Genomic DNA, 144179 nt, shown 5'->3' on the forward strand with positions numbered 1-144179 from the left:
TGGCAAGTGAATTGAATGATTCAAAATTACTTGTTCGCATTACTGGGTTAGAAATTAAATTGCAGGCTTGTTCAGTAGAGACACGGGCAATCCTACAACTTGCTAATAGTACATGCATGCAAACTCTGGGAACGCAGTGTTCTTATTTAGGGAAGGGTCACAGCTAGTAGAGAATCTATTTTGCTTGGAGAAGATTCCAGGTTCAATTCCAGACTCTTTCCATCTAGGTCACATCACTGAAACTCAGCTCCAAACTCTGGTTTCGCCCTTCTAACTAACCACCCATTTGCCATCTTGCACAGAGCCCCTTTCCTTTATTTCCCTTAATGGCCCGTCGCCCAGGCTATCGCCTCAACATAGAAAGCTAGAAGAATCTTGCACACAGCCTACTTCCTCCCCTGCACCAAACTCAGAAACACACACACAAATAGTGTTGCAGTAGATGTTCCTGCTCACAAATATTAAACTATAAAGAGTTTGGGCACAGTGCTGAGTCCAATGGAATCCTCTGGATGCTTTTGCAACAGAAATAATACATAACAATGTGATCAGCAGCTGAGCTACAGTAAGCTACAGGAAACATGCCTCTTTGTGTTTTATCATTCCTCACCTTGTTGGCTCGGTTTTCCCAATGAAAATCAACCAGTATTCATGTCTGTGTGTTCACAGCTTGCTGAGCAGCGTGCGTTTGAGAATCCGAACTTGCATCATCAGGCTCCTGGTAATTATGCAGATGAGGCTGTGTTTTGAACTGCTTGAGAGCTACTCAAACTGGGGGCAGCCAAAGCAAGCTACAAATGGTCCTGAATGCTAAAACAAGGCAGGTGGTAAAAGGAAACTGTTTTCTGTTTTTACTTGCTAGAGAGGCACGGCTGTTACCTGCAGGCATCGGAAACACTGGCAAGAAAGCAGAATTTTGAAGGGAGAATTGCCTCTTTCCTTGCTGTACCCGCGGCAGTTGCCAGGCTGCCCCTTAGCTCAGTGGTAGAGCATCTGCCTTGCCCTGGTTGAGTCCCGATCATCTCCAGGTAGGCCTGGAAGAGATCTTAATCTGAAGAAACCACAGAGAGCCGCTGCCTCTCCTTGTATACAGTACTGAGCTAGATGGGCCAACAGAATATGCTCTTAATTCGCTTGCCATCAAAGAGGAAGAAGGAGGAGGAGGAGGAGTCTGGATTTGATATCCCGCTTTATCACTACCCAAAGGAGTCTCAAAGCGGCTAACAGTCTCCTTTCCCTTCCTCCCCCACAACAAACACTCTGTGGGGTGAGTGAGGCTGAGAGACTTCAAAGAAGTGTGACTAGCCCAAGGTCACCCAGCAGCTGCATGTGGAAGAGCGGAGAGGCGAACCCGGTTCACCAGATTACGAGCCTACCGCTCTTAACCACTACACCACACTGGCTCTCAAGGCAACTGCACCCTACCAGCCGAAGATGCTCTGCACTACCTCCCTCGCCCTATGCTTGCAGTGGCAGGCAAGCAGCTTCCACCCACTGACTTGGATTAGGTCTAGCTTACAGTTTGCTCAGAGTCTCTTCAGCTGTGATAAGAATATGTATGTATGCACAAGGTATGGGGTCCCCACCAGTGCCTAGCAAATACGGCCAACGCTCAGGGAAGTCGAGAGCTGTGATCTAACAGGCGGAGGGTACCATGTTGGCCTTTTCCTGGTGTGGACAACACTGGCCTAGGTGGACAATGGTCTGACTAAGTTTTTTTCCCCTGAGGTCCTGCTTCATTGCACAAGTTGGATTAAATGTGGGTTCTCCTGGCTCCCTATTTCTACACTGGGGTGGGGAAGGTGGTGCGTCACCTCTGATCACTTTTGGGCTGTTGTGAGTCTAGCAAGAAGCACAGGTTTCACAGCCCTGTTCCAGAGGGAGAGGCTGCAATTTCTATAGCAACAACCACAATTTCTCCTTGTAACATTTTAGAGCCGTTCTCTACATAGCTTCCACCGAAGACACCAGCTTACCTATGAAGACAGCCAACTGCTTATTTTTTATATTAACACTACCAAGCCTTTCATTTTCAGGGGGTGGTAGGCAATACAGTGCTTAGTAACTTGTTGCATTATTGCAAGCATGTACACCTTCCCCTGACAGGGGGGTTCACACAACTCTCCAGAGCCAATTTGGGCAGCGTAAGGAGGCGCACAGGGAAAGTACCATTGCTCAAGCGTAAATCCTTGCACTAATGGAACAAGTGCATTAGATACCTCCTACTAACTCAAATAGCCACTTTCAAGCACAAAGGAGATTCCTCCTACATTCCACTAGGAAGCAGGTGGCTCTGCCTCCTAATATTAACCCTCACCTCACTGCAGTTCTGTTTCTATATATTTTTACTGCTCTGTTTTCCAAGCAGAAGGTGTTAGAAATCTTCATCCCCCCCCCCCTATTTGAAATGTCAAACTCTGCTGGCGGTAGAACTGTCTGCGTTTTTGTTTTTGTTTTTTAAAGAAAGAACTCATCTCGCTTGTTTTTCTCTATAACCCCCCCCAAAACACACACACACACACACACACACACACACAAATGGCACTCCACATCCTTATGGAGATTTAACGAAAAATTAAGCTGCGTTGTGAAATCATCTACGTTGTGAAATGTGAAGCAGGACGATAACAAAATACAAAGTGTTTCATGATTGCTCCGGTTCTCACAAAGCATGGATTACTCGTTGACATGATGATCAATAGCGCAGCGAAACAACGGTTCCTTTAGCATTATCGCTTGACAAAGATTCTCCCTCATGGTAGCCCTTTCATTTTTATTGCGGTCTGAATTCATCTCCCCGGATTACAAGCCTCAAGCGCATTCTACCACAAATTTCACCTGCTTGAATAAACAGAGGGCAAAGGAAGAAGAGGATCAGCCACAGAACCTACTAGAATAATATATAACACAGGAAAAGGAAGGGGTTCTTCAGCAACATCATGGGTCGCCTGGAAGAGTACAGGGAGGAACCATGGCAGCGAATCCCTGGAGGCAATGCTGCATTTTTCCTAGACCACATTCACATTTTGGGTTGTATTCAAAGTAGCACTAAGGGTTCCATTAGTGCAATCGGTCTTCTCCCCCTAAATATGTTCTATGGGTTCCCCCAAACTTCCATACCAGATTTGGGGAGGCGCTGCTGCTCTAGTGCAGTGTTTTTTTCAAACTTGGGGCTCCAGCTGTTGTTTGGACTACAAATCCCATCATCCCATGCCAGCAGGACCAGTGGCCAGGGATGATGGGAGTTGTAGTCCAACAACTGTTGATATTTTCACCCCTCCCATTGTGAGAATCTGATGATCATGTTTTGATAAGGAGGGGGTGGGAACTGTTTTCTTTTATCTTCTGTCCCTAACTGCCTGACTCTGTGTTGGAGAGAGTCTTATCTTTGTTATGATAAGATGGGCTGCGTGAGGGCTAACTCTCTCATGCATGTCTTCTGTGTATATAGTAGCTGTTAGAAATAAAAGGAGTTATGCTTCATAACCTCTACAGCTAGTTTCCACGTTATTTATACTCTGCTAGTGTCTGGTGCTCACAATGAGCTGTTGTGAGTCCAGTGCACCGGGACCTGTTCTCCAGGACTGAAAGGTCGCTGGTGGTGCTCCAGTTGCCTAGCCCAGTCGGGGCAGAACCAGTTGCAGACACATCGGTTGTTGGACTCAGATGCTGCATATTGGTTAACGGGCGTACTGACAACAACAGCTGGAGACCCAAGTTTGGGAAACACTGTCCTAGTGGTAATAATTGTGCTATCGCGATGAGTTGGTTGAATACCACGCTGTAAGCATTATGATACCATTTTAACAACCATGGCTTCCCCCCCCCCCAAAGAATCCTAGGAACTGTAGTTTGTGAAGGGTGCTTAGAGTTGTTAGGAGACCCCCTGTGCCACTCAAAGCTATAATTCCCACTTTCCTGGAAAGAGGTGTTGTTAAAACCACTATGGGAACTGTAACTCTTTGAAGGGGATAGGAGTCTCCTAACAACTCTCAGCACTCTTCACGAACTACAGTTCCCAGGATTATTATTTGGGGGAAAGTCATGACTGTTGTGTAGTGAGCCAGTGTGGTGTAGTGGTTAAGAGTGGTAGACTCGTAATCTGGGGAACCAGGTTCGCATCTCCGTTCCTCCACATGCAGCTGCTGGGTGACCTTGGGCTAGTCACACTTCTTTGAAGTCTCTCAGACCCACTCACCTCACAGAGTGTTTGTTGTGGGGAAGGAAGGGAAAGGAGAATGTTAGCCGCTTTAAGACTCCTTCGGGTAGTGAAAAGCAGGATATCTTCTTCTTCTTCTTCTTCTTCTTCTTCTTCTTCTTCTGTTTAAAGTGTTGTCGTATTGCTTTAAATGCATGTTGTTGTTGTTCAGTCGTTCAGTCGTGTCCGACTCTTCGTGACCCCATGGACCAGAGCACGCCAGGCACGCCTATCCTTCACTGCCTCTCGCAGTTTGGCCACTGCGAGAGTGTGCATAGTGTGGCAAAACATGGAAAATATGGGCTGACGGATAGGTTAGGGCTGTTCAGAGACGGAAACAGCCACCTTGTACTGTACCTGCATTTCCAGCAGTAGAAATTCAACTGATGTAGCATTGCCAAGCACAGATGTCCAGTGACAGATAATGCACCCTCATCTGAAAGTGAGTATCATTGAATTTACTGCATGGAAATGCACAGGATTGCAACTCACTGGATCCTCACAGGCTGCTGTCCTTTGATAACTGTGTTGATCAGGAAGAATTGTGACAGTTGCCAAATTGTCGGGCTGGAGTAAGAAAGAGCATACATACAACGACGGAATACATGACAGTTAAAAATAAAGAAGCACTGACGCTGGGTATCCTGGGCTTATGGAGAGGTTAAATAGTATCTTTGGTTTGGAGACAATAGCATCAACCTTGGACTGCTCTTAGATAAGTGGCATTAAGTTCAAAGCAATAAAACGCACTTTCTGCCCATCTCACCTCGAGCATTTTGTGCCCTTTTATTTTTTTTAAAAAAAGGCTTTCTAAATCACTCAGTCCAAGTCACATAATCACAGGAGAATAATGCAAAATGGGCTTTTTTATGTGATAATGGCAGCCATCAATTGTTTGCTAGAACACCAGAAATGGCGCCCGTAAAATGAGTTATTCACAGTTCTCACTGTTCTTAACCAACAAATTGAATAACGGGGCAGCAGACTTCTTATCTTCACACAGATACCCAGGCATAAAATTGATCTCAGTCATTTCAACAGGATAGGGGAGTCCTCCCCATCCACACACACCCAGTACAGATCTATTAATACTGATAGCAACAAAGCATTTGTCTTTATTGTTGCCAAGAGTCCGCTTGGTACTCTCTTTCCTTGGGAAAGAGGTATATCTGCTGCATAGCCTTTCTGTATGTATTTAGAGAACAGCCATATTTCTCTCAGCGATTTTCTATTAGGCATTGGCTTGCAGCTGGAATGGCTTTGTGGTGTTGGTAACCCTGCATGAAAAACCTCTACCAGAGAGCTATAGGAACTGAAAATTGCTAACTTTTATACCTCATGAAATTTCTTGTTCCCAAGGATCTTTATGGTGTGTCACCAGTTCTTTTTACACTCAGTAACTTGGATCCAAATGAGCCCCTTGTGCAAGGCCATCAGAAGGCATTTCTGCACACATAAGCAGGGAAGGGGGGGGCCTTTGCCGATTTCCTCTCCCATCTCATCCTGCATCATATTCTATTTCCAGGAGAGTACCCACAAATCCTCAAGAATTGGTCAAGTGTCTTGTGTGAGGTTCTGTAGTGGGACAGTGGCAGCAAAGCACCATGGACCAAACAGGATGCCTTCAGTTTTTGAATGTAACCATTTTCTTTCAGAAAATAATTAAGTAATTGACTTTAGGGTCACCAACATGGCACCCATAGCCTGCCAGTACCTTTGGCCCCAGAGAAAGGTCTCAGTAAATATTTTCTCAATTATCCACAATGCAGGAAAGACTTGGTTCCTGTTTGCTTCTCCTGCACACACAACCGGCAGCCATTTTGTGCCACACCACACTCCCACAGCAGCCATTTTGTGACTGGCACCCACAGCACTTTCTCAACATCCCAGATGTGCCCACTGGCCCCTGCTTCTCCTGCCTCTTTCCCTCCATTTAAACGTGATTCTAAATAAACTATTAGCTTTTAGGGCAGTTGGGCACATTGGAAAGCGCAGGGTTGTTGGGAGTTCAGTCACCTACTGTCTGAGGTGACTGACAATGGTGGGAGCCTCCCCCTCCCCTGGCCAGGATCCTGAAGCTGCCCAGGAGCAGTGGAGCAGTATAGATTTGGAACAGTGGTTTGCAGAGGGGCATAGTTCAGAAGACTGAAGTTGGGAAGAACTGGGGGGTGAACAGCAAAGTGAAGAACAGGAAGAGAAAAAGCTAACAGACTCTGTCTCGCTGAAAAGTATTCAGCCTATCAGTCCAAGGTCACATAAAGCAGAAAAAGTGGTGACACAAAAAGCAGGGTGGTTGCAAGATGGAAGTGTCTAGGGGGAAAGTGGGTGGAATCCTTAATTGGGAACACCTTTATTCTGAGCATGGATGCTTTGTTTTGTTGTGATAATTAAATTGTAAGGGACTCTTTTCACTTTGTCCTGCTTATCTACAGCAAAAGTGGAGGAGGAAGTCGAGTCTCCAAAGCCTGACACCTACCTACTTAAGCTGCCCAGAGACATCTGTATACTAGTACCTGCAAATGTGTGCCATGGGCCCGCATCTCATTTAAGTATTTAGCAATTCCCATTCTGGGAAGGACAAATGAAAATTTCTAGTTCTCTTTTTTTCCCACAGGAACACAGGCGGTTGCCTCCAAAATCCACTTAGTTCAGTCCTGCCCACAGCACTCCAGGATTTCAGATTTCCCAGCTCCAACTGGAGATGCTGGGGAATGAAATGCATGAAAAACAGATGCCCTGTCACTGAGCTACAGCCCTCCCAAAGCCTGCCATGACCACTACCAGAACTGTACACTTTAAGAAGAAATTTGCAAGTGCTTTTGGGGGCACGGGGATAACACTGCCACCATCATCCATAAATGGAGGTATCCGCTGTCAAGAAGTAAAGCTGATTCATTTCCCTGATAGTCGCACAAAATGATGGCACTGCAGGGGCACGTGCTAATAATAATAATAATTTATTATTTATACCCCGCCCATCTGGCCGGGTCTCCCCAGCCACTCTAATATGATCCAGCATTGGTGAAAGCATGTCAGTATTATTATTGGTGCTCTTTAATGTATTTTTAATATTGTACATCACCCTGGGATTTTTTTCCCATAAAGGGTGGTATAATAATAATAATAATAATAATAATAATAATAATAATAATAATACAATATCCATCCTTAGGCTCCTGAGGAATAGTGCAGTAGTTAGGTATTTGCCCCAAAAGAATAATATTGAAAGCTCAACCTCTGTAGGACTGCAAGGCCCTAGGATGTTGATTCTGGAAGAAGTGGTGGCTTCTGGCAATGGTGATTATATATTGGCAATGTTTTTTTTGGGGGGGGGTACGCAGGGGTAAGCATACCCCTAAACATTTTGTTAATCTAACGGGAGAAGAAACTAAAAAAATTCGTTTCTTCTCTAGCACGGTGAACCGTCAGTTCCGTTGCTACCCCCGACGGCAGCCTTATTTCCTGTCGCTGTGTTTCACGAGTCTCAGACGGAAGGGAGCGTTTAATGTGTGAAGTAGGAGTCAGAATCTAGCACGGCGATTTGTCATTTTTGTTGTTACCACCTCCGATGGCAGCTTCCTTTCCTGGTGATTTTCTTGAGTCAAAATGAGAGTACCCCCAAACATATTTTTTCTTTAGAAAAAAAGCACAGGATATTGGGGAAGGAGGGAGGTCGACGTGGATCAAGGCATGGAAGGCTGAACTCACGGAGGAAACTTAGGGAGTTAGTACACCATTGTGCTTGATGTAACGTTTATGAGGAAAAAAGGAGTGGACCATTAATAAAGGACACCACCCAAAGGAAACGTGTGTGTATAACACAACCAACGTCCTCAGAGATGGAGCCAAACACCAGCACATCAGAGCCCCATCAATGTTCCTCCAAAGTACTCAGGAATGGCACCTTAGCCCTCAGCCATCCTTAAGGTAGGTTAAGCTGAAAATGTCTTGCCCAAGGCCACCCACTGAGCTTAATGGCTAAACAGGGACTTGAAACTAAGTCTTCCACGTTGAAAACTATACCACAGGCATAGGCAAACTCGGCCCTCCAGATATTTTGGGACTACAACTCCCATCATCCCTGACCATCTGGAGGGCCGAGTTTGCCTATGCCTGTTATACCACATTGGTTCTCAGTTGCCCCAGTTCTAATAAGTAGCTTTCATCCAGTAATTTCTTTTTCTTTTAGGAATCTTTATTAAGTATTAGATAAGATCTTTACAATCCAATTCGTACATTTCCACCACCTTCTGAGTGGGAGAAGTTACAGCCTTTTGCAACTGCTAAGGGCAAAAAGAGAGAAATGTGGCCATTTTAAAGTATGGAGGGAAAGGTCCACTTTCAGGTAGCATAGTTACGATACAAACAGATAAATGGCACAGCGACTGCCGTAAAAAGGCCCTACCTTGCTCCCACTGTGTCGCTAGATATTTGTGCGAATGATTTGTTGATATCAAGGGAAAGGCAGAATCCAGACACTAACTGTACATATGCAACTGTATGCATTTATTAAGAAGTCAGTTTAATAAAAAATTAACCATGAGAGCAGGACAACGGCTTCCATTTCAACAAACCTCCATTATCGAAAGCTTATCTGAAAGCTTATCAACTCACTGTATGTTTCCTATGCAACCTAGGGCTGTCTATACTCAGAACTTAAATGAAGATCCTATGCCAAGGTAACCCAAATTTTGTATAAAGTACAGCTGCATTCTGCAGCCTGCATAATTTATGCAAATTAAATTTGCATCCCTCTGTTTATTTTGCATACCTCGTTCTGCTAGCATTTCATTTACTCCTACTCTGAAAATTCAACACAAAAGTGTTCTAAGTGCTATTTATGAAGAAGGGGAAGGAGTTAACGCAGAGCACAAAACCCAATTCCCTTACTGCTGGAAATCTCAAAAGCAAATGTCTCTCCTTGGTTTCTGAGGTTTCAGCAGGAAGAGCCCACAGACTTGCAAGCCCTGAAGACCAGAAACGTGGTGGTTTAACAAAACACGGACTTTCGATTACAGATATAAATAGCTCCCCCTTGCCCAGGTTTTTAGCTATGCAAACTTCTGTATGTAGAACTCCTGAATATCCAAACATCAGATTATTTACATGTTTGAAAACCAACAACTTGTCCTGTACCTCTTTGTTTGTGTGTGCGCAGTTGCAGCCTACCGTACAGGCACTTGCAAATTAGCATGTTCTGTGCGTGGAAGTGATCTCTGCCTCCATACAGAGTTACAGTATTAACGTTCACATCTACAAGGGATTGGATGTGTTTGATCCTATCTCGGCTTAAGCAGAGATATGCATGAGCCTGTTTCCCACACATGCAGCCCATTTGCGTAGCAAAGCATGGAGCTTCTATTGAACCACAGTCACCTGTTTCATCCAAACCAGGAAATTATGGCTACCAGCTTTGGAACAATCTCAAGCCATGCTGTGGCTGAAGATCCTGGCTACCTCACACCCACTCAAAGGACACTTTGGCTAACTAAAGACTTTCTGGGTGATTTGTGGCTTGTGCTAAGGTTGGAACAAAGGAGCCTCATGCTCCAAGAAAAGGCCCGTGTGTTTCTCAGCTTCATAAACCAAGATAGGATCATCCAAAACAGGCTATTGTCTCTTGACAGTGTTTATTTGCAGTCAAACCTGCAGTGTGGTAATTATAAATATCTAGGTACCAGCTAGGATTTATTTTTGGAAACTGCACTGTTGCTTGCGAATAAACATTTACATAGTTCTAGTTACATAGTCAGCCTGAACGCTAACTACCAAAGGAACTACTTTACAAAGACCTCTTTAAAATGCATAATTGCAAAACAGACATTTGATTCCCCTTCACTGGAAGCGTGGACGTTAAGCCCAGTCGACTTCTCAAGTCGAAATCTGCTTCATTGGCGACAGCTTTGGCGAAACCTAGTGATGAAAGAAAAGAAAAATCAACAGACGAATAATGGAGCCTTGGTGCCATATGCAGTATACCTTCTAGCTGAGCTTCTAGAATGTATTTTGGAGAGATATGACCCTCTCCATTTTGCCTTTCAGCTTCCTTTTTAATCATTCCCTTCCTTTTTTGGAAGTTTCTTCTTTCGAAATCAAAATGTGACCATGCTGGATTTTCTTGGCAATTGTCCATTTATATAGATAATGAATTTGACAGCACCATGATCCCTGTTCCCAATGAGATCTCAGAGTATTAAGGACAGGAATGGTGAATATGTTATTTCGAGATGTTGCTGGACAACTTCCCAAGTCCTTCAGCAACAACTATGCAGAAACCAAGGAGAGACCATGCTGGGTGAAGGCCATCAAGATCTGGACTGAGACGGTTCCCTGTCTCCTGATTAATACCATACATCACTTACGTCTACCAGAATACTCATGTAATGATTTACAGGAGAAATCCATGCACACTCTGTGGTCTCACAGTGACCTCAGGATTGGACAACATAACATCCTATGTCCACAGACAACACTCACACAGAAGATCACAGGTTCAAGCCCTGGTGTCTCCAGGCTGAGGGAGACCCCCTGCACCTGAAATCCAGGAAAGCTGTTACCAGCCAGTGTAAAAAAGGTAAAGGTAAAGGAGCCTTGGATAGTTAAGTCCAGTCAAAGGTGACTATGAGGTACGGCACTCATCTTGCTTTCAGGCTGAGGGAGCCGGCGTTTGTCCACAGACAGCTTTCAGAGTCATGTGGCCAGCATGACTAATCTGCTTCTGGCACAAAGGAACACCGTGAGGGAAGCCAGAGTGCACAGAAACACAGTTTATCTTCCCGCTGCAGCGGTACCTATTTATCTACTTGCGCTGGCGTGCTTTCAAACTGCTAGGTTGACAGGAGCTGGGACAGAGCAACAGGAACTCACCCCATCGCGGAGATTTGAACCGCCGACCTTCTGATCGGCAAGTCCAAGAGGCTCAGTGGTTTAGACCACAGCGCCACCCGTGTGCTAGTTGGACTGTTTTTCTGACTCGGTATAAGGCATCTTCCGGGGTTCCGTCCTGCCACTTTTGATTTGTACCAGGGGTGAGAGAGACTTTCCCTTTTTTTTTTTTACAGTTTCAGCTTCTATTTGCCATTTTGCCCCAACATTGATGTAGCCATGTCAAAAGCCATTTCAAACTCTCTGAAAGAATCATCTTTTCTGTCTCCTACTATGGCTGATCTATGAGCCACAGGTGCGCTAATGACAGATGATCGATGCTAGCGATTGCAAACAAGAATGTGATGATTACATGAGAAGGAGAACAGCTGGAGGAACTAAGGATTCTACTGCACACACCAAACTTCTCCATCTATGTTCTGGAAGCCAGTGTATTTGGCCTTGCAGTGCAGTCCTATACACCTACTCGGGAGTAAGCCCCACCGAGGTCAATGGGAACTGGTCCCATGAAGTGAGTATAGGCCTGCAGCCTTAATGTTTTTTTGTGTCCCCTGATAGAGAACCAAGCTTCCACGGGAAGATAAAGCAGTTGAATCTTTCTGTTTGTGGACTTGCTTGCTTTAAAAACAAACAAAATATATCCGATTTATCCAGTTACAGCATTCCATTCCGGTTGATTTTCCCCCCCATGGCGCCATTGTAATTCAGATGATAAATTTGACACGTACAAATGAAAATCATCCTGGTGGGACAATCTGTCTTGAAGCCAAGCTGTAGCAGATCTGATTTAAGGGCACAGGGAAAGTCAAAGTTTTGTCTTTGGGGCCCAACAAAATCCCAAGCGGACTGCTTATAATACCAGCTTCATAAAAAAGACAGGAGGCTGTAAATCACTCCTCCCTTGTTATGAGGCTGCTGTGCATGCTGCCTAGAGAGGATGCTCTTTCTAATAAAGCTGTGAAAATCAGAAAGTTCAGTCACAGCCTTCCAAAGAAGCCACAATGCTGCTGCGTGGTTTCTCTTCTTTTTGGGGGGGAGCCATTTTGGTGCAAAATGTACAGGCCCTGCTTCAAACAAGACATATAAATTAAGTTTCACAGGGTTCTAGCAGTAAGCTAACAGGACTTCCCTGAGGCTTCTCTCTTTGAAGCCGTTCCTGAAGTGAGGAAATTGCTGGTTGGGAACCGAACGCTCCCAACTTACAGCAAGATATTCACTTCATTCCACTTTCAATCTATGCGTGAATACAGATACACACAGAGCAGGCCCAGGCCTTTTTTTTTTGCCTGAAGCAGTACAGTAGGAGTAGGAAAGTAAATGTAGCTCAGGAGCTAAATGTGGTAGCTACTCTGAACTTTCCCCAGGCCACAGTCCTCACTGGAACTGATTTTGCATCCTGGGTGTTTTTGGCTGGATGGAACATGTCCTCAAATTCCACCCACTCATGCAAGAATCAGTTGGGATATGTGAGTGTGTGAAGAAACTAAGAAAGGAAAAAAAATACACTCACTGCTCCACCCACTTTCAATTCTCTGTTCAGATCTAAGAAATAAAATCCTACCAAACAAATGGAACCTGTACTGTGTGTGTGTGTGTGTGTGTGTGTGTGTGTGTGTTTGAACTTTTTTTCATACTTCCCTCTCCAAGGCACAATAAACCTCTCCAGAACAAACCCTTGCAGCAGCCTTTTGCACCTGCAGCATGGACAAGCCGCGTAAATAAACCTTCTTTTGGGCTGCTCTTTGCTTGCTTACCAAGCTCCCTCGGAGCCAAGAAATGCAACTGCAATGTAAGCCAGACAATGACTTACTGTGAACTCAGCACCGGTGCTTTTCTTGATGTCATCCACGGACAGCCCTTCCCAGATTTCAATCAGCGTCAGTCCCTTTTCCTTATCGACATCAAACACAGCCTGCACGATTGGAAAGAAATGCAAATTGTTTCAGTCTAAGAAAAGGAAAGGAAGGGAGCCTTACTAGCTGAAAGAAGCCAATGCTTCAAGCTGATAAATACCAATTCCCTCCACCTTAGCACTGATTTGGGGGAGCACTTTTGGCTGGATGGGGTTATAAATGCCTTAAATAAAACAAATTAGGGACTTAAGATTGTTATGCAAACTGTAGTATTTGGAAAATATGGCTTGGCTGCTGCACGGTGGTTACAAGAGCTGATAGTGTGTGAGAGACAACTGCATCTTCTTCCTGGGCCAGGTTTGCAACACCCCTTCTCATCAAGGGAGCCGGGATATTAAAATTCAAGAGTTAGTCATGGGCAACTCAATCCCTCATTGCAGGATTATCGAGAAGATAAAAATGCCCCTCCCAAGCCGCTCAACAAAAAAGATGGGACCAGAAGTGCAACGAAAATAAGATAACCTACCTTTTCTGTTATGATGCGGTTCACACACTGTTTTCCCGTAATTGGCAAAGTGCATTTCTCCAAAATCTTGTGGGCATTGCCCTACAGTGAACACACGCATACAAATGAATGATCAGCTTGTTGGAGAAAACTAGTTGCTTGAAATTCAAAAGGACTCGCAGTCAGCAACTTCAGACTGAGACAAACATATGCTACCTTCAGCTCGGAAGCTTCCGCTGTGTTTGGACCTGTTGTGAAAGACTCACGAATTCATTGCTGAAATATTCCCAGGTCCTTAGTGACACGGGTAACAATGGCTTACTCAAGAAGGCATACACAACAGGACTGGCATACACTCAAGTGAATTGTGTGCCTAAAAGTTCACCTGAAGCCTTCATTATACATCTTTAAGTGCCAAGGGAAAACGTTCCTCTTCAACCAGGCCTTTGGCGAACTAACATCCTATATCCTTTCAAATGTGTTTGTGGATGGGGGTTTGTGGGTGGGGGTTATTGGTTTGTTTTGCTTTTGCTTTTGTTTTCCTTATGCATTTTGTGTTTTTCTCTTGTATTTTTATGCTGTGAACTGCCCTGAGATGCACAGATGAAGGGCAGGATGCAAATTTTATAAATAAAAATAGCAATGTGATAATAACTTCTGCACTCCCTGTTCCTGCTCACTTACAGGACGCCATGAAACATAGATCCGGAAACAGGGTGACCAGGTGTTCCAGGAAGAATGGTGTAAATTTGTAACATAGTTAGAAACTTCTTGTGTACATATAAAATCACTAGCAGGACTGAGATAAAACTCAGTACGTGAAGGAAATGAACATTCTAATAGGGACGAAAGTAAATGTTGTGAAAAGTTAGGTTAAATATAGGATGGAGATGTTATAAACGTGCAAAATAAGATTAAAACAGAAAGAAGCCAGAGGAGGGACGGAGGGAAGTCAAAGCTCGGCAGAGCAAATGCTATAATGATGGTTATGTAATGGTAATATATAATGGTTGTTGTATACTTTTGGAAAATCAATAAAAGTTATATGGCAAAAGGAAACATAGACATAGGAACCACATGGTTCAGCAGATCACTGAATCAAGAAGAAGAAGAAGAAGAGTTTGGATTTGATATCCCACTTTATCACTACCCAAAGGAGTCTCAAAGCGACTAACATTCTCCTTTCCCTTCCTCCCCCACAACAAACACTCTGTGAAGTGAGTGAGGCTGAGAGACTTCAAAGAAGTGTGACTAGCCCAAGGTCACCCAGCAGCTGCATGTGGAGGAGCGGGGATGCGAACCCGGTTCCCCAGATTACGAGTCCACCGCTCTTAACCACTACACCATGCTGGCTCAAATAATTATAGGGTTGGAAGGGACCCAGAGGATCATCTAGTCTAACCCCCAGCAATGCAAGAATCACAGCTAGACCACATAGTTCCTTTCCATGCTTGTGATGTCCCTTCTCCACACTTGATCTTAGCCAAAAGCCCAAGAAGCGATGTGATGTCCCTTCTCAGGGGAGGGAGCAGACAGCAACATTGGTGTTAAAAGGAATCATGTTGGCTGTCTGGCCAGAAATTATTGATGTATTCTGGGATTTACCACACAGAAGCAGGTTCTAATACTAGTATATTTCTAAAATAACTCAGTTAATGCCGCTTCACTCTATGAGTAAAAATTGCATTTCCCCAAGGAATATTTAAGTTTCCTTGTAGCATTGCCTAGAACGATACACAGCTATTCTCTGCTCATATTTTGTGATAACAATTTTAAAAATTGCCCCAATATACTGTTGCAATGGTATGTCCTCCTATATGCAGGGACAGGCAGTGCTGTAAAGGACAGGGGTATCTGGGATTATCTTAAAATCTTTCCTAGTCTTGCCCTATTGTTCTCCTATGATTGGCACATTAAAAAAAACACAAAAAGCTGTTGCCTATAATGTTTTTCGCAAAATCGAGCCCTCTCTCCAACTCTTTGCAGGTTGCCCCGATTGTAAAAAATACACATAAAACTGCTTTTCTGGGTAATCAGGCATTGTCCCTTAAAACTGTGATGATTTTATGAATTTTACAGTGGTGTCGACTCTGCCTACCAAAATGGGTTTTTTAAATTTTTCTCCCCCCTCCCCACATTATGTCAGGGAACAATTTCTTCACTCCAATTCCTACCAGTTAACATCTGTTTCTGCATTCAAGGCAGCTAGCCCCCCCTGAGTGAAACTGACAGGTATTTAAGGGGAAATGACAATGCTTAATTCAAGGACCTTCCAAGTTCTGTTCCCTGCAAAGGAACAATTCATCTGTGCTATTTTTATAGAAAAGTGTTCATCAACCCATCAGGTATACCTTTAAGGTCATGCAATATCTCCTTCTAAGCATCCCGGGGAGATTGAAATGCTCGGGCTTGAGGAAAGAAGACTGCTTCCCAGGCAGCCGCTGTGACCCCAAGCATTGCAGAATGCTGCAGTTAAATATGATCTTGCTTAACTGCAGTTAAATATGATCTTACTGTCACTGGTTAAAACCTTTCTGAAACCGCATCTACAGAAAAAAAAAAGCCGCCAGAATGGGAATAGAAGAACAGAGATATCGGCCAACGCCTAGCCTTTGTAACATCGTCCTATCAAATCTCCCCACAAGCAATTAATAAGGGAAGAGTCATGCTTAGCCCAAAGGTTGAAGGTCAAGGGTCAAAGCATTATTATTTCTAAAATGTGTATTACATGGTCCCACTCTGCCGTGTATTCCCATTGGTCCATTTGCACAAACACCAACACACTCCTCAACTGTGAAGCATATTATACTCTAAATCACGTCTATCTATTTTGGGAGGGGTATGTGGTTTTAACTCAAGCCTGTCCCAAAATGGCTCCCTTCTCTCCTCACCCACCTTCAGGACAATATTTAGTAATTTCCCAGGGATTGGTTTGGGGGGTGGGGTAGACAAGAGAGCGTAAAGCCTACCAGTGCCCGTTTTATTTCTGACATTTTCCCCCCATGGATCGACATTACACCACCATGTAAACACCATCCCAAGGGAGGAATGGCTGCTGCAAACAGTAGCTAAGGAGGCCGGAGACTGGGAAAAAGCATATGGATTGCTTATGGTGGCAAGTGAGGAAGCAGCAAAATTGGGAAACCCAGCCAGATGGGCAGGGTATAAATATTATTATTATTATTATTATTATTATTATTATTATTATTAGGAGTTTAGAAGGTTTCAGAAATGTGGTCAGGAAGACAAACTTGTGTTGTTGTTGTTTTAAGATACAAGGGGATTAGTGAGATGAAGAGAGAGGACACCTGTCCCAGGACAGAAACAGCACAGCAGAGGTGTGGGGAACTTTGTCCAGATGTGGCTGAACTACAACTCCCATTAACCCCAGCAAGCATGGCCAATGGCCAAGGGTGGTGGTAGTTATAGTTCAGCAACATCTGGAGGGTCAAAGGGCCCCCACACCTGGCAAAGTGTTAAACACAGAGTCTGCGAGAAAGCCAAAGAAAGCAGGCAATGGACAACCTCGTGCAGAAACAATGGGCCACATTTAATGCCGCTGTTCACTAGGATGGCAGAAATCTGGCAGATCCACACCGCACACTGGTGTTCAACAAACATTTAAAGCACACAATCTCCCCAAGAGAATCCTGGGACCTGTAGTTTCCCACTTAAAGAGCTACGGTTTCTAGCTCCCTTAACAAACTACAGCTCCCATGATTCTTTGTGGGAAGCCGTAAGAACATGAGGAGAGCCTGTTGGATCAGGCCAGTGGCCCACCTAGTCCAGCATCCTGTTCTCATAATGGCCAGTGGGGTGCCTATGGGGAGCCTGCAGGCGGGACCAGAGCACAAGGCCACTCTCCCCTCCTGTGGCTTCCAGTAATGGATATTCAGAAGCAATTGCTGCCTCTTGACTGTAAAAGGTAAAAGTAAAGGACCCCTGGACGGTTAAGTCCAGTCAAAGGCTATGGGGTTGCGGCACTCATTTCGCTTTCAGGCCAAGGGAGCCGGCGTTTGTCCACAGACAGTTTTCCGGGTCATGTGGCCAGCATCACTAAACTGCTACTGGCGCACAGAGGACCGTGACGAGTGCCAGAGCACACGGAAATGCCATTTACCTTCCCACCACAGCGGTACCTATTTATCTACTTGCACTGGCATGCTTTTGAACTGCTAGGTTGGCAGGAGCTGAGACAGAGCAACAGGAGCTCAACCCGTCATGGGGATTCGAACCGCCGACCTTCCGATCAGCAAGCCCAAGAGGCTCAGTGGTTTAGACCACAGCGCCACCCGTGTCCCTTTTGACTGTAGAGGCAGAGCACAGCCATCATGGCTAGTAGCCACGTGCTTTTAAATCTGCTCTTCCACTCTTGCAACAAAACTTTCTCCTCCTCCCCACAACCCTGAAAACCTGCTCCAGAAAGTTGGAGGAAAACACAAGGGGAGAGGAAGAAGCCCCATTGTGTGACAGATCCCAGGGGAGAAACTCAGCCAGATGGGCGGGGTATAAATAATAAATTTATTATTATCATTATTATTATTAGTATGTTTTCAGTCTAAGGAGAAATCCACAGAAGAGAATATTTATAAAAAGTTTACCTTTGCAGAGTGCTCCATAGTGACGACCACTTTAGTTCTTGAGCTGGACACCAAGTCCATGGCACCTCCCATGCCTTTCACCATCTTACCCTAAAAACAGAAGATTTCACACAAAAAGAAAAAGAAGAACAGGTGTCAACAGCACAGCTCAATATACCAACACTCTTTGCTTAGATGCATTTAATCTACAGAGTGGGAGGAGGCACCTCTCTTTGGGGCAGGGGAGCACATCCCTTCTAGGTAATTGGTTCCACTGCAGAATTGCTCTTTCTTTCATCCCAATTTGGAAAATCAATTCCTCCTTAAAGCTTTACAGTCTGGTAGGAGAGATGAAAATAATGCCAACATATTTCACATCTGGCAAACCATGCGCCCCTTGGGTTTCAGATAGTACATGGGGAGACGTGAGTCTAACAAGCCTGGGGCACAAATTTTCGCGGCCCTCTGCTGGCCCCTTTACCAAAAGCAATGTATTTAGTGTATACTAGATTCTGACCAAACTAAGCCTCCTAGAGCAAAATATACATAGGAGGCCTAGTTTGGTCAGAATTGGGTATACACTTCCAGAGTTAAATCTAAATACATCACTTCTGGTAAATGAGCCACCATAGCTGCTAGAGGGCTGTGGAAATTTGTGTCTTGGGCTTTTTAGACTCTTCTCCCCATGTACTACCTGAAACCAAAGGGGCACATTGATTGGCAGATGCGAAATTCTTTTCGGCTCTCCTACCCCCTATTTAGCATCTTGGCTTACATTGACCTCTAAAGATAATAAATTGGTGCACTCATTAATGCATCTGACTTTGCTTGTCTTGTGGCATCTATGGAAAACCAAATGCCAAATACACACCCTGGAAAGGAGCGACATTTTGGACCACATCTGGTGGACCACACCATGCATTCTTTCTTCTGACTCTGATAACAACTCTTAAGACAAGTACAGTAATCTTTAAAAGAGTTCCTGATACCCTCTTCCTCTCCGTTTATGGTAGCCAATGTGGTGTCTTTCAGGTGGTACTGGAATATGACTTCCATCATTGTACCCACCCCACACAAATGGGAGTCTCTCAAAGCCTGAAAAATACCATGTATAATGTAACCCTATTTCTAGTTACTTGGGATGTAAGTTAGTCTACCGTTTCTGAAGTGGAAGAGTCACAATGAGGTGACTTTCCCCCCATCCTGCAATATTTACTGCCCCATGGGGTTGCTGTGGAGGAAAGCTACTTTTAGGCCCTTTGCAGATAAGCACTACAAAGAAGCAGTCAAGGAGGCTAGAAAGGGCTCTGCCTGATTCCTTGGGGAGCCTGCTGCCATGGTAGGTAGCCTCGTCATAAGGCATCTTCAGTAATATGGTTTTGCCCAGGTGAAGCAGCTGCCAGGAGCAGGCATTTCGCAAGAACCCCTTTCTGAATACAAGGAGAGCTGATAAAAGTTGGCAGAAAGTTTCGAAGCATTTGCATGCCAACTGTAGAACTTTCCCCAAATTTATTCTTCAGGATTCATCAACAGTTAGCCTCAGGGCACCTGTCACTGGTTCAGTGGTTTATTTGCTGTTGCATCAGATCAGCAGCACCAGTATTTATGGTATTAATATTAATAAATCCCTAGGAGACCTCATCCATCACTTCTAATCTTTCCTCCAACTCCTACCCCATTGCTCTTAAAGTGTGATCTTCAATGGCTCAGGGCTATTTTACCAATATAAAAGCAACATTAGTCAAAGAAACTACAGCCTCATATTCAACGTTTCTGTCGGGGGGGGGGGTCCACCCAGAAGAGCAACATAACTCATCACAAAATGTTCTTCTTGATACAGCCATTCCAGATAACTCATCACAAAACAACCACTTTAAAATTGTGCTTTGTGTTTTTTTTGTTTTTTTTTACAAGACAGAACCAGCTAAAACAAAAATAATAATAATCCACAGTAATTAGTGCTTCAAATACTATTAAGGAAAAATTGCTAGTGAACGTCAAGTCTTTTCAAAATGGACATACTGCAGGGTTGGCAACACCTCCTGCAAATCGTAAAAATGATGACTTGTGCATGTTTTTATGTCAGAACGTATTATTTTCCTCCTATTTCAAATGAAGGTGTATGTCGTCTGAAAAGAGAGCTTCTTCAGATGCACGAATGGGCTCAATTATAGGGAAAGAGAGTTTTGACTATTCTCTTTCAAATGGAAGCCCCTGGCGCTGCTGTGTTGCAAAATGGTTTGGTCCTTCAAATCTGGGGAGTGAGGGTATAGGGGTAGTCTGGGGTTGCCTCCCCCCATTCTTTCAAAAATAATAGCCCCACTGTTCACATGGAGCTTAGTAGAGTATGAAAATAATAATTTCATTCATACCTACATGCTTAGTCAGAATGGGACATACTCCCAGAGGCTGTGCAATTGTGCATAGGACTCCAGCCCCAGGCAGACGTTCTTTTAAGAAACTAGACTATAGTGAGGATCTTAAACACTAACAGCAGGTTTATAGCAGGAGGAAATTATGGCCATTCAGATCTTGCTGGACTCCAAGTCTAATCATCTCTGCCCACTGGCCATGCTTGCTGGGGCTGATAGGAGCTGGACTCCCAACAAATATCTGAGCACATTCAAAGGATAGGTTAACTCTTAAGAAGCCATTGCTCTTTCGGATTCCAAGAAAAGCAAAGAGGGCCTAAATATTATATTAGATTCATCTTTCGTTGGTCAAGCCTCAAGAGTGAACCAGACTATTTTTTCCAGGATCCCTAAATTGGCGTTAAGGTGAGGCTGCATGAAAAGGCTTAACTGCTGAGAGTGAAATATCACAAGTTGCAAGTTCTCAGTGGGAGGTGAATAGACTCTGAACTACAGTCATACACACTAAGAAAAGGAAATCCTTGCAATAAGGGGGGAAAAACAGTTTTTTTAAAAAGCCCATATTATTGTGATGATGATGATGACTATATTACATAAGTGTTTACTTCTGGAAACTGATTTAATTCATTCTTTCACCTACATTTTAGGCTTTTGCCAATTTCTCTATGGACAGTGTCAGGGATTGCCCGGCTCCTCACGAGGAGAGGGTGAGGGGATGTCCTACTCAGGAGGAGAGCCGAGGCAAAGGTATTCCTTGTGAGGAGCGAGGGGAGAGAGATCCTCCTCTCGAGGAGGAGTGGGACAGGAGGATTACTCGAGAGGAAGGGCTGGTTGGAGGTCCTGCTCAGGAGGAGGGCAGGGAAAGAAGTCCTCCTCGGGAGGAGGACTGGGAGAGCAGCTCTTCGGGAGAGGAGGGCTCTCTACGCTACAGGGAACCCCTGCCGCTTCTGTCCACGGACTCCTCCTCCTCTAGCCTTTCGCCTGAGCTCTCTCCAAGGGAGGAGGAGCTGCAGAGGCTTGGAGACTCTGGGCAAAGACCCAGCACCACCAGCCAGAGAGGATCTGAGGAAGAGCTGCCGCTTCTGGCGCCAGCACAGCATCGGGGGGTCAGAAGGCACCGCAGACGTCGTTTTAGGGTGCCGAGACTTTGGTGTTGGGCGGGAATCCGGAGAGGGGCACTTCCGGATTCTGCAAGTGACTGAGCGGTCATGTTTTGAACTAGCTCTACACTGTAAAATAGTTATGCACAATGAATAGTCTTAGCAACTGAAGGCTCATGAGCAACACTTGGGAAAACTCTGACAGCCAGCTGGATTCCTTGTTGAAAAAGCCAATGTGTCTAGGAATGACTGGATTACAAAGTGGAGAACCAAAGATGCTTAGGGAAGGGCTGTGGCTCAACAGTGAAGCACCTGCTTTGCGTGCAAAAGGTCTCAGGTTCGATCCCCGGCCCCTCCAGGTAAGGCCACCTGAAATCAGGAAGAACTACTGCCTGTCATTTTAGACAATGCTGAGCTAAATGGGCCTGTTATAAGGCAGCCTCCAATGCTCAATTGGTAGGTGAAGATTACTAACCCGTTCTCTACTTTGATTACACAATAACATGCTTTGTTAGAAGGAGTTGTGAGCACCCACCCTGCTCTTGCAAGAACTTATGAACCGAAGCTGGATTTTTTAATATGTTTTTTTTAAAAAAAGTTCTTCAATTACAGAACCAAAACAAAGCCTTGGGATCACTGCATGCATCCAAAAGGAGTCATTTTTACTATTGTTGAGAACACATCGTTTCAGTGAAATGAGAAGACGCCTCTAGACACTTCAAATAAAATGCATGGAGCAAATATATAACACGGACCCTTCTCCATCTACTTACAGGAATCATCCAGTTGGCTAGGTCACCATATTTAGACACCTGCATCGCTCCAAGCATTGTCAGATCAACATGTCCCCTGTTAAAAACAACGAAGAAAGAAACGAGCACGCTTTTGGCGTCAGAAATTCTGGCATAATTTTTGTTTGTTCCATCTACAAGCCCTCTAACCATTCCTGAACAGTACCTCTCTATAAAAGCAGAGGCAGAAAAATAGCTTGAAAATCAAGCGCCACTGGACAGCTGCAAAACTAAAATCCCATGCGCATTGAGGCTGCCATCTTATACCCACTTACCTAGGAGTAAGCTCCACTGAATTCTATGGAACTTACTTCTTTTTTTGTCCTATATTGTGTTTTTTTAAAAAATATTTTTTTTTTATTTTCGAATATATCAAATTACAGCCAATTTAACATCTACACACAAATTACACAAATCAATGCTCTGCCGAGCTACGACTCCCCTCCCTCACGTCAGCAGGTTTTCTAGTCCATTCTCATCGCACAGTTTTTACCACTTCATCTATTGAACTATGTCAAAGGTTTATTCAATCCTACTAGTGTTTTTAAACTTCCTCGGTTCAATCTTAAGTACTCCACAAATTTACTCCAATCTCTTTGAAACCTTGAGTCGTCCTGGTTTCTGACCCTGCCGGTCAGTTTTGCAAGTTCAGCATATTCCACCATCTTCATCTGCCACTCATCAATCGTTGGTAATTCCTGCAATTTCCACTTTGGGGCAAGCAATATTCTTGCTGCAGTTGTCGCATACATGAACAATCTTTGGTCCTTCTTAGCTATTTCTTCTCCCATCAAACCCAACAAAAAGGCCTCAGGCTTTTTTGGAAAAGTATATTTAAACATCTTCTTAAGTTCATTGTAAATTAATTCCCAAAACGCCTTGACCTTATTGCAAGTCCACCACATGTGATAAAAGTCCCTTTCCTCTTGTCTGCACTTCCAACACATTCTGTACATTTTTGACAATTTAACTGGAGTCAAATACCATCTATACATCATCTTGTATACATTTTCTTTCAGAGTTACACATGCAGTAAATTTCAAACTCTCATTCCACAATTTTGTCCATCCATCATACTCAATATTATGCCCAAAGTCCATTGCCCATTTTATCATCACTTCTTTCGTTAACTCATCTTTTGCATACCATTCTAATAAAAAGACATACTTCTAAGGGTAGTGTCGTTACCTGGGATTACGTCCCACTGAACTCAGCGGCCTGGGATAATTATCTACATGTCAAACTTGGGAACACTCGGCATTCGCTAAACAACACACCAAGGCGGTAACGGTAACAACAAAACAACGCAGCCTGTGCCGCAAGATCACTCTTAATACTCTGTTCATACAACACAAAAGATTAGTAAAGAAAAAAAGGTGTTGGCCTGACAACTGACAGCACCAGCCGAGTTGACTATTTCGAGTTCAATATCCAGCTGCTAAATCTATTGAGTTCCAATACCCAGCTACTAATTATTTTGCTGTTTCGCAGAAGACTGACGGATAGTCACTTCGGTGTGGGTTACTAATAAGTTCAGGCACCAGCTGGGCCTGTGCTCTTGACATTTAGCAAATTAGGTTTTTTTCCATTACATACCCTCGAATCATTGCAAAAGATTCATCGCTAGAGAAGTAGGAAGCCCCTGGAAGCACAGTGACCGTCTCTTTGCCTGCAGAAGAAACTCGGTGTTAGGTTTGCTATGGCCAACAGGCAAAATCCCAGGGTGGTGCTGGGAATCGATGTTGTCTGTGTCACACAACAAGGCTTCACAAAGCTTCTACACTTTTTTCGGCGAGGGGGGGGAAGGTGAGGAAAACAGAAAGACAAAACCAATAAAACACAAATGACGAAAAGTCCCTCCAAACTTCAAGTAGACTCTTCCAGGGGAGAATGCGTGCGAACAAAGATTCTTGCCAGTGATTCTGATAAAATTTTGTGACATTCCTTTAGACACAGATATATATACATATACATATACATACACACACACACACATATATATAGGTTGCAGAGAAACTAAAGCTTACTTAAGAGCCAGCATGCCAGAGACATCCAAATGCTGCACAGTCATACCTTGGATCTCAAATGCTTTGACTCCCAAACAAATCAGCTCCCGAATGATTGATTGAAACCCGGAAGCGAATGAATGGTTTTTGGAAGCCGAACATCCGGCGCGGCTTCCGATTGGCTGCAGGAACTTCCTGCGGCCAATCAGAAGACGTGCTTTGGTTTCCGAACATTTTGGAAGTCGAACGGACTTCCAGAAGAGATTCCATTCGGCTTCCAAGGTACGACTATATTTGAATTGTATCAGGAAATCAAGCTTGCTGAATGACCATGGGGCACTCGTTCTACCTACCTCTGGGGGTTGTTGAGAAGATAAAGGGGGGGGACTGTACATGACGTGACCCAGGATTTAGAGAATCCAAGAAGGGTGGGTATGGGGATCTCCCTCAGAGACTCCATTCAACCAGAGACCTTGGTGTAGGGGGAATTCCAGAAAGTGCCACTGCCCCCACTTCTGCTATCTGGCCTCCTCCTCTGACGGCTCTGCTTCTAAAGGAGATCACCACCACCCGTTGTTCCACCATGCTAGTTCATACCTGAAGCCCCTTTGAGAGACTGATAGCTTTCCCAGAAAGGCCTGAGCAAGAAGCCCTAAGCTACCTGCAGACTTGCTTAAACCTTCAGCTGGCTCCAGACCTTTGCTGGAGCAACATCCCAGGCCAGCCTTTCACAACCTCAAGTTCCCAGATATTGTTGGACTACAAGTCCCATCATCCATACATAGCCAGCAGGGGCAGTGGTCAGGAATGATGGGAGTGGTGGTCCAACAACATCTGGGGAACCCAAGGTTGAGAAAGGAGACTGTTGCTCTTGGGTGCCTGTATCAAACTTGAGTTCCGCCTGGCTCTGTCTGAAGCTGTCCATGGTTCTGTTTCTCTGCTTTCCTCTCCCACCTCCCCATTAACTTCTTGAAGGAAGGGCAGTATAAATGTGTGAAAGAAAGACAAAAATCGGGTTTAACCTGCATTGATGAGGTCAGGGTCAACTTCGTTTTCAGATGGGTAAGGTCCCTAGTTAAAACACAAAAGAAACACTTGCATTAACTTTCCAGTCAAACGGTTGTGTTGTGTTGTGTTGCATATTGATTCCTGTGTTCCATTCTTACCAAGCCAAGGACTCCATTTTCACTCTGTAGATGAACAGTTATGTCTGGACTGATGAAGTTGCTCGCAAGCAGTGGGATTCCAATACCCAGGTTAGCTTAAACGCATCGGTCAAGGTTAAACAGATCCAAGTTCTTCATTCTGTACACGAATTTATTTAATTCAAATGCGCGCCGAAAACAATTTTTTAAAAAGCCATTGCATTCCACACGGCCAAAGGATACCGTACATGCCATCCTCGAATTCAAGGGCCGCTCGCCTGATGATCCTCTCTCTTACGTTATCGCCATCTTTCTTCTGCTTGCCTTCGCTATCTTCAGCTTTGCGTAGCGACAACCTCTAGAAAAGCAAGCAGAGTGAAATGGGAGGTGACAACTGCACTCTTTCACGGAACGTTAAGGACCAGCATATATTATTTCACAGTCGGCAAAGGCAGGCATCAGACACCCTGAAGCAGTAAGAAATACATTTAAGGTGGCCTGGGTTGGTTTATGCTAAACACTGGCCTGATCTGCACATAATGTAAACCAAACTATCACTTATTGTGAACAAGCAAGTGTGCCGGTGCCCAGAAAGACAGCAATTGCTGTTCTGTTTCCCCTTGCACCAATGCTAACTCAGCTCACCACCTTTCTGAGTCTATGCTTCTTCACAAACTTCTCCACAAACCTTACCCAGCAGGTCATGTAAAGAAACTACCTTATACCAAGTCAAATGATTTGTCCCTCTGGCCCAAGGGTGGGTGGAGCCAGAGTAAAAAATAAAAAGAACAGGGCAACCTCGTTTTCATTCCCTTTCTCCATTTCCTTCTCATCATGCAAGGTTGCTAGAGGGGGAACATCTTGTTCTGGTCAGAATTTCACCCATTTTGGTATAGACATCCCACTCAGTTTCCGTCCAGTCTTCCACCACACACATGAAGTTAGGACAAGGGCTGCAGGCTGCCCCCACAGACTGGGGCTTCAGAAACTGGCACCTTCTAGTTACAAACATGTGCCTACTTAAAGGTACCCCTGACCATTAGGTCGAGGCGTGGATGACTCTGGGGTTGCGTGCTCATCTCACTCTATAGGCCAAGGGAGCCGGCGTTTGTCCGCAGACAGCTTCCAGGTCATGTGGCCAGCATGACTAAGCCACTTCTGGCGAACCAGAGCAGCGCACGGAAACGCCATTTACCTTCCCGCTGGAGCGGTACCTATTTATCTACTTGCACTTGATGTGCTTTTCAACTGCTAGGTGGGCAGGAACAGGGACCGAGCAACGGGAGCTCACCCCGTTGCAGGGATTTGAACTGCCAACCTTCTGATCAGCAAGCCCTAGGCTCTGTGGTTTAGACCACAGCGCCACCCGCGTGCCTACTTAGGGATGTACAAATCTGTCATTTTCAGTTCCCTAAGTTTCCCCTTTTCCCTCAGTCTTAAACTCAGTTCTCCACATTTCCACAACAATTTGTGCATTAAAAAAAAAATCCTCAGGGAAATTTCACCAGCATTCACTGCTTATTTCTTTGTGTGCAGTCCTGACTCAATACACACGTTTAGGCAAAGCCATCTTTCCTAACTTACTGCATTTTTTTGCACGTCGTTTCTTCATTTTGCATCGCAAAATTCGGAGAAGTGCAAACTTCATAGGCTAGCGGCATTTCCGTTTGCCTATCCGCTCAAGAAATGCAAATTAGCTTTCTCATTAGAATGCCAACAAGATCAAGCTCCTCTTCCATTCCTTAGTGCCTGCCACTCCCTCACATGATGAATTTATACTCTACCTTTTAGGAAAACTTCCCAAGTTATGGAAAAACACTGAGCTATATAGACCTTCCCCAAACCAACTGCTGTGAACACAGCCTTTGGGTAAGAGAACAATACACTTGGCCTGGTCGTTCCTCAGGTTATGCCTGAGCAACAGAAGACCATTTCACCAAGGCAGCACTCCTGAGGGAAAGTCTCTTCCAGCTTCTGCTGCCAAGTGCTGCTCCAGGTTGCCATCTGCTGTTACCGTTTTGTACGGCATGCCAACTCTTTCCTAACCCAAGGAAGGGCTGACATTAAAAAAAACAATGCAGTATCAATGGTGGATCAGGGCAGGTAAGGCACCACCACTGGTACTCCCCATTATCTGAACCCACATGTCCAAGAAGCCTTTTCCAGAGCGAAACTGAAGCAGGCTTGCCAAAAGAGCAGAAGAAACTATGTATGTACGCTACAACAGCAGCTAGGATATTACTAGACCAAAAATGGAAAGACGACAAGATACCAACGAAAGAAGAATGGCAAGAAAAACTGACGGAATATGCTGAAATGACGAAGCTAACTGGAAAACTTAGAGACAAGGACAACAGAGATTTCGGAAAAGACTGGGAACAGTTTATGTTGTATTTACAGAAACATCGTAAAGAAGTGGACTCACTAGCAGGGTTTGAGTAAACACAATTAAGAAAACAAACACAGAAGCTAAGATGTAATGATTGGAAAATAACTAAGTGTAAGATGTGATGTGAAAATAATTATGGTATAAAAATGATAAGAATATAATAGCATTTAATTTAAAGATTACAATATTAAGGTAGAATAAAATAAGCAGAAGAAGCAAATATTTAAAGAACCGGAAGAGGAAGTTGAGGGAAGTCACGGGAATGGGGAGGGGGGAGGTTGGGAATCATATATTTTTTTTCCTTTGTGATAATGGTGATTGTAATGAATATAAAATTGTAAAATTAATAACAATTATTTAATTAAAAAAGCAGTGTGAAGCTGAAGCAGAATGAGGAAGAGAGGCAGTAAAAGTTAAGAATTCTAAGCTCAGTGAGAGAGAAAAATGAAAACCGTGAAAAACAACGAATCAGACACAGAATGAATGCTAAATAGCAACAGCAGCAGTGTTCTATTAAAATTAATAATAAATAATCAGCAATGCCACTGATTTCATCTTCTTTTGAAGATAACGCCTCTGGAGGTACACATTTGCACGAATTCACAGGAAGTTGGGGGTAAACATTCAGCAGCTCCATAGCCAAAAATGGACTTGGGCTTGGAAAAATGTGAATTGGCCCAATAAGCAGAGCTCAGGGTACTTCAACTGCAGTCAGCATAAGCTCCCCAACATCCGTGGGGAATCGGTACATTTCTGCTCAGGACCAGTGGTTTTAAAAATCCTTCAGAGTTTTTCATTTATCTACGTTGCTTAAATAAACCCCTGCCCTATATCATTTTCCAGGCACATGGCTTTTATTTGGCAGAACAGATTTCCGAGAGAGAGGGGGGGGGGAGAAATTACGCATCTTTACATTCTCCCTCCAGGAAGAAAAGAATCCTGCGGACGGAGGCTGTGAGGGATCCTATTCCCTCCCCTTTCGATACTTCCCCAACAGTGACTCTCCCTAGGTTTCACTGACAACTAGGATGAATCCTTCAGGGTTCATATGGGAGTTGTCTCTGGGGTACCTCAGGGCTCTACGTTTGAAAACCTCTTGCCACCTATGGGATCTCCCTCCCAGGGTTCCCAACTACTGCAGTTTGCCTCCCCTTTAGACAAATAAGTGGCACACTTGGCTTCACTGTCCAGCCCTCTGTATGACAGGAGAATAAGCAAACAGTTTCCTCTTCCCCAGGAAAGCTTTGTTCTCTCCTCTTAGTCACACCTCTTAAGGTACTGATACACTGCCACAGTCAGCGAACGTTTAAGCACATTTAACTTTATTAGGTAACTTGAAAACATGGATGTCTCGGGTTATTACTGGTACAAATCTTCTTCTCATGTAATTCCGCTTTGTTATAATATTTCCTGCATCCCTTTAGCAATGGTAATGACCTTTCCTCCCATTCCCCGAAGCCTAACCTCCCATTTTCTCTCTCTAATCCTCCACCCCCAACTGCCAAACCCCCAACTGCCTTTTAACGGTTGTTCCCCCTCCTTTTAGAATGCCAACTAGCTCCGCCTCCGAGGGAACACCTATCTAACATGGGAGTGATAGGTTAACCCATGATGAACCTGAATCATCAGCAGGCATTATTCCGCCACAGAGGCCAAGGGCACTCCTGCATTTACTCCACAGAACTGGAAGTGGAAGCCTGGAAGCAGCAAGACTGCTACCAGGATGCTTATACAGTTGTATCTTGGCTCTCAAACAGAATCCATTCCGGAAGACAGTTTGACTTCCGAAAACGTTCAAAAACCAAGGTGCAGCTTCTGATTGGCTGCAGGAGCTCCCTGCACTCAATCGGAAGCTGTGGAAGCCACGTCGGACGTTCGGCTTCCCCAAAAAAGTTTGCAAACCAGAACACTTACTTCCGGGTTTGTGGTGTTCGGCAGCCAAAACGTTCGAGTCACAAGGCGTTCGAGAACCAAGGTACGACTGTATACTGTATCCATGCATTCAAAGTACCAGGGCTTCCGAGTCTAAAACTCTCACCTGCATCTTGGCCCAAGTCTCTGCTTCTTCTCACTTTTGAAACAGAGGCATAAACAAAAACCGAAGATATGTTTAATAACAGCTTAAATCGGAATTAGGCTCCCCTTGGGACGTTTTGCTCTCCCAGCCAGAGCCAGGCCAGATATTACAGCCATAATTATTCCTCTCCTAATATGATAAACTATCTTCCTTTTCCAGGCACTCTAAGTTAAATCTGCTTTGTACTGGAACCCTCACTCAGCACTCGGGTGGATAACCGCATTCCGCCCAAGACCAATTTACGCTTGAAGAAGCGAGCCCAGAGCCTCCAAGGTAGATGCAATTTTTATAGGCACTCTCGCTCTTAAGACAGTAAACAGAGGAGCTTGCAGTTTCATTGCCTGTTTTGACAAGGCAGATCCCTAGCAGGATTACAAAACTCAGCAGACCAAAATTAATCCCTGCTGTAACTTTAGTCTAGACGATATAAAACACTTAAAAACGAGGTTGCCAAAAAAAAAAAAAGTGGCGTCGAAGGGAGGGAGGGAGGGAGGGGAGAAGCTAGTCTGGAGAACAGGAGAAAAACTGAAAACAATCATGGTTTGACTGTGCAATAACGAAGATCTACACCCAGCCTCCTATCGGGTTGAAGAAGAATCAGGGATAATGTTTGATGATTAGCCGAAAAAGGAAAAGGTAAGCAGTGCTATCGTTCAGCGCATGTAAGATGCATTTAATTATTTATTCTCTCTCTCTCTCTCTCTCTCTCTCTCTCTCTTTCCTTCTTTCCTTCCATCCTTCCTTCCGTCCGTCCGTCCTGGAGCTCAAGGTGACATATATGGAGGTTCCAAGATGGTCTCCGGTCCAGGTACTGGTCAGACCCTGATCTGCTTATCTTCAGCAAGGTAGCTGCATCATGTGCTCTCGGGATCTTGCCTTGGGACCAAAGCACTAAAACAAGAGTTTTACCACAAGGGGCAGTTTTTCAAGTTTTCTATATTCAGGCAAAACTTTCCCTATGGATATGCCTGCTGAGGAACGGTTCCGTATCTGCTACAGACCCCTGAAAGGGTTCTGGGGCAGGTTATAGAGGGTGCGCAGATTGATACGAGACACTGCCCTGGTGTTCCTTCCCCATCCAAGTTTTTCCTTGCCAACTGAAAACTATCCATGGAGCTGCCTTATCCATGGAGTCACAACATGGGTCCGTTTTATTTATTTATTATTTTACTTTCTTTATTTCCACCAGGTAGGCCTCAAAGCGGCTGCCAACAATAAAAATATACACTGAGCAAAATTTTAAACATAACTTGAACCTCCAAAACACACCTGATACTGACTGGCAGGGGCTTTCCAGAGTTTCAACCGGGGGTCTCTCTCTCTCTCTACAGTTGCTGGAGATTGCCAAGGACTGAACCCTTCTGCATGTAAATCATGAGCGCTAGCTCTGAATCGCAGCTCTTCCCTAATCTCAGCATTCCTCGCAAAACAGTATGAAAACCACTTCTAATAATAGGTCAACAGTATAATAAGAAATGAAAGCCACCAGGCCCTACTACCAGCAACATGAAACACAATTATCTGCTCAACAGACTTCCAAAGGATCCCCTCTGGGCATGAGGTAGTCAGGATGGTACCCTCCAAAATATCCTGTCGTTCCTGACCATTTGTCATGCTGGCTGGGAGCAACTGAAGTTGGCTAGCCCCCCCCCCCCCCCCCCGAGCAAGGTCTCTCAGACGACACCTATTCTCCAGAGAAGAGGTGTGAACTTGCAGAGACAAGAGCTCTAGCTGGCTTAAGTTAGCCAAGCTAAAAGACTGAGGGATGCTTGGGCACACATGCCCACACACAACATACCAGCCAAGCATCTTCGCACCCCCCAGATCCTAGGGTGGCAGGTCAGGTTTCTTGCCAATGCAGAAATACGGTAATAACCGGATCCTAAACGTGAGCTCAAAATTCACCCGCCATTTCTCACCAAAGGATGTTGGACACAGCTGCAGTTTTGAGGGCTATTTAGTGAAATTCAAAGGTAGTTAATGAAGTGCTGAGGATGTGTTCTGTTAAGTGGGTCGCATCGGGATTCAACCTTCATTTATAATTGGATATGGAAACGGCATGGTGTCCGCTGAGACACAAAAAATGTTTTATTGCTTACACATTCAAGCTCCGATGAGATTATCAGCTTTTTTTTTTCAAAACAAGGGGGGGGGAAACAAGTTTCCAGCCCCTCAGGAAGTGTGTGTGTGTGTGTGTGTGTGTGTGTTGAATTGTTTTAGAAGCCAGAGAGGTGGCTAAGCAGTATCACCCGTGCTTGGGAGGCATCACTCCTTGACCATGAAACTAGCGAAACCCATAACTATGCAAAATAAGAGCAGCAGTACAAATGTGCCCAGGCTGCATGGGAAAACACAAAGGATGGCCCCAAACCCATTAATACTTACCTCGATTCTTTTTTCATACTTTCCCCCTTTGATGAGACGATGGACATAGATCTTGGGGACATGAATATCTTCTGGGGCAAAGGAACCAACGTCCACAATTTCTTCTACCTGAGCAGATGTGAAAAACAAAAAGGGTAAAAATCAGAGGGTGCACACAGTACACAAAGATTAGCAGGTGGAAACATGCAGGGTCCTTCAATTCCTTTTGAAGAGGTATGTCCCCGGGTCCTTTTTTGAAGCGACAATGAGTTACATAGTTCCAAGCTCCAAGAACTCTCAATTTATGAAGTGAGATGAGGGCTTGGGAGAGCCAGTGTGGTGTAGGTTTAAGAGCGGTAGACTCGTAATCTGGTGAACCAGGTTCGCATCTCCACTCCTCCACATGCAGCTGCTGGGTGACCTTGGGCTAGTCACACTTCTTTGAAGTCTCTCAGCCCCACTCACCTCACAGATTGTTTGTTGTGGGGGAGGAAGGGAAAGGAGATTGTTAGCCGCTTTGAGACTCCTTAAGGGGAGTGAAAGGCGGGATATCAAGTCCAAACTCCTCCTCCTCCTCCTCTTCTTCTTCTTCTTAGATCCTTTAACTGGAAGTCTGATTTTCTCTACTACCCACTTCCTGGTTCTGCAAGTAAGCGTTGCACAGATTGTGTCTATACACACTGAGCGCCATGTGCACAGCATGCTTTTAAGTCAAGAGCGTCAGGTGGTTCCCAAGAACAAGTGTGCAAAATACTTTATGCCACCCATTCCCCAAGGCAGTTTGCTGTCCCAAGATTACACACTGAGCTTCACTGCAGAGTGGGAAGTTAAAATCCAGTCTCCCCTGCCCGAGTCCAGCAGGCCAACCACTATACTACACCGACTCCTGACACCCCACTGGAGCTTCCACACTGAATATTCTAGAATAAAAGAGCCTGAAGCCAAGCAGGTAATGGTTGCATGTTTATGCTAGAGGAGAAAGCCGCCTACTCATACTCTCAGCAGTGCAAGGTCTTGCTATTAATTGCCAGATGGGAACAGGGAGTCCCCTGCCAGTATTTAAATTTCTTGTTCTCTCCAGCAAAAGTGAGGTACTGTGCAATGGTCCTCTCTTTAACCAAAGATTCAGCCAAGGCGACGGCTTAGAAGTGCGATCTGAAGGTGCAACTGTGCCTGTAGCTGCTTTGAGAACCAGCAGCTACCACAGTCACTGGGAGGCTTCTCTCAACGCAATGCCTTTCCAAGAGGAAAATATTTGAGCAGACACTATTTTCTCTCTCTCTTCATATATCCATGATTTTCACTTTACTTCTTGGAAGCAAGGATCATTTTACAAAGCAAAAAAAAATAATATGAGCAGGCACTTATTCTGGGGCACTTCAATTCATAACATGTGCAGAATGCACATGTTGCCCACCCCATGTGCTTAGAACACCAAACACATTTATTTAAGCAGGTGGGTTGTCCCCATGGGCTTATAAAAGAATAAGCATTTTGAAATGCCAGTCGGAGAAACTCATCATAACTCAAGATGCACATTGCCACATAATAGCTGAAGCACAGCAAGCCTCTTCCCCACAGAAACTCCAAATAGGATTGAGGCGCACCAGGGCCGGGGGGGGGGGGGGAGAGAAGCAACAAAATGCACCATTTTCCAATTTGACAGAAGCAAGCAAACAGCCAAGCCTCTCTCCATCCTGCCTTACTTTGCAAAACAGCAGTAGGTACCCAGCAGAACACCAAAGGAAAAATGTCTTTCAATTCTAGCTTTCTAATAAACCTTTCAAACCATTAATTCTACCCCCCCACACACACACACCTTAAAAGAGGAAAAAATGAAAGAGGAAAAACAGAACCAGAGCTCTAAAAACAGTAACTGGATGGATTCCTAAGGCTGAAACTTGGAAGAGCAACATGGCATCATGGCCAAATACGTTGTTGTCATTGTCACTGTCGCATGTATGTATTGATATCCTACCTTTCTCCCAAGTTGCATGAAGCGCTGCAGCCTTGTGAATCTGGGAATCTCGGGTAGAAACCTTTGCTCTTGGCAGGAAAGTGTGCAAAGATCCCAATTCACTACTAGTGACAATTACCTACAGGAATTTCCTGTACACAAAAGGCTAATTCTTGTGTCCTTGCAGCTGGGAAGCCGCTAAAGACAGATGCCCAAATTCACCATTTAGCAGGTGCAAATTCATCTCTTACACCAGTATATAAAAACGTTTTTGAGTGGCTAACACTGTAATGTTTGATGCGGAAAAGTGATTGTGTGGAAGCTTGGACACAATCCAGGAAGCAACCCTTGACCCTCCAGATGTTGTTGGACTCCAGCTCCCATCGTTCCTGACCTTTTGGCCACGCTGCCTACGGCTAACAGGAGATGGATTTCAACGCCATCTGGAGGGTCTTAGGTTAGCTACCCCTGAATTAGAAAAAGAGGGCAAGATAATAATACAGTATTATAATAACTTATTACTTATACCCCGCCCATCTGGCTGGGTTTCCCCAGCCAGTCTAGGCAGCTTCCAACAGAATATTAAAAACCCAATAAAACATCAGTCACTAAAAACTTCCCTAAACAGGGCTGCCTTCAGATGTCTTCTAAAAGTCAGATATTTGTTTATTTCCTTGACATCTGATTGGAGGGCCTTCCACAGGGAGGGTGCCACTACTGAGAAGGCCCTTTGCCTGGTTCCCCGTAACCTCACTTCTCACAGTGAGGGAACCACCAGAAGGCCCTCGGAGCTGGACCTCAGTGTCCGGGCAGAACGATGGAGGTGGAGATATACTGGGCTGAGGTCATTTAGGGCTTTAAAGGTCAGCACCAACATTTTGGTTTGAAGAAACTCACTGGTATGCCAAAGCCACTATTGCAGCATCCTGGCTAATGCGTCGTTAGTGTGGCGCATCTCGAATTTCAAATTTGTGAGGTAGAATTAGAATTATGCAGAGTTGCTGGGACGCAAGACCCAAGACTGTATCTGCAATATAAAAGTGTGCATTTATAAGCATGGCCATTTCTCGGCATCTCGTTGTTAACAACGAAAGCAACACCACAATTTTAGGTGACTAATGGAGCTATTCATTCCTGTCCCACAATGTAATGAAAGTCCATTGTACCTGCAATAGCGGCGTTCTAATGGCGTTGCTAAGTAACCAAAGATACATTGCAGGGTTTTTAATTACATTTCCTTAATTAGTTGTGGGTGAAAGAGCATTTCGGCACTCAGATCAGAGTCCCACCCCCCACCCCTTTGTTCCTCTTCCTTGCTAAATCAAACCTCACTTTCCAGTCTCCCAACTATTCCATAATAAATGAGGATTTCAAGAAATCAGGAGGAAAACTAGGCTTCTGTTACCCTAGCTTCCCACCGCCCCCTTTGGCAAGGAGCCATTCCATTTACAAAGTATTCTACAAATGGGATACAAAAAGAAAATAACGACATGTGAAAACAGCATTCTCAATGTTCGCTGGACTGCACTGGAATTTTTATCTGCTGTTTATATCCTGTTTCGGGTTTTGTCTCTTCGTTTGAGGCGGGGTGGGTATACTGGTGCCCAATCCTAGCTACATTAAATTCTTCAACTTCTCTCTAGATGAATAAGGGCAGCTTTCTCTTCCATCCCTGGGGACAACCAAATAATTACGGCCTTCAGAACACCCGTTGTTTTTCAGGAGGGTTAACAAGCGCACACTGGAAACTCAGGTTGGTGAAACTAAAAGTGCCTCAAAGTTGCTCTGTTGGCCCTGGCTCAACAAATCTGTTTTTTAAAAAACCACCCCCACCATGACCACAGAGTCTTTTGGGGCTAGGAGAGTAACGAGAAAACACACTGAAACAGGTGAGGCGAGTGAATGGTTAAAGGGAAGGCATATATTCATAGTGTCCAACACAGTCACACTCCATCACCGTCAATCAGGATGAATGCTGACAGTCGTAAATCTTCCCTGCAAACAAATCGGATTGAAAGCTCAAGTGAAAAATTGGACATATACCGCCCTGGACCCATTTGGGAGAAAGGGTGAGAAACAAGGTTTATAAATAAAATAAACTCTGTGTAAGGTTTGGACAAGCAGATCGGGGCGAAAGCTCAATAAACAGGCTGTCTGGGGGAAGTCCAAAAACAGCTTCTCAGTGTGAACCAGGAACTGACCTATCCAGAAAACAAGATGGTTCTACAATCATATAGCTCTCTATATAATCTATATATTCGGGTACGCCTGTTCCGCCCAATCTATTCTATTCCATTCTGCTACCTAGTTCTTAGTTTCCTGGTTTCCCCATTTCTCAGTCTGTCAATATTCTACAACATTTAATTTTTGTGTGGCTGCTTCCCCACCCTCTAGGTTATATTTTAGCTACAGATTTGCTTTTCTGCCTGCGTATAATTATTACCTCAAGTCTGTTGAGTACTTCTTCCCTTGAGTGCCAGTGATGTGGTTTTGACTACATAAGCACAAGCACGGGAAGACTGATATGCCAGCATACAGCTGCTGAAGATCTCATCTGCACTATACCTGAAAGTGGTATGATGCTGTTTTAAAACAGTCATGGCTTCCCCCCAAAGAATCCTGGGAAATGTAGTGTGCTGAGGGTACTGAGAGTCCCCCTCACAGAGCCACAATTCCCATAGTTCCCTGGGAAGAGGGACAGACTGTTAAACCACTCTGAGAACTGGGATCCACCCTGCTGATATCACTTTCTATGCAGGATTTTAATATAATTTAGTTTAGTTTAGTTTTAGTTTAGTTGGTGGAGGAACATTAAATCTTGGGGGTCTCCACCTTCAGCCTGCAGGCCTCAGGTGATAGCTAGGCCTTTCGTAGTTGTTTGCCGGAAACAGGTGTTCAGGTTTTACATTTACGCAAATGATACCACAGCTTGTCATCATTTGGGCTTCTCTAAAATCCTGCCCTCTTCCATCCCTGCTGCAGGTAAAGGCATATCATCTTCAACCGGAGCAGAACATCACGCCTGGTTTCAGTTATGCATGTATACAGCATCTGTCAACTTCATCTGAGCAATTCACCAAGATCTGCAGGGAGTCCTTGCAAGCTTTGAAGTACAAGTAAAAATAAAATAAAACCGTTTGACCTTACCTCTACTATAGTTGTCCTGGCAGCTTTACACATGGGCTGGTTAAAGTTTCTTGCAGTTTTCCTATTTGAGGCAGAGAAGAGGGGAAGGTAAAATAACAGAAAGCAAAAGATAGGAGAGTGTTTTCTGCTCACATTCAAGCTGTTATATTACTGTAATATCAGGGAAAGCACTGGGTCAACCTAAATTTAAAGGAATTAGGAAGGAGGGAGAAGATAGCAGTAAGGTGGTCATTTATAGACCTTTGCATACCTAGGATATGTTTAAGAACACATTTAAAATTGCAGGCTTGTTTACCATGCAGTGTCTGCTTGTGTGCGTGTGTGCTACTGTTTAAAGAAAGAGGGGGAACCTTCTTGTTCCTTATAAGTGTCAACTAGGAAGTAATTTCCACTGAGTTTAGCAGTGTTTAATCCCAGCTACATAAAATGGGCAACAGGATGCACATTCAGGGCACATTTTGCAACAAGGAGGGGAGAAAGGAGATTATCCAAGTTACACATCATTTGTGACACCTATTTGACCATTGAATGGGGGAAGAGCAAGACTTACAAACTGCAGAAATACTTCATTGGCTTCTACCTAGAAGATTCCCACTAGCAGGACTTCCGGTTAGGTGCCGAGTCAATGGCGGACGGGAGTCTGATGGCTCCGTCCTCCGCTAGGCGATAGGGAGCTCCGTGCCTGCGCCACGGGTCCCTTAAAGCCACGGGAAGAACGTCCCGTGGACCGACGGCTTCGTGGGTCCCAGACGTGCTGTCTCCGCTCCTGATTTGCCCTCGTAAGGGGGAGAATCGGGTGAGCGGAGCCCCAGCACGGGACTGAAGAAGCGACTGCCTGCGGAGGATCAAAGCAGCGATCCCGCCAGACTTGAGCACCCGGCACTTCCTACATAGAAACTTCCAAAGAAACTCTGTAAGTTAAAATACTGGATTATTCTACAAGTTTAAAGAGCACTGCTTGCAGAGGAAATTTTAAAAGGAAGCCTGTTCCCTTTGAACTGTTTGCGCGAGCTTGGTAGCGCTAAAAGATCAAAGCCGCGGTTAACGGAAAAGTTTTGTGAACTCTGCCAAACTTTTTAAAAGTGACTTAAAAGTTGTTTAAAGCTTGTTTAAAGATTCAAAAACAGTTGATATGGCAAAAGAAGAAGCCCCTCACCCTCTGGATTAGGATTCCGGGTCAGTAGCGGGCTGTGATATATTGTTGCCATTTTTTCTTTGTTGGTGTTCCAGTGTTACAGTGACTGTTTACCAGTGGAGATACTTTGACTCTTTTGCAGCCAGATACAAGCTATTTTATAGACTTGGTGGTTACATTGCAAGTAAGAAACAGATACTGACCTGGGCTATTTAAAATAGACTCTTCTTGGCTTTAAGGAACTTATAATTTTTGAAAAATCTGAACTCTTGCCTAAAAGTTGGATTACTGGACTGTTGTGGATTCCTGGCTCAGCAGCCTCTTTGTTCTCAGAAGTTAGCTGCAGGCCACCTGGTGTTTACTTTTGGGACTGTTGGTCTTCTGCTGTGAATGTCTGAGATTGTCACTACAGCAACTGGAGTGACCTTGAGATTACAGCTGCAGAGCCCACAGGGAATGGAAACTAGATCGAAAGGAACTGGCTCTGAAAAAAGGAAAGGCTCTGTTTCCTTGACCCTGCAGGAACAAATGGAGAAACTGGTTGCAAGTGTGGCAGAAATTGCAGCAGGTTTGAACAGTGTCACCGAAGGGTTGAAGCAAACACAAGAATCGGTGAACACTATTGGTGCATCAGTGAATACCACAGTTAACTCTGCAATTGAAAAACTCCAAGCGGATATTAAGGCTGATATTAAAACCTCTACCCAGATTTTAGAAAAATCAATTGGTCAAATCGAGGAAAATGTAAGAAAGAACAGAGAAGAAATTAATAAAATTGGGCAGGAGGTGACTACGTTAAAAAAGGACTCTGAGGAAATTAAAGTGGTCAGAGAAAAAATAAAAAAGGTGGAGGAAAAATTGGACAATTTAGATTTGGAGCAGTTAGAAAATATTGGAACACGGCAGAGAACTGTGGAAGAGTCTCTTGCTTTTCTGCAACTACATCAGAGGGAAGGAAACATAAGAATAAGGGGTCTTCCAGAATTGGAGGGGGAAGACCTAAAAGCCTATATTGTGGAACTATTCTCAACTTTTTGGGAGTTAGAAGAGGTAAACGTCTCAGCACGCATAGTGAAGGCCTTCAGATTTGGACCAAGAGGCTCCAGAGGAAAGAAAAGCACTAAAACAGTCAGTGACTGTTTGATTGTGCTGCATGATAGACACGACAGAGATTATTTCCTGGATTTACACTACAGAAACAACCTGGTGGTACAGCAAAACAAAGTAATTTTTTTACAAGGATATCCCCAGATTTTTTTTGGAAAAAAGAGCTCCTTATAACGACCTGGTGACGGAGCTAAGAAGAAGAAAAATCTCCTTCAGTTGGGAATTTCCAGAAGGCCTGGCATTTACGTTTGAAGGGAAAAAGATAAAAATAAGGTCCTTGGCGGAAAAGCAAAAGTTTCTGGACAAGCATCTGGAATTCTTTAAAGGAACTCCATTAGACCCAGCACAGCTTTACAAGTTCCCAGAGGTATTTCCACCACCGTCGGGATTACCAGGACCAAGCCAAGATCCAGAACAAGATAAGAAAGGACAGGCAACTGGAGGAGAGGAATAAACAAAGAAATGGCGCTCAAGTTAATGACTTGGAATGTTCGGGGATTGAACCAGAGACCAAAGAGACGCAGAGTATTTTACAGCATAGAAAAGAAGAATTTGGACATAATATGTTTACAGGAAACCCACATAGTCCGGCGTCACAGAAGATTACTGCAGAACAAAAAATTAGGCCAAGAGTTCATATCATCGGACAAGGTCAAGAAGAGAGGAGTAGTGATTTATGCAAAGGAGAAATATAGCCCAAGACAGCTATTTAAAGATGAAGAAGGGAGATACATTGCAATTGAAATTAACGTACAAGGCGAAAAATTTTTGATTCTGGGACTTTATGCACCAAATGATGGAAAGTCGATTTTTTACAAAAAAATACATGATTTGCTGTTGGACTATTTGGACTATAAGGTAGTTTGCCTCGGAGATTTTAATGGGGCAGTTTCCACATTAATGGATAGATCTCAAAGAACAAAACTAACAAATGATGGGAAACTCCCAAAGACTTTTTTTGAAATGGTGGACAATCTGAATTTGGTGGACTCTTGGAGATTAAAAAACCCCACAGAAACAGAGGCAACGTACTTCAGTGAATCACAGCAGTCATGGTCGAGGATAGATTATATCTGGATCTCGAATGAATTGGCTCCAAAATTACAAAAAGCAGAAATCGGTCCTAAAACGCTTTCAGACCATAATCCGGTGCAGGTAAACCTAAAAATGATTTCCAAGGATTCTTTCAGGTGGAGAATGGATGATGCATTGATGAGAGATACCAAGCTAGTAGAAAGAGCGGCGAAAAAGATGAAAGAATATTTTCAAATTAATTGGAACACAGAAGTGGAGAAAAGGATTGCTTGGGATGCAAGTAAAGCGGTAATGAGAGGATTCCTCATTAGCGAAAAGGCAAAAAAGAAGAAACAACAAAGTGCAGAAATGGAGAGATTGTTGAAATTAATCAAAGGAAAGGAAAAAGAATTAAGAGGACATCCCAGATGCGTCAAAATCCAAAAAGAAATTAAATATTTGCAATCCCAATATGCGAATATTATGAATCAAGATATCGAATGGAAAGTGAAAATGATGAAACAAAGAACATTTGAATCTGCAAATAAATGTGGAAAACTACTAGCTTGGCAATTAAAGAAAAGACAAAAGGCAAATGTCATCAGTAAATTGGTAGTAAATGGAAAAAATGTAGAGAAACCGGAGGAAATCAGATGGTGTTTTCAGAGATTCTATAAGCAACTGTACAAGGAGGAGAAGATAGATGAAGTAGAGATAGACCGATTTCTGGAAAAGAATGGATTGCAAAGGGTCCCAGAGGAAAAATTAATAACTCTCAACCACCCAATAACGACACAAGAAATAGAAGATGCAATAAACAACATGCAATTGGGGAAGGCTCCAGGACCGGACGGATTAACAGCAAAATATTATAAGACATTGAAAGATTGGCTATCACAGCCGTTAAGAGAAATCTGCAATGGAATACTAGAAGGAGATAGGGCACCAGAAACGTGGAAAGAAGCCTTTATCACACTGATTTTAAAACCAGATACTGATAAGACTCTAATGAAAAACTACCGTCCAATATCCCTTTTGAATGTGGATTATAAAATTTTTGCAAATGTTTTGGCTACAAGGTTGAAAAGAGTGTTGAAAGACCATATTCATAGAGACCAAGCAGGTTTCTTGCCAGGAAGACAAATAAGTAATAATACGAGAATTATTGTGGACATTTTAGAAAAACTGGAGAGAGACATAAATACAGATGCAGCACTATTGTTTGTTGATGCAGAGAAAGCTTTTGATAAAGTATCTTGGATATTTATGAAAAAGAATTTGGAAAAAATGGGAGTTGGAGAAAAATTCTTAAATGGCATTAAGGCCATCTATACAGAACAAAGAGCAAAAGTCATTGTAAACAGTGTGATATCGGAGGAGATCGAAGTAGAGAAAGGAACAAGACAAGGGTGCCCTATCTCCCCCTTACTTTTTATTACGGTCCTGGAAGTCCTTCTAAATACGATCCGGAAAGATAAACAGACAAAAGGAATTAAAGTGGGAGAGAAGGAATACAAATTACGCGCCTTCGCGGACGATTTGATGCTATCCCTGCAAGAACCAGAAAGCAGTGTCCCCAGAGCCTTGGAATTAATTGAACAATTTGGACTTGTAGCTGGCTTCAAATTAAATAAGCAGAAAACCAAAGTTTTAGGTAAAAATCTGAGTGCAGAACAGATCCAAAGAATTCAAGAAGCCACAGGCCTCAACTTTGTCAAATCGGTAAAATATCTAGGTATCAATCTCACAAATAAGAACTTGAATCTGTATAAGGATAACTATGAAAAATTGTGGATGGAGATAAAAAAAGATATGGAGATCTGGACAAGACTTAAACTATCGTTAATGGGAAGAATAGCAGTGGTTAAAATGAATGTCCTACCAAGGATGCTGTTTTTATTCCAAGCCATACCAATTTTGGATAAACTAGACTGTTTTAAGAAATGGCAAAAGGACCTATCGAAATTTATATGGCAGGGCAAAAAGCCAAGAATAAAATTTAAGATTTTAACAGACTCTAAAGACAGAGGAGGCTTTGCCCTGCCGGACTTAAGACTTTATTTTGAAGCAGCGGCCTTTTGCTGGCTAAAGGATTGGTTTAAGCTAGAGAACGTCGATGTGTTGGACTTGGAAGGTCATGATAATATGTTTGGGTGGCATGCATACCTTTGGTATGACAAGGTTAAGATCCACAGAACTTTCAAGACTCATATAGTTAGAAAATCCTTGTATCAGGTCTGGACTAGATATAAAGACTTGTTAGAGAGAAAGACCCCTAGATGGATCTCTCCAGTGGAGGCCAAGGCCTATAAGAGACCGAACATGTCTGCAAACTGGTTAAGATATATGGACATATTGCAGCAGGAAGGGGACTCTTTTAAGCTAAAAAGCTACGATCAGGTGAAAAGTCAGGTCCCCGACTGGCTGCATTATCATCAGGTATTTGAAACATTTAAGATGGACAAAAAAGTTGGTTTTCAAGTAGAAAAATCAAAACTGGAAACAGAACTGATAGAATCGAACTTTAAGAACCTTTCCAAAATGTATAATCTTTTGCTAGAGTGGCATACGAAAGATGAACTGGTTAAATCATCAATGATAGATTGGGCGAAAGATATAGGACATAATATTATGATGGATGACTGGGAGAGATTGTGGCAAAAAGGTATCAAATTTACTGCTTGTCATAGTTTAAGAGAAAACATAATGAAAATGGTTTACAGATGGTACTTGACACCAGTTAAGATAGCTAAGATGAATACCAAAATGTCAGATGTATGTTGGAAATGTAAACATGCGAAAGGTACCTTTTATCATATGTGGTGGCTGTGCCCAGCGGTAAATGCTTTCTGGGATAAGATTTATAATGAGCTCAAGAAGGTAATGAAAGTTACCTTTTGTAAGAAACCAGAGGCATTTCTTCTGAGCATGACCAACGAAGAGATACCCAGTCAGGACAGAGTGTTTTTTATGTATGCCACAACAGCAGCTAGAATATTATTGGCAAGAACATGGAAAGGAGAAGAGATACCAACGGTGGAAGAATGGCAGATGAAGATGATGGAATACATGGAACTCGCAGAACTGACCGGCAGAATCCGGGACCAGAGGGAGGAGACGGTGTCACGAGAGTGGAAAAAATTTAAAGACTATTTAGTTAAATCAGTAAAATTGAATATTTGAGCAGAGATAAATTAGAGGCTTTAATAGGGTTATATTTGATAAAACTGGCAAAAGAAAATTTTTGAATGAATGATTTACTTGTTAAATAGGAGTTAAGTTTTGACATTGAGATAAGATTTATAGTTGATTAAGATTATGATTGTGTAAAGTTGAGCATATTGAAAATTTGAGCAATTGTTAAATGAACAAGATACAAAGCTACCTTTAAGATGTTTTTGACTTTGAAGACAGTGGAGGGAATGGGGGAAGTCCCCAAATTGAGAAGTTAGTAACAAGGAAAGTATAAAGATAGGTAATGGATAAGGTATGTATATGTTCTTTTTTCTTTTTATGTTTATTGGTATTGTTATTGTTATTGTTTTTATTGTTGTTTTTATGCCTTGTGTTGTTGTTGAATTTTGTTTCTTGGTGTTTTATTGGAAAATAATAAAATCTTATAAAAAAAAAAAAAAAAAGATTCCCACTAGCAAACCAAGGCCCATGCCAAACACTATATTGGTTGTTGGTTTTTTTTGGGGGGGGGGGGGGCGTTATATAAAAATCAGACATATGCTTAAGAATATAAAAACGTAAGAAGGGCCTGCTGGATCAGGCCATCCTGTTCTCACAGTGGCCGACCAGATGCATGTGGGAAACCAGCAAACAGGAACTGAGTGCAAGAATACCTCTCCCTTCCTGGAAATGAGATGTCTGTGTTTGCATGTGTTGTACATGGGGAAAGAAGGTGAAGGGAATGTTGGGGGGGGGGGTTGGTGAGCAGAGCAAACAGGGGGGTAAATCCCATTGTTATACGGGTGTCAAGTTTTTCTTTAATGTGTCTCAAATGATAGTCTAAGGCACAGACTCTAAGCCTTGGTAGAGCAGCCTCAAAACTGAATCAAAGGATCCTATTTTCTAGATATTTCTCTCTATCCTGAGCTTATCATACAACATAAAAAAATGTTTGGGCTTCTACTGCCCCCTTCTGGACACCTTTGCTTTATTAAATGTTAAATGAGTCCCTGTGGTCACCAGATTTGGGTGTTTAGAGTTGCACGAAGCAAGAAGAGATACAAGAAATGCAGATTTCTTTTTTAAAAAAAATTCAGATCGACCCTATTTGTTTTTTATAGCGTTATAAATTCATTCTACATCTATTTAATCCCTATGTTTCCTAAATCTCCACTTTTCATGGGTCATACGAAACAGAGTCAGACCATTTGTCCCTCTTAAGACACTCAAAACCTAAACATAACAAAACAAAACAAAAACCCCAACCCTGAAGAGTGGGCTAAACAACTTTTAAATTAAATTTAAATTATTATACAAGTCAAGTGAGCATCACCTGCCCCATGTGAGCTGCAGGTGCATCCCAACACAGCCCATTGGAGCTGCGTATTACAGGGGAAGAACATTTGCACACTGACGGGCCAGCTTTGTCCAACATTACTGATCTCATTCGGGATACTCCTGTAAGCTTCGAAAAGAAGTCCAAGATTTCCTGGCGAACCCTTTGAAAACTGCTGCTTTGGAGAAAAGCACATCTGCTCTATGTGCAATACTGTACCTGAAGATAATGTTCCCGGCACGATCAGATTTCCACGCCTTCACTAGTGCAAAATCCCCCGTTATCGACTTTTCCATAATATAGTGTCGCCCATCAAACTCCCTCACCTGTGAGAAGTCGGGAGCGGGAGGAAATATTTGAAAAGTTATTCATCTTGAACAGTGTTCCCTCCCATGTTGGCATTTTAAATTATCCCTTTGCAGAATGCCAAGCAATAGGGATGGGGGCATGGCTGTTGCTAACTGGTCAAAAAGCTATGGGATGTAAACACAGAGCAGCCAGACACAACATTCCTAGAGTGGACATGAAGGTGTCTCAGTCCTCCAGCCTTAACTTCCTGTTTACCTGGACTGAGACAACTTCCTCTGTGTAACTTGAAATGGGTGTGGTTTTACCTGGGGAGATTTACACAAAACCACAGGAAGCAGACGCCATCTCTCTCTTTTTGCATCGTCTTGTGAACAAGCAACATCTTAGGAGAAGATGCTCTCTCTCGGCTCCCAGCCAAGAGAGCACAAAGAGGCTTTCCTCCCTTATGGAGTTAGCCTCTACATGTAAATACATTTATCTAAGCCTGTCTGCCTTTCTGAGACTGTATGCTGTAGCTCAGGATGCCTGTAAGTAAACTCTTTTATGTCTTATAAACAGTACTGTATTGTGTCTTTACTTTTAAGAGGGAAGAAGGGGAATATACCAGGAATATATATTTCTTACAGAGGCTTTAGCAAGCCTGTGCAAGCGCGTCTGCTGTGTTTTAAAAGGGAATGTAACTCAAGCTGGGATGAAATATATAAAATAATATATCATCATCCACACTCCTAAACATTCCCACAAAAGACTCACACGGTTTTCTGGAAGTCCCCTACCGCTGCCCTAGTTCCACCATTAAAGCACACAGGCATGATCTTTTACCTCTCTGGGCTCGCTGGCAATGGCAACAGTCCCGTCTGTGTTGTATTTGATCGGAGCCCCTCCTTCTTGCACTAAAGTCCCGTACCCCGTGCTGGTGAAGAAAGCTGGGATGCCCGCTCCTCCTGCTCGAATGCGCTCAGCCAGGGTGCCCTAGAAGGAAAGAAACTGCTAAGTACAGAGACCGATAACAAGAGAGATGACCGGGTTGTTCAGGACATAAGTAGAGCCAGCGGGATCGGGCCAATGGCCCTTCTAGTCCAGCACCCTGTTCTCAAAACTCCCTGCTTCTCCTGCTTTCCCTCCTTTTACTTCTTCTGCCTGCTTTCCACCAAACAGCTCCCATTCCCCTCAAATGGCATGTACTGTCATCTGAATGCAAAAGTATGCAGAACAGCGCTTATTAAGGGATTTAGTTTCACAGGCCTTAGGATTTCGAATCTCATTGGCTTGCCTGCTCTGACGTCACAGGCTCTCTTAGCACTCTGCTGCCTGGCCTGGAGAACCACGCCTACCTATTCCACGGTGACATGAAAGCTGATCATCCAAAGACAGAGAGAGGCAGAAGGGTCCATGAAAATATTTTATGGGAGAACATCCTGCCAGAGCGACAGACAATTGCTAATCTGGCTAGAACCTGGTTTATTCCACCTTTGCAACAGTGGCCTATTTTATGGATAGGATACAGTACTTTTTTGTTGCTAGGAAATTCAACATGCCAGCAAACCTGCAAACCTTTTTAAAAAATTTGCTTGATCTCAGTAAGGCCTAAATAAGTTCATTCCATACTTCAAGTTTAATCCACAAGATGGCAGCATCTGTACTTTAAAAACCTGTCTCTGACAATTCTTATCTACCCACCCAATACCTATTGGTAAAAGTGTGCCTATCTTCTCTCTATTTACTGTAACTTTCCTCATGTTTAGTTTTCTGAACGTCTGACTCTTCCAAAAACACCCGCAAGTGGCAGTAACGTTTCTGTCCAGCCAGTCCTAAGAACTCCCACAAATAAGACCGAGCTGGGGAAAAGGCACCAGGTTTGGGCTTAGAATCACAGAATTGGAAGGGAACATGAGGGTCATCCAGTCCAACCCCCTGCAATGCAGGAATCTTTTGCCCAATGTGGGGCTCAAGCCCACAACCCTGAGATTAAGAATCTCATGCTCTGCTAACTGACCTACCCCAGCTTATTATTTCTTAGCCGTCCTTCGCCATAAGGTTTCAAAACACAATCTGAAGAACAGTTTAAACCAAATTAGTCAAGAGAATGGGGTGTCTCAGGTGTCAAAGACCAGGGTGAAAACATCTCTACGCTTCTGTGATGTTGTGATTCTTTGGTAAATAATGGAAGTGCCAAATGCATCTCTATGGGGAGGGAATTTCACGGCTAAGGGACTGCTATGGAGAACGTCCTCTGAGTTTCCAAGGGTGCTGGAACACCAAGAGGGGCCCCTTCTGTCAACCTCAACTCCTATGAGGGTCTGTGAGGAAGGGGGTGGTCTTTCAGATAGGATGGCCTAAGCCGCCTTCTTCGTTGGCGATAACTCATAGCCAAGTAAGATTGTCTTCCATAAACACAGTTTTAACAGTGAGTCCGTCAGTGGCTGTTTCCAGGCAGGAGTTGATCACGGTGAGGATTTGCCAAGCGTGCCTTCCTCTTAGCACGTTTCCCCCTTGCATCCTGAGTTCGAGTTTCTTCAAAGCCCATGACACCTTTGGTAAAGGCTGTTCTTCAACTGGAGCACTCGCAGGCCAGTGTTTCCCAGTTGTCGGTGTTTATACTACATTTTTAAAGATTTGCCTTGAGAGAGTCTTTAAACCTCTTTTGTTGACCACCAGCATTACGCTTTCCATTTTTAAGTTCGGAATAAAGTAGTTGCTTTGGAAGACGATAATCAGGCATGACCAGTCCAACGAAGTTGATGTTGAAGAACCATTGCTTCGACACTGGTGATCTTTGCTTCTTCCAGTACACTAGCATTAGTTCGCCTGTCTTCCCAAGTGATGTGTAAAAAATTTCAGAGACACCATTGACGGAATCTTTCGATGAGTTGGAGATGGTCTTTATAAGTGGTCCATGTTTCACAAGCCTAAGTCATTCAGGGCTTCAAACACTGATGCTGGGCCTGGAAATGAACTGGAAGCCTACACAGCTATTTTGGAGCAGGGGCTATGCAAGTTCTAAGAGGAGCTCCCATAAGTTCCTTGGAAGCCACGTGTTGGACCAGGTGGAAGTTCCAAGTTGTCTTCAAGGGCAGCCCCACATGAAACACATTGAATAATCTAGTCTGGAGTAGAACGGTGGCCAACTCATTTCTGTCCAAAAGGGGCCTTAGCTGGTGAACCAGCAGGATCTGAAAACAGGTGTTCCGAGCCGAGGCCACTGGAGCCTCTGGTGAAAATGTTGGATCCAGGATAAACCTCAATCTACAGACCTGCTCCTTCCAAGGGAATCTAACCCCACCCAGAACAGGCCAAGAAGCCAAGGTTCACTCTATTAGGTACAACTGTTGTAAAAGGCCACAGCTAGCAGGCTGACATCTGGTGACAAAGCAGAAGCAGTCTCTTTCCAAAGCAGCGATTCTCTGGAACACCTTCTCCTGCCAAATCCAAGAGGAGTCAGCTGTGATGTGTTCTACAGGCCTGTTAAAAAATGTATTTATTTGTTCAGGCATTTCCTGTTGTTAATTTTTAGATGGCACTGCTCGGGTGTCTTGTTTTAGTATTCCAATTTTTTACTGACACAAGCTATTATATGTGTGTGTGTGTGTGTGTGTGTGTGGTGCATATCTATAAATTCATCAGCTAAATAATGCAACACATTTTTAAAAAAAACATATTTAGCCCCTTAAGAAAGGTGTTCTACCTGTGGCGTAAGCTCAACCTCCAGTTCTCCTGATAAATACTGCCGCTCAAACTCTGCATTCTCCCCAACGTAGGACGACACCATGCGTTTGATTTGCTTTGTCTGGAGTAAGAGTCCCAGTCCAAAATTGTCTACCCTGCACAGAAAAAGTTGTTGGACGACGGTTAAAATAAAACGAATGCCACAGAATATCATGAAAATTTCACACTGGGGCACCCTCCTTCCAAAAGGGAGAATAAGATAGATATTCCATACTTGGCATCACCCTTTGAGTTTTGTATGTGCCAGATTTGCAAAGGCCCATCACTAGGTGGCACTAATTGTATCGCACAGCTGGACCGGCCATGAGGCAATCAGTTTGTGCTTACGTCTTGCCAGTAAAAAAAAAAGGAAGCTGACAGACCATTCATCCACCTAATTCATTTGTCTATACAGTTGTACCTCGGAAGTTGAACTAAATCCCTTCCAAAACGTTCGGAAACCAAAGCGTAGCTTCTGATTGGCTGCAGGAGGTTCCTACAGCAAACTGGAAGCTGTGGAAGCCCTGTCAGATGTTTGGCTTTCAAAAATAGTTCGCAAACCAGAAGACTCACTTCTGGGTCTGCAGCGTTCGGGAGCCAAAACGTTCGAGAACTAAGCGCTTTGAAAACCAAGGTACGACTGTAAAGATAAAAGGTAAAGGACTCCTGGGCAGTTAAGTCCAGTCAAAGGCAGCACTCATCTCACTTTCAAGCCGAGGGAGCCGGCGTTTGTCCACAGGCAGCTTTCCAGGTCATGTGGCCAGCATGACTAAACCGCTTCTGGAGCAACGGAACACCGTGACAGAAACCGGAGCACACAGAAACACTGTTTACCTTCCCACCACAGTGGTACCTATTTATCTACTAGCACCAGTGTGCTTTCAAACTGCTGGGTTGGCAGGAGCTGGGACAGAGCAACAGGAGCTCACCTCCTGATCGGCAAGCCCAAGAGGCTCGGTGATTTAGACCACAGTGCCACCCACATCCCTGATAGTGCAACTGTACTAGGAGGGGGGGGCATTTTTTGCCTCCTCCCCTTCTGACAACCTTCCAAGGGCCACATGCCAGAGATGGCCAGCACCAGGGTCAACAGCGGGTGAAGAGTGAATGTAAGTGCCACTTTCATTAAGCTAGTTTCTCCACTCTCTATCCTCCACCAAGGAGACCAAGAGTTCATGATCAGAGTTCAAGGCAAAGAACATAAAGGATGGGATGAAGCAAAAACAGTAAGCGGTGTCAAGTTGCAAGAGAAGGTGTGCCCTGGTGAGAGTCCTGAGGTCCAGATAAGTAGGGCTGGAAAATCACATTCTCCACCGTTGCCACCCCAGTCCTGAGGCTCCTTACTTTTCGTCTATACCAGTGTTTCCCAAACTTGGGTCTCCAACCATTTTTGGACTGCAACTCCCATCATCCCTAGCTAGCAGGACCAGTGGTCAAGGGTGATGGGAATTGTAGTTCAAAAAAATAGCTGGAGACCCAAGTTCAGGAAACACTGGTCTACACTAACTGGCATTATTTCTCCCACCTAAATCTGGGGCTGCCAGGAATGGAAATTTTGAGTGCATTATGTTCTTCAGCGTTAGGACAACAGTTTGGATAGAGGGCACACTGTAATTCAGAATTCAATAATTATATGGAATTTTTCAGTTTGCTCGCTTGCTCTCCCTAGGTTATAGGACTGGCCCATCTGGCAAAATATCCTGCAAGGCTGGCTCCTGCATGCCTAACTCCTGCTCCTTCCAAGCCATAAAGCCATAAAAGTCACCCTGAGCCACTTGCTTTATGGCCAGCTGGGACAACTGTCCTCAATCCATCGTGAAACAGACTTGGCGAACGATGGCAGGAACAGGAGTGGGTAGGATAGGCAAGATTTAATGCTGCCCCTAGGCTTTTAAACTGCCGGATGTGAACTACAAGGAAATACATCTCCCATTATCATCCAGTAATTATCAGATAGGAAACGGGGCTGGAAGGGGTCATTAGACAACGCTGCAAAGCTGAGCTTATGGAAGCCGATAAGATCACAGAATCATGCTCCTAAAGAGTTGTCTGTGCCCCTAAGCAAAGCCATGCCTCCATCCACAGAAACACAGAGAGAGAGAGAGATGAACCACTTTAACTCACAGGCAGGGAGCAAGAGCGAACAGCCTGCATTACTTACTTTGATCTCAGCATCACTAATTCAGATATACAGGTGGATATAGCAGCAAACAGCAGTAAGGATAATTATAGTAGATTCTACTGCAGCACACAATACAGCTGTAACTTTGGCATCTGCACATTACAGGGGTGTTGAAACTCCCTGCAATGCTGCCATAGGGTCACAAATACATGTTTTGTTCAGTAATAGCAGAGGGCCATGTTCCCTTGCACACAACCTTCTGGGGGCCGCATGCCAAGGGTAGGTGGGGCCAGAGGCAAAAATGGGCGGAGCAACAGATGCGGCTCTAACCTTTCGTGCATTCCAGCCACGCAGAAAAAGCCGGTGGTATTTTTGTAGGTATTTTTACACATATATCTCCATACAGGGAAGCAAGAAGCATCGCCACAGTTCAAGGACACATTCCTGCCAGGCGAAGGGCACTCAAAAGCGGGTGCAGAGCAGGGCTGGTGAGGGGTGCAGCCTGGAGAGAGTCCCAAGGGCCAGGTGAAAAGGTCTGGCAGAGGGCGCATTTAGCCCCCAGGTCGCCTGGCCCTAGCCTTATAATACAGTGGTACCTCAGGTTACAAACAGCTCAGGTTACAAACACTTCAGGTTACAGACTCCACTAACCTGGAAGTAGTACCTCAGGTTAAGAACTTTACCTCAGGATGAAAACACAAATCGTGCGCCGGTGGCATGGCGGCAGTGGGAGGCCCCATTAGCTAAAGTGGTACCTCAGGTTAAGAACAGTTTCAAGTTAAGAACGGACCTCCAGAACGAATTAAGTTCATAACCAGAGGTACCACTGTACTTGCATGCTGGCAGTGCTCCTGTTGAGACCCAAGTGGGATCAGTAGTGGGTCCCGAGCAACCAGTTGAAGACCAGTGCTCTAGGCCAGGGTTTCCCAAACATGGTTCTCCATCTGGGTGGTTTTTTTGGACTACAGTTCCCATCGTCCCAGACCACTGGCTACTAGCTAGGGATGATGGGAGTTGTGGTCCAACAATTGTCTCTACCCAAGTTTGGAAAGCCCTGCTCTAGCACTGCAGCTTTCCAGATGTTGCTGGAACACAGTTCCCATCATCCCTGGCCACTACCATGCTGGCTGGGGCTCTCTTGGGAGTTGGAAGGCCAACCACAACTGAATGGCCAAAGGTTCTCCACCCCAGCTCGGTTCAGTTCATTTGTGTGCTCTCTTTTTCCTAGAGCAGCTTCTGTTTAGGGGTCTCCTCCTTCATGTTATACATTACGGATATCATGCAGTCAAGTCACAATACTCACAACACAAGCCTAGCAAATGACATCTAATATGGGCTGGAAAGAAGATAAAGAGAAGAATGGCAGACTAAGTTGATGGATTCTGCTGAAATGGCAAAAATGACCGGAAGAATCAGAAATCAGGAAGACCAAAATTTTAATAAAGAATGGGGGAAATTTGTAATTTATCTTAAAAACCATTGTAAGTAGTTAAAATTGTAGTAGGATTGAAATAACACTTGTAGTTGAATGGTGAATTTTGGATTTAATGGAAATGGATTTACTATATAAAAGATGCAAGAAGAAATGGCTAACAATAGGACCCACAAAGAGGAGGAGGGAAGTCCAGGAGATTCTTTGGAATCTTGTTTCTATGTTGCATGTTGGATATGTGATTGTAAAACTGTAATTTGAAAAACCAAATAAATAAATAATTTTTTTTAAAATGACATCTAATAGGGGCTGCAAGCCAAGGTTAATCTTTTTGTCTCTCCTGCATGACAGACTGTTCTAATGCAGCGGCTGACTTCAGGCTTGGAAAACCTCCCGTGTTTCCATTCCTCGTTTGTTGCCTGAATAGCAAACAACCTTGTTGACAGTGTGTGAATATTCAGAGCCTCCGTATGTTAGGAATTATTACTGGGACTGTCTGACCTCCCAGAATGCTGAAGTAACCTTCCCCCTATAAAAAGAAAGTGCTGTTCTGAAGTGTGCAGGGTTGACACTGTCAGTTCAAAAATAAACACGGTTAACATGTGGTGAAATACAGTGGTACCCCGCTAGACGAATGCTTCGCTAGACGAAAAACTCGCTAGACGAAAGCATTCGTCTAGCGGGAGGCTGCCCCGCTAGACGAAAAAGTCTATGGGGCTGCCTCGCAAGACGAAAAAATTTCGTCTTTTTTTTTTTCGTTTTGCAGAGCGCGGCTCCCATTGCCGCTCCGCAAGACGAAAACCCCGCTAGACGAAAATTTTCGCGGGACGAATTATTTTCGTCTAGCGGGGCACCACTGTATGCTAAAATAATTTAAGACCAGTTGGGCTGGTTTGAATATTTATTTCCATTTATTTCAAGGTGAGAATCGGATGCAGTTGTGAGGTGAAATGAAAGCAAACAAATCCATAGGCAATCCAGCGTTGCATAGAAAGAGGCTGCAAACCAACATGCAGGCTTATTTTTTGAAGGTGGGGGGGGGGGGGAGAAGAAGAAGAAGAAGAAGAAGAAGAAGAAGAAGAAGAAGAAGAAAGAGAGAGAGGAGAAGATATTGTGTGTGCCTGTGCTTTCTGATTTCACTCATTTGCAAATGTGCCCACAAGCCCAAAGAAGTTGCCATACAAGTTGTATATAAATTTGATTAACAACAACGAGAACCCCCATACAAAAAGCATGAACCAAAGCCCTAGGGAAATGCCTCAGTGGGCTTCTTCACAGGTAAAGTGTAGGGCAGCAGAACAACTGGTTGAGCCAGGCACTCGGGAATGCTGAAACTGGTGCCAGCACCAAGAGATGCAGAATTTAAAATAGGTCGCCCAGGAACTTAGCCAATATTGGTCATCATGACCCCATATACCCTTTGCCCCCTTTTGACACGCATTAAGAAAATATATGACTGAAGTCAAAAGAAAAGTAATAGATCTGACACACAACTGGGGGGAATATGTAAAGGACTGCAGAAGATTAACACTGGGTGCAACGTGCATAATTTTAATTGTTTCCACGATTTGCATGACGTCCCATAACAAAAAGTTCTCTGGACAGTGTGCATATACCATATTTTTCTGTCTATAAGATGCCCATTTTGGGGGATTCAGATTTAAGAAAATGGGAGGAGACACTCCCTAATTTTTGACATTATTTTTAAGGGGGAAAACCTAGTCTTATATGCGGAAAAATAGAGTACATGATTGATATATGTATATCTTCAGCATCACAAAAAAACTTGAGCAGTTAGAATACATCGTTTCATGTATTCAAAGTACTGTGTCAAGTTTCCGGCAATGACATTCAAATTGGGTAATGAAAAAAGACTAAAATTGTTTTGATTACAGAGGAAATCAGCATGATCTTATCATTTAGCTACACTGTAAATAACAGTATCAGGGGGAAACCTTATTTCTTTATTAATGTTTAACCAGATTCAGGTCTTTTACACCAAGCATCCAAATCCCTCTGGTGTTTTGTAAACACTCGTTAACACTGATAACCTGGGACAAAGTTGATTTAAATGAAAATGAAGGTGTTGGTGCTCTGCTTATGTGAATGTAATCAGGCACGGCCACTGGCAGCTCAGCCCTCATTGCACTTGTATATAATGCATTTAGCATAGTACCAGCCTCATCATTTCACATTATTATTAATTATCAATGGATATATCGCTTTATGCCAAAACAGTCTTCTATTTTGAAACGTGGGTTCCTCCAGAGGGAAAACCAGGGTGCTTCCTCACACATACACAGGCTAGGGGGTCCATCACCAGTTGCGTAAAGAGAATCCCAATTAGATTTTGTACAAAATCTATTCCAAGAACAGATGCACACGTACCCTGCATTGTTACTGACAGCGGTTATCTCTTTTACACCAGTCTTCAACAGTGCTCCTATGAGGTTCTCGGGAATGCCACAGAGCCCAAAACCTATGCAACACAAATTATTCAGCAGTGAACATCTCCATTGCAAAAATGACCCACCATCAACCATTCGTTCACCTCAAGCAGGGACCTTCTTCAGCAGCACATGATGGGTGCCACCTTCCAACCCGGAAGAAGGGGTCTCTCCCATATTATGCTGGTCTTCAAAGCCAACACAACCCACTCTTTTTTGTTTGCATACCCCGAAGATATGGGGAATGGGAAGGGCCAATGGAGACCACAAATTATAGCCCACTAGTAAGCCGATCCAAAACACACGGATCATATTAAATATAAGTGCTTTGTGATCCAGGGGCGGAGCAAGGGGGCGGGGGGCGGGTAGCCCTGGGTAGCGCCCGGGGGGGTAGACACTCGGGCGGGGCCCCACCCCCACGATCGGCGCCTCCAGCAAGCGGCAAAAAAAGCTGCTGAAAGGGGGTGGGAAAGGAGGACAAAGCAGGCGCTTTGAGCGGAGCCGGGGAATGGAGAGGGGCGGGCCAGTGACACCCCTCCTCGCTGGCCCACCCCTCTCCATTCCCCGGCTCCGCTCAGGGAGCCCAGCGGCAAAAAAGCCGCTGAAAGGGGGAAAGTCCCTTTTCAGCGGCTTTTTTCGCCACTGGGCTCCCTGGGCGGAGCTGGGCGGGCCAGCAAGAAGGGGCGTCACGCCAACCACAAGCGTGATGCCGCTCCTCGCTGGCCCGGGCAGAGACGTCGCTCCGTGCGCCTGGAGCGACGCCCCGCCCCCGGGGGTGCCGCTTGGCTTACCGCCCCCGGCAGCCAAGCGGCTTGCTACGCCCCTGTTGTGATCAAATGATGTGGTTTGATAAGCGGCAAAAAACCCAACTAGCACCTGAAACCATGGGTGGAAACACTCAAACCCTGAAGAAAGCAGCAGCTCAATTCTCCCTCACCTCTGCGGACTAACTTTGACAGGTGGGCAGGACCAACACAGCTTCCTTCTTAACTGAACTCTGCACTGGTCTCCCCTTTGTGAAATTACTGGCCTATATAAGCCTCTCCCTCCACAACAATAAAACAACGTACACAATGCTTCCTCTACTTATCTTTCTATTGCCCATGGCTGTTCAACTTCTAGAGCAATTCTCTTGGAGATAAAGGTACAGTTCTGAAGTCAGCAGAGACCAAACCACAGCCCTTTATAGTCTTAAGAGCTCTCAGCTTTAAGTATTTTTAATGCCCTGACGTGAGAACTCTGCATCCTGAAGCCCTCACCCTGCCCTAGAAGTTGCTCGTAAAAAGTGTTTTATGCTTGCTTTCCCATCATTTTAACACCATCCCTGAAAAGCCCATAGATACACAGACCCACTGAAGACAATAAGTCTGAGTAGGCACGGGTGTTTTTGCAGCTCTAAAGCTGTACTTGGTGTGTCTCCTAGGATGGTTCCTTGAAGCCAATAATGGTAGCAGCTCCTGTTCAGAGGCAGAAGCCCAACTTCCCGGTCCAATCAAAGTGGAAGCCCTTTTTCTCATCTTTAAATCACGTGCATATTGAATGCGTGGAGGGGAAGCAGTGCCACACCCACTGTCTCCACCCCATGACTTTCACACAATTGGCAGGAGGTCTAAAAATGGCCTCTGTTAGGCATGTAGCCGCTCCACAAGGTCAGAACCCGGTTTAATCTGGATTCCAAGTTGTGCAGAGAACCTATGTACGCAGATGTTCCTTCCAGACCTTCGGCCAAATACATATGGGGCAGAACCCCAAGGCACCCAAAGGTTGGGAATGGGGCTGGTAAGCCCAGCTCTACTTCTCGCTCCCTGTATGCAGAGGAAGTATGAACAAACCTATAGAACAGCCTTGTCCAACCTTGAGTGCCCAGATGGTTGTTGGGATTCCAATCATCCTTGGCCAATATGGCAAGGGATGATGAGGATTGTAGTCCAACAATTTGTGGGGACCCAAGGTTGGAGAAGGCTTCTATAGAGGCTCTCCAGGGTTTGGCAGATGGCATAGGCTCTCCAGGGTTTGAACCTTGGATTTCTGCATGCAAACCAGCTGTTCTACCACTGACCTACAGCCTTTCCCCCATTTTACCAACTGCTGAGAAATCCTTTACAGTGGTACCTTAGGTCCTGAACATCGCAAACCCGGAAGTAAGTGATCCGGTTTGCAAACGATTTTTGGAAGCCGAGTGTCCGTTTTGGCTGTCGGCATTGTTTCCAATCAGCCAATCAGAAGCCACGCCTTGGTTTGCGAATGTTTTGGTGGTCAAACGGACTTCCAGAACGGATTGAGTTTGGGAACCGAGGTACTACTGTACTATGTTTTGTCTGAAGTATCGAAAACCTAAAGCCTATCATTTATGTTCATGGAGTGGCAGAAATGTTTCCAATTTATAAAACCGAGCAAGTAATCCATTAGGCGAAGAGCAAGTAGATTCCTAAGTACTTACCACCAACGAGGAGAGTGGCCCCACTGGGTATGTCTTTTACTGCTTCCACCGGATCATTATAAAACTGGGTGTTGAGGTGGTTGCTTGTTGAAAAATAGCAGCCACAGCTCTAGAAAGAGTGGAAGAAACAAAGGGGAGAAAGCTTCAAGGTACAACCTTAGGTGCTCATTCACAGTAACAAAGGATATCCCGCCAGCAGTTTTTATTTATTTTTTTCCAAAAATTTATTGATTTTTAATATAACACAAATAAAAACACTACACAAAAACTACATACAAAACAGAAACACAATAAAAAACAATATGACCGAACAAAAAACAAAAAATACCTATTTAAACCTATCTAATTTTCTATGTAACATTGTAGGTTGACTTCCTCTCGTCCTCTCTGTCTGCTTTCCTTGTAAATCATCTTCAGTAATTTTTTTACCTTTTTATATTCTAACTTAAAACTCTAATCAACTTATCTTATTTTTACTGCCTTATCATTACTTCCTATATTACTAAATCTAATCTAACTTCGAATCTACCTATTTCTACCTGTCTGCATTTAAATACTTATTTTATCATATTTTTTTTCAAATATACTTTAAATTTAGTCCAATCTTTCTCCACCGCGTCGTCCATCTGGTTTCGGAGTTTCCCGGTCAGTTCAGCAAGTTCCATATAGTCCATTGCCAGCAGTTTTTAGAAAGACATGCACAAGGAATTTGTGCTGATCGAAAAGTGCAAAGAATGCATGCTAGAGGCTCATGGGTAACACTAGATTTTAAGGGTGTATGACACTATGGTCAAAACGGCATGTATGCTGCCATTTTATACAACCAGACTAATAAAATAAATGTGATGTTTGCTTTCCTTCCTTTTTAAAAAAGCAAACTTCTAGCCACTGTGCTTGAAAGTTTTCAGGCAATGCACCCTGAAACATCAGAAGGAACTGCTGTTCCAGCCATGCTCTGCATAATATGAGCTCTGAATCACTTTAGCAAATACTGTATTTAGGCAAAGGACAGTAGGGGAAAGATTTAAATTCTTTGTTTATTCTTTGCAGCTTGGAAGTAAGGGTACTATTACAAATACCGATACCCTTAAGCAATAAACATATTGTAAACTTGAATTTCCCAGACCACACTTAAGGGGGTCTGTCCTCGATATGTCTGGCTACATTTTTAATTAAAGAAAACAGTATCTGAACAGACTGTACTACTATCTTAAGCAACTCCTAGGAAATATCTTTTCTCTAGACACGAACTAGGGCAAGGGTGAGTATATTTCAAGTTTCAACAAAATGCCTGAGCTTCTCAAGCTTGCAGAATCAAAGTTAAGAAAACTTATGCTCCAATCCTAAAAAAGACTACCTTAGAAGCAATTCCCACAGATTACAGGGCTAAAATCCTGTAGGAAGTAAATTCCATTGAAGCTATTAAATTTCATTCTGATTCTGCAGATATGGATACTTATGGATTGTATTTTATTTTATTTTAAAAATTGCATTCATATCTTATCTTTCTTCCAAGGAGCTCAAAGTGTCATTCATTGTTCTCCCCCTCCCCATTTTATCCACAGAGAATAACAACCCTGGGGGGTGGGTTAGTGACTGGCCCAAGGTGACCCAGTGAACTTCAAGGCTGAGTGTTTTATTTTAAATAGTAAAACTAGCGTGGTATATCTTACAAAGAACAGTATATAAATATTTTTTAAATAAACAAGGATCTGTCTAGTCATACAAACATATACTGTATTGTAAAATGGCAAACAATCGAGTTATGTTCCTATTTAAAACTTATTTACAATTCTTTAATATTTTTGAAAATGTATTCCCATCTGAGTAAACAACAGGAAGTCTTAAGTTATCAAAGGTTCTAAGGCTGCAACCCTACTTACCTGGAAGTAAGCCCCATTTAATTCAATAGGACTTACTTCTGAGTAGACATAGCTAGGACAACACAGTAAAATGTTGATTCTATTGCAGTTAAAACCCTTTCTATTGGAATTTCAACTACAGTACGTGTCAGTCACCTTGTGAGTGTTTCTAAATGGAAAAGCCAGGTAAACCTCTTAATAAACCAGATTCATGGCAGTGCAAGTATATTTAGTCAGCAGCAGGTTCTACTGAATTCTATGAAACATACAGTAAACCCTAATAAATGATCTTAGGAATGTAGTCTTAGGCTGCATTTTGATACAGCAAGGTAAGGAATTTCCAATGCATGGGCCAGTTTGGCACAGCAGGGGTTCCATTTTGGGCTCTGAAGCCATTTTTCAAAAACCATGGTCACTTGTCAATCAAGCGACATCACCCAATGGGCAGGTGACATCAACTGATTGGCAGGAGTTCAATCCAGCTTGGTTTGGCTCTACGTGTTACTTCCCTGCAAGTAGCGGTTGGCTCAGAGGGTTCAATCCTGTTTTGTAGTGTATACAATACAGTATACCCACTTACCTAGGAGTAAGTTTGGTTAACAACAACACATCCTCCATGTAACCCTATGACACCTGCACTACTTTTTACCTATTTACAAAAATCTGAGATGTCTCCTGGCCTGACCAAATATGTAAAATTATGCCGTATTTGTAATCAGATTATTAAGCAGATATACAACAGGAAATAGGAGGGGGGAGGAACTCATTTTCCTTACTAATAAACCCCAGAAATAATGAGCAAAGGAGCACTCAGGATTTCTTAACCAGAGGCTTCTGGCAGCCTTCTGCACAAGGTACTTTAAGAAGAAAGAACCAGCCAACAATTCTCCCCAGCATGGAAAGTCACACGCTATGCTTCATCAACACTGGCACAACAACAGAAACCCCAAGCAACCAGTTCATCCCCTTTCTCCAACAAGGACACATCTCTCAGCCAGTCAAAGTGTGCCGACTAGGTCAAAGTCATTTATCCTTTGACACAGAGCTACAGCTAGTCTCCCATGCAGTGCAGCAGTCAAAATTTCTGCATATGGAAACTTTGTGAGCCAATATTATTACGCACATTGAGAAAAGTTGTGTCTAGCATGTTAAGAACACTGGGTGACACTGAACTGTGGCATCCAATGAAGGACTTCTACTTAACCTTCCTCTGGGGAATCCTCCGGAGCAGAATGAGGAGGAGGCGGGAGGGGAATTCTGTGGCATCTACTGGTGTGACATTAAATCTGGCCTACAAGGTTTCCATTGCCTTGTCAGGAAATCTAGAACAGGGCAGAACACCTGAAGCAGTGCCCCAATAAACAAGAGATTGCTAGCTACCAGCACAGGATTACATGCTCACTTGCAGAACACGGATGGCCAACCTCCAGCGCAGACAGCTGAAAGTTTTGGCACTCCTAGACAAGAGCAGAAGAGCCCAGAGGCCCTAAGTCTATAGCACAATAGAGCTAAAAGCCTATGCTATTGCTTCCCTCCCGAGTGACACACCCCGTCTTCCTTCCCAAAGCGGGAGACTAGAAGCAGAGCCATGGAACTTGCTCCCATAAGAGGCAATGGCAGCCACCTACTTGGATGGCTTCGGAAGAGGATTAGACCAGGGGCGGACTTTGGTAATAAATACGGCGCCCTGAGCAAGGACAAAATTTGCTGCCGTCACCCCAAAAAAGCATTGCTTATTTTCACAATAATTTCTTTAGTACAGTTGCTTTCTTATGGATCTTCTCAGCAGGTACCTGTATAAATATAGATTTTGTTGTTGTTGTTGTTGTTTTGCACCCCCTCGGCTTGGCACCCTGGACAGGGGAACTACCTGCATCCCACTAATTCTGGCACTGATTAGACAAGACAAGGCTATCCTTTGTTCTGCCTCTGCTGCGAGAGGAATCGGGCCTCTGAATACCACTTGTTGTGCTCATGTCCCACCGGCATCTGGTCAGCCACCATGAGAAGAGGACTGAATGGGCCACTGGCCTGATCCAGCAGTCTTGTCTTATGTTCTTATTCAAAAGGTAGCATCTGTTTTGCATGCAAAAAGGACCAGGTAGGGCTGGCACACTCCAGACCAGAAACACGGCCAGTCAGCCTAGACCAGCCTTTGCCAACCAGGCACCCTTTGCCAACCAGATTCCCTTTGGGGGGGTTAAATAAGGAGAAAGTACCATATACATCACCTTGAGCTCCTTGCAGAAAAGGCAGGATATAAATGCAACAAACAAACGAATGTTTGGGACTTCAATTCCCATCAGCCTCGGGGAGCAAACATTCTAAAAATATATATATATTAGAATTTCACTGCTTTCTGCATGCTATTTGGCTCTTTAAAACTTTTTAAATTCAGTTTTTTCCCAGTTTATTTAGGGAGACTTTTCTTGAAGGGCGTGGAGGGGAGGGGGGAAACAATCACACTGTGCAACCGCACACATGGGCATAGCCAAGGAAATAAAATAAATAAATAAAAACACTTAACTAAAAGCAGAAATTGTAGAAAGATTTTGACAGGTGTTTCCCCCCCTGAGCACTTGGCATCAAAAGAAAGTATTTTAAAAACAACTGTTGTTGAGACATTTCATTCCCAATTGAATGAAATGTCTCAACAACAGCCAGACAGAGGATGATGACAGGTGGGTGTCCTGCCTCAAACCCCACCCCACCCCACCCCCCAACATAAATGCTGGCTGCGAGCCTGGCCCCCACCTGACAATACCAGTTCTATTTGGAACCTACCTGTTTCTGTGTTTCCACATCTTCCAAGAGGCGTAAGGGAACGCCTCAAAGAAAGGTGCAAGAAGACCTCTGGCTAGGCCTGTTTTACCGCCAGCCAGCCTGCTCCTATCCTAAGTCACTTAGCCAGCCAGGCCCCCTGGGGATGGGGACAGAGAGCGGGCCTGCAAGCAAAGCTCGCTCCCTTCCTTCTTCCTCAAGGTCAGCTAAACAAACAGGCGCCTCTGTTCCGCTGAAGGACGCGCGCTCAGCAGGTAGCGATCCCCTCCGGCCTGGTCAGCCGAGTGGCGCAAGGAGAGAGGCGCGCCGCGGGGTATCTTTCCGCCTCTGCAAGGAAAGCTTCGCGCGCAACGAGCCTTGAAGGGAAAGGCGAGCAGGAGGTTCATCCACGGTTCAGAGCCGGCCAGGGGCCAAAGGGAAGGTAGCCAGGAGGCCGGCGAGCGGATTAGAGAGCATGGAAATGTCAGTGGGACGCGTTGCTGTTTGGGGGGAAGGGGGCGAAAGGTTGCCCAGTGGTGGCCAGGAGAAAAAAGAAAAGAAAAGTGGGGCAGGTGGCGGAGAGAAGCAGCCTGGCCTGCTCTTGAGCCTTCGTAGGGGAGGATTTTTGCATCACATGGAGCGAAACCTGATCTCCTGCTAAGGCTCAAGCTGCGCCAGCGAGCCGGTCCAAGTTGCAGAGGCTGGAAAGATCCAGGCTGCAAGGCTTCCTTGCGAGTAAGCGCGCACCAGAGGACAAAGCCGCCGCAGAAGGGTCCTCCTCTGCAACCATCGCCGCGCTCTTGCTTACCTTGGCCGGGGCTCGACGGAGGAGCTGCGCCGTGCCGGAGCCGGGGAGGCAACGAGCAAAGCGGGCCAGGAGGCTCTGAGCCGCCATCTTCGTGCGCTTCGCGGCGTGCAAGGCGAGCAGGAAGGAGCCGGGGCGAGCAGCGGCCTTGGAGAAGGAGAAGAGGAGGACGCGGCTGATGCCCAACCCACTCGGCGCGAGGCTGCCGGAAAAAAAAGAGAGCAGGGCGCGCCTGTCAAATGGGATGCGAAGCCGGGGGAGGGTTAGGGGGCTCGGCGTCTGACGTCCTCTTTAACCCCTTGCAAGGCCAAGCGGGAGGAAGCGGGCGACGGCTGCAGAAATGCACCGGCTCCTTGGAGGAGGCGCAGAAGCGACTCTTGGCCTGGGGGGTGGTTTTTGGTTTGGTTTGGTTTGGTTTGGTTTGGTTTTCCTCTTGTTTTCGTTATGTACTTTGTGGTTTTATTCTGAGATCTTCGGACGAAGGATGGTATACAGATTTTAATAAATATACAATTGTACTAATTATGCCACGGACCGAGCCGAATGTTTTGGTTGCTTAGTTGATTTGACTTATCTGCCGCTTTTCCACAAGGAGCTGCGCTCAGCGGCTCGCAGCAAACTTTCGGAACGGCACAACGGAGCACCCTGGGGAATACAAAATGCAGGTCATGTCAGTAAATTCGAAATAACGAAAATCAGCCATTTAGCAAACACAGAATGAATTCAGTAATACAGTACAAAGAAAAAACTTAATATAGGCTTAAATACTACAGAGCAAAATCGAATGGAGCTTTCACTCAATAAAGCAGGCTAAGGACGACTAGGGATGCAAAAGGTTAGACACAGTTTACTTGGGAGGGAGTTTACCAGTGTGGAGTAGTGGTTAAGAGCGGTAGACTCCTAATCTGGGGAAACGGGTTCGAGTCGCCGCTCCTCCACATGCAGCTGCTGGGTGACCTTGGGCTACTCACACTTCTTTGAAGCCTCTCAGCCCCACTCGCCTCACAGAGTGTTTGTTGGGGGGGGGGAAGGAGAATGTTCTTCGGGTAGTCATAAAGCGGGAGATCAAATCCAAACTCTTCTTCTTCTAAGTCATATTGGGCTGAGTAAGACTTCCGAGAACACACTACAATGACTGGGGGTGTAAGATCTAACGAAATCAATGGCACTGATTTCTGAGTAAATTGGTTGTAAAGTAATAGGACAAACTTCCAAAGACAAAATCAAATTCATAGCTGTCAACTTTTCCCCTTTTTAAAGGGAAATTCCCTTATTCCGAATAGGATTCCTTGCAAGAAAAGGGAAAAGTTGACAGCTATTAAGGAGTGGATTTTAATGGATCCTTGTGGTTTGGTTTTTTTTTTGGGTTGCCTGCTTGTGAACTGGCCCCAGTAGCTGCTCCCTGTAGCAGCACTTTTATTTCTGCTGAAATTAGCAAGTTTTCATTTTACCTGCATCCTATGAAAATGTTTACTCCTGACTTCTGCATATCAAACCTCAGCTAAAAGCAGTGAGGTTTTTTTGCTTTTCCTGTACAGTTGGCAATGCTGTTTGGTTTTGTCATGCAAACGCAACAAAATCTGCTCTCAGAAATCATAACTTCCATTTGTTTTTGCAGATTGCCGCAAAACAACAAAGAAATCAGACCTTTATGTAACTACTGTATTCTGCCCTGGAATATGCTTCCCAGTGAGGTTGTGAAATAAGAACATGCCTCCTTTTGCACTATACAGTACATTGAAAGCACTGTGGTACCACTTTAAGAGCCTCTGCTCCCCAGAATTCTGGGAACTGTAGTTTGTTCAGAATGCTGAAGTTTGTAGGGAGACCCTTACAGAGCCTCACAGAGCTCCAATTTTCAGAGTAGTGTAACAATCCCTGCCCCTTAGCTTGTTGGTGTTTGGGGGGGTCTCAAGGGGTTAATCTCCCTTTTGGGGTAGGTGTTTCACCACTTTTCATCCCTTGATTAAAGTAACCTAGTGATGGCCTGTCCTCTGAGAATCTCCAAAATCTTGCCCTCTGGCCTGCCAGAAGTTATATGTGCAAAAGACCACTTCTGTGCAGTTTTACATTGGGTTTCTCTGTGTTTAATGTCCCTGCTACGTCCAGATAAATGTGTTCAGTCACTGTGAAGCACCCCTAGAGCTGGGTAGCACATATTTTATCACGGAGTCTGATCAGTTTTGCAGCACAATACCCTTCTGTCACTCATGCTACTGTCTGCAGAACAGAGCAGGGCCCAAAGATAAAGGGTGTGTCCGTCCCCGGCTTAGGGCATTCAGCTTCTAAGTCAGCAACAGACATCTGACAGCCTGAAGTTAGCATTTGAACCCTGCAGTCATGTGTCATGGTGTCATTTTTCTGGAAAAGCAGGAGTCAAATGAGTATTAGGGTTTGGGTTTCAGGGTTTAAATGTGCCAGTGCAATGAAGCAATTGAATTACGGTAATGCACGTTATGCATACTCATTGCATGGCTCCTTCTAATGGTACTTTTTATGGCTAAACAACAATACGCACATGAGAGCAAGCATCTACATTGGCTGATAAAACTCTTTCCCAAACGTCGGGCATGCCGTAGTTGCGGCCCCTTTCGGGTTTTGGTTAGATCAGTGCAGTTTAGCGGCTAAGAGTTATGAATCAGGAAGTCCCTGGTTTGAATCCAGCCTCTGGCATGAATTTCCTTAGCAAGCCCCTCTTTTTCAGCTGCTTCAGTATGGCTATTGGGAGGCATGGGCAGAGGAAAGGGGGGCAGTGGGGGAAGTCCGCCCCATGTGTCACTACCGAGGGGGGTGACAAAATGCCGGGCGGCACTCACTGCGAGGCCTGCAGTGTGCCCAACCTATGCGTCTCTCCTGGGAGTGACACGGTGGCTTGGGCATGCACAGGCTCCCTGCTGCCCAAACAGTTCACCCGCTGCCTCCCCTCCCCCCCAGCTGTAGGGTGGCTGAGTGGGAGGAGGCAGGCAGACTCCTTGGAGGCCCCGCGGAGCGTCCTGCCCTGGCTGGCCCCACCCCAGGCGCCCGATCGGCTTGATGATTGGAGGTGGGCAGTATGGATATTGTAACTCTGAAACACGGGGCAAATGAATATTGACTTACCTAAGCTGGGGACGGCTCACTTGGTTAGAGCGTGATGCTGGCAACACCAAGGTTGCAGGTTTGATGCCCATAAGGGATAGCCGTATATTCCTGCACTGCAGGGGGTTGGACTGGATGATCCTTAGGGTCTCTTGCAGTCCTATGATTCTATGATTACAACTAGCTAATGCAGGATAAGAACCTTGAGCATATTAGTGTAGCTTGTTATGAATTTAAAATCTTCCTTATAGTTGACTGCATAGTTATCCACTCACACATCTGATTCTGTGCTGGTCAGCAGTCTGACCAGCTTTGTAGACAGATATTGTTTTTAAATTTGATCCTATATTCTAACATTTTTGAACTTCTTCCTAGTTTTTTTATTATCTGTGGAAATACCCTATCTATCCATCTATGTTCTTAATGTTTGCTGGCAGTGGAGATTAAGTGATGCAATACACTGGAAGAAAAATAGGAGAATGAATACATGTAAAAAGAATTGGGATATATATATGATGAACTGAATTAATCAATTTTTCTAGTTTTCTTTTTCTACATACAGCTGCAAATTAAGTTAGATGTAGATATCATACTTGCCTTTTAAAAATTAAGTGCATACTGTACTGAACACACATACTCCCATCCTTGCCATTCCAGAATGTACAGTATATTTGACGTGGATTTTCCACTGCCATTTTGAGTTTTATTTTAACACTGGCTAGCAAAAACAAACCAAAAATCATACATTTTGCAGGGAACAGTAGCTGGAGTTTGGAACTTCTTATGCTGAACAGGGATAATTTGCCAGTGTTAATGTGATGGAAGGAACTAAGTTAAACCTGTTATAAGTTAATCATTACAGACACTAGTCTTAATTTTCTTAAACCTTAATCAAAACCATTAGAACACTAACTTGGCCAGAGCAGTATTGGAAATGATCCAAGGAAAACATGGTGTTAGAGGAATGAATAGTCATGAGAACTTTCCTGAATTCATCTCTTCGGATGGAGTACACATTTCATTTTTATTCCTACTTTTCTTTTCCTGCCATGTTGCAAGGATGAATTGCAGTGTATGTTCAATTCATTTTATTTGAACCACCACCACCCAGTTTGGTTGATTAGGCAAAGAAAACATTAGTTACACAAGGTCACCCATGGAGAATCATGGCTCAAAAGGGTTTCCGAGTAGAGTAGCAGGAGCAAATTGATTTTGTTTTTCTGTTTTCTAGTAAGAAGCTACCTGATCTGCACTTCTTGAACCGAAACGCAGATATCCTTTGAAACTCTTTATTTATCCCAGTTTTGTGACGTAGCCTTCCAACCAAAGGATATGCACAAAAGTCCATAGAATGGGGGAAATAACAAATTAAATTCATTATATATGCTACCCCGATATACTTACTAGCTGCACTTTCTGAAAACAATGGAAGATGTTTTTGTGCCGTTGCATGAATGTCTCTCTGTCATTTTGCATATATTTTGTATTGTCCAGGACAGCCTTTCATTTGGTTAGTGCTGGGTTACGGGAGATTCACATTCACATCTCCATTTAGTTGTGATCTTAATTGGGTGTTCATGGGTCAGACGCCATCTCTCAACACAACCTACCTCACAAGGTTGTTATGAAGATAAAGGAAAGGGGATATAACCGTATGTACAGCCTTATGCTCCATAGAGGACAGCCAGGATATAAATAAAACTACAGTGGCGCCTTGGTTTACAAACTTAATCTGTTCTGGAAGTCCGTTCTTAAACCAAAGCGTTCTTAAACCAAGGCATGCTTTCCCATAACAGTGGGGGGGCTCAATTTACAAATGGAACACACTCAACAGGAAGTGGGAAATGTTCTTCTTCCAAGGCAAAGTTCACAAACCAAAACACCTACTTCCAGGTTTGCAGCATTCTTCATCCAAGTTGTTCATAAACTAAGCTGTTCTTAAACCAAGTTGCCACTGCACTCTGCTTCTTGCTGTGCTAGTCACAGATGATCTGTGACAACAGCCATATCCGAACATCCCTGGTTTCTTTACTATTATCAGGGGCAATCGCTACATGAAGAGTACATAACGAGATGAATGAGATTGAAGCTAAGACAGTAGCACTGTTATAACCAGAATCCTCTTAACGGCTGACAACCAACATGCCAATTCATGTCTGACAAAACCTTCAAGAACAGGATTTTCTTGACTGTAATACAATATTCAAAGGATTATTTCTACTCTGTTCATGTTACACACTGTATGTGTTACACTCTGTATATACTGTAATGAATCCAAATAAGAACTCTGGCCAAAGTTTTAACAAAAAAACATGCGTTTACTCATAAGTTACTCATAACTATGAACAAGATCAGGTCCTCCTATGGATGCACAAATCTACAAATACAAGTGGTCGATCCAGACCTACAACCGAAAAATCTTCTAGTAGTGCTGAATCATCTGAACTGAGTGATTCACAAGAATACAGATCACATCGACAGCCAAGACAATCCAGACAACCAAGGCAATATGATCTACGCTCACATACAACCAACTACCCGAAATCACAGGATTTTTCCATGCACCGCAACCCACAACGCCGTCTCTAGTGGTTAATTTATCCAAACGTATACTAACTCAAGAAGAAGAAAGAATATTAAATCTCGGACTGGGATTTGTCCCTACACCAAAATACAATGCATTTCAAACAAGAGTGGATATTTTCAAGCTTATACGTTTAGTGAAACTAAGATGCCATTTTGGAAACTCTCAGATGACATCTTCTCAATTCCGTCCACAATCGTCATTCAATCCATATGTAGATAATGCCCGGCTAAACGCTTTCTATCAGGTATTACTAGAGGACATTAATAAAATGGAAAAAAGAAGACCACCTCCACATAAGAAAAATTTCACTTCTAGAGATAGAGAAATCATCACCAATCTCCAGAAGGATAAAAATATTGTGATAAAACAGGCAGACAAGGGGGGAGCTATAGTCGTCATGAATACACACGACTACACAGCAGAGGTAAATAGACAATTGCAAAATAGTTCTTATTATAAACCATTACCCAAGGACCCTACGGATGATATATCCAGAGTGATTAGGACCACTTTATCGGAAGGTATAACTTTTGGATATATTGACAAAAAAACAACGGAATTCTTAACAAAAAAATATCCACGAACTCCGGTTTTTTACATACTCCCTAAAATTCATAAATCACTCAGTGCTCCTCCTGGCAGACCCATTGTTTCTGGCAATGATTCCCTTCTGGAACCTTTGTGCCAATATATGGAACATTTCTTGCACCCATTCGCCATTGACACCCCGTCGTACATATTGGACACGAAAACATTTATTGGAAATATAGAGAATATTCAAGTACCTCAAGGAGCCTCGCTCGTAACTTTGGATGTTGAGTCTCTCTACACCAACGTCCCCCTTCCGGAGGTAAGAACAATTATAGAATTCCTCCTAAACTCTAGGCCCAACAAAGAACCACCAACTCATTTTTTGCTCGACATTCTGGATATCATCTTGGACCACAACTTTTTTCGTCATTTGGAACAGTTTTACCTGCAAATTAAAGGTGTAGCCATGGGATCCTCTTGTGCCCCCTCTATTGCCAATATTTATATGATAAACTTTGAAAAAACATTCATTTTGAATAATCACAATCCTTTCAGAACCCAAATCATAAAATACTATCGTTTTATAGACGATCTATTTTTTGTTATACAGAACCAAGACGCGGCCACACAGTTTCTGCAATGGATAAACATTCAAGATCCTAATATACGATTATCCGGGACGATCCACGACACATCGGTCAATTTTTTGGACGTTACAGTTTTCATAGATCACTTCCAATTACTGAAGGTCCGTCCATATAGTAAACTGACTGATCGTAATTCCTTACTGCACGCCTCATCTTTCCATGCTCCACATTTATTGAATAATCTACCATATGGACAATATTTGAGACTCAAAAGAAATGCGACCCTTCAACAAGACTACGAAACAGCAGCCAATAAACTTACACAGTCTTTACTAAGGCGAGGATATACACTACGAACTCTTCAAGCCGCCAAAAGAAGAGCGGAATTAAAAGACAGGAAAGATCTTCTTTCTGTTAGGACTTCTGGAAAATCCAAAGAAGATCGGATTTACACAGCGTTACAATTTACACCTTACACATCCAATATTAAGAAACTGGTATATAAACATTGGCACCTGTTATCGAACATACCGGGATGTCAGAATCCACCTATGTTTGGGTTAAATAAAACCAAATCACTTAGAAATTATCTGGTTAAATCGGACTTGCTTACATACCCGGAGGAAACCACGAAGGGCCATTACAAATGTGGCAGCTGTGGCGTATGCAAATATGCACTACAAGTGAAAGAGTTTGTTGATGTACAGTCTGGCTTTAAATTTCAAATAGAACACTTCAGCAATTGCAACACAAAAAACAGCGTGTATGCATGGATGTGCCCCTGCAAAAAGATATACATAGGCAAGAGCACTAGACCGATAAAATTACGCATAAATGAACATCGATCACGGATCCGAAACAAGGTACTAGAAGCCCCTTTAGTGGAACATTATATACGACAAAAACACACGGAGGATGATTTTGTCTTCTTTATTATCTGGAAACCCAAAATAGACTTATATAACCGAAGAAATATTGAAAAACTTCTATTACAACAGGAAGCCAGATACATTCATCTGTTTGAAACCATGTCTCCCAAGGGTCTGAATGAACATCAGGAATACATTTCCTTTCTTTAAAATATCACCACAGTGCCTTTTGTTTTTGAGGAGTTTAGATTGTATTACACCTTTAAGAAGAACAGGGGGTTATCTCCTCCCCTTTCAGATATAAGGCCACAAACTCACCTATGAGTAGGAAACGCCAGAAAAAAACAGAGAGAAATACAGCAAAACTTCTAAGGTGAGACCACACATAATCTTGTACTTCACATGTACACAATTTAATGGAAGAATTGTAACAGTCGTTTTTTCTATGGTTTACAGATGCTATATCCTCTTAGGAATCAAAGAAACACACCATTTTTATTTTTCACATACTTCTACCATAAAAAACAAGGTAAGGAACCAAATACTTTGAAAAGCCACTTGGGCACATATATAAGCACGAGACTTTAAAACTTCCTGTAATAATAATTTATTTGATGTTGTTGAATTATGACCTTTAGTGAATGATACTTTATAATTCTGTTTAAAACCTTACATAACTCGTTTGATGTTGTTTAAAATGTTCTATTTTGAAACTTGATGTACTCTGTGCTATTTAATACTATTTGATATTGCCAGCTGAAGAAGGCATCCATGCCGAAACGGGGCCCTGTCCTGGTCTCCCTGGTTTACACCTGACACGCATTGGAGAAGCCTTGACAGCCATCTCTAAAAGACTTTAAAGAAAATTTTCATATGAAACTATTTGTTGTTTAAGACTGTAATTCTTTACAGAATTGATAATACGTTTGAAATTACTTATGAGTAAACACATGTTTTTTTGTTAAAACTTTGGCCAGAGTTCTTATTTGGATTCATTACAGTGTATTTGGCAATAAGAACTCCAACTTCTCACACTCTGTATATAAGCTGCATGGTGATATTGTCCTTAAGGATTCTCAGAAAAAGGCAGGAAAGTGCTTCAGGCAGAAAAAAATGCCTTGATCCAGCCTTGCCCTGCTCAATACAGCAATCTCTGCAACAAACTCTAGATTTGCTGAACACATTGCAGTACAGTACTGTAACTGCAGTCACAAAACCTTTCGCCAGCTCTAAAGATATATTCCCAGCCTTGTTCTCCTGACATCAGTCAAGAGCTCGGCTGGCAAAGGAGCTGCTATATGTGAATGATTAAGCTGGTTGGATTGAGGTACATCTAGAGGGCTTGTCATAAAGACTAGGGCTGAACACAGACCTCAACTAGACACAGGCCGGAGAGTAGAGTCCGGCGCTGACTTGTAGGTGCCCCTGGAGAAAGCAGATGATCATTACTCTCTTCGGTCTGTTTCATTATCAGCTTACTACACTTTTTAGTGATAGCTATCCATGGCCATCTGATGTACCTTTGGGGACTATTAATTTGGTATGTATTTATTATTGGTTGGTTAACATGCAGGCCTGTCATTTCTTTCACTGGACTGTATTCGAATGTAATGGTTTTCATTTCATATTATTGTTAGCTGTTATCATTGAAACAGTTCATTATCCTGGAAGAACTGTGCTCAGAGCACCCTATTGCAATGTTTGGAGCACCCATCATCTCACATTTGTAGGATATTGACTGTGGAAAGGCATTCTGCCTCCATTTCAGTAATCTTTGACAGTGCCTTACCACTCCTACCATTCCTGTTCATGGAACATTTATTTGATTCTTATTTATTTGTGACTCCATGCACATATTATATGTCTTCTGTTTATGAATTTTGAAACAGCATAGTGTTATAAAAAACATTGTCAGTATATTATCAGTATGTTGATGACACACGGCTCTGTTTTCCCATTCCATCTGAACTGGGTGTGCTTTTTCCACCTGCGAAGGTGTTGGACCTGGAAGCAATGGTGGACTGTATGGGGACCAGTAAAGTGAAGTTGAATTCCAATTAGATAGAGTTGTTGTAGTGGGGAATTCTTATGTCTGAGTATTAGGTCTGAGTATTCATTTACCAAGTGGTAACTTATCAGAGTAGACAAACATCAGCGGGAGAAACGGTGGACACACATGTGCCAGGGAGAAATTTATCCACCCACCCATACCCAAGGACATAGTGACGTTCTCCTTGCCACAAGTGGGCATGCAGTAGTGTATATGTGACTGAATGTAAACAAGCCTGGTTACTGGGCATTTCTACGTTTGGCTTGTTCCAGTAGCCACTGAATTCCATCTACCAGTCCATCCAAACTGGAAGTTTCAGTGTCCTGAACCTGTGAAATGCAGGAAAGAAGCAAATGTTAGTATCTATCACGAAACAAAAGTGCTTGAGGCTTTGGCTTGATCGGCAAAGAGATGAAGGCCTGTTTTCTGCAGGGATTGCCTCTATGAGTGACTTTCCTGTGGGGTGAACGGGTTCACACCGCTGATCCAGCAAACGTTGGAAGCCCACTTTCTCTTGGCAATGGTGGTGCACCTTACAGCTCCCAATGGCATGCTGGTAGCTGCATGTTCCTGATGGCGTCAGGTGTGGGCAGGTGAGCCTGGTGTAGGGAAAATGGCCTTGTGGGCCAAATCTGGCCTGTGGGCTGCTATAGAATTTGACCAACACTTAAAAAAAGAAAAAGGCATCAAAGGTATAGGCCAGTTCTGTAACCTACAGTGAAATTCTATGCATGTATACTCAGAAGGCAGCCCCATTGGTTTAACAGGCATTACTTCGATATAACTGAGAATAGGATGGCAGCCTCTATGTGGAATGGTGCTTCTAGAGCCTGTTGTCAATCAGTTTCATGATCCCAAATACTTAAACAAATGAAAGGGGGGGAAATGCTACCATCCATGGCTGTGGGCCAAGCAGGTTCAGCTGCAGCTGATGCGCCATATAAACACAAGGAATTCTTTCGATCTCAGCACAGGCAACGCAGGACAGGACAAGCAGAGGCCTATCTGTAGGGCCAAGGACTGGGTCAAGCATTGCTGCCAGCCAGTCAAATTCAAGTTGACGGTTGTGTCCTGCAAAAAGAGAGTGAGGGAGATAAAGGATTTGCCACCCTCTGCCAGCTGCACCCTAAAAGCTATGTTGGCACCATTCAGAAGCCCTTACATTTATTTATTTTAATTTTAAAAAGGTTTTTGTTGGTATAAAGCACATGCACACAGCAAACAATTGAAAATACAACAGATCCCCCATTCTTAGACCCTACTGGGTTGTATGGCCACATAATTATTCCTTTTTGACCCATATGGCGCAAAGGTCCTTACTTTCATGAGTGTCAGCATATGCAATATAGATGAACCCATCAATTAGTCTGCACATATTTTTTAAATGTTCGTTCAGACTGTAATGCATTTTCCCATCAACACTGGACTCTGCAGAGAACACCTTGTTGACAGGATCAGTGTCCACTTCCTTCACTCCAAGACTTTCCTCACTGGAAAGAGAGGAGAGAAACCAGTTTGTTTGTTTTTTTCAGATACTGTGCAGTAAGGAAAGGAGAAACTATGCAGAACTGAAGGTGTTGAGGACTAGTGCCTTAAGAAAGAACAGTGTGGTGTTTTGTACACATCTAGGCCAGGCAGTTCAAGCAAACGAACAATTCTCAGGTCTACTCTGGCTCCTAGTAATCTAAGTCCCCCAATTCCTGAGTGAACTGAGCAAATGAGACCATGTCCCAGACTGTGGCCAAAGGTTTCGTTGAAAGAAACATGCACAGAATGAGCTCTTCTTGAAACGGGCTTGCTCTCCTCTTCAGACAATCCTATTACCATTAGAAAATTCCCATATGCATCGGCATGATGATGGAGATCTAGAATTTTCTTATTTTGGGACAATCCTATCACTGTTGGAATACTGTTACTTGAAGGGGTGGGGAAGCAAGCAAGCAAGCAAAAAACAACACCTCAGATAACACTTACATGGTTTCTGTACACAGTGTAATATTGAATTTCTGGCCATTCAAATGATATGTGACTCCTGAGTCCATCCCTGTTTGAGACAAAGAAAGAAGGAAAAAAAGGTGAAGAATCTGAGACCTGTTTAAAACTGTTAAGTTCTTAGAAGATTATAAATGGCGGCTAACAGATTGAGGTTGAATCCTGACAAGACAGAAATACTGTTTTGGGGGGAAAGGGGGTGGTTGGGACTCCCTGGTCCTGAATGGGGCAACTGTGCCCCTGAAGGAGCAGGTGCGCAGCCTGGGAGTCATTTTGGACTCACAGCTGTCAATGGAGGTGCAGGTCAATTCTGTGTCCAGGGCAGCTGTCTACCAGCTCTATCTGGGACGCAGGCTGAGAACCTACTTGCCCACAGTCTGTCTTGCCAGAGTGGTGAATGCTCTAGTTATCTCCCGCTTGACTACTGCAACGCGCTCTACGTGGGGCTACCTTTGAAGGTGACCCGGAAACTGCAACTAATCCAGAATGTGGCAGCTAGACTGGTGACTGGGAGTGGCCACCGAGACCATATAACACCGGTCCTGAAAGACCTACATTGGCTCCCAGTACGTTTCCGAGCACAATTCAAAGTGTTGGTGGTGACCTTTAAAGGCCTAAACGGCGTCAGCCCAGTACACCTGAAGGAGCGTCTCCATCCCCATCGTTTAGCCCAGACACTGAAGTCCAGCGCCGAGAGCCTTCTGGCGGTTCCCTCACTGTGAGAAGTGAGATTACATGGAACCAGGCAGAGGGCCTTCTCAGTAGTGGCGCCCGCCCTGTGGAACGCCCTCCCACCAGATGTCAAGGAAATAAACAATTATCTGACTTTTAGAAGACATCTGAAGGCAGCCCTGTTTAGGGAAGTTTTTAATGTTTGAAGTTTTATTCTGTTCTGTTGAAAGCTGCCCAATGTGGCTAGGTAAACCCAGCCAGAAGGGCAGGGTAGAAATAATAATAATAATAATAATAATAATAATAATAATAATAATTAATTAATTGTTGTTGTTGTTGTTGTTGTTGTTGTTGTTGTTGGAATACACAGAGCCTCTGCTCTGCCACTGACCATTGTCCCTCCTAAACAATATACGTAGTACTACTAGATAAGTACTACCGGTATATATTTTTGAAAAGCTGTTTCTTCTCCATGCATTTGGAAACCTCTTACAATATTGCAACATGGTGGTTTCTAAGATCAAGGAGCTGGTTTCTGTCAACATTTGATTGCCATTTTGAATCAAAATGATGGACAGAACTTTCAAAGCTACACTGATTTTTGGAAATGATTTTTTTTAAAAATAATAATTTGTGGCTTTGTGGAAATTTACAAACTTCTTCTTTTGTGGCACGCACCCGCACTGGTGTGCTTTCGAACTGCTAGGTTTTCAGGAGCTGGGACAAAGCAATGGGAGCTCACCCCGTCAAACTGATTTGCAGTGTCGACCTTATGATCAGCAAGCCCAAGAAGCTCAGTGGTTTAGAACACAGTACCACCCACATCCTGCCATGGTAGTAGCCTGTGCTATTTAGAATCATAGAATTGTAGAGTTGGACGGAACCCTGAAAATCATCTTAGGAGTTTCCAAATGCATGGAGAAGAAACAGCTTTTCAAAAAAAAAAAAAAAGTACTTATCTAGTAGTACTATATTGTTTAGGAGGGGCAATGGGTCAGTGGCAGAGCAGAGGCATTGCAAGCAAAATATCCCAAATCCAATCCCTGGCACTTTCAGTCAGGCCAGCCCAAGGCATGTTGCTCCCCAACACAAGACAACCAGACCATCAGCCAAATCTTGCTTCAATACTGGTGACAGGACAGGTTCTTTCACTGTACCCCAAAGGGTGGCTTGGGATCAACAGGATCAGGCTGCATCACACACACACACACACACTCCAATCACTACCTGTCCACCAGCACTTGCCACCTAAGGCCACGGCCTCTTTCTGTCTAATGGTAGGGCCGGCCCCACTTTGCCTCCAGTTAAACTACATTCTGTAGCAGGGTTAGAAAACATCCCACTCAGAATAAGGAGGCTTCAAATGTTCACCATTGCCCTTTCCGTTTGCTTGCTTAAGATAAAGAAATCATGTTACCATTCAATTGTCCAGAAGGAAAACCAGCCAGCGGCCAAATCTCTGAACACGCCGCCATTCTGTACAGCAAAGCGTCGTCCAGGTCTTCCAACACCGGCCCAAACATTGCAAAGCGAGGCTCTGTCTGTGTAATCAGCGACTGTAACATGGAAGTGAAAGCCCCAGTGGGTTGGCTGGGTTTTGGACATCTTTTAAGCCAGGAGAAACACTTTTTGTACCTGTGTGTATATAGAACATGTGTGTGTGTGTGTGTGTGTGTGTGTGTGTGTGCATACAGAGAAAAACACACACACACACCATAATAATGAAAACTGATTCTAAAACCTTAAAAGAAGTAAGGCAAGTTTCTCAACATGAGCTGAAAGGTCCCACTAAGAACAAAAATAAATAAATAAATGCTCAGCACTGTTAACGCAGCTAAAGTTAACCAGGTGGGACAATTCTGCGAGCCCAAAGGAAGGCGCTCAGAGCTTTCCAAGGAAGAGTGAGGTGCACATTTGTTAGCTCTGAAAGTACTCAAACTTACTGTGACACTCACTGTTAACAACTTCATGGTGAGTACCGACACCTATTTTTCTAAGGGGGGGGGAGCACTTGCTAATACCAACACTTTGAATATATGCTGATAGCAAACTCAGTTCTGTGAGCGTGGATCATTATGCCATCAAAACATCGCCATCTATGGTCAAGAGGGAAGCAACAATGAACCCTGTAGCAAAAGCTGTGTTGTAAACAATGGAGGTAATATGATTCTACGATGGCATAAACTGTCGAATGCAATCTGCTAACACACAAAGTAAATCTGGAGTGGCATAAAATTTAATGATATATTAGTGGCAAGTGTATTATTGATACCAAATGTTATATAATGTTTACAAAAAGAGGAGTAATTGTAGAATCAGGTTTTAGTATTACTGAATGTTTATAGCCATTCATCAATTTATGCTATTTTAAATCCTGTTATGTTTTTGGTTAAAAAGAAGATTAGGAGACATACAGCTCAAAACTTTGTATGTCTATAAAGATGTACGTTACCTATACGGAATTTTAGAGGATACTTACGCAGCCATGTAGTCACATGAGGCACTATTATGAAGCTCAGAAAAGGATTTATTAAATATGTTTGCATCAGGGACTGACTCCCAATCAATAGAATGACAGGAAGGAAGATCCCGAATGAGAAAATAACGCCATAGCAAGGGATCCTGGATTGTTAGCTTCCAGTAGTGGTTGGTGCTTCCCAAATTACTCAGATCTTTCGGTGTGAGGAAGGACATAATATATAACTTCATATCTATCTGGAAAAAAGTTTAAATATTTATGCATGAATCATTTAGGAAGCATAAAAACATAACAGCAGACCCATCAATATTTCCCTTTCACATATATTAGAATGACCTTTGGGAGTCCCTTCCAAATTTACCATTCCATGCTTCTGTTAGATGCTCCAACAATGGCCTGGAGCCTTGTCCCAAACTGCCTCACTGAATCACAGTTATATATATATATATTCTCATGTGATCACTTTGTGCATCTTGTTCACTCTTTGCAGGTGGTATTTTTAAAAATTAATAAACTTAGTGATACGAGTTTGTGGGTGCTAGACTTGTAATCCCTGGATCCAGCAATGGTAAAAAGCTCTGCAAGCCAGGTAATTGCCTGGGTGATGTGCCATTAAGAAGGAAAAAGGAAATGTGAAAGGCCATTAAGAGAGCAAAGAAGAGCAGCCTCTGTGCCCCTCCTCTAGCTCTCAGATAGTTAGAAAAAAAGCCTGAGTCTTAGAGCAACTTTTGCTGTGATGTGACCTAAAGGGAAAAAAGCCATGCCTGATTTCAGCTGGAATCCAAGGCAGGCTGCAGCTATGGGAGAAACAAGACCCTTTTGGGATGTTAGTGCTGTGAACCCCTCCATCATATGCTCAGGTTGTATATATGAGTTAATAAATTATGTGTCATAAAGACACCACAGGAGAGCCAGTGTGGTGTAGTGGTTAACAGCGGTAGACTCCTAATCTGGGGAAAGGGTTCCCATCTCCGCTCCTCCACATGCAGCTGCTGGGTGACCTTGGGCTAGTCACACTTCTCTGAAGTCTCTCAGCCTCACTCACCTCACAGAGTGTTTGTTGTGGGGGAGGAAGGGAAAGGAGGTTAGCCGCTTTGAGACTCCTTTGGGTAGTGATACAGCGGGATATCAAATCCAAACTCTTCTTCTTAATTAGAAAATAAATACGTAAATAAAGACACCACAGTTTCAACTGTGCCTCATTGCCAAAAGGAAACACGGACCCTAGGTAAGTGCCTGGAATGGGGGTGGCGCACAGCAATATACATATTGAAATATAAAATAAAATAAATAAAATAAAATAAAGAGTGCAACTGCCTGGCATCAAAGGGGGCGGGGCCGTGAAGGGACCAATGGGAAGCTGAGCGAACAGGACGCTCCAACGGAGAACTTTTGTCAACACTGCTGGAAGAGGCGGCCGTTCGCCTCGCTGGGATGCGCCAGGCAGGCTCGGGGGCGGCGGGCTTACCGGCAGGGCCTCCAAGGCGCTGGGCGTCGTCATTGTCTGCTTCTCCTCCTCCTCTTCCCCAGCGCGATCGTCGCTCTCCGGGAGCCTTTCCGGCTGCTGCTGCCCCCACTTGCCGCGCAGGAAGCGGAGGCTGCTTCGCAGGAGCGTCTCCGAGCGCTGCCAGTCCCCGCCGCCCTGCGCCATCGCTCCGGGGCGCACCGGCAACCCTCCCCGTCTCTTACTTAGCTGCTTCTTACTTAGCTCCGATTCAGCACCCCCGGCACTACATCAGCTGGAACCCTGCGCCCCTTGGCGTCGGAGCCCGGATCCCACCAGAAGGTGGGTCTCAGTAGGAAGAAAGCTGCGTCCGCGCAAAGGCGAAGCGCGCTGTGGCTCCCTGCGGTCGCTGCTTGCGCGCAAGTAAGAAGGGGAAGTCTGGCGAAGAAGCCGCGCCCCCCACCGGGATTCCGCCTCCGGATTCTTCCGGAGGCGTGGGGGGCACTCGGGCCGCCTCCCCCGCAGTCCCGCTGGCAACTGCGGGCTGGCTGCTCCGGGTTCGTGGCCAGCGCCATATATTTCTGGGTTAGCTCCCGAGCATCGCAAAAGCCAAACCTCCGCGATTGATTAAGCATTCGCGGCCGCGTGGAAGTTCCAGAAGTCGTGTTGCAATAAAAATTTGGCCCCCCACCACCTCCCGCTCCAAAATACAGTACACATAAAACCTTCTAGAAATTTTAATTATTATGTTTTTATTTTTTATGATTGTTGTCATATCAACCATATTCCTTTGCTTTTGTTAGGATTATGTAATGTATATGATAAGACACAGCTGCATGCATGTCCTTTAGTTCCTCTTTAGTTTCTTAATCAGTTGAGAATGCTTCCTTCCTACTTAACAACCATCTCAAGGTATGCGCCTCTTAAAGTTTATTTTGATGCAAGTCCCCTGTATGTTCAAATGGCCTTAATCTCTAGTAATACGTTTAAAACTTCAGCCTCAAATTAAAAAACCCCAAACACCTTAAATACTATTAGTCAATAAGTTGTGGCATCAGCTTTCAGTTGGTCAGATTTGTGTTTATTGTCTGAAATTCATTCTCATTCATTTAATTTGCAAGAGCAGATATACTGGAATGTCCCATTCTGTAATGTGAATGTTACTAGCACTGGTTGTAAAATGGGGCCTTTGTTGAAATGAAAGAAGGTTTTGAGAAATTATGTGCTAAATTTCATTAATTCAAATTAGGCACAGTGAGAAGGAGATTTAACATTTGTGACATTTATTAGGAGGTCTGGCATCAGGTGGGCAGGGCTTTTGTGTTGTGCTCTGGAATTGGCCCCTCCTTTCGGGTGTTCGGTTAAGTTCAAATGGACAGGCCAACTGTCATTCTTGCCTCATGATGCTGTTTTAGTTTCTCTCAGACAATATGTTATTATGTTACAATTTTCTTTATTATTAAAGCTTTGTTTGACATATACAGTACTTGAACTGAACAAATTGCTAAAAGAAAAGAAACTCTGCTGAAGAATGGTGGAATATCCTAAACTGGGTGGGGGAATATTCCCAGTCTCGCCAGCATGCCCCACCCAGAGTGTCACTGAGGCTAGCTGTGGCTGGCTCTCCAGTGACATGGCGGATTGGGTGCCCTGCAGGTCCTGCACTGCCTGAAAAAGCAGTACAAGACTGGCACCCACCTGTTGCCACCCTCCAAGTAGAGGGCACCTGGGAGGGATGCTGCGGCTTGTGGGAACATGGGAGGGACACAGCTCCAGCAGCACACAATCCTGAGGCCTGTGAACCACGCAGTGTCTCTGAGGAAGGCATCAGGGTAGCACCTTTATCCATCATAATAGCTGTGCTGAGTAGCATCCGTGCCACTTGCCTTTTGGGTTTTTTGCCCAACATTACCTGCATGAAATGAAGGACTGGTACAGCCGGGACTAGAAGGCGGAAGCATGAAATTCTTTAGAAGGTGGGAAGAACCTACTTGTCTTCCTACCTACCCAGGGGCATAGCATTGGGGGGGAGGGCTGAGGGGGCCATTGCCCTGGGCAGTGTTTTCTGGCGGGGTGCATCAATGCACCCTGCCCTGTCATGAGTTGGAGGGTGCCTGGGAGGTACATGGCAGCTCAGGCACTGTCCACATGCTGCTTTTCCAGCCTCTCCCTCAGTTGCCTCCAGGTGGAGGGTGCCTAGGAGGGATGTAGTGGCTCGGTCACTGCACTCCACGCTGCTTTTGCAGCCAGAGCAGGGCCTGCAGCCACTGTGTCCCTCCCAGGCACCCTTCTGCTGGAGGCCAGCTGAGGGGGAGGTGGCAGGCGGATGCCAGCCACTAGGGCTCAGGGCATCTTCTACTCCAGAAGATCAGCCAGTGGGAGTTCTGGAGAACCCTGGGCTGGTGAACTCACAATGGGGGCCATGCATGGACAGGGAAATTCCAAAACGCCTTCAGTTGGCTTTGGAGTCAATGGCCACCTAGCTGAGTTCATAGCTGCTCCAAGTGCACTTTGGGGCTTAATACAACATGCTGCGGAGCTGACTGATCCTGAGGGCCCTGTGAGCCACCACAACTTTACCCAGAGAGTGTCAATGAGTTCTTTTAAAGGGGAGGGGAATCTGTCTTCCTATCCACCTGCCTACCCATCCACCCCAATTATCTTCATCTCTTCCTCCAAAGAGTTAAGAAGGCAAATGCACTTCTCCTCCCCATCTTATCCTCCCAACAACCCTGTGAGGTAGGTACGGTTGAGAGGCAGTGACTGGCCCCCAAGGTCACATCCTCTTTTTCAGTGTTAAAAATAGTGTCCTGGCGGATTTTTATAATTCGGCAAAGCACCCAGCTGTTTATTTGGTTTTGTATAGCCGCTGTCGGCAACTCTCACAAGGCTTGGGCACGCAGGGCATCGCTGCTGCGGCTTGGGGTGGCGCCATTTCTTCTTTCTCAGCTGCTTTATTCTGGGACTAAGAGGGATCCTAGCAAAAGAGGGAGGGGCGGTCCCACAAAAGGCAGGTCAGGTCATCGTGGAGAGTTAGCCATCTGGTTTCCTGGATACAGTCCTCGAAATCCGACACGCGGGTGAAGGCAGTGGGTTTCTTTAGGGTATTGTAACCCAGGGCGACGACAAAGCTGGCAATGCCATGGGCCTCCCATCTCCTCCGTCGGCAGCCTTGCAGTTTATGGGGACGCCAGTCACCCTTGCAGCCGGCGCCCCTCCGGCAAAAATCATCTTCTGCTGCCGCCGGCACAGATCAGTTCTTCTGGTTGCGGCGACACCGGGAGCCGCCGGGGTGGCAGCTGCTGTGGCGGCGGCGGAGGCAGCAGCAGTGTGGCAGTGGGCCAAAGAAAACAAAATTGACTCCTAGCTCCTTTGTCTCTGAGTTTCACTGGTGTCGCTCAGAAGGGCATTTCGCCCAATGCAACAGCAGAGGAGGCACCCAGGGCCGGCGGCGACATCCTTTGCACGCTCGCCCTAGCTTTGCCTCACTCAGCGCCGGGGTTGGCCTGAGACAAGGCCCCGCCGGGCCTCCTTTCCCTCGCCCTGACAGGACATGGCGAGCGGGGCAGAGGGAGGCCGAAAGGCTGTCGAGGGTAAACCCCGCCAGCTAACGACAGAAAAGTGACGGTTGCTGAGCGGCGGGAGGGGCAGCTTTCCGAGCGCGGCTTTCAATTCAAAGTCAATTCAAAGCGGGGCGGAGCGGCTCTTCCCTTGCTCTGACGGTGGCTCCCTTGGGACATACTGCGCAACGGCGAAGCGCGTCCCGCCTCCCCCGTGACTCCGCCTCTAGATTCATGGCCAAGCGCCGCGTAGTCTTCGGTTAGCGCGCGCACATTGCAGAAGCCAAATCCCCACGATGGGTGATGCAATTGAGGCCGCGTGGAAGTTCCAGAAGTCGTGGTGTAATAAAAATACGGTTCCCACCCCCTGCTCCAAAATACAAATAAAACCCCCTAGAAATTTTAATGGTTATGTTTTTACTTTTGATGATTATTGCCCTATCAACTGTTGCTTTCCTGTGAGGGTCATTTAATCTAGAAGATGGTGAAACACAGGTGGAAATACACGTCCTTTACTTGTTCCTATTTGGTTTCCTCATCAGTCGAGAATGCTTCCTTCTTACTACTTAACCACCACCGCATAAGGTATGCGCCTCTTAAGGTTTACTTTGATGCAAGTCAAATGGCCTTAATCTAGCTCAAAAAACAGAGAGCTGATGGGTGCAAATGAGCTGCTGACTTTACAACAACTCCCTCCCCCCCGCGCGCAAAAAAGGCGGCATGGTCCTTTAGACCTAGGTCACCTTTCAAACCGATCTTGTAAAGAAAAAGAGACAAATGCTCCACTGTGAATTAAATCCTAACCAAGATCTGCAGCATCGATGGCTGGGAGTGTGTGCGTGAGCGTCCCAAAACCCGGAAGTGGCCTCAGCCTCTACCGACTCCCTAAGAGGTTTTAAAACCCAGGAATCCAGGCAAGTTGCCCCCCTCTATCCTTTTCCTCCCCTTCATGGATCACTGCCTTGTCGTGGCGAAGGGGCTTGAATTACTCAGGAAGCTATGGACAGGTCAAGATGGACAGGTCGTAGTGGAGAGTTTGGACCAAACGTGATCCACCTGGAGGAGCCGAAAGGACGCACAGTTGCTGATATGCCTGGAAGCGAAAGGAAAGTCCAATGCTGTAAAGAAAAGTATTGCATAGGAACCTGGAATGTAAGAACCATGAACCTTGGAAAGCTGGATGTGGTAAAAAATGAGATGGCAAGAATAAACATTGACATCCTAGGCATCAGTGAACTAAAATGGACAGGAATGGGCGAATTCAGTTCGGATGACTATCATATCTACTACTGTGGGCAGGAATCCCGTAAAAGAAATGGAGTGGCCCTCATAGTCAACAAAAGAGTGGCGAAAGCTGTACTGGGATGCAATTTCAAAAATGATAGAATGATCTCGATACGAATCCAAGGCAGACCTTTTAACATCACAGTAATCCAAGTTTATGCACCAACTACCAGTGCTGAAGAAACTGAAATTGATCAATTCTATGAAGACTTACAACACCTTATAGAAATGACACCAAAGAAGGATGTTCTTCTCATTATAGGGGATTGGAATGCTAAAGTAGGGAGTCAAGAGATAAAAGGAACAACTGGCAAGTTTGGCCTTGGAGTTCAAAATGAAGCAGGGCAAAGGCTAATAGAGTTCTGTCAAGAGAACAAGCTGGTCATCACAAACACTCTTTTCCAACAACACAAGAGACGACTCTACACATGGACATCACCAGATGGGCAACATCGAAATCAGATTGATTATATTCTCTGCAGCCAAAGATGGAGAAGCTCTATACACTCAGCAAAAACAAGACCTGGAGCTGACTGTGGCTCAGATCATCAGCTTCTTATAGCAAAATTCCAGCTTAAACTGAAGAAAGTAGGAAAAACCACTGGGCCAGTAAGATACAATCTAAATCAAATTCCTTATGAATACACAGTTGAAGTGAAGAACAGGTTTAAGGATTTAGATTTGGTGGATAGAGTGCCTGAAGAACTGTGGATGGAGGCTCGTAACATTATACAGGAGACAGCAACGAAAACCATCCCAATGAAAAAGAAATGCAAGAAAGCAAAGTGGCTGACCAATGAGGCCTTACAAATAGCGGGGGAGAGAAGGCAAGCAAAATGCGAGGGAGATCGTGAAAGATACAGGAAATTGAATGCAGATTTCCAAAGAATAGCAAGGAGAGACAAGAGGGCCTTTCTAAACGAGCAATGCAAAGAAATAGAGGAAAATAACAGAATGGGAAAAACCAGAGATTTGTTCAAGAAAATTGGAGATATGAAAGGAAGATTTCGTACAAAGATTACCACAATTAAGGACAAAAGTGGAAAGGACCTAACAGAAGCAGAAGACATCAAGAAGAGGTGGCAAGAATACACAGAGGAATTATACCAGAAAGATATGGAGGTCTCATACACCCCAGGTAATGTGGTTGCTGACCTTGAGCCAGACATCCTGGAGAGTGAAGTTAAATGGGCCTTAGAAAGCCTCGCTAACAACAAGGCCAGTGGAAGTGATGATATTCCAGCTGAACTATTTAAAATTTTAAAAGATGATGCTGTTAAGGTGCTACACTCAATATGCCAGCAAATTTGGAAAACTCAGCAGTGGCCAGAGGATTGGAGAAGATCAGTCTACATCCCAATCCCAAAGAAGGGCAGTGCCAAAGAATGCTCCAACTACCGCACAATTGCACTCATTTCACACGCTAGCAAGGTTATGCTTAAAATTCTACAAGGCAGGCTTAAGCAGTATGTGGACCGAGAACTCCCAGAAGTGCAAGCTGGATTTCGAAGGGGCAGAGGAACCAGAGACCAAATTGCAAACATGCGCTGGATTATGGAGAAAGCTAGAGAGTTCCAGAAAAACATCTACTTCTGCTTCATTGACTACGCAAAAGCATTTGACTGTGTCGACCACAGCAAACTATGGCAAGTTCTTAAAGAAATGGGAGTGCCGGATCACCTCATTTGTCTCCTGAGAAATCTCTATGTGGGACAAGAAGCTACAGTTAGAACTGGATATGGAACAACTGATTGGTTCAAAATTGGGAAAGGAGTACGACAAGGCTGTATATTGTCTCCCTGCTTATTTAACTTATATGCAGAATTCATCATGCGAAAGGCTGGACTGGATGAATCCCAAACCGGAATTAAGATTGCCGGAAAAAATATCAACAACCTCAGATATGCTGATGATACTACCCTGATGGCAGAAAGTGAGGAAGAATTAAAGAACCTTTTAATGAGGGTGAAAGAAGAGAGCGCAAAATATGGTCTGAAGCTCAACATCAAAAAAACTAAGATCATGGCCACTGGTCCCATCACCTCCTGGCAAATAGAAGGGGAAGAAATGGAGGCAGTGAGAGATTTCACTTTCTTGGGTTCCATGATCACTGCAGATGGTGACAGCAGTCACGAAATTAGAAGACGCCTGCTTCTTGGGAGAAAAGCAATGACAAACCTAGACAACATCTTAAAAAGCAAAGACATCACCTTGCCGACAAAGGTCCGTATAGTTAAAGCTATGGTTTTCCCAGTAGTAATGTACGGAAGTGAGAGCTGGACCATAAAGAAGGCTGATCGCCGAAGAATTGATGCTTTTGAATTATGGTGCTGGAGGAGACTCTTGAGAGTCCCATGGACTGCAAGAAGATCAAACCTATCCATTCTCAAAGAAATCAGCCCTGAGTGCTCACTAGAAGGACAGATCCTGAAGTTGAGGCTCCAGTACTTTGGCCACCTCATGAGAAGAGAAGACTCCCTAGAAAAGACCCTGATGTTGGGAAAGATGGAGGGCACAAGGAGAAGGGGACGACAGAGGATGAGATGGTTGGACAGTGTTCTCGAAGCTACTAACATGAGTTTGGCCAAACTGCGGGAGGCAGTGAAGGATAGGCGTGCCTGGCGTGCTCTGGTCCATGGGGTCACGAAGAGTCGGACACGACTGAACGACTGAACAACAACATCCTTTTCCTATCTCTCGTGGCTGCAAAGCCCCCCCCCCCGGCGCGATCCTCCTCTTCTCCCCTCCTTTGGGCTGGAGCGTATCACGTGACGAGGGAAAAGAAAGAAAGAGGCGTGGTCTGCGTAGCAGCTGCGAGCCCGGACCTGGGAGGCGAGCTCGGCGCGTTCCATATGGCCGGGTCCGGTTTCTCTGCTGAGCTGCGGCTGCGGCTTGTGGCGCTCAAAGGAAGGCTGCAGCGCTCGAGCCAAAGCGAAGAAGCCTCCGAGGGTAAGAGCGGCGTGGTTGAAACTGCGAAACCCGCTGCGGGGAAGAAGCGCTTCCTGTTTGCATTGAACCTCCCACTCTCCCTTTTAGCTTAATTGGGCGGTCCTTGGTTTTAGGGTTTGTTTTTTCTTAATTAAAAACCTCCCATTTATTGGGGGGTTTTCCGCCGCCGCCGGCATTTGTGGGGTATGTGCCCAGTGCCGGATTTACGCATAAGCTAAACAAGCTATAGCTTAAGGCCCCACTCTCTTGGGGGGCCCGCAAATTTTTTTTAAAGAAAACTGGATGTACATTTCCAAAACATAAGATTAAAAAAAACAAATACAGTAAAATAAAACCTACAGTGTTTTGTGTTGTGTAGGCTCCTATGATGTAAGTAATGGGCCCTGCCTGCTGGCCTGCTCCCTAAAATATCACTGGTTTGCTCATTTCTATATACAGTATAGGCCCTGTATATGCCCATGGATGTGCAACCAGAAGCAAGGCCTCCCCAGCTTAGAGGTCTAGGTCTGCATAGGAATTCATACCTAAGGACCTAGGAAACTGCCTGATATGGTTTGTTGTTGCCAACACTGGCTGGCAGCAACTCTCCAATGGATTCAGTCAAAGGCACCTTGCCAGCCCTACCTGGGTGAACCTGAGGCCTTGGCATGCAAAGGGGGTGCTCTGCCGCTGAGAGCAACTTCCCTTCTCCTTGATTTGTAAAGGGTTTCTCATTCATTATCTATGTTGTGAGGGTTTGGGGGGGGGTTCTGTATCACACATGAGCCCCTTCTAATTTCTTGGGAGTCCTGGATCCAGATAGGGTTAAAAAATCTAATGGATTGTTGTACTAGTCAGGCAAGTTTTTTTGTGGCACCTTTGTAGCTCAGTATGAGACGTTGCTTTGAGCCCCACGTTGGGCAGAGATTCCTGCATTGCAGGAGGTTGGACTAGATGACCCATGTGGTCCCTTCTCACTGTATGATTTCACCTGAACCCCACACAACTCTGGGTCGCATGAAAACTTTTGCACCCCTGTGGTGCAGGATTGGGTTGTGCAGAAGCTTTTGCATGAGCCGCTAATGTTTTACAGGTTCTGAATACTGTAATATCTCAATGATGTTTGTGGGGAAAATACTGTCTTATATGGAATGTGTTTTAATGAGGTCTTTTTCTCTTTTCATCAACAGATCCCTTCTTAATGCAAGCTTCTGCTACACTGGAAAACTTGACGGACCTTTGTAATCAACCTGGAGAAAATGGCACACTTTCCAAACTCTTGCAACTTTATACGCAGGTATTGTGCAGTGATGAATTTTCAACTTTTCAGGCTGCAGTTTTAAGTATGCTTGGACAATAGGATTCATAGTATGTGAACTATAATATGGTTCGTACTGGCAAATAAGAGAATTTCCCAGTGAAAGACTCATTATGAAATAAATGCTTTGCTTGTGGTTAAAGTGGAATGGGGTTAAGATTAATAGCACTGTGAATACATCTTAGATTTGTGTGTTTAAAGGAACAGATATTGCAGTCCATGAACTAGTTTATGGGCATGGTATAAATATTATTTTTATTTATTTATTTACCCTATTTTGTATGTATAAACTGAGGTGCTGTTGTCAAATTTCAGTGACACAAATAAAAAATTGCTGGCAGCTTAATGGTGATTAAGATGAGCTTACATTTGTGATTCCACTGACTTATTAAATTGTCTTAAATGCAGTTTTCTGCCTTGATCTTTCTGTGGCTTAAACTGTAGAGCAGTTATATATTCTACTTACTGTTTGTTTCATTTTTAAATTTTATTTTAAAGAATTTAAGAGGGCTTGATACGGTCAGTGTTTTTTGGGGGGGGCACGCAGGGGGACACATACCCCTAAACATTTTGTGAATCTTTGTACTTTTGTCCATTTACTGTATTTGTTTTCCCCGATTTGAACTGTAAAATGGTGATTTTCTTGAGTCAAAAACATTTTTTTAAAAAAATTTTTTTAGAAAAAAGCACTGGATACAGTTATATAATCATAACATTATAACTTCTGACTTTCACTGTTCTTAGATTTGCTCAGACTGCTTGCCCCAGATATAAGTGAGATGACTTAAGACAGTGGTTGATAAACACAGCAAGACTTGCTAGCACAAATTCTTGCAAGCGTAGAGCAGGCAGATAGGAAACTGCCTTATCAGGCTTTTATTGATAAAATCAAGCTTTGCCCACTCTGATTGGCAGCAACACCACAAGGTCTTTCTTACCACCTAGAACCTAATCCCCTTTTAATTGGAAATGCTGAAGTTTGAAGCTGTGACCTTCTGCTTGTAAAACATGTCTCATACCACTGAAGCTGACCCCTTTCAGAACTGAGCTGCTGAGCTGATTCATTGCATCAGTATATTTGTCAAGGCAGAGAACAGCAGACCTATTAATGCTAATATCTACCACAGGATGCTTAATTTTCAAATTCCGAGGTTACAGAGAAGGTATTGGGAGACCTGGAAGTGTTGAAGGTAAATGTGGTCTTGCAATGATCAGTGATGCATGTTGTTGTTTTTTCTTGTTTATATAGTCCAACATGCTATCCTGATCTTGGGAAAGGGATTCCAGGATACAGCAATGAAAATAACTTGTACAGGTTGAATCCAGCCCAATGCTGGCATTAGCAAATCCATCTTCTGCACTGTGGTTTGTAAACTTCTGGTTTAGAAATCCTTGCAGCCTGGTCAGGGGAGATGGGGAAATGTATAAGGGACTTGCTTTAAACCCCCTTCTTAGAAAGTTGCCTTAACATAGTACTTTGTTTAGTCATTTAGTCGTGTCCGACTCTTCGTGACCTACTGGTAACATAGTACTACTCAGAGCTTACTTGGACAAGGTGAACGGTCAACTAGGAAGGACAGAACAGGTTGCAGATTGTGGTGCTGATATTCTTCCACCTTTTTTAAAGGCCGTCCTGGATATCACATATTTCGAGGAGAACCAGCTTGTCGATGAAGACTTTCCAGAGGAGTCCTCTTTGCAGAAAGTTGAGGAACTAATCAACACACTTTCAGAGCCAGAGATCTTGATCAATGAAAGTGGTACATCTCAAGAAGTGAGTACTAAGTGTTAGTCTCATTCACCTATATTTCTTTAAATTTCATGTAACACACAAAAACAACCTTTAAGCCCTCTTACCTTCAGTGTCTCTGCTCAGATTGTATTCCCATTTTGTTTTGAATTTTTCAGCCTATAGCATTCAGTGGCATTATCAGTGATAAGTACTGACTTGACACCCGATGGTTGTGTTGAACTGTGTTAACTTTTATTTAGGGAAATTCACTGTTGTCAGGCCTCAAGCCAGAATTTTTGTGTTGGTTGTAGGGTCCGTGAGACGTGAGAGGATAATTCAGTACAGTGGCCTTCATCTAAATAAAGGCAACGTAACCTAATTTAAAGTTTTTAGGTGCTATTTAGCTAAGTTTTAGTCTGAGTAATTTCCTGTTGAAATTAATTGAACTCACTTCATGAATTTCAGTGGCTCTACTCTGAGTAAAACTTAGTTAAATACCACCCATTGAGTTGCCATAATATTGAATTTTAATAAAAGAAAATGAAATTATATATTTAAAATAAGCACCTATTGCTTATAACTTTACCTCAGTGCATTTCTACTCATTAGCTTGATTACTGGAAGGCAGTATGACATAAATCCTATGCATATTTCATGCAGAAGCCAATTTCAGTGTCATTAGTAAGATTTGCTCAAGGATACATTGGATTGCATCCATTCTGATAGGAATCCTGCCTGCCTATTTTGTTTCATTTTGCCACAGTAAAAGGCCAGTGACCTTTTCTAAATGAAAACTAAATTCAGGAACAGGGTCTCAAATATCCATGAAGGAGACAGACTCACTTCACACTGATACGAGTTCTGGCATAACCTCCTATCTGCTGAATAGGGCGGCAGGAGTTGAAGGTATGGGGGAACTGGCATTCATCCAGATGTGGTTTGAATATAATTCCCATCAGCCCCAGCTGGTGTGGCCAATGGGTAGAGATAATGGGAGCTGTAGTTCTGCTACATCTGGACAGGCGCAGATTTCTCATCCTTGACCTAGGGAAACTGATGCAGGAAGGCTGATGCAAAAGTAATACCTGAATATTAATTAGATGAGATGTGAGTTCCTTCGTTAGTGGAAAGGGTGTAATCTCAAGCAACTGCTCCTCTTTAAATGTTATTTATGAAACTATTATTTGTGGATAAGTCGGAATGATGGTTATACTTTGCAAAAAGAACAAAAAAAATAAAAAAAAATAGTTTGGTGTGTTACCTGCTTCCAATAGCGTGAGTGAAATGTGCACAGCTCCTTTTAAGGCAGTACAGTGGTACCTCTGGTTACGAATTTAATACGTTCCGGAGGTCTGTTCTTAACCTGAGGTACCACTTTAGCTAATGTGGCCTCTTGCTGCCACTGTGCCGCCGCCGCACGACTTCTGTTCTCATTCTGAGGTAAAGTTCTTAACCCGAGGTACTACTTCCGGGTTAGCGGAGTCTAACCCGAGGTACCACTGTAATTGAATATAATGGAGATAATGCAATGAGGGAAGCACGGGGGGGGGGAATAAATTGAGACAGGCTTTGCGTGTGGAAGAGTTTTAGTTGTGCACCCAGTCAGCTCTGTTCAATATATGTAGTTCTACAAACAGTTGGGTTTCCTGTGTCTTGTGAATCTGAATCCCTGAGAAAGTGGATACAGCATACAAATCTGATTTGTTTCATGGCGTTGGGAGACATTTCTATTAGAATATATGAAACACTGTTTTTTAAAACCCAAACTCATTCCACCAACTCATTTCCAAATATGCTATGTTTGCCCTTTTTATTCAAGGTTTAGGCATCTTAATCAACGTGGATATCTGATTTATTTATTCATTTCCAGCCACTCACAGTGCTTGGTGTAGAACTGCTGGAATGTCTTTACTGGAGGAGAGGAGCCTTACTCTACATGTTTTGCCACACGGTGAAAGGAAGGAAGGAGAGGTTGATGAATAAGACCGATTTGTTTAAAAAGGTAAACCCCTTTCTGCTTAAAAAGTTGTTGTTGGCACAGGCCTGTTTTGAGACAGCGGGGTTTTGCCTTCAGTCCTGCCCAGCAGAGCGGCAGGACTGTGGATACAGCCGTGGCTACAACACTGCATCATGCTTTGTTGCTACCCAGCCAGGGTTAGGATTGCTCTGTTAGTTGACATCGTGCAAACTTGGTAAATAAAGCACAGCATGTTTAGGATTGCATAGATCCTGCCAATCTTCGTCCAGATTTAATTTACAATTTAATGTTTGTCTCTTTTCCTTAATATACAAGAAAGGTTTGAAATGTTACCTGACTCTAGGTAAAGGACTGAATCACAGTGGTAGACTCCGTATTTTGCATTCAGAAGGCCCAGGTTCAGTCTTTGCCATTGACAGGAGTCTTGCCCAGACCTGAGACACCAGACAGCTACTGCCAATCAGTGTAGATAATACTGAGCTGTAATGTCCAATCGCCTGGCTCAGTATTAAAGCAACACCTTGTGTTTGCCTTCTTTAGGAGTTGTGTAAATTAAGCGGTTCTTTTGCACCCGACGGCTCTCAAGCCATGACTTCAAGTCCTGTTTGTCATATTTATTACTGTTTTTTCAGCTTTGTGACTAGAAGGGGGGGCATGCTTTCAGAATGAGGAAGTGAAGTTTGAGACTAAATACATAAAATGCAGTGCTTATATTTTCTCCTTCAGTTTCTTAATGAAGGAATCCAGTACTTGGTGAAGATGCTTGAGTTCAGATGTTCTGATCACCCCATTGAGGACTTCGTGTTTCAAGACACAGACACGGCTAGATTAATACATGAAGGTAAATATTCCATATGGTGTTTTTTTGGTCTCCTTTCTTATAGAGGAGTTGTTTAAAAGAGCCACAAATCAAAGATAATCTTACACCCACACTTGAGCCCAGGTCAGGGACAATGCTAAACCATGGTTTATTGTTCCATGCATGGGCCGCTGGCTTGCATGCTCCTTTCCACAAGGACTGCATTGGTATCCCAACTGGAATAAGCCACCTGTGACCAGTAGCTTGGGAACTTTATGCAGCACACTACAGAACTTGTGAAGAGGGATAGAATAATTCAACTAAATGCTAACTTTTGAGGTGTGTGTGTGTAAAGGTAAAGGGACCCCTGACTATTAGGTCCAGTCGTGTCCAACTCTGGGGTTGCGGCGCTCAACACGCTTTACTGGCCGAGGGAGCCGGCGTGCAGCTTCCAGGTCATGTGGCCAGCATGACAAAGCCGCTTCTGGTGAACCAGAGCAGCGCACGGAAACACCATTTACCTTCCTGCCAGAGGAGTACCTATTTATTTACTTGCACTTTGACGTGCTTTCGAACTGCTAGGTTGGCAGGAGCTGGGACCGAGCAACAGGAGCTTACCCCATCGTGGGGATTCGAACCGCCGACCTTCTGATCAGCAAGCCCTAGGCTCTGTGGTTTAACCCACAGCGCCACCTGGGTCCCTATATATACCTGTGGTGCAATTTTAGGGATTTCTCTTGTATGTTTGTCACTCACAAATTGCAGCCTTGTCATTTGCGAAATGTAGCTATTAGATGGAAGTTGTACCTACTCAGAAACACTGCTTGCCTTGAGCTGCTTCTCTTCCCTACCATTGGCAGGCATATTTAGCGACACCCACCTGCTGGCTATGATGTACTGTGGAGAAATGTGCTACTGGGGACTGAAGTACTGCAGAGAAGTTAAGGAACGAAGTCGAAGCGTAGAGGCAGGATCGAGCAGAGAGCAACCCGGAAGCTCACGGAGCGAAGTTCTGGACTATCGAGAGACGGGAGAGAAAGTGCTCCTGAAATACATAACTGTGTGTGAAGGACCGTTGAGACTGTATGACTGGGATACCAAAAATGCAAAGCTCATACTGGACTATTTTAAGCAGTTTTCTGCCTAATTGACTTAAGGCCACTGAGAAATGGTGGGAACGGACGGACATTGTTTTTCCTTTTAGAGGCTACATTCCCTTGCAAATAAACTATTGGAGACCACATGACATGGGTGATTAGGGCACTGCTTTTTTTTCTCTCCCCACAAATTACTTTCCCCCCCTTCCCCCAAATCTTCACTTAACCACGGTTGGCCTTGGAAGTTCTGAAGCGACAAGAATGTTTGTTGGGTTAGGTGCCAAGGATGCTCACTCCACCACCTTGGCTTCCCCTACCTATTCCCAGTGTCTTGTCTGACTCATTCTCCTTGCAGCAGCTTCCACTTTTGCTGGAGAGAATTGAGTGTCAAGAAAACACAAGGGAGCTTGGAGGCCTGACCACAAAGAATGGCAACTAGAGCTTCCGAACTCTCCTTCTCCCAGCAGCCATCGCTTTTGTGAGCAGAATGGGGGAGGGACTGGAAAGCAGGGGGTTGGCTTGCAGCAGAGGAGATGGGAGTTGCAGAGGAGAGGGTTGGGGCCTAGGTGGAGGCACCCGAGGCCAGGTAGAAAGGTGCTGTGGGCTGGGGTCGGCAGAGATGCTGGCAGTTCCTTGTCCCTGATTTAAACGGATGGTGTGCCTTCCCAGAACAAAACTGGGGCAACCTTGTATAGCTCCTTGCAAACCTAAAGGTGTAATTTGTGCCTTTAAACAAATACACAACATTTCAGAGTATATCTTGGCTTAATTTCTGTACAGTTTACGAAACTGCCATACAAGTTACTTTACAGTAATCCTTCTGAAGCTACTCCAGTTGCCGACAGAGTATAGGTCTCCAGGTAGAGTTTCAGGTAAACCTAAGTTGTTAGCATCCGTCTAAAGACAATGAAGTGCACTGGGGCGGGGAGTGAAGTCAAACTGTTGTGTTAGCAGCACCAAAGAAAGATGTTCTGCTTAAAATCCATATAATTTAGCTTTGCTTGGTACATAAAGCACATGCGCAATTGCATGGAAATAACTAAAAATGATTACCAAGTAGCTGCAGTAACATTATATATTATTATTGCTGTTATTAATAATTATTATTATTTTACCCATTGAAGATACCTAAGACTTTGGAGGAAACCCAGTTTGGCAGCCCCGTGCACAGAGATAGCAGCACACAAGGATCCATAATAAAAATTAACATCATTTCCATGGTTGCAGGAGTTCTAGGGTTGCTACGACGGCTGGAGTTACTTTGATATTGCTGAATTTCTGCTCCCCAGCAGAGAAGAAGAGTGAAAACCTCAGCAATGTCTCAGTAAAGTGCTCTGTTTCTGGCTGTCTGCCTTTTCTGTAATACTGTTATTTCATTCTCCCAGCCACTCAGCATTATGTGGCCACTGAATGCGCTCAGTCCTTGCTGGGCTTCTCTGGCAATGTTTTGTGCTTTGACAACCCTTTTTGCATTTTGCTGCCTGTTCATACTTCCCTCTTCTACGTGGATTAGGTGGAAGAGAACAGAATAACCTTCCCATTTAATGCTTATTCATCAACATGGTTTAATCCCCACCTTGGAACTGTTGCATGCCGCAGGGCAGGGCTAACAATAAATATATGCTTGTATCCTGCATAAGTTTTTTAAAGGGCCTAATTGGCATGGGAGGGGCTATTTGGGATGACAGCAGGGCAGACAGCTCCTCCTTGAAAATCACTGTCCTCTCATTGCAACATTTAGGCTCTTTAAAAAAAGTTGGTGTGCAACGGAAGCTTTTTATTTATTTTTAAAGTATAAATAAAAATGTATCACTGCAAAAGAAAATCCAAATGATAACATTTCAATAAATTGGAAACAACGTAAGGTTGAACATTGTCATTGTACTTCTCGTATTATTCCATTATATCAGGAACACTCCTTTCTCCATAAATTTAGTGGGTCAGTTTGCATTCTCCTATAGTTGGATAATTTAGCCATTGTCACAACAGACAAGACCTTTTTGAGCCATTCAAAAATAATAGGTGGTAAGCTCCTTTTCCAGGTTTTTTTTTGCCATTGTAATTTTTGTAGTAGAAATTGGAGTTCTTGGTATTACCCAGAAGTCAATTTTTTTATTACTTCATTGTATTTTTTGTAGTCATAATTAGGTCAGATACCATTTCTGTGTCATTTTTGAAACAATGTTCAAAGCCAAGTCTGCTGGTTCTTTTTTAAGATTGAGAGCTGCATAGGGTGGTGGGGCTGAGGAACAGAGCTGATGGGGGGAGGCAAAAAATAGGGGGGAAAGCTGGGAGGATGGGATGGGTTGATGTGTTTGAAACAGATGGGAGATAATGAATGGAATGGATTTGTGGAAGTGTTGGGTGACTCACTCATAGAATACTGTAGAGTTTGAAGGGAGGACAAGGGTGATGAGTCCAACCCCCTTTTTCTGCACAGAGTCTCATGCTCTGCCGATTGACCTAACTCCTTTCTTGCAACTTTAAGCCATTGGTTCGTGTCCTACCCTATCGAGAAGTAGAAAACAAGCTTGCTCCATGTCCACTGTAGCCAACCAGCGGATGTTACTGACTACAACTGCAATCATCATCCCTGACCACTATTCATGCGTACTTTTGAGCGTGTTTTTATTGCACCACGACTTCTGGAACTTCCACGCGGCCGCGAATGCTTAATCAATCAGGACTGCGGAAAAGTAACCCGAGTGCCTCCCACGCCTCCGGAACAAACCGGAGGCGGAATGCCGGTGAGGGGCGCGGCTTCTTCTTCTCCAGACTTCCCCTTCTTACTTGCGCGCAAGCAGCAGCCGCAGGGAGCCACCGCGCACTTCGCCTTTGCGCGGACGCCGCTTTTCTCCTACTGAGACCCAGCTTCTGGTGGGATCCGGGGGGGCTCCGACGCCAAGGGGCGCAGGGTTCCAGCTGCTGTAGTGCCGGGGGTGCTGAATCGCAGCTAAGTAAGAGACGGGGAGGGTTGCCGGTGCGCCCCGGAGCGATGGCGCAGGGCGGCGGGGACTGGCGGCGCTTGGAGACGCTCCTACGAAGCAGCCTCCGCGCCCTAAGCGGCAAGTGGGGGCAGCAGCAGCCGGGGAGGCTCCCGGAGAGCCACGATCGCGCTGGGGAAGAGAAGGAGGAAAAGCAGACGACGACGCCCAGCGCCTTGGAGGCCCTGCCGGTAAGCCCGCCGCCCCCGAGCCTACCTGGCGCATCCCAGCGAGGCGAACGGCCGCCGCCTCCAGTATTGACAAAAGTTCCCCGTTGGAGCTTCCTGTTCGCTCGGCTTCCCATTGGTCCCTTCACGGACCCGCCCCTTTGATGCCAGGCACTTGCACTTTCCAATATTAATTTTATTTTGATATTATAATGTGGTGCTAAATGTTTAGGTTTAGTGAATATTAGGATTTTAGTAAAATTTCTATGTTATAACTGGGATATGTTATGACAGTCTCAGTATGTATTGTAGTTATGCAAGGAGTTTGAGGTGTTTATATGTAAAGACTGGATCTTGAGAATGTCATCAAGATCCACGTGTATTGGAATCTGTGGATTTATGAGCACCAGCAATTAGCATGTGAAGAGTAAACCTGGGTAAATGTCTTAAATGTGTACCAGTCGTTAATCCCAGTCAATCTACAGGTGCTGATGAAGTCAGGGGAATCCCTTTGTTACACCTCAAAAGGGTCTTGTTTTCCCCATACCCACAGCCTTGGATTGTAGCAAAAATCTTCTGTGGGTTTTCCTGTGCCTTTCCAGACTGCAGCTTTTTCCTCTGGGTCAAATCACATCGAAAGGTGCTGTCAAACTCAGGCTTTTGTCCTTATCTGAGAGCTGGAGGAGGAGCCATTTGGTATCTTGCATAGAGACCCTTCTCCTTTGCTCTCTTAATGGCCCATCACCCAGGCGATTACTTGGCTTGATGAGCTTTTCACACTGGCTGGATCCAAGGATTAAATGTCTGGCACCCTGTTTAGCATCCCCAGCCTTCATTAAATTCTAATGCTTGCTGGATCCAGTGATTAAAGAGGTCTGGCTGTTATGAGACATTATTAGGTAGATCAGGGGCTTATTTGTATAAATTATTATGCCATTATTATTTTTATTTTGAGGTCCATTGCTGGGCAGATTCACACCATACATTTAAAGCATATTACTTTCCCCAAAGAATCCTGGGAACTCTGGTTTGTTCAGGGTGCTGGGAGTTACAGCACTGTAAGGGGAAAACTACCATTCCCACGATTCTTTCAGGGAATTCTTGGGTTCTATATGAATGGTGTAGATCTGCCTGGTTCTGATACCGCTAGCATATATTTTGCAGTAAATCTTGTTTTAAAAATATGCATTCTTATATATGTGAAGGGGAAATTTTGAGAGGGGCTGCTGTTGTGTTTTTATGCTTCCTAAATGATTCATGCATAAATATTTAAACTTTCCCCCCCAGATGGATGTGAAGTTATACATTATGTCCTTCCTCACACCCAAAGATCTGAGTAATTTGGGAAGCACCAACCGCTACTGGAACCTAACAATCCAGGATCCCTTGCTATGGCGTTATTTTCTCATTCGGGATCTTCCTTCCTGTCATTCTATTGATTGGAAGTCAGTCCCTGATGCAAACATATTTAATAAATCCGTTTTTGAGCTGCATCATAGTACCTCGTGTGACTACATGGCTGCGTAAGTATCTTCTAAAATTCCATATAGCAAACATCTTTATGGGCATATGAAGGATTGTGCTGAATGTCTCCAATATATATATATATATATATAGATGGAAAAGGATTTATGATAGCATAAATTAATAGACCAATCTTCAGTAATAAGTAATTTAAAAGTACAATTTCATGCTAAAGCCCGATTCTAAAATTACTCCTCTTTTTGTAAACATTATTTAACTCTTGGCATCAATTATATGCTTTCCCATTCATATATCATTAAATTCTGTTGGGCTCTCTGAGTTCTCAGCACTGAGCATTTTCTTGTGTTCTTTGTGGGGGCCTTCAACTCATGCTGAGACTTGCCTTACTCCTCCTAAGATTTGGCAATCATTTTTCATTATTATGGGGTGGGTTGTTGCTTTTTAATTTTTACACAGGTACAAGAAGTGTTACTCCAGGCGTAAAAGATGTCCGAAACCCAGCCGGCCCTATTACAGACCTGTCACTTCCTTTCTGCAGTCACTGATCACACAGGCAGAGCCTCGCTTTGCAATGTTTGGGCCAGGATTGGAAAACCTGGATGACTCTTTGGTGCACAGAATGATGGCGAGCCCACATATTTTGCCGCTGGCCGGTAGACCTTCTAGACATATTCACGGTAACATAGTTTTCTTTTAAGCAAGCAAAGGAAAATGGCCATTTGAAGCCTTCTTATATACTGTGTGGGATGTTTTCTGACTCTGCTACAGAATGTGGTTCAACTGCAGGCAGAGTGGGACCAGCCCTACCATTAGGCAGAGAGAGGTAGAGGCTTCAGGTGGCAAATGCTGGTGGGGAGGTAGTGATTGGAGGTTTGTGTGTGTGTGCGTGTGTTATGCAGCCTGCCCCTGTAGACCCCAAGCTACCCTTTGAAGATATTTCCCCATCACCAGTATTGAAGTAAGATTCAGTTGATGGCCCAGTGGATTCTCTTGCTGTCTCAGGGAGCGACATGTCTTGGGACGGCCTGACGGAAGGTGCCAGGCATTGTGTCTCTCCTAAAGCAATGCTGGCCAGGTTGGTGGTTCTGTGAATTAATGGAGGACTAAGATTTGACAGGACCAAGCCGTGGCTTTTTGCTTCCTGAAGTAGAGGATCAAGTTGGCCTATTTGTCCAAAGTCAAGTTATTTCGGCACCTGAATTAGAAAATTCACACAAGCCCTTCTGTCCCTCCCTGGAGCAGAGCCTAAACAATCTAAAAAACAACAACAACAAAAGCACTCTGTTGTCCGTGACACTTAAAACATCAGCTGCTTCAGTTTGCATCATATCAGTGCCAATCTATTATATCTGGGGAATTTCCAGCTCATGCTTTCAAATGACACACTAGGCTGCCACTGAGGGAACCAGGCAGAGGGCCTTCATATGTCAAGGAAATAAAAAAAAACTATACAACTTTTAGAATACATCTGAAGGCAGCCCTGCTGTATGGGGCCATTTTTAATGTCTGATGTTTTATTATGCTTTTATACTTAATGGAAGCTGCCTGCACAGAGTACCTGGGGCAACCCAGTCAGATGGACAGGATTCAAATAATAAAATTATTATTAATATTAATATATGGTCTTCTGAAAACCTACCAGATTTAAACAGGTCTCAAATTCTTCACATTTCATTTCTTCTTTCTTTGTTTCAAGCAGGGATAGGATCAGGAGTCTCATTTCGTTTGAATGGTCAGAAATTCAACATTCTGACATTGTATACAAAAACCAGGTAAGTTGTTATCCGGGGTGCTGTTTATTGCTTGCTTGCTTTTTTCTTCTCGAGTAACAGTATTCCAACAGGGATAGGATTGTCCCAATAGAAGAAAATTCTAGATTCCATCACCATGTAGATTCACACAGGAATTTTCCAGCACTAATTGGATTGTCTCAAGAGGGGAGCAAGCCCATTTCAAGAAGTTCTCATTCTGTGCAAGTTTCTTCCAAGGAAACCTTTGGACACAATCTGGGACATGGCATCATTTTCTCTGTTGGCTCAGCAGGAATGTGGAAACATGGATCTCCAAGAGCCAGTGTAGACCTGTGAATTGTTCGCCTGCTTGTACAGCTTGGCCTAGATGTGTACAAAAGACTACACAGTTCTTTCTTAAGGCACTAGTCCTTAACATCTTCAGTTCTGCATAGTTTCTGTCTTCCTTCCTACACAGCATCTGAAGAAACTGGTTTCTCTCCTCTTTTTCCAGCAAGGAAAGACTGAGAGCAAAGGAAGAGGACACTGATCCTGTCAACAATATGTTCTCTGCGGAGTCCGGTGTTGATGGGAAAACGCATTACAATCTGATTGAGCACGTTAAAAACATGTGCAGACAAATCGATGGGTTCATCTACGCTGCAGATGCCGAGGCTTATAAAAGTAAGGAGGTTTGCTCTGGGCGGGTCAAAAAGGAATAATTATGTGGCTAAACCACCCAATCTGTTGGGGGATCTGTATGGTTTGTTGTGTGTATATGCTTTATAAGCAATGAAAACCTTTACAAACTAAATAAATGTAAGAGCTTCTGAATGATGCCAACATAGCTTTTAGGGCAGTGTTCCCCAACCTTGGGCCTCCAGCTGTTTTTGGCCTACAACTCCCATTATCCCTGACCACTGGCCTTGCTAGCTAGGGATGATGGGAGCTGTAGTCCAAAAACAGCAGGAGGCCCAAGGTTGGAGAACACTGTTTTAGGGTGCAGCTGGCAGAGGGTGGCAAATCCTTTATCTCCCTCACTGTCTTTTTGCAGGACACAACCGTCAACTTGAATTTGACTGGCTGGCAGCAATGCTTGACCCAGTCCTTGGCCCTACAGATAGGCCTCTGCTTGTCCTGTCCTGCGTTTCCTGTGCTGAGATCGAAAGAATTCCTTGTGTTTATATGGCGCATCAGCTGCAGCTGAACCTGCTTGGCCCACGGCCATGGATGGTAGCATTTATTTATTTATTTATTTGTTGCTCTTTTTGTTTTGTTTAAGTATCTGGCCCAGCCTGCATACCACTTTTGGAATTGTGAAACAGATTGACAATAAGGTGCTGGAAGCACAATTATTCCACTTGGTGTAATTGAGGCTGCCAGTCTATTCTCAGTTATATGGGAGTAATCCCCGTTAAACCCAATGTGACCGACTTCTGAGTAGATCTGTATAGAATTTAACTGTAGGTTACAGAACTGGCCTGTACCTAGGATGGCTTTTTTTTTTTTTTAGACAAAAGAATACAGTCTTATTTTGGATTCTGAACACCCTGGAACTCGGTTTTGGCTCCCGAACACCGCAAACCCAGAAGTGAGTGTTCCGGTTTGCGAACATTCTTTTGAAACCCGAACGTCTGATAGGGCTTCCGCAGCTTCTGCATGGCTGCAGAAGTTTCCTGCAGCCAATCAGAAGCTATGCTTTGTTTTCCGAACGTTTTGGAAGTCGAACAGACTTCCGGAACGGATTCCATTTGACTTCCAAGGTACGACTGTATGTCTAAAGCAGCCTGCAGGCCAGACTTAACCCACAAGGGCATTTTCCCTGCACTATGCTCACCTGCCCACACCTTGTGTCATACGTGATATCAGGTGTGGGACAGGCAAACATGCAGCTGCCGATTGACAGCCTTATGGTGCATCGTAAGTTGTGAATTGCCGAGGAAAAGCAGGCTTCAGCTGGAGACTGGTGAAGCCAATGCCTGCCAGATAAACAATGTAAAACGGTTCACCCCACAGGAAATTCACTCACAGAGGCAATGCCTGCAGAAAGCAGGCTTTCAGCGATCAAGCTGAAACCTCAAGCACCTTAGCTTTGTGTAAGATACTGACACTTGCTTCTTTCTTGGGTTTTACAGGTTCAGGATACTGAAGTTTCCACGTTGGATGGACTGGTAGATGGAATTCAGTGGCTACTGGAACAAAACGAATGTAAAAATGCATTCGCGCTGGGGGAAGAGGAGGAGGAGAAGCAGACGACGACGCCCAGCGCCTTGGAGGCCCTGCCGGTAAGCCCGCCGCCCCTGAGCCTACCTGGTGCATCCCAGCGAGGCGAACGGCCGCCGCCTCCAGTATTGACAAAAGTTCCCTGTTGGAGCTTCCTGCTCGCTCGGCTTCCCATTGGTCCCTTCACGGACCCGCCCCTTTGATGCCAGGCACTTGCACTTTCCATAATTTATTTTATTTTGATATTATAATGTGGTGCTAAATATTTAGGTTTAGTGAATATTAGGATTTTAGTAAAAATTTCTATGTTATAACTGGGATATCTTACGACAGTCTCAGTATGTATTAGAAAGGGGGTTATGCAAGGAGGTTGAGGTGTTTATGTGTAAAGACTGGATCTTGAGAATGTCATCAAGATCCACGTGTATTGGAATCTGTGGATTTATGAGCACCAGCAATTAGCATGTGAAGAGTAAACCTGGGTAAATGTCTTAAATGTATACCAGTCGTTAATCCCAGTCAATCTACAGGTGCTGATGAAGTCAGGGGAATCCCTTTGTTACACCTCAAAAGGGTCTTGTTTTCCCCATACCCACAGCCTTGGATTGTAGCAAAAATCTTCTGTGGGTTTTCCTGTGCCTTTCCAGACTGCAGCTTTTTCCTCTGGGTCAAATCACAGGGAAAGGTGCTGTCAAACTCAGGATTTTGTCCTTATCTGAGAGCTGCAGGAGGAGCCCCACCCATTTGGTATCTTGCATATAGACCTTTGCTCTCTTAATGGCCCATCACCCAGGCGATTACTTGGCTTGATGAGCTTTTCACACTGGCTGGATCCAAGGATTAAATGTCTGGCACCCTGTTTAGCACCCCCAGCCTTCATTAAATTCTAATGCTTTATGGATCAAGTGATTAAAGAGGTCTGGCTGTTATGAGACATTATTAGGTAGATCAGGGGCTTATTTGTATAAATTATTATGCCATTATTATTTTTATTTTGAGGTCCATTGCTGGGCAGATTCACAGCATACATTTAAAGCATATTACTTCCCCCAAAGAATCCTGGGAACTCTGGTTTGTTCAGGGTGCTGGGAGTTACAGCACTGTAAGGGGAAAACTACCATTCCCACGATTCTTTCAGGGAATTCTTGGGTTCTAAATGAATGGTGTAGATCTGCCTGGTTCTGATACCGCTAGCATATATTTTGCAGTAAATCTTGTTTTAAAAATATGCATTCTGATATATGTGAAAGGGAAATTTTGATAGGGGCTGCTGTTGTGCTTTTTTGCTTCCTAAATGATTCATGCATAAATATTTAAACTTTCCCCCCCAGATGGATGTGAAGTTATACATTATGTCCTTCCTCACACCCAAAGATCTGAGTAATTTGGGAAGCACCAACCGCTACTGGAACCTAACAATCCAGGATCCCTTGCTATGGCGTTATTTTCTCATTCGGGATCTTCCTTCCTGTCATTCTATTGATTGGAAGTCAGTCCCTGATGCAAACATATTTAATAAATCGATTTTTGAGCTGCATCATAGTGCCTCGTGTGACTACATGGCTGCGTAAGTATCTTCTAAAATTCCATATAGGTAACATACATCTTTATGGGCATATGAAGGATTGTGCTGAATGCCTCCATATATGGAAAAGGATTTATGATAGCATAAATTAATGGACCAGTCTTCAGTAATAAGTAATTTAAAGGCACAATTTCATGCTAAAGCCCTATTCTAAAATTACTCCTCTTTTTGTAAACATTATTTAACTTTTGGCATCAATTATATGCTTGCCCATTCATATATCATTAAATTCTGTTGGGATCTCTGAGTTCTCAGCACTGAGCATTTTCTTGTGTTCTTTGTGGGGCCCTTCAACTCATGCTGAGACTTGCCTTACTCCTCCTAAGATTTGGCAATCAGTTTTCATTATTATGGGGTGGGTTGTTGCTTTTTAATTTTTACACAGGTACAAGAAGTGTTACTCCAAGCGTAAAAGATGTCCGAAACCCAGCCGGCCCTATTACAGACCCGTCACTTCCTTTCTGCAGTCATTGATCTCACAGGCAGAGCCTCGCTTTGCAATGTTTGGGCCAGGCTTGGAAAACCTGGATGACTCTTTGGTGCACAGAATGATGGCGAGCCCACATATTTTGCCGCTGGCCGGTAGACCTTCTACACAAATTCACGGTAACATAGTTTTCTTTTCTTTTAAGCAAGCAAACGAAAATGGCCATTTGAAGCCTTCTTATACTGTGTGGGATGTTTTCTGACTCTGCTACAGAATGTGGTTCAACTGGAGGCAGAGTGGGACCAGCCCTACCATTAGCATAGCTGTCAAGTATCCCGTATTGGCCGGGATTCTCCCGTTTTTACACGTGTTTCCCGCCCCTCTCCCGGATCCCTCAAAAACCCGTATTTTCCCGGGTTGTGTGGAGGTGGAGGAGGGCCGGGAATGCCTGGGGGGAGGAGAGACAAGCCGTCGGCACTTCCCTCGGCTGCAAGCGGAGCAGGAGAGCCAGGAGAGCGAGCGAGAAGCCGCTAGGGGGAGCACTCCATCGGCAGCCCGGCCAAGCGCTCTCTCTCTCTCTCCTCCCTGGCTGGCTGCTGCGCCGGAACTGGCAGCGCTTACAGGGGCCGGGCGCGCCTCTCGCCCGGCGGGCGGGCTGGCCTGCTTCGCCCTCCTCTGCTCGCCGGAGGGACTGCTTGCTTGCCTGCCTGCCTGCCCGCCCTGCTCGCCAGGGTGGAGAGAAAGAGTATTGGCACCAAGTGAGCTATCCTCTGGTTCCGGTTTGAGCCTGCAGGCGCGGGGCTGCTAGCTGCCTGCCCTGTCCCTCGGGGCCTTCCGGACTGGCTCCTGAGATTTGGGGTTCAAGCCACTCCGGCCCCAGCCTCTTTTATCAAAAGTTTGCCGCGTATCCCGTTTCCCTAAGCAACACCCAATAAAAGCCTCCATAAAAAAAATTAAAGCGCAGCCGGGAGAGGGGCGGCCGCAACCGGCTTTCTCACCCCCCCCCAAATGCTTTAATTCCCCCTGAAACGCGACATGTCTGGACGGAGGAATCGAGGCGCTCGCTCGGCTGTCCGGAGACGGAGAGCGCGTCCGGGAAAAGCCACGTCGCTGAGGCGGCTGGGAGGAATGTTCCGCGGCAGGGTAGGGATTGGCTTGAGGGGCAGTCAGTGAATTGGCTGGCCGTTAGCGGCGGCCGCCACAAGCCCAGCCCAGTGCAGGGCACAACGGGGCGGGCAGGCGGCGCTTGGAGCATTCCGCTGAGCCAGCCGGGCGAGGGAGCGGCGAGCAGACGGGGCGGGCGCAGCGCCGACGCTGCAGCGCCAGCCCGCCACACAAAAGCAACGGACGAAGCGCGTTCTAGCTGCTCTGCCCACTTTTGCTTCTGGCTCCGCCCACCACTGCCATGTGACTGTCAGGTGAGGCTGCTGATCCCTTATTTTCAATCCGAAAGTTGACAGGTATGCATTAGGCAGAGAGAGGAAGAGGCTTCAGGTGGCAAATGCTGGTGGGGAGGTAGTGATTGGAGGTTTGTGTGTGGAACAGAGCCTAAACAATTTAAATAAACAACAACAACAAAAGCACTCTGTTGTCCGTGACACTTAAAACAGCAGCTGCTTCAGTTTGCCTCATATCAGTGCCAGTCTATTATATCTGGGGAATTTCCAGCTCATGCTTTCAAATGACACACTAGGCTGCCACTGAGGGAACCAGGCAGAGGGCCTTCTTGGTAGTGGAATGCCCTCCCTTCAGATGTCAAGGAAATAAAAAAATAAAAAAGCTATACAACTTTTAGAATACATCTGAAGGCAGCCCTGTATGGGGCCATTTTTAATGTCTGATGTTTTATTATGCTTTTATACTTAATGGAAGCTGCCTGCACAGAGTACCTGGGGCAACCCAGTCAGATGTTCAGGATTCAAATAATAAAATTATTATTAATATTAATATATGATCTTCTGAAAACCTACCAGCTTTAAACAGGCCTCAAATTCTTCACCTTTCATTTCTTCTTTCTTTGTTTCAAGCAGGGATAGGATCAGGAGTCTCATTTCGTTTGAATGGTCAGAAATTCAACATTCTGACATTGTATACAAAAACCAGGTAAGTTGTTATCCGGGGTGCTGTTTATTGCTTGCTTGCTTTTTTCTTCTCGAGTAACGGTATTCCAACATGGATAGGATTGTCCCAAAAGAAGAAAATTCTAGATTCCATCACCATGTAGATTCACACAGGAATTTTCCAGCACTAATTGGATTGTCTCAAGAGGGGAGCAAGCCCATTTCAAGAAGTTCTCATTCTGTGCAAGTTTCTTCCAAGGAAACCTTTGGCCACAATCTGGGACATGGCATCATCTGCTCTGTTGACTGAGCAGGAATGTGGAAACTTGGATCTCCAAGAGCCAGTGTAGACCTGTGAATTGTTCGCCTGCTTGTACAGCTTGGCCTAGATTTGTACAAAAGACTACACTGTTCTTTCTTAAGGAACTAGTCCTTAACAACTTCTATTCTGCATAGTTTCTGTCTTCCTTCCTACACAGCATCTGAAGAAACTGGTTTCTCTCCTCTTTTTCCAGCAAGGAAAGACTGAGAGCAAAGGAAGAGGACACTGATCCTGTCAACAATATGTTCTCTGCGGAGTCCGGTGTTGATGGGAAAACGCATTACAATCTGATCGAGCACGTTAAAAACATGTGCAGACAAATCGATGGGTTCATCTACGCTGCAGATGCCGAGGCTGATAAAAGTAAGGAGGTTTGCTCTGGGCGGGTCAAAAAGGAATAATTATGTGGCTAAACCACCCAATCTGTTGGGGGATCTGTATGGTTTGTTGCGTGTATATGCTTTATAAGCAATGAAAACCTTTACAAACTAAATAAAGGTAAGAGCTTCTGAATGATGCCAACATAGCTTTTAGGGTACAGCTGGCAGAGGGTGGCAAATCCTTTATCTCCCTCATTGTCTTTTTGCAGGACACAACCGTCAACTTGAATTTGACTGGCTGGCAGCAATGCTTGACCCAGTCCTTGGCCCTACAGATAGGCCTCTGCTTGTCCTGTCCTGCGTTTCCTGTGCTGAGATTGAAAGAATTCCTTGTGTTTATATGGCGCATCAGCTGCAGCTGAACCTGCTTGGCCCACAGCCATGGATGGTAGCATTATTATTATTATTTATTGCTCTTTTTGTTTTGTTTAAGTATCTGGCCCAGCCTGCATACCACTTTTGGAATTGTGAAACAGATTGACAATAGGTTCTGGAAGCACAATTATTCCACTTGGTGTAATTGAGGCTGCCAATCTATTCTCAGTTATATGGGAGTAATCCCCGTTAAACCCCATGTGACCGACTTCTGAGTAGATCTGTATAGAATTTAACTGTAGGTTACAGAACTGGCCTGTACCTAGGATGGCTTTTTTTTTAGACAAAAGAATACAGTCTTATTTTGGATTCTGAACACCCTGGAACTCGGTTTTGGCTCCCGAACACCGCAAACCCAGAAGTGAGTGTTCTGGTTTGCGAACATTCTTTTGAAACCCGAACGTCTGATAGGGCTTCCGCAGCTTCTGCATGGCTGCAGGAGTTTCCTGCAGCCAATCAGAAGCTACGCTTTGTTTTCCGAACATTTTGGAAGTCGAACAGTATTCCGGAACGGATTCCGTTTGACTTCCAAAGCACGACTGTATGTCTAAAGCAGCCTCCAGGCCAGACTTAACCCACAAGGGCATATCCCCTGCACTATGCTCACCTGCCCACACCTGGTGCCATACGTGATATCAGGTGTGGGACAGGCAGACATGCAGCTGCCGATTGGCAGCCTTAAGGTGCATTGTGAGTTGTGCATTGCCGAGGAAAAGCAGGCTTCAGCTGGAGAATGGTGGAGCCAATGCCTGCCAGATAAACGCTGTAAAACGGTTCACCCCACAGGAGGCAATGCCTGCAGAAAGCAGGCTTTCAGCGATCAAGCTGAAACCTCAGGCACCTTAGCTTTGTGTAAGATACTGACACTTGCTTCTTTCTTGGGTTTTACAGGTTCAGGATATTGAAGTTTCCACGTTGGATGGACTGGTAGATGGAATTCAGTGGCTACTGGAACAAAACGAATGTAAAAATGCCCAGTAAATGAGGCATGTTTACAAATGCCAGTGTGATTTAAAAGAAAAAGGAAACAAATGCCTTATTTACATGCAAGACTTGAGGCGGGCAGGATTTCTCCCTAATTTGACATGAGCTGAGAAGAGGTTTTTGTGCCTAACATGGACCAACATTGCCCTAAACCTGTTGCTATTTAAAATGCAGACTGGATAATACAGAAATGGGAGGGATTATACCTTAAGGGGGGTGGTATTGGCATAGTGGTGGCACTCCTCTTTTGCTAGTGCCCCTCCCCATTGGCAAGTTTATCCAGTAGTAAATCTCTGAGAGGTGCCAGGCTGCTGCCATTTAAATTTCCCACAATGGCTGCAACGTAACATTGCTCCGGGGCAGCATCAGAGAATTACGATGGTAGGCACTCAATCCTGAGCACCAGATTTATTTATTCAAAAAGTAAGCCCGGGGGGGGGGGGAGAGAGAGAGAGAGACTGGCAGCTGCCCGAAGCTGGCATGTGGTGATGCCAGGCTTGCTGGATTCTAGTTGTGTTAGGCTGTTTATGGTGCTGACAGTATCCAATGCAAGTTGGAATGTCAAGCTTTTAATCAGGTAATTCTGGACCACAATGCACACGTTTAGTGGAATCACTGCAACAGTACAATAGACGGGTATATAAATAAGAAGAAGAATCCTGGCAATATATGTACTTGTATTTGTTTTGTATTTGTAGGTGTGGGTCTGGGTGTGTGTTGTATTATGAAAATGCTAATAAATTCTTCATAAAAAAAAATGAAGCTATGAGGTTGAATGCCCTCCTAAATGTTCACTTATACAGAGGGGGTATTTTGAAGGTCATTGAGTTTGGCCAACTGTAGAAAAGGTTTTCTTTTTAGAAACACATTCAATCGCATACGCAGTTACAGGTAGGTAGCCGTGTTGGTCTGCCATAGTCAAAACAAAATAAAAAATAAAAAAATCCCTTCCAGTAGCACCTTAGAGACCAACGAAGTTTGTTCCTGGTATGAGCTTTCATATGCATGCACACTTCTTCAGATACACTGAAACATAAGTCTCCAGACCCACTCTCTCACTATATATAAGGGTCTGGTGACTTCTGTTTCAGTGTATCTGAAGATGTGTGCATGCACACGAAAGCTCATACCAAGAACAAACATAATTGCATGCGCATTACTGCATGCCCACTTGGGGCAAGGAGAATTTCACCATATCTTTGGGTGGATAAAGTTATTTCATGTGTGTCTACTGTTCTCACAGTGATGTGTGTTTACTGTGATAAGTTGCCAGTTGGTAAACGAAAACCAGAACAAGGGAGGCATGGCACCGGATACAAGAAAACAAAGGAGAAAAACCTCAAAATGCTCCTCCAAAAGTTAGCTGTAGTTAATACATACTGCTTCAAGCAGTGGAGGGAGAGCATCACCATCGTGGCTAGCAGTGATCCTCCATGAATTTGTCTAAACCAGGGTTTCCCAAACTTAGGTCTCCAGCTGTTTTTTTTTTTTTAGACTACAACTCCCATCATCCCTAACCAGCAGGACCAGTGGTCGGGGATGATGGGAATTGTAGTCCAAAAACAGCAGGAGACTCAAGTTTGGGAAACCTTGGTCTTAACCTTTTTAAAAAAGACATGCTGGCCATTACTACCTCTTGTGGAAGCGAATTCCATAGTTTTAGCTGCATTGCATCAATAAGTGCTTTCTTTTGTCCTAAATGTGCCTGCATTCAGCTTCATTGGCCATCCCCAGGTCCTGGTATTATGAAAGAGGAAGAACAACCTTTCTCCATCCACATTCTTCCTCCACCCTTACTTGCCTTTCCTATTAACTAAAAGGTCTACCACCGCCTTGCATTGCTATGCCCATTCCCCTGAAGTAGGAAGTCTTCCTGCAGAAGTTGGAGCCAGTGTGGAATAGTGGTTGGCATGCTGGACTAGGACCTGGGAGATGAAAGTTCGAATCCCGACTCGGCTACGAGGCTCACTTAGGCCAGTGGCTGTCTCTCACCTTAACCTACGTACCTTGTAAGACTGTAGTGGGATTGTCAGAGGCATGGACACCACCTTGAGCATTTTAGCGGAAAGGTGGGGTATAAATGTAAAAAAATAAATTTACATAAAACGAAAATGTAAACTTCACTGTCCCAACTAGTGGAGGGCAATAGACAAAGCAGGACACAGGAAAGGGTGTGTGTGTGTGTGTTGTAACAGTTGTAGATACAGACGTGTTTCAATTTACTGTTAATTGTCTTCAAACGATTTTAAATTGATTATTCTAATATTTCTTTTAAACTGCCTGAAGGTTTTGCTACGGTCAAATTATATTATTATGTTTTGTTAAATAAAGAAATAAACATGTTAAGAATCGCCTTCCCCTGAAGACTAAGGTGACTTATGTAAAAAAAAAATAATGAAACAGTACCAAAAAGATAAATAAAGCCAGGTTTTTAAACCATACAGAATGAACACCTTTTGGGCCAGCTGGAAAAAAACCTGTCGAAACAAATATGTCTTCAGTTGTGTCTCAAAAGTACAAACTGGGGGCCCCTACTGTGTCTCAGCAGAGATGCTTTCCCCTGGAACCAGCCCTGCGAAACGGAAACCCCTGCTCCTAAGTTTTTGTGGAGTTGGCTCCTGATATTTTAGGGGCTTCCAAAAGAAACTCCAAAAGAATCTATGTTTACTCAGAAGTATGTTTACTATACAGTTCAGGCTTTAGCTGCAAGCAAGTGTTCAAACTATTGCATCTCCTTCCAAGCCACCAGATGTCACCTATGTTACACAGGAGTGAAGAACAGAATTTAGGGGCGGGGGGAATCTAGTTCCTTCTTATCTATCTGCATTTTGCATTCAGGTGTGAGTGATTATGTTTGTGTGAAAGAGTTGTTGAGCTTTTGGGGAGGCAGACTTTTGAAGTTTTAAAGCACCTTTTCTGCAAAAACAACAATTTTGGAATGAGTTGCCATTCGTCTGGGTTTTCCCAGATGTTTTGTCGATTGCTAAGAATTCGAGGGCTGAATCCTGTATACGTCCAGGACGTTTGGCAGCCCTAGTGTAGCTCAGCTGTTGTGTTTGTGTGTGCGTATGGGGATACTGTAGACTCATTGACCTTGTGCATAACTATGAGTTCAACTTACAAAGCGTTCGGAAACCAAAGTGCGGCTTCTGGTTGGCTGCTGGAAGCCGTGGAAGTGGAAGCCCCATTGGATAATCGGCTTCCAAAAATAGTTCGCAAACCGGAACAGTCACTTCCAGGTTTGCAGTGTTCAGGAGCCAAAACGTTCGAGAACTAAGCTGTTCAAAAACCAAGGTACGACTACTGCTCAGCTGTGTACATAGGTACACAGATGGTTCCCTCACTGAACGTAAGGTGGAGTTCCCTACAAAGAAGAAAGATTGAGGAAACGGCAACCAAGAAGAAATGGAAAGTGCACTCGGAATAGGGGCAGAGTTGAGAAAGTTGAGCAGGCTTGTTTAGTAAAAAACAAAAGTCTGATTTTAGATCCCTTTTGACTTGACTTTTTGTACAATAGACTTATCCTCTGGACTGACCAAAAAATGTCAGGTCCTGACTCTGCCCCCAGTCTAAGGGAGCTTCATATTCTAAGGTTCTAGTTACAGGTAGGTAGCCATGTTGGTCTGCCGTAGTCGAAACAAAATTAAAAAATTCCTTCCAGTAGCACCTTAGAAACCAACTAAGTTTGTTCTTGGTATGAGCTTTCATGTGCATGCATGGTATCTTAAGAAGTGTGCATGCACACGAAAGCTCATACCAATAACAAACTTAGCTGGTCTCAAGGCGGTACTGGAAGGAATTTTTTTTATATTGTAAGGTGTCGTTCAGATCTCAAAATGGGGCATTGGCAACTGTCTATTTTTTTTACGAAACATTTACAGGATTCCTCCCACCACCACCACCCTACCCCAGAAAGATAAAAGTGCATTAACTTGTGTGGATGCTCCAAAAAAATAAAAATAAAAATGATGAAATGCTTGTCTGAGCACCCACCCCACAATAAACCCTTCTCTGAAAGCATTGCAAGATCTGTTCAGGGTTGACTTCGCCCCATGACCCATAGGCACACCATCCAAGGCTCTGCTCAGGGACCAGAATCTGTTATTTCCAGATTGGACACCCCTGGGAATGACTATTCCTCTCATAGACCAAACCTCCCAGAGAGGCTGTAATAATAATAGACGTTCCTATATGCTGTTTTGCTAGCAGATGATTCCCTCTGCTTGCAATTTAGTCTCCCAAAGGATCGGCATAGCAAACAAACGTAACAACGATATTCTAAACAAGCACCATTAGCAAGTCTGTGAAGCGGCATCAAACTGCCAATGTTTATTCCTGTGGGCTTTTTTTTTTTTTTTTTTTTTTTTGCTGCAAGTTGAATTAGCATATGAGGTAACTGAACCAAAACAAGTGCTTTTAGCTTTGGAAACTGGAAGGTAAGGCTTGCATATTACTTGACAAGTGCTAACATCAAACTAAATTGAAGCTGTTTAGAGGAACAAACCCAAAGATGAATTTCCCCATGGGAGAATAGCAGATCGGTGATGTTCCTGTTTAAAAGTGTGCTGGCTCATTTGTGAAGTTGGGCTGGGGGAATCCAGATTGGAAGGGTTTGGAATATGTATTCTCAGCAGCCAGAAGCATCATAGCCAGACACTGGAGAGACCTGTCAGGAGTAAGCATAGACCGATGGTATCAAATAGTATGGGAAACAGCCTTATTAGAAAAACTAACCAGCAAACTGAAACTGACACGGGGGCATGTCCTTCACGCCGGGATGGTTCCCCTTTATCACATATATAGCCCAACAAGACAACAACAAGGACCCACCAACAGCATTTGAATCAATCTGGCTAACCTGATCCAAACACACACATATGAAAACAAATTTCACTACAGCCAATCAAAGACAACCAACCACACCCTAGGCTAGCGATGGCCAAACTTGGCCCTCCAGTTGTTTTGGCACTACAACTACCATCATCCCTAGCTAACAAGACCAGTGGTCAGGGATGATGGGAATTGTAGTCCCAAAACAGCTAGAGGGCCAAGTTTGGCCATCACTGGCCTAGGCCAACCCTAACCTCTATCACCACCAAAGGAATACAAACGAATAGTAAAGAGAACCCGCACAAGAGACGCTGACACAAAACCCCACACATACGCTAAGTAGAAGAATAGAAGCATTGCTACCTGACCCCACCCCACTCACCATTCCCTCCTCCACCTCTTTCCCCCTTTTCTACCTAATGTAACACTAATGTCTCAACACATGAAACTGATCTGTGGAAAATGTAACTCGAAAAAAGAGACATTGCGCATACTTCTGTAAAACAGGAAATCATATACGTATACCGTATATATATAGTCTGCTGGCTCTCCTCAGGGTGCTTTCAGATTTTTGTAAGTGGTTTTGTGCATCCCTCAGGCCCAACACATTAGTAAGTTAACATTTAAAAAAATACATATATATATTTTATTGATTTTCCAATATTCCAATAACAGCCTCAATGTAACAATACCAATTCTATCCAATTAATACAATTATGAATGTCAATTATTCAAATGTCAAAATTATACAATTTAATTAAACTGGCCCCTTCGCATGCTAGAGCCGGTGAGTTCATTCTTCTACATTTTTTGTGCATTCCAAAATTTTAATAATTCCCATTACATTCTATTCAGATATAATAATCCTTTATATAACAGCTACAATCTTGTGGTTTCAATTCATGTTAGTATAATAGGTAATTTATAAAGTTTCAAGTGAAGAACTTTAGCTGTAATCCTTATTCTTTCCTGCATGTGACAATTTTCTCCATGGTGTTTTCCCATCCATATATGGTGTATCCTTTATTCCTGTCCTGTCTCGGGAGAAGCTGTTATCTCACAGTTTCCAAAAGTCACAGCATCGCTTCATCCCGTGATTCAGCTTCCAGTCTTTGCTATTTTTCCACCCTGGGAAGAACAGTCTGAATCCATACTGCAGATAGGTAATCCAAAAACTTCTGTTCTCCCAGCTGGTCGACTCCTTTCCTCCCTACCACTGATTTATGGCCATTGATCTGTTTGTCAAACACATTCCTTTGGGGATAATGGAGGTTAGGGAGGATTTTGCCCTATATTTTAATAGCATAGCATTTCTTCCCCACTTCCCTCTCAGTTCCTTTCTCTCAAACACAAAGTTCTAATTTTGTTAAATTCCATATTATATTCCAATTTCTTCCATCCTCACTTGTGCAGATAATTCGGTGTGTGTGTGTGTGTTGCCATATCATAAATGTAGAGAAAAACCTTAAGTAAGCAAACCGTGGGCTCCACTCCCCTCATCGTCTCTTTCACCGAATGAAATCCGCTCTCAATCCAAACCTATCACATCCTTGTAGCTGGGTTGTTTTTGCAGTTTCTGATCTCATCGTCTCTTGCACGCACCTGTAAAGGTAAAGGTAAAGGGACCCCTGACCATTAGGTCCAGTTGCGAACGACTCTGGGGTTGCGGCTTTCATCTCGCTTTACAGGTCGAGGGAGCCCACTTTTTTTTTCTTAAAAAAAAGTGTTTAGGGGTACTCTCATTTTCCTACTCATATTGAAATGCTGCCCCTCAATGAGGCCAAACTTAGATTCACAAAATGTTTAGGGGTATGCGCACCCCTGCGTCCCTCCAGAAAAAAGCACTGTTTAAACGTATGGTGTGAATGTGGCCTAAGTATAAAAAAAATGTGGCCAACCAAGAAGCTTCCTCTCAGTTTCCCAATTCACACACAGAGAAGTTTACTAGGTGTGCATGTGAAGAGGGTCCTGTATCAGCATAAACACAATGCTAAATTTTAACACCACCTACTGTATTTGGCATGTGAGGCTACAAGATTTAGGCCAAATAATTTATCACAGAACTAGTAAATCATATTTATGTTTTGAGGCGTAAGTAGGCCCTTGAGCAACACTGGATTTAGGGTGCTGCAGGAAGTTCCCCTGCACAGGGCGCTAAGAAGAGGGGGCGCAAAATTCTAATAGTAATTTTTAAAACTTATATTTGAGTACCTACTGAGAAGAGCCATTAAAAAGGCAACTGTACCAAAAGGAATTATTGTGACAATAAGAAATATTTGTTGAGAGGGCACCAGATTTTGTGTCATATTACCACCCCTGCCCTTGAGTTCTTCTGGTTAAACAACGTATTGACTATATGAGATAGCAGAGGAAAGATGACATTAAATTATAAAAAAAACCCCACAACTATTCCCGAGTGAGCTACTGGGTAATTGTGTTCATGGAAATCATTACCCAGGTGCATAATGACAGTAAGAGCACTCACATAATGTACCTGGAATGCACCAGCCTGTACACAAAAGTCATGTCAAATGCAAAAGGCAAATTGCATTGGAAACAAATGACTTGGTTTCCGTAATTATGTTTGATGTGATTCTCTCATCTCATTTCAGGAAGTGATAATTTCCAGGGAATGTATGTGTGCGTGTGCACAGAGACATACATAGAAACCTAATATATAGCAGGGACTAGTATGAAGTAAACAAGCTGATATTTCTCCGAAGTCTGCAGAGAACCAGGAATTAAGCAGATTTACATACAGTGCTATTGGTATGTGGGTGCTCATGAGCACAGCTATGAACAAGCTGTTGGGGCTGTTAGCACTTTACTTGTGTGTCGCTGGGTGAGTCCCCTACAGCATGGCTCTTTCCTGCTTCACAGAAGTAAAATCAAAAGTTCTGGAAGATTTGAGTTATCACTGGAGAGGAGGAAAGGGAGAAGCTAAGAGCGGAGTGTGTGTGTGTGTGTGTGTGTGTGTGTGTGAGAGAGAGAGAGAGAGAGAGAGAGAGAGAGAGAGAGAGAATACAGTGGTACCTCAGGTTACAGATGCTTCAGGTTACAGACTCCGCTAACCCAGAAATAGTACCTCGGGTTAAGAACTTTGCTTCAGGATGAGAACAGAAATCGTGCGGCAGCAGTGCGGCGGCAGCAGGAAGCCCCATTAGCTAAAGTGGTGCTTCAGGTTAAGAACAGTTTCAGGTTAAGAACGGACTTCCAGAACTAATTAAGTTCTTAACCCGAGGTACCACTGTACTGGAATGTTAGCGAATGAGTGTGAGACACAGGGACCTTTTAGATGTCCTTGTGTGTGTGTACTGTACACCCAACACACACCCTGTCCCTCTGAATGGGTTGTACATTCATGATAAATGCTTTTGTCAATAGAAGTGCAACTCTGTTATTCTTATTTGATCTCTCTGTGGACACTTAATGACCATGGCATCCTTCTGAGCCAAATTAGTGGAATGGTTTAACATACAGAATAAGAGAGAAAAAAGAACATATGTTTAGAGAAGATTGGAAAACATTTATTGAATTGAAGGGAAATAACTGCGTACAGCTGAAAATGCTGGCAGCATTAAGATAAATTCAACAGTGTAAATAAGTTGTGGTGGATGTAATAATGGAATACTGAATGGTATAGTTTCTGTAAAGTATGCAGGGATTTATGATATGTAAAATGAACCATGGAAAGAGAAGAAGGGAAGTCATATCTTAAGGATGTATAAATGGGTACTTTAAACTGCAAAACAGAAAATGTAATTATATATACAGTATAAAAACAAATTAGTGGGATGGGTATTGCAGGTACTGTTCTACAGTTCCTCTAAGCCTGTCTCCAAGGTTGGTTTCAGAGAATAACATTGGGCTCTTGTCTTTCAGCCCCCTGGCTGTGCTATTGTGTGAGGTGCCTCAGGGTTCAGTCTTGTCCCCAATACTGTTTAACAGCTATCTGAAGTTTTTGGGAGCAGTCATTAGGAGATGTGGTGAGGTTTCATCAGTGCACTGATGATATCCAGCTCTGTTTCTCTGTAATGTCTGAACCAGGAGAGTGCTAGTGCCTGGACCCTGTGGTGGGCTGGATGAGAGTCAACAAACTCAGTCCTGGCAAGATGGGGCACTGTGGGTGGATGGTTCCCAAGTCTGCACCCATGCACCTATCAAAAAGTTGTAGTTGCAGGGGGTGAGCTGGGATCCATTTTGTTGATAGATGCCCAGGCCACCCCAGGAACTAGGAGTGGAGTGCCTTCTACCAGCAATAGCTGGTTCAACAGCTACAGCTATTTCTGAACCAGGATATCCTGACCACAGCTGTGCTGGTAACTTCCAGGCTGGATTGCTGCAATGCAGTCTGCCATAGAGATTGGTCTAGAAGCTGCAGCTTGTGCAAAATGTGGTGGCATATTGGGGTAGGATAGTACAGTACTAACATGATATCCAGCTGTTGAAAAAACTGCACTGACTGCCATTTAGGTACCAGGTGCTAGTTTGGGTGTATAAAGCCCTGTGGGAATGTTGAGGGATGTGGGAGAGGATATATTGTTTTAGATATCCTATCCCAACTTGCGTTTACAAGCTCGATAATATCAGCAGAGCTAACATTCCCTTTTTACTTCATATGCGCAGCAGATAGTTTGCATAGACTCGCTAGAGTCATTAAAAATATTGTCCTGGTGTCTTCCCCTTTTTATCCCTCTTTCAATAAGACACTTCACAGTGTTTGGTAAAGTGTATAACGTTTACTTACAAGTAATCATCATCTAGTCACATAAGGATCCTAGAGGCAGGCTTAAAAGTTACTAAATAACATACATATGGTGACTTTCTCCTTTTGAGAGAAAGTCCCTCTTTTTACTTTTGGCCTAGTGCCAACGGTGCATTTTAATAATGCTGCTTTTAAACTGTCTTAGAGATTAACACAACAACTGACCAGCGACATGGAGACTCGGCATACACACTACAGTTGGAAGCTCCCAACTGTAGAGTTCACCCCCAACTGTAGAGTTCCATATAAGGAAGTTGGGTTTGACTGCCCCTGTCCTTTTACATCCCACATACCCCTTCTCAGGCAAATTCAACTTTATTCAACCACCCAGAGTCCCAGCTTGACTCGTATATTCTGGAAACTCTCTCTAGGCAAGGGTTTTGTCAGGATGTCCGCAGCCATCTCATTGGTGCAGCAGTACGACAGTTCCACAAGTCCATCCTGAACTGCCTGACGTATAAAATGGTATCTCACACCTATATGTTTTGTCCTGGCAAGAAACTTTTCACTCTGTGTCAGTTTTATGCAACTCTGATTGTCCTCCAGCAAACTGACAGCTTGCTTTCTCACCAAACCAAAGTCCTTGATGAGTTCATCGAGCCAGGCAATCTCTCGGCACGCTTCCGATGCAGAAATATATTCAGCTTCTGTGGAAGATAATGCTACACAGTTCTGTTTATAACTGCCCCATACAACAGGTCCATCCCCAAACATAAAAACATAACCACTTGTTGATTTATAGTCAGCATTATCCCCAGCCCAATCAGCATCAGTGTACCCAATTAACTTAGGATTTCTGACAGCTGGTAGCCTTAATTTACAGTTCACTGTACCCTTCAGATAACGCACCACCCTCTTCACACCAGCCCAATCATGCTCAGTGGGAGAACTCACTTTCCTGCTAAGAATCCCCACTGCATTGGCTATGTCAGGTCTACATGTGGTAACTAAATACAAAAGTTTACCAATTACCGACCTATATTCACTGTTATCTGGCAACAGCTTCGAATCCTGCTGATTCTTCAGAAAGTCTGTGGCCATGGGCGTTGCAACTGGGTTTGCGTCTTGCATCTGCATGCATTCAATCAGTTCATTTATTTTCTGTCGCTGGCTGAGAAGGAACGATCCGTCTTCCTCTCTTTCCACCTGGATTCCTAGGTAGTACTTGACATCTCCTAGTTCTTTGACTCCCACCTCTTTGCTGAGGTGTTTCACAATCTGCACATATTCTCTGTTATTTGATGTCGCGATAATCAAGTCATCAACAAAAGCCAAAATATATGAGAATTGTCCATTACCTGACTTACTGTACAAGCATTTGTCAGCGTTTCCTTGCTTGTAGCCAAGTTGCGTTAACATTTTGTGCAATTTCTGGTTCCAGGCTCTAGCAGCCTGTCTCAAACCATACAGTCCCTTCTGCAACTTGCACACTAAATGTTCCTCATGTGGTTTCACAAAACCTTTGGGTTGTCTCATATAAATTTCCTCGGAAATCTGTCCATGCAAAAACGCAGTGGCAATATCGATGTGCTTTACATTCAGCTGCTTGGATGCTGCAATGCTTAAAAGCATTCTCACACTACTGTATCTTACAGTTGGTGCAAACGTTTCATCATAATCTTCACCATATTTCTGTGAAAATCCTTGTGCCACAAGTCTAGCTTTGTAGCGTTGAACTTCCCCTTCTGACCCCTTCTTAATCTTGAAAACCCATTTACAGCCAATGGCTTTCTTACCCGGAGGTAGTTCCGTGAGGGTCCAAGTCTTGTTTTGATGCAATGCATCCATTTCGTCCTGCGTGGCTTTCCTCCAGAGATTAGCTTCCTTAGGTGGCATTTTCTGTATCTCTTCCCATGTGGAAGGTTCCTGTGGAGATGCCGACCCTGCAAAATAGGACAGCCGTGGTGCTGGAACACCCCTGTTGGTTCTGGATGAGCGTCTGATCTCTGGTTCTGGAACCGCATCAACATCCTCATCCTCCTCCAATGGTGGCATGTCTAAGTCATCCTCTTCATCTCTGAAGCCAGTAGGAATTTGATCCTCTGCATGTTCTGGTGCATTCCCTGTAGGGGGTGCTATGACATTAGAACGCAGATTAGCACTTCTTGGGGTTTCAGAAGGAAAGTCAATAAGTTCTTGAGTCCATTCTGACTCCTTGGAACAGTCAATAACTGTATTCTTTGTGTTAACCATCGCATGCTCATCAAAATAAATTGCATGGTGCGCACTGGTTTTGCCACTTTTTAAGTCCAATACTCTGTAGCCTTTCCCTCCAGATGCATATCCAACAAAGACACCTGCTTGTGCTCTGGAGTCTAGCTTCTGTCTGTGTTCTTTGGGCACGTGATAGTAGCACAGACTTCCAAACACACGAATGTGTGACAAATTAGGCACTTTGCCATGCCAAAGTTCAAATGGTGTGCGCTCTGCTCCTTTTGTTGGCAATCTATTCTGCAAATAAACTGCTGTGTCAGCTGCATTTCCCCACAGCTTCTGTGGCAAGGATGCTTCCTTTAGCATGCACCTTGTCATTTCCATAATGGATCTAAATTTTCTCTCTGCAATGGAGTTCTGCTGTGGCGTGAAAGCGATTGTAGTTACGTGTACAATTCCTTCCTTGGCCATGAGAGTCTGCATTTCACGTGAGCAGTACTCACCTCCATTGTCAGTCATCAACACAGCTGGAGCGCGTTGGAACTTGTTTCTGACCATGGCAATGTATTCTTTGAACATTTCCACTGTTTCACTTTTCTCTCTGATGAAATATGCAACACAATATCTTGAAAAATCATCAATAAAAATTAGAATATACTTGTTGTTGCCAAGTGATGGAACATTAATTGGACCACATAGATCCGAATATATGATATCAAGCACTTTAGTGCTTCTTTGTTCTGCACAACGTGGAAAAGAAGGTTTCACAGCCTTCTCAGTAATGCAGCTTATGCATTTTGTCAGAGCCTCTTTGCTTTCTTTTACCTGTAAACCTCTTACAAGATCACCTTTTTGTAGGTTCATAATGGTGGTGGTGTCTCTGTGTCCTAGTCTCCTATGCCATAGTTGCATATCAGCTTCATCTTTCTGGCTGGGATGCGCGACGTTTGCAGACTGGGTCTCTGAAATATCAATCTCATAAACACCATTAATTAATTTTGCTTGAATATACAGTTCACCATCTTTAGTCACATTACACTCTCCATTTCCAAATGTGATTTGGAAACCTTTCTTGTCCAAACTGGACACACTGAGTAAATTGCAACTTAGTTCTGGAACGTACAAAACTTTAAGCACTTTGGTCTTAACAGGTTCATTGTTTATATTGAATTTCAAGTCCATGGAACCTGCACCTTTTGCTTTAATAACTCTGCCATCTGCTATCTCTATTTCAGATTCTTCATCTTCATTTATCTCATTAAAATTTTCTCTTTTAAATGAATAATGTGAACTGGCTCCTGAATCTAAAATCCACATATTACGTTTATTTTCACGGTTATGAACAGCTAAATTCCTTTCTTGAAGTAGCATAGTGCGTTCAAATTTCCCCTTCTTTTGCCATTTTGGCTGAGAGGTTTGGGAATTCTTTGCTTTAGGAGGAGCTTTACAGTTCCTAGAAATATGGCCTTCCTTGTTGCAATTGTAGCAAATTATTTTCTTGGGCATTTCTCTGGACTTTGTAAATTGCCTGGACGCATAATTACTGTCCTTGCTTCTGGCATTTCTTACTGGAGACTCTGCTCTCTCTCTACACTCTTCTCTTAAATGACTGGTCAAGTCTTTGAAAGTTAGACCTTCTCTATGGTCCATTAGACTGACAAATGGATCAAAACACGGTCCTAGGGATGCTAGCAAAAATGATACCTTTGTTTCTTCATCAAAAGGCTTAGGAGTGAGGTCAATCTTTTGAATAATCTCAGTAAATTTGCTGATGTGCGCTGTGAATTCTCCTTTAGAATTCATTCTCAATCTGGTTAATTTATACATCAAGCTTCTGTAGGAGTTCCTGGAAGATTCTCCATACATGCGTTCAATGTCTTTTAGGATCTGAGATGCATCATCTTTACTATTTATTAATGATAGATGCTCATTGCGAAGTGCACATAGAATTATATGCCTAGCTTCACTGTTCTTGCGCTTCCAAGCTGCTATCTTGGCTAAATCCTCTCTACTTGTGCCAGTAGGCATGGGATCTTCAACAGCCTCCAAAACATGCTTTGCATCTAGATATGCTATTAAGCGCTGCTTCCAGTGCATAAAATTATTCTCACTCAGCACAATCATCCCTAGTTTTGTATCACTATCAAAATTTGCACTAGCCATCTTAAAATCCAAAATTTTTGAAAAATGTTCAAAAATCTCAAAATGCAAAAATCTCTAAACAAATCTTCACTGCCTTGGATTACTGTGAACACTGAGGGAGGGGAGGGGTAGTTAATTCCCCTTTTCAGCACAATGGATGCTTTAGGCCTTGTGCTCACCAGGAAAATCCACTCAACTCAAAATTGCAATCCGATGCAATCCTTTAAAAATACACAAAAATATGCAATTCTGGGCCCGCTAACCCTTTGTGGGAATGTTGAGGGATGTGGGAGAGGATATATTGTTTTAGATATCCTATCCCAACTTGCGTTTACAAGCTCGATAATATCAGCAGAGCTAACATTCCCTTTTTACTTCATATGCGCAGCAGATAGTTTGCATAGACTCGCTAGAGTCATTAAAAATATTGTCCTGGTGTCTTCCCCTTTTTATCCCTCTTTCAATAAGACACTTCACAGTGTTTGGTAAAGTGTATAACGTTTACTTACAAGTAATCATCATCTAGTCACATAAGGATCCTAGAGGCAGGCTTAAAAGTTACTAAATAACATACATATGGTGACTTTCTCCTTTTGAGAGAAAGTCCCTCTTTTTACTTTTGGCCTAGTGCCAACGGTGCATTTTAATAATGCTGCTTTTAAACTGTCTTAGAGATTAACACAACAACTGACCAGCGACATGGAGACTCGGCATACACACTACAGTTGGAAGCTCCCAACTGTAGAGTTCACCCCCAACTGTAGAGTTCCATATAAGGAAGTTGGGTTTGACTGCCCCTGTCCTTTTACATCCCACAAGCCCTATACATCTTTGGAACAGGATACCTGAAAGATCACCTTACCTATTATAGACACCTGTCCTGCAGGTGAGGACCTCCTGCAGAAACCTTCTTACCAAGAGGTCTATTCCACACAATATAGGAATTGGATATTTAGTCTTGTGGCACCTACCCTTTTGAACTCCCTACCCTTAAATACTGGATAGACACTGTCTCTTTTGTATTTTCAGCACCTATTGAAATTCTTCCTTAGGGTAATCTATTGTGGGGACAGGCTCTTCACCAATGGTGGGTGGGGCTATTGTCAAAAGTGGGTGAGGTTGAAACACTAACATAGGGTTATGATCTATTCAGAGTCTGGGAAACCTAAACTCCCAATGCGACAGCAGGATCTGGTGTGAGGAGCTGGGGAAGATGTACAGATCTAGCAGTAAAAATCTGTGCTGCGCAATTATCTCTAGAGCAAGGTCAATATATGTACTTTTGAAAGGAAAGACAAAGATAAAAAATCAGTGAGGCATTCAAACAAAGCACAATCATCCAAGTGAATAGAAGCCAGTATTATTATAAAAAATAAAATGTAAGTGGATAGGAGCACCTTGAAAAAAAAAAGCAATCTCACTATTATTTAATTATAATGGAAATCATGCAGGCATTTGGGGATCAGCAGTTGTGTAAAATGCTTCAGGAACTGTACTGATTACATACCAGACTAGTCAAGACCTTGAGGAGTTTTTCTGTTACTAACAAACAGTGTTCTTCAACCTGTCATACAAAATTAAGCCACAGCCTTGTCTAAATGAATAAGCTCAATGTACAATTCTCAGGCAACCAGAAGCATTTGGATTTTCCCTCCCAGTACTTCTTTGTTCCTGAAGTGCCTTAGCAGTTTCTCTTCAGACAGCAGTCGAGGGTCTCCCATGGCTGAAAATTTGTCCGTATAAAAACCTTCTCTGCACAACAAAAGCTAGAAACCAGGAAGATGTGCTCTAGCCATTGTCTCAGATTTCATACCTGTAGTCTGTGGCATTCAGATCTTTGCATTTGAGCCATCCATCTCTGGCTTCCATGGAGGGATCTGCTATACCAGGTACAACTCGGCCCTCCAGATGTTTTGGGACTACAACTCCCATCATCCCTGACCACCAATGCTGTCAAGTATCCCGTTTTCCCTGGGATTCTCCCTTATTTCAAGCAGTTTCCCGCTGCTCTCCCTTATTTTTTATTTCCCTTAAATTTCCCGTTTTTAATGGAAGCAGCTCCTCCCCTGCTGGCCAGGGACTGGGTGGGAAGACTTCGACTACTTGGAGAGAAAAGCCTCAGCCCTCAAAGCAAGTGGGAGCCATTTCCCGTGCTTACAGGGGGGTGTATTCCTCCCCCTGCATCAGCCCCTATCCGTTGCCGCCAAGCCCCTCAGCCGGCCAATAGGGTTAGCTGGTGGGCGGAGCCTGCCTGCCTTTGAGCAGCTGCTGCTTCCTGTCCTGTTTTGATGGGATCAGACAAGAAGACGATGGGGCTCCATCGCGTGGAGCACATGGCTGCCCTCCTCTTTGCTGGCTGCCCTCCTCTTTGTTCCGCTCTGAGCCCGCTTGGAGTTTACATTGCTGCTCCGCCCACTTTTGCTTCTGGCTCCACCCACCACTGACATGTGACTGTCCCCGGGATAGGTGAGACTGCTGATCCCTTATTTTCAAATCCGAAACTTGACAGCTATGCTGACCGCTGATCCTGTTAGCTAGTGGTGATGGTAGTTGTAGTCCCAAAACATCTGGAGGGCCGAGTTTGCCTGTGCCTGAGCTCAACAACACCTGGATGGCCACAGACCACAAGCCTCCCCTATAACAGAACATATGCTTCTTTCCTCCGCCTCTTGCCCTTATTCCTGGGCTGATTGATAGCCCCCTGGCTGGAGGGAAGGGCAATAGAGCCATCACCCTAATCAATAACAGCAAGGAAAGCATACTGGTTTAAACCTCCCTTCCCCAACTGCAAACATGGTAACTACCACCACCACCCCAACGTGGCAATTACCATCAAGTAAAAATCTCCCTTTAGCAACAATGGGAGTTTGTTTCCCTAATGTTAAGGGTGTGTGTGTGTGGTTTTTTTTGTTTTTTGTTTTGTTTTGTTTTCTTACCAAGATTGTGGTTGCTGGGAGAAGACTAAAACCACCCCTCTATGCTGCAGTGCCCCCTCGCCCCCTGCACACCTGGCATTTTGTGGTTGGCAACTCATGCGGTTGCTAATCTTGTCATCAACATAACTTGTAGTTAGCTTCTTTTCAGAGCTTCTGAAAACATGGGAGATTCAGGGTCTATTTTGTCCCCAGTCTTAAGTGGCCACACACACCATCTGCCACCCGTTTCTGAAATGGAGGGGAACGTAAGCAGCAGCTTGAGATTTTTCTTGGGCACACCTCCTGTGTCTTCAAGGGCACCAATTCAGTAAGCAAAGTATTTCCTCAGCACAGAGAGACCTACATAAAATGGTTGTCAGGGACATAGCTCAGCAGTAGAGCATCTGCCTTGCAAGCAGACCAGGGTGCCAACTTAAATAAATTGTTGGGGAGGGCCTAGGTAAGTCCCGCCCCGCATAATCAATCACATGATGGACTGCACACACAACATTTGAATGGCAATGCCCATCAACTCTGGGGGGGCAACCCCCTCAAATACTTTATTGTGGGGGTGAAGCTCCTACGGCCTCTAGGAGGTGACACACACACACACAAAGAATCATGCTGAATGATGCTTTCATTTAGATTTGCTGCTGCTGCGTTTTTCATCTTTTTTCAATTGTGGTGGAGTGGGCTTTGGGGCACGATAACCTTCTCTGCATTCCTCTTGTTTAAACTTTCTTGTAAACTTGTTGTTGTTCAGTCATTTAGTCATGTCCGACTTTTCGTGACCCCATGGACCAGAGCACGCCAGGCACGCCTATCTTTCTTTCTTTTTTTTAATGAAAATTTATTATATTTCAGGAATAACAAAAGAAAAGAAAGACAAAAAATAGGCACGCCTATCTTTCACTGCCTCCCGCCGTTTGGCCAAACTCAAGCTAGTCGCTTTGAGAACACTGTCCAACCATCTCATCCTCTGTCGTCCCCTTCTCCTTGTGCCCTCCATCTTTCCCAGCATCAGGGTCTTTTCCAGGGCGTCTTCTCTTCTCATGAGGTGGCCAAAGTACTGGAGCCTCAACTTCAAGATCTGTCCTAGTGTAAACTAGTGCTGTGTTAATTCCCTTTTGTTTAATTCTTTCAAGGCTTGCTATGACCTTTGGTCCTCCACAGTGAAATAATCCTGAACTTTAACTGTGCAACATTTGTCTTTGATATGTAAGAAAGCGTATTTGTTCACCTCTTGGAGGAAGGAGAGAGAAATGCTGGGATTGGACTTGTCTATATATATATGATTTATTTACTCAATGGTGTGTGGGTGGGTTTTTTTTGGGGGGGGGATGTCTAGAGTGCCGAGACTGCTTGACACCATCACACTCGGAATAAAATGTTCCGGAGTCACAAATTACTTAAATTCAGCCTTTTGGAAGTAAACACATTTCCATTTAACTGGGAAGAACAAAATAAAATGAAGTGGTTTGTTTACCTTCGCTCAGCACGAGAAAGAGAAGATTGATGTTCAATAAAAGCAGAGATGTAATTGCTCGGGAGTATTGATGGGGGGGGGTCCACTTCCTTTTGTTATTGTGTGCTTAATCCAAATTGAACGGAACTGTCCAAAATTAATATTTTTGTATTGCTATGGCGACAACTGACTAGATAAATGTTTTACTAGTTGCCTACCAAATGCCACTAATCATTGCATGGAATTACAAGTACCTATTCTTGCCCCCTCCAAAACTGTGGTGATGTCTGTTACTTGGAGTTAGATGGCCTTTCAAGGGCCTTCAGATATCTTCTAATGATTGTATAGTTACTTATCTCCTTGGTTCGGGGGGGGGGGGGGTTTCCAACATTTCTCTGATGAAAACAGGGATGTCCTAAGGAAAAGTGGGACATTCCAGGATCAAATCAGAAACCAGGACAGCTTCTGTGAATCCAGGCTTGTCCCTGGAAAATAGAGACACTTGGAAGGTCTGGGGTCGAGATCCCATGCATTTCTATCCACTGAAAACAATGGGGCTTACTTTTAAGTAGACATGCATTGAATTTCATTCTATGTTGCCTGGAATTTGGTGTGATTAGCTTTCAAGTAAATACGCGTACATTGTACAGCAGACTAGGACCATGCAGAACTTAAAGGGCTGGATTTGGTTCAGAGGAAAGTGTTGCAATACTGGCCAGACAAAATCTGCACAACTAAATGAAGGTTGCCTCGCAAGGGGTTTCCCCAAGCTTATTTATGTTGTAAAATCTGTTGGTAAATGTTGTGTAGTCAAGATGTTTAATATAGAGTATTGTGTTGTATTACAGTCCTAATTTGAATGTACAAGTTACAGCGGGAACTGCAATCATTTGCTGATTCAGGGAGCAGGATTTGGATCCTCTGCCGGATTGGTTTCCACGGGAGGGTATCCGTGCCATTGGTTCCCGCCAAAATGTATCTTCTCCCTACTAGATGACTGTTATTATATAAACCCCAGTTTTCTCCATTCCTTGCTGGCTCTTCCCTGTTTCCAAAATAAAGAGATGTTGTACCTGATTCTTGCCTCCAGTTATTAACGACACTACATTCTGGCGATGAGGATGGGATCCGGCTTGCCATGAATGGATGACAGAGGTCGGCATCCAGAGTCAGAAGAAGAGGAGGAAGAAGTCATAGATGCTCCTGATTACACCAGGGCAGGAAGTAAAATCATTGAGCCATTTAAACCGGGAGCCGCAGAGGCTTGGGATTCATCTCTCCAGCGTTTTGGTTTCACTGTGGCCGCGCAAGGAATCACCAACGACGATAGGAAGAAGGCAGTCTTCCTGAGTTGCTGCAGGGCCGAAGTCTTCGAGTTGGCCCGAGGGTTGGTGGCTCCTCTCACGCTAGAAACAGCGACGCTGGAGGAGATAACGGACTAACTTACGAGGCACCTGGCCCCGGCTGCAACCAAGACAACACGCCGCATAGAGTTCCATAATAGGAGGCAGAAGGATGGTGAATCGGTCTCCATATTCCTTGCTGAGCTGAAGGTCCTGGCGAGGCACTGTCAATTCATGGCTCTCGAGGAGGCGCTGCTTGACCAGTTCATTGGCAGCCTGAGCAGCAGTAAGGCCCGTCGTCGGATCGCCGCAAGGGAAGAGGTGGATCTAGCAACGGCTGTGCGCGAAGCCTTAGCAATGCCTGCAGGTTACATGCTTCCTGCAATCCATTGCCTAGTGTAGACTGCACTAAACATCTTCACTGATGTGTAATGACCGCCCCCCAGATCAAATGGGGGGAGTTTTTTGCATGGTCGCATGTAGCCCCCCCCCTGACCCTATGCGGCTCCCTAAAAGTAAAGCCTGGCTTCGCCCCCTCCCATGCTGGATACCTGGAGGTTCCCGCCTAACCTCAGACAGTTAACCAATCCCAGCGGGGGGGGGGTTGCCGGGGGAGTTGGCCAGGTAGGGTGGGACTGCCCTGCCCCACACAATAAACTTACCTAGGAGTCCTCAGTCGGCTCCAGAGCTTCTCCCACCCTGCCCTCCCTCAGTTATGCCTTCTTTTGCAGGTTAACCTCTTCTTCACAGGTATGCGGGCGCCGCTACATCATTGGTTGCTGTTAAACGACCAGGAATAAATTTTCCTGCATTGGCAGGTTTTGCCTTCCCCGTAGCAAAACGTCACAACTTTGGCGGTTTCAAGCCTTGGGCGGAATCCTTTAGTCTATCTATCTTCCCTAGATGGGGGGGGCGTGAAACAGTGACCCACGCCCCCCCCTGTGGCAGTGATCCCAGGGTTCCCCATTAAAAGGGTTGTTTTGAGGGGAGTCATTGGCCATACACCGATAGGTCGTCAGTGGTCTCCCCTGCGAAATGGGCGGAGGGCTCTCTGCTTAAACATAAGTTTTCCAGAGTCAGCCCAATCCCCACACATTTTGGATAACCCTGATGTTCCCCAGATCCCTGGCTGGGGACTGGGAGGGATAAACGCCCAATGCCTAAGCCAAGGTCTCCCCTACATCTGAATCAATTTTAATCCCATAACACGTTGTCATGAGTCATTATTCCACTAGCCTGGGGTTGGGGGGGTGGGAATCTCTGCCTGTCCATGCAATAAAACTCCTGCATATAACAGGCAGATGTTTTGGTTTTGATTTTAGTTCCTATGCATTTCAAATACTTGAGGCTGAAATTTAAGCCCTGCTGCCTATCCAAAATACTATAGTGGGGCGGGAGAGCTGAAAATAATGCCGAAATATTTCACATCTGGCACGCAATGCGCTACTTTGGTTTCAGATAGTACATCTGCAGACAAATCTAAAAAGCCCGGCACTCAAAATTTCACGGCCCTCTAGCAGCTATGGTGGCTCATTTAACAAAAGTAATGTATTTTGCATTAACTCTGGAAGTTTATGCTCGATTCTGACCAAACTAAGCTCCCAAGAGCAAAATAAACACCAGCATGACCTCCCCTCCCCGAAATACCACAGAACCATAGAATTGTAGAGTTGGAAGGTACCCCCAAAGGTCATCTAGTTCAACCCCCTGCAAATATGACCATAAAACCTTCAATCTCCCCTTCTATTTGATTTAACAGCATCAAATATGAAAGAAAAGAAAATTTACTTGCCAAGTGTACTTCATGTTTCAGAGAAACACCCACCCCACTGTATATAGCTCTCGCGATTCACACTGTCACTGAAAAGAAATCGTAAATAAACAGTCTCATCTGGGCCTGAGAGTTACATATAATCAAGTGCAAGAAGTATCAGCCACAGTAACAAATGTACTGTGTGAACAATATAGGGGAAATGGTGTGTGCCCACCCAAGCTGCATCCTAATAATAATAATAATAATAATAATAATAATAATAATAATAATATTTTGTCCCAGCCACCCAGGTAGCAAGAGGCCAGGGGAAATATTAGAAAAGAAATGTGTGGGACAGAAAACACAATAACACCCCAGAAGCAAATCAGCACAAATATTCATGGTCGTATGACCTCCGCACAATTGAATGGGAACAAATGATTAGTAAAACTCACAGTATAACGTCTGCGTAACCTTGGGCCAGCAAATTTGGATGAATGCTCAATAAACTGCTCATCTAGAAGAAGCCTTTGTTGCTTCTTCATTCTGCATTGGATTACTTGCACATGAATGCGTGGATGGAGCACATGAAATGCATCATGAAAGTAACTGCCAAATAAGGTGTTCTGTATACCTGAATGGATACTCAAAGTTATCACCTTAAGAAACCTAGATGAATGCTATATTGTGGCACATGTGCAATTATGATACTGTATAATGAAGTGCTTCAGAAGTGAGTTTAAAGTAGCAGATCTTGCCGCAGGTTGAATAGCATCTGCTAAGCAGAAAAAGCTCAACACAGAGATGCAGCGAACGTCAATAAATGTAATCAGTCTCCATCACAGAGTTGATTAAAATGTTGACATTTGCTGCACCAAAAGATTATATTACCCGTAATATCAATCACATTCTTGATTCCACTGAACTGAAGGCTCATTAGGGAAGTTTTTAACGACTGATGTTTTAATGTGTTTTTAATATTTTGTTGGAAGCTGCTCAGAGTGCCTGGGGAAACCCAGCCAGATGAGTGGGGTATAAATTATTATTATTATTATTATTATTATTATTATTATTATTATTATTTTCAGTGGGATTAATCCTACATTTAAGTTAATGTTTTTTAAGAATGGAATCCTCCTTTTATATACACTCAAACACCCAGAGTGGAGCAAAGCATCTATTTCTGAAATAGGAAACATTTTCTAAAAGATCCCATGTCCCACAGTATGCCTACAAAGACAAACTTTTTATTCTAGACTAGTAGACCCGGCCACGCGTTGCTGTGGCTCATTTTGTGGGAAAAGCCCTGAGACTTCCCCATCGCCTGTTGTTTTTTCCTCTCCTGTTCCCACCTCCCTGTCCTCTCTACTAGCGGACTCTCTCTTTCGTTTATGCGTGACTTCCCTCTGACGACCCCGCCCGCCCCCCTCTCCTCTCTCCTCCTGGGCTGCCTGGACCCCCCCCCCCACTGGAAGGAGACCCTGTTTTCGCTTCCCTCCCCACAGTTTCTCCATTTGAAATCCTGCCTGCCTCCGGTAAAAATGCTAGTTTCATCCCCCATGCACACGACCCCGCTTTCGCCTACCAAAGTTGGGTTGGTTCTCCAGAACCAGCAATGGTGTCCAGCATGCTTTCCGCTTTGCTACGTTCCCCTCCCAGTTTCTGGGCTGTTAGCAGAGCAATTTTAGCTATTTCAGAGTCACTCACGTAGCAGGAAGATGGTCTGTGTGTAAAGGAGCTGCAGCAATAAATCTCTCAGGAGCCGGCTTCTTCCTTATGTAGAAGTTTTATTATTTACAGCACAAACGACCCGGCATGGCTAACTCCCGGCAGAGCAGAACAGAAAGAGAAAGTGTCCCAAATGCTGACTCACAGAAAAACAGCATGTCATGTGATCAGAGCAGTTTTAACCCTGTAAGCTCTGAAATATATCACAGCCTGTGGTCTTTGACGTCCACTGGAGGGCGCTTTTTTGCACAAATTCATGAATTTACCTGGGAAAGGTGTGATATTTTTGCAATCTAGGTAACTAAGAACCTTCCCATATGGCCAAGTTGTGTCCAAATTTGAAGGCAATCGGTCAAGCGGTTACGGAGCATTGCGGCTACATCAAACAACCCATCTTGAACGTTTTTAAATATATAGATTTACTACATGCATGATGTTGGTCCACAGTGTAATCAATGGTGAAGCTTCATGCTCCGGCATCGGGGGCAGAGAGCAGGCGGGGGCGGGGCTGGCGCACGTCCTGGGGTGGGGCGTGCTGCCTGAGGGAGTGGGGCGCCCAGCGCAGGTGGGGGGCTGCCGCGATGGCACCCTACTGGGATCGCGCTGCCAGGGGCAGTGCACTCCCCCCGCACTCCTCTTCCTCCGCCAGTGAGTGTAATCTACTTATTTAAAAAGCACACAGGAAGGTGCCTTATAACAAGCAAAGGGTATTTGTCTATCCAGCCCAGTGTTGTCTGCTTAGCCTTCCCCAATATAGGCCCCTCCAGATGTTGTGCACACAGATGTGCTGTCTGAGGCTGATAGGAGTTGTAGTCCCAGGTTGGCTTTCACTTGGTCCGTAAGAAGTTTCACTTTACAGCCCCCTTTCAAAAGGCACACTGTTCATTTGCTTTGGGGATTAGAGGTAGACATGCTATTAACTTGACCTGACCACATTTTATCACCAGTACTTGTATATTTGCATTGCAGAACAGGACTTTCCGGTATATCTGCTCTTGCAAACTAAATTGGTGAGAATGGATTTCAGCCAACAAACACAAATCTGACAAACTGTGGAAGCTGATGCCACAATTCTTTGACTGATAGCCTTTAATGTGGTTGGTTGTTTTTATTGAGGCTGAAGTTTTAAAAGTATTTCCAAGAGAGTAAGGTCTTGAACGCTTGGTGGTGCTGTGGGTTAAACCACAGAGGCTAGAGCTTGCTGATCAGAAGGTCAGCGATTTGAATCCCCACAACGGGGTGAGCTCCCCTTGCTCGGTCCCAGCTCCTGCCCACCTAGCAGTTTGAAAGCATGTCAAAGTGCAAGTAGATAAATAGGTACCGCTCCAGTGGGAAGGTAAACGGCGTTTCCGTGCGCTGCTCTGGTTTGCCAGAAGCGGCTTAGTCATGCTGGCCACATGACCTGGAAGCTGTACGCCGGCTCCCTTGGCCAGTAACGCAAGATGAGCGCCGCAACCCCAGAGTCGGACACGACTGGACCTAATGGTCAGGGGTCCCTTTACCCTTTACTTTAAGGTCCTGAAGCTGAGGCTCCAATACCTTGGCCACATCATGAGAAGAGAAGACTCCCTGGAAAATACCCTGATTTTGCGAAAGATTGAGGGCACAAGGAGAAGGGGATGACAGAGGATGAGATGGTTGGACAGTGTTCTTGAAGCTACGAACCTGAGTGGAAGACAGGAGTGCCTGGCGTGCTCTGGTCCATGGGGTCACGAAGAGTTGGACACGACTAAACAACTAAACAACAACAAAGGCCCATTGAACATACAGTGGGCTTGCATGAAAGTAAACAGGCAAAGGCTTGCACTGTTATGAACACTTTCAGTTTTTATTCATTTGTGTAAGCAGAGGATGGGGAACCCTTTTTTAGCCTAAGGAACAGAACATCAGCACAGGAGGTGATGCCTTCTAGCTATGGGTGAACATGGGCACTATTTAAACGTAGGAGAGCCTTGTGCAGGGAAAGAGAAACATGTCCGCCTTCTCAAAACTGAGGCAACATGAATTCTTCACATCACCATATGCAGCTCTGTAGTGGAGGCTTAGTGAAATGTCCAAATTCCATTTGAATGCGTAGCAGTAATTGCACATCACAGCCAGCTAATGTTTTGCCTGCGCTCAAAGCTGGCAGTTGTTAATGTCGACCTTACAGCTGCTCAAACCAAACAGCATCCAAGTTCACTACTATAATGGAGATTGGCTCTGATGATAATGATTACCCACATGGTATTAAGCCAGGACTAATTAATTGTCTACATACGTGCTAACTGGAAGATTATTATTTTTGTTTTGCAAAGGATTGCCCATAAGCTTGGCATAAACAATACTGCCACCATCAAACAGAAACTTTCCATCAATGGCTTCATTAGCTGTGTGTGGCAAGCTCATGTTATAAATTGGCAAATTCTACCTGATCAAGTGAAGCATAAATCAATGTATTTGGATTTAGCATGATCATTTGACCTCCAGCATGCTTCCTCAGTGCCGTAGCAGCAGATTCTCTCCTGCTTGAAATCAGTACTCTATCAGGGTGCTTTCATATCCTTTAGGTGCACAGGAACGTTATGGACCACCGTCAAAGAAAGACCGGATGCAAATGTAACAAATAAATGAATGCATTACATTGATTTTTGATGCTTTATGCAAACAAGTGTTAGCAAGCACACCTATCAAATGCGTAAGGTGGTGGGAGACAAATTGCATGCCCTATCTCTTCCATGTTAAGCAGTTCCTTAGAGGATGCCTTATCTGAGAGCCTCCAAAATTTTAAATAGAGGACCATCCAACCTCTATTTAAAAACCTCCAATCAAGGAGTCCACCGCCTTCCAAGGCAGTCCACTTCATTTTGAGACTGGTGTTTGCTATACCTTCTCAAAATTCCAAATGACCCAGAAAAAAAAATATGGGTGACACCTGGTCCACCATATACATATGAAATACTCTCTAATGCTGTAGATATACTTGCACGCTAATCTTTGTGCTACATGTTTTTTTTTGTGATGCCCCTTCTAAACTTCCCAGCATCTTCCAGCTGAGGTGGCTGCCCCAATCTACTCAATGGCAGGGCCAGACCTGTGATTCTGGACTGGCCCCAGAGAAATGACGATTAGGCACAGGAAAACACACATTGACTAGAATGTTACATTTTAGTGTACTAAGAAAAAATCTTCCTTTAAACAAACCCTGAGCACTTTTACGCAGCGGAAGCAGCCTAGACTTTTAATTCTTTCCATCCTATTCCATATCAGCCTTTGCGATCCTTTAAATGTCAGCTTAACTTATGATGAGTTAGCTAGGGAGAAAAAAGAGCTAGCTGGTTCATGTCTGGTCACATTTACCTTTGGATGAGTCATCCCTGTTCTATTCCCAGACAGTTTTCTTTGGTTTTTGTCTGATCCAATTGGTTTAATAAATCACTCACTTTAAAACAACAAAAAAGAGCAAACAGAACCTTTGGCCGTGCTTGTCCAAGTCATTGGTAATCAAGACTGTGTCTGCCAAAGGAAAACGAGTGGTTTCAAAAAGTTCTTGTTGGTGTTCCAGAAAAATATCGGGATCTTTAATCCTGTGATATGTGCACGTATTGCAGTAACCTGCTTCGGCTTATCACTGCCAATATGTTCCCCTTCCATGTGGAAGAATTGCACAGAATGCCAATTAGCTCGTGGGCTAAATTCAAGGTGCAGGATTTGGTGTCTATAGCTTGGGAGCAGGGGACCTGAAAGATCATCTCACCCGTTATATATACAGCCAGCCACTGTGCTCTGCAGATGTGGGCCTCCCTCAGAAACCGTATCGCCATTGGCCTTGCAATAAAAGTGGCTTAGATTTTGCAGTATGTGTATGCTTAGTCTATTCCACTGGTCTTCAGAAGCAGCCGTAACTGTATGATAATGGTTGGTGTGGACTGGCCCTCTTCTTAATACTGGCAGGCTCACTTTTTATATAACTAGTCAATCACTGCCCTCTGCAGATGAAGTGCTCCTTCAGATTCCATCTTATCATAGGGTTAAAAAGGTAAAGGTAAAGGACCCCTGACAGTTAAGTCCAGTCGCAGACGACTCTGGGGTTGTGGCGCTCATCTCGCTTTACAGGCCGAGGGAGCTGGCGTTTGTCCGCAGACAGTTTCTCCGGGTCATGTGGCCAGCATGACTAAGCCGCTTCTGGCACAACGGAACACCGAAACCAGAGCAGCACATGGAAATGCCATTTACCTTCTCGCCAGAGTGGTACCTATTTATCTACTTGCACTTTGACGTGCTTTTGAACTGCTAAGTTGGCAGGAGCTGGGACCGAGCAACGGGAGCTCACCCCACCGCGGGGATTCAAACCGCCAATCTTCTGATTGGCAATCCCAAAAGGCTCAGTGGTTTAGACCAGAGTGCCACCCGTGTCCCTTATCATAGGGTTGCCAAAACCCAGAAACAAAAGTTGTTGAGCTTTCTTCCGGACATATTGCAACCCTATCTTATGAGGAGGATTGGATCTTTAGTGTGGTGGCCCTTATTGGTGGGCGGGGGGGGGGGGAGGTGTGCTGGCCCCAAGGGTTTGTCCATGAAGCGAGGTCCAAGTCCAGTCCTGGGTCTAGGGGTCCAAAGGAGGTCAGTCCGGCGGGGAGCGAGGCAGGGAGCAGGTCAAGGTCCAAGGCAGGTTCAGGCACAAGGTTGCAGGTTGAGCACACGCTTGCAACTAAGTTGCTCACGCAACTTGGGCTGGGTCTGGCTGGCTTTTATCTGGCCCTATGCTTAGGGCCGCCCCAATCCTCTGGAGACTCGCCTCTCCTCCGGGCCTGGAGGCGAGCACTCCTCCTGCAGACACTTAACTCCCTTCGCCTCTCTGCCCTGAGCCTCTGTAGCTCAGGAGAGGCTGGTGGGTTACTGGACCCAGGGGATGCCTCAGCTTCCTCTGAAGAGGCTGGGAGTGGAGCACCTGCAGGCAATGGGTCCTCCCTCCCATCAGGAGCCAGAGCAGACTCTGCTGATGCCTGCACCTGGGGATCCAGCACAGGTGGGGATCCTTCAGGCTCAAGCCCTGGCCCCGGCTCAGCTGGTTCTGGAGGCGGGGAATCCTGTGCAGGCTGGGATCCCTCAGGTTCAGCATCAGAGTCTGACTCCCAGGCCATCACACCATCCCCCCTCCCAGGCCTCCCCCTCAACCGAGGGGCCGGACCAGGCTTGCTGGGGTAAGCTGCATGGAAATCACGGAGGCAGGCAGGTGCGTGGACGTTTTCCGCTGGTTCCCATGAACGATCCTCAGGCCCATACCCCTTCCAGTCGATGAGGTATTGGAGCTTCCCCCTGTGGTATCGTGAGTCGAGAATGCGCTCCACCTCGTACTCAGGCTCCCCCTCAACCAAAACTGGCTGCGGTCGTGGATTGTCTGGGTGGAACTCGTCGGGCGGGGCGACTGGACTAAGTAGGGACCGGTGGAATACTGGGTGAACCTTGAGTGATGGAGGTAACTGGAGGCGAAACGCCACCGGTGACACCTGCGCAGTGATGGTGAATGGGCCAGCAAACCGTGCATCCAGCTTTCGTGAGGGCCGAGAAGGATGCAGGTGACGGGTAGAGAGCCACACCCGATCGCCAACATGGAGTTCTGGCCCCTCCTGATGATGTCGGTCAGCCTGGGCCTTGTATGCGTCCTTGGCCTGGCGCTGTTGCTCCATCAATAATTGTTGCTGGGACTGAAGCTCCTGAAGCCAGTCTGTCACTGCGGGGACCGCGGAAGCTGGCAGCACGTCCGGGAACAAACGTGGATGGTAGCCGTAGGAGGCCTGGAACGGGGTCTGCTGGGTGGAGGCGTTCACTGCATTGTTGTAGGCGAACTCCGCCAATGGCAAGTGATCGACCCAGTCATCCTGCTGGAAGCTGCAGTAACACCGGAGGTACTGCTCCAGCACCGCATTTGCCCGTTCCGTCTGGCCATCGGTCTGCGGGTGGTGGGCCGAAGATAGACAGACCTCCGTCCCAAGGGTCTGGTGCAGGGCTCGCCAGAAGTGGGATGTGAACTGGACGCCGCGGTCAGAAACCACACGCTTGGGAAGGCCATGCAGGCGGAAGATGTGCTGCAAGTACAGTTGAGCCGTCTCCTTAGCTGTGGGTATGGACGGGCAGGGGGCACAGTGCACCATCTTAGTGAAATGGTCCGTGAAAACCAGGAGGCAGGTACAGTGACGAGATGGGGGCAAGTCTACCACAAAGTCCAGCGAGACCGTGTGCCAGGGACGTGGTGGGACTGGTAATGGCTGGAGCAGACCGGGGGGTCGCCCAGTAGGACCCTTGGCCCGCCGGCAGACATCGCAACCAGCAACATAGCATGCCACATCAGCCTTCAGGCGGGGCCACCAGAACTCCCGGCTTACCAGATGAGTGGTCCGGTACCGCCCAAAGTGCCCTGCTGCTGGGGCATCGTGGGACATCTGGAGAACCTCAGCCCGCAATGGTCCTGGTGGGATGTATAGACGACCCTGGTGCAGCAGTAGACCCTGGTGCAGCGCCAGCCCCGGATATCGAGGGCATGACCCGTCAGACAGTTCCCGGAGCGTTCCTGAGCCCAAGCGTCGACCCGTTGCTGTTCTCGCACCCGAGCCTGCAGTGGCTTGGCCTCCTGAGTGGCCAGGAATGTGGCTGGTGGTAAGATAGTCGTCGGTACTGCCTGCTGTACAGTGTCTGTGACGTCCTCGGGTTTCCGGGACAGGGCATCCGCTTTCCGGTTTTGGGAGCTAGGGATGTAGCGGATCCGGAACTGGAACCGGGAGAAAAACAGCCCCACCGGATCTGCCTTTGGTTCAACTTGCGGGTGGTCTGGAGGTACTCCAGATTCCGGTGGTCCGTTCTCACTTCCACCGGGTGTCGTGCCCCCTCAAGATGATGGCGCCAGACCTCAAAGGCCACCTTGATGGCCAGTAGTTCCTGCTCCCACACGGTATAGTTACGCTCCGCCGGAAGGAGCTGCCGGGAGTAGTAGGCGCAGGGTAACAGCGGCGCATCGGGTCCGTGTTGCTGAGACAGGATGGCACCGAGAGCCGTACTGGAGGCATCAGTCTCCACCACGAAGGGACGAGAGGGATCAGGATGCTGTAAAATCGGCGCCCTCTGGAAACAGGCTTTCAACCCCTGAAATGCCACTTCAGCCTCCTCATCCCAGGAGAAGGGCGTCTTGGGGCGCAGCAGTCGGGTTAATGGGGTGGTGCGATGAGCATAATCTGCAATGAAGGTCCGGTAATAGTTGGCGAACCCTAGGAACCGCTGTAAGTCCTTGCGGTTCCGGGGCGCTGCCCACTCTCGAACCGCAGCCACCTTCCCAGGGTCCATCTGCACCCCGTCAGGGGAGAGTCGGTGTCCAAGGAAGTCCACTGACCGCTGGTGGAACTCGCACTTGCTGAGCTTGGCATACAGGCGGTGCTCCCGCAAGCGCTGCAACACGGACCGAACATGACTCTCGTGACGGGCTGGGTCACGGGAATAAATCAGAATATCATCTAGGTACACCACCACGTATTTGTCTAGCAAGTCCTGGAACACGTGGTTGATGTACGGTTGAAACACGGCGGGCGTGTTGCATAATCCAAATGGCATAACCAGGTATTCAAACTGCCCATACCGGGTCCCGAATGCCGTCTTCCACTCGTCCCCAGCACGGATCCAAATCAAGTTGTAGGCCCCTCAGAGGTCCAGTTTGGTGAACATCTGCGCCCCCTGCACCCGCTCCAGCAATTCTGCAATAAGGGGCAAGGGGTACCGGTCTGGGGTGGTGATCTTATTCAGGGCCCGGTAGTCATGGCAGAGGCGAAGCTCCCCACACTTCTTCTTAACGAAGAGTACAGGAGCGGCAGTGGGTGAGGTAGAGGGCCTAATGAACCCGCGTTCCAGGTTCTTGCGAAGGAAGTCCTGCAAGGCTTCACGCTCTGGCTCCGAAAGAGAATATAGGCGGCTCACAGGCAGGGGCGCCCCAGGCTGGAGGTCTATGCCGCAGTTGAAGGACCGATGAGGCGGCAGCTGGTCTGCTCCCTGTTCCTCGAACACGTCTAAATAGTCCTGGTACACGGCAGGGAGCGTTGACACAGCCTGCCCCATGGGGGCAGCTGCTACTAACTCGGACTGAGCATGGGAACCCGGGTCTGGGAAGCGTACAGTCCGATTGACCCAGTCAATCTGAACATTGTGCGACTCCAGCCAGTCCATCCCAAGCACCAGGGGAAACCGGGGCATGGTGGCAATGTCCAGGGTTCGCACCTCCCGGTGCTGCTGGTAGCACAGGACCAAGGGCTGGGTCTCCTGAGTAACCGTGCCCGAGCGTAGGAGCCGTCCGTCAATTGCCTCCACCTGTACTGGTTCCGGCTTGTTCTGAAGCGGCACCTGATGCTGAGTGGCGAAGGCAGAGTCCATATAGGAGCGGGTTGCCCCCGAATTCACCAGAGCGTGGGTGAGAATCCAGGGCCCACCGGGGGGGTATAGACGCACCGGTATCATGAGCTGTTGCAATTCCACTGGTGAGGGCCCATCATGCGATGCTTGGGGCCCCAGGTAGCCTGGGCCATCGGCTACTGGGGTTGGCCGTTTCACCTGCGGCTGGCGTTTCTCAGGGCAGGTTCGGGCGTAGTGTCCACTCCCACCGCAGTAGAGACACAGGTTCCCCTCCCGACGCCGAGTCTTTTCCGAGGGGGAGAGGCGAGGCCGCGCTGCCCCGAGCTGCATCGGCTCCTCCAATGACTCAGCTCTGGCCACGGAACTGCAGGGAAGCACCGGCGCTGGGAGCCCGGAGTACCGGTGGCCCCGGGCCTGGCGACGGTCCTCCAACCGATCATCTATCTGCAGACTCCGTTGGATGAGGGCATCCAGTGTGGCAGGGCGATCCAACGTGGCCAGCTGATCCAGTATCTCGTCTGAAAGTCCCTCGAGATACTGGTCCCACAGTGCAGAGTCGTTCCAGGTCAAGTCCTGCGCCAGCAGCCGAAATTCTGTGGCGTAGGTGGCCACTGTGGACTTGCCCTGTTTCAACCGCCGAATTGCCTGATTGGCTTGACTCCCCTTCTGAGGGTTGGCGAACGTGGTTTCCAGATGATTGCAAAACCCCATATAGTCTGTCAGCAAGGGGGAGTCTTGCCGGAGCAGCGGCAACGCCCACTTGGCCGCCTGGTCCTTCAGCAAGCTGATCAGGAAGTACACCTTGGTGCGGTTGTCGGGGAAATCCCGAGCTCGCCCCTGAATATACAGCTTGGCCTGGGCGAGAAACATGGGAAAGCTGGCTGGGGACCCATCAAATTTCTCTGGCAGGGCCACTGGGTACTTGCCAGGAGCTGGGGCGGCAGCCCCAGGAGCCGGTAAGGCATCCAAACGCTGCTGAAGTGCCGTAACCGCATTGCTTAGCTGCTGCACGGTGTGGGGTCAAGGCCTGGTTCTCCTGGGCCAATGCCACCAGCGCAGCCGCCTGGTCAGCCATGGCTACTAGTTCCTCCCGAACGCACCCCAGCGAAGGGGAGTGCGGGTGTGGCGTGAGCAAACTGTGCTGGCCCCAAGGATTTGTCCATGAAGCGAGGTCCAAGTCCAGTCCTGGGTCTAGGGGTCCAAAGGAGGTCAGTCCGGCGGGGAGCGAGGCAGGGAGCAGGTCAAGGTCCAAGGCAGGTTCAGGCACAAGGTTGCAGGTTGAGCACACGCTTGCAACTAAGTTGCTCACGCAACTTGGGCTGGGTCTGGCTGGCTTTTATCTGGCCCTATGCTTAGGGCCGCCCCGATCCTCTGGAGACTTGCCTCTCCTCCGGGCCTGGAGGCGAGCACTCCTCCTGCAGACACTTAACTCCCTTCGCCTCTCTGCCCTGAGCCTCTGTAGCTCAGGAGAGGCTGGTGGGTTACTGGACCCAGGGGATGCCTCAGCTTCCTCTGAAGAGGCTGGGAGTGGAGCACCTGCAGGCAATGGGTCCTCCCTCCCATCAGGAGCCAGAGCAGACTCTGCTGATGCCTGCACCTGGGGATCCAGCACAGGTGGGGATCCTTCAGGCTCAAGCCCTGGCCCCGGCTCAGCTGGTTCTGGAGGCGGGGAATTCCTGTGCAGGCTGGGATCCCTCAGGTTCAGCATCAGAGTCTGACTCCCAGGCAATCACAGGAGGTATATAAATGAAAATTCTTAGATGTCAAGATCCAAGTTGGGGGTGAGTGCTTGTCAGGTTTAGCACTTCTCCCACACAAGACATAACATGCTGGCAGTTCAACTAGTTGAGGTTCATTTATCAACAACAGGCTTTCAGCATCCCGAGTTTCCCACAACTCATACCTCACTGTCAGAGTCAGTTGACTCAACTGGCTTCCAGCCCCTTCCAAGGCCAGATATCCGCCAAGCCCGCCTCCGCTTCCTGCTAGTCTTCCTTTGTTCTAATCACTTGCTCTGCCTCCTACTTCTTGGAGACTCAGGTACGGCCAATTCCTCCTCCTCTGGAGTTGAATCCAACCCCCTCCTAACACCTGCATCCTGCTCCTTCATCTCTGTGCTGCTACGAAAACTTACAGGCAGCCATCCAGAGCGAGAAGGGCTTATCTCACTTTCATGGTGTGAATGAACCAAGTTCTTGTTTTCCTCTGCCTCTTCCTCCCGCTCTGCAGTGTCCTCTCTGCCGGCCATGTCTCTGACAGTACTCTTTGATGAGAGAACCCCAGCAGAGATTTAACATCACAAAACATGCAGCAAAGTAAAGTGTGAATATGTAGGCTGTTAGACCTTTAAAACACACCCTTGTGAATTCCTTCCAAAGTTTCCCTCTCCCACTAGCATATAAAAAGACCACACATTTGTTAAGTTAATATGGTTTACTTACAAACTCTCCAAAGGTCAGATTCATGTATTTTGCCATACAACGTCCAGGAAACATTGCACAGGCAGTAAAACTTGGCTTAGTTACAGTGGTGAAAGTTTCTAAATTATTGTATAGAACTCAAGAAAGTCTTGTTAGGGCCATGTGGTCTGAATGCATAGGTGAAAACAACAATGGCTTGTGTAATACGGGAAATTGCTTAGGCAAAATCGCATGCATACATGTGTATATTACAAGACATTGGCACCAAAATGGTGAAGAATTTTCATGAGGATTTTTTTTTTAAGCAAACTGCTGTGGAAATGTGAACAACTGAATTTAAGGTTGGGAAAAGGAGAAACTGAATCAAAGTCAAAACAGAAGATTAGCCCATTTGTACCTACGTGTCTCCACAGACAAAACCAAGAAAACATTGTGACCAGGTATAAGACACCAAAAGAGGGGGAATCAGAACTAAAGCAACTGTTTCATAGAAACCTAGAATTGCAGAGATGGCAAAGTTGTCTAAGTCAAACCTTTCAGATTGTGGTGGCAGAACTGCCTGTACCAGACGATGCCGAGCAGGTTTGCTCGTACCACTCACATGATGCTGTACTGCAGGTGAAGACAGAAGGGATCAAAGGGCAGGAAATTTGAGGGAAACCAAGGCATGAATTTTATGCTGAGGCTATGTCAGGAATGGGGAATCTGCATCCCTCCAGTTGTTCTGTAAGCCCTACCTCCCTGTTCACTGCCATGGTGTCTGAGGTTGATAGGAGGCTACAGATTCTCCATCCCTGAGCCAACTGGACTTGTGGGGTGTCTGGATGAGCATATTTATTTGATTTTACCCTACCTGGACTCCCAACAAACTCTGGGTGGCATATGTGGATATCCTGTAATTATTAAAATGCCCTTTGCACGTGCACTCCCAAGGTTAACCCCCCTGTGGTGTAGCGATTAGAATGTCAGGCTGCAGTCATCCAGCAGTTTTATTCAATTTCCCCAATTTCCCCCTAACTTTTAATTTCTGCATTATATTTCAGCTTTCATGTGATTTAAAAGCCTCTTCTGGGAAACGAATGCAACATCGTGCATGTCTAGTGCTCAGTTCTGTGTTATTTTATGCCAGAGTGGTTTAACAATCCATTCTTCTTCTCGGGAACACTGTGAGGAGACTAGGGGTCTCCTAGCAACTCTCCACACCATTAACAAACTACAGTTCCCAGGATTCTCCAGTGGAAGCCATGACTGTTTGAAGTGGTATGATACTGCTTTAAATGTTTGGTGCCAATGGATCCAAGGTTAGGACTTCAGTTTGTTTTGAAATTTACATTTAAGGCTACAATCCTTTGCACATTTACTCGAGGAATAATCTCTACTGAACACAGTGGGATTTAGTTCAACATTTTTAGATGAATGGGCATCCCTATTCTTTTCCAGTTTCTCAAATCTGCAGCTCAAGAAGAAGCAACCTCTGGCAAATTGGCCAGTGTTTAAAACAATCACCCCAGCATCTTCATGGGACATGATAGCATTTGTATGCTTGCCAGTTCTCTAATCTTCTCCAAAA

The 144179-nt window shown here is 44.8% G+C and overlaps 4 protein-coding genes across 4 annotated transcripts; 2 read left to right on the plus strand and 2 right to left on the minus strand.

Annotated features, from left to right (window-relative positions):
• Positions 1-9809: 9809 nt before the first annotated feature.
• On the minus strand, positions 9810-63206 carry OXCT1 (3-oxoacid CoA-transferase 1). Its single transcript, XM_033163719.1, has 17 exons — positions 63021-63206; positions 57591-57699; positions 55092-55182; positions 49130-49265; positions 46267-46416; positions 45355-45461; positions 37370-37430; positions 32287-32394; positions 25679-25793; positions 25457-25551; positions 25313-25361; positions 23881-23953; positions 22267-22342; positions 18043-18132; positions 13463-13543; positions 12894-12995; positions 9810-10111 (listed from the first exon to the last, which is right to left on the minus strand). Exons 1-17 carry the CDS (start codon positions 63105-63107, stop codon positions 10070-10072), a joined length of 1572 nt encoding a protein of 523 aa, XP_033019610.1. The 5' UTR covers positions 63108-63206; the 3' UTR covers positions 9810-10069.
• An 8475-nt stretch (positions 63207-71681) lies between these two features.
• On the minus strand, positions 71682-79722 carry LOC117055214 (F-box only protein 4-like). The gene is made up of 7 exons (XM_033164622.1): positions 79331-79722; positions 77863-78098; positions 76801-77018; positions 74694-74763; positions 74040-74209; positions 73612-73790; positions 71682-73048 (listed from the first exon to the last, which is right to left on the minus strand). Exons 1-7 carry the CDS (start codon positions 79511-79513, stop codon positions 72959-72961), a joined length of 1146 nt encoding a protein of 381 aa, XP_033020513.1. The 5' UTR covers positions 79514-79722; the 3' UTR covers positions 71682-72958.
• Positions 79723-86955: 7233 nt separating this feature from the next.
• Positions 86956-94760, plus strand: C11H5orf51 (chromosome 11 C5orf51 homolog). Its single transcript, XM_033164445.1, has 6 exons — positions 86956-87099; positions 88269-88375; positions 90024-90170; positions 91999-92130; positions 92833-92947; positions 93766-94760. Exons 1-6 carry the CDS (start codon positions 87003-87005, stop codon positions 94050-94052), a joined length of 885 nt encoding a protein of 294 aa, XP_033020336.1. The 5' UTR covers positions 86956-87002; the 3' UTR covers positions 94053-94760.
• A 2025-nt stretch (positions 94761-96785) lies between these two features.
• LOC117055121 (F-box only protein 4-like) lies at positions 96786-108764 on the plus strand. The gene is made up of 13 exons (XM_033164492.1): positions 96786-97177; positions 98441-98676; positions 99095-99315; positions 100338-100410; positions 100883-101052; positions 101423-101601; positions 102504-102653; positions 103923-104158; positions 104562-104782; positions 106634-106706; positions 107179-107348; positions 107575-107753; positions 108632-108764. Exons 1-13 carry the CDS (start codon positions 96998-97000, stop codon positions 108719-108721), a joined length of 2178 nt encoding a protein of 725 aa, XP_033020383.1. The 5' UTR covers positions 96786-96997; the 3' UTR covers positions 108722-108764.
• Positions 108765-144179: the final 35415 nt, after the last annotated feature.

Source organism: Lacerta agilis, chromosome 11 (assembly GCF_009819535.1).
Source record: "Lacerta agilis isolate rLacAgi1 chromosome 11, rLacAgi1.pri, whole genome shotgun sequence".
In the NCBI taxonomy this organism is placed as follows: Eukaryota; Metazoa; Chordata; class Lepidosauria; order Squamata; family Lacertidae; genus Lacerta; species Lacerta agilis.

Excerpts from the sequence above, each read along its gene's own strand:
- OXCT1 (XM_033163719.1), bottom strand. The coding sequence starts at position 63,107 with ATGGCGGCTCAGAGCCTCCTGGCCCGCTTTGCTCGTTGCCTCCCCGGC. Across the intron at positions 25,552-25,678 it reads ATTCGAGGATGGCATGTACG|CTAACCTGGGTATTGGAATC; the intron begins GTATCCTTTGGC and ends GATGCGTTTAAG. Across the intron at positions 12,996-13,462 it reads ACCGCATCATAACAGAAAAG|GCTGTGTTTGATGTCGATAA; the intron begins GTAGGTTATCTT and ends CCAATCGTGCAG.
- LOC117055214 (XM_033164622.1), bottom strand. The coding sequence starts at position 79,513 with ATGGCGCAGGGCGGCGGGGACTGGCAGCGCTCGGAGACGCTCCTGCGA. Across the intron at positions 77,019-77,862 it reads TCATGTGACTACATGGCTGC|GTACAAAAAGTGTTTCTCCT; the intron begins GTAAGTATCCTC and ends ATATACACACAG. Across the intron at positions 73,791-74,039 it reads ATATGCTGACACTCATGAAA|GACACAACCGTCAACTTGAA; the intron begins GTAAGGACCTTT and ends CTCTTTTTGCAG.
- C11H5orf51 (XM_033164445.1), top strand. The coding sequence starts at position 87,003 with ATGGCCGGGTCCGGTTTCTCTGCTGAGCTGCGGCTGCGGCTTGTGGCG. Across the intron at positions 90,171-91,998 it reads AAAGTGGTACATCTCAAGAA|CCACTCACAGTGCTTGGTGT; the intron begins GTGAGTACTAAG and ends ATTCATTTCCAG. Across the intron at positions 92,131-92,832 it reads AGACCGATTTGTTTAAAAAG|TTTCTTAATGAAGGAATCCA; the intron begins GTAAACCCCTTT and ends TTTCTCCTTCAG.
- LOC117055121 (XM_033164492.1), top strand. The coding sequence starts at position 96,998 with ATGGCGCAGGGCGGCGGGGACTGGCGGCGCTTGGAGACGCTCCTACGA. Across the intron at positions 101,053-101,422 it reads AGATGCCGAGGCTTATAAAA|GACACAACCGTCAACTTGAA; the intron begins GTAAGGAGGTTT and ends GTCTTTTTGCAG. Across the intron at positions 104,159-104,561 it reads TCGTGTGACTACATGGCTGC|GTACAAGAAGTGTTACTCCA; the intron begins GTAAGTATCTTC and ends ATTTTTACACAG.